This window comes from Octopus sinensis, linkage group LG16 (genome assembly GCF_006345805.1).
Source record: "Octopus sinensis linkage group LG16, ASM634580v1, whole genome shotgun sequence".
Classification (NCBI taxonomy): Eukaryota; Metazoa; Mollusca; class Cephalopoda; order Octopoda; family Octopodidae; genus Octopus; species Octopus sinensis.
Genome location: NC_043012.1, coordinates 36,607,505 through 36,740,004, shown reverse-complemented (window position 1 = coordinate 36,740,004; position 132,500 = coordinate 36,607,505). Strand labels below are relative to the sequence as shown.

The 132,500-nt window shown below is 39.7% G+C and overlaps 2 protein-coding genes and 3 long non-coding RNA genes across 13 annotated transcripts in view; 3 read left to right on the top strand and 2 right to left on the bottom strand.

Moving 5' to 3' along the window:
* Nucleotides 1-16,033: 16,033 nt before the first annotated feature.
* LOC115220336 lies at nucleotides 16,034-88,897 on the bottom strand. Of its 6 annotated transcripts, none has more exons than XM_029790441.2 (6): nucleotides 88,190-88,897; nucleotides 76,118-76,216; nucleotides 75,325-75,441; nucleotides 29,924-30,225; nucleotides 25,294-25,435; nucleotides 16,034-17,141 (listed from the first exon to the last, which is right to left on the bottom strand). In XM_029790441.2, exons 1-6 carry the CDS (start codon nucleotides 88,478-88,480, stop codon nucleotides 16,068-16,070), a joined length of 2,025 nt encoding a protein of 674 aa, XP_029646301.2. In that variant the 5' UTR covers nucleotides 88,481-88,897; the 3' UTR covers nucleotides 16,034-16,067. The 6 variants fall into 6 exon arrangements, with proteins under 6 accessions (XP_029646301.2, XP_029646299.1, XP_029646298.1 ...); XM_029790439.2 differs by lacking the exon at nucleotides 88,190-88,897 and adding an exon at nucleotides 84,611-85,155; XM_029790438.2 differs by lacking the exon at nucleotides 88,190-88,897 and adding an exon at nucleotides 80,276-80,936.
* LOC118766565 lies at nucleotides 42,423-59,702 on the top strand. Its single transcript, XR_005002503.1, has 4 exons — nucleotides 42,423-42,557; nucleotides 48,920-48,924; nucleotides 57,317-57,324; nucleotides 59,677-59,702. It is a non-coding gene; the product is annotated as an uncharacterized LOC118766565 (long non-coding RNA).
* A 20,125-nt stretch (nucleotides 88,898-109,022) lies between the features above and the next one.
* LOC118766562 overlaps nucleotides 109,023-132,500 on the bottom strand; it is a 28,683-nt gene continuing 5,205 nt past the window's right edge. For both annotated transcript variants that reach the window (XR_005002499.1, XR_005002500.1), the window contains one exon: nucleotides 109,023-110,491. This is a non-coding gene — a long non-coding RNA (uncharacterized LOC118766562). The remainder of the gene's footprint in view (nucleotides 110,492-132,500) is intronic.
* The window catches only part of LOC115220302 (putative uncharacterized protein DDB_G0294196), a 69,071-nt gene continuing 46,119 nt past the window's right edge, over nucleotides 109,549-132,500 (top strand). For all 3 annotated transcript variants that reach the window (XM_036510002.1, XM_036510001.1, XM_036510000.1), the window contains exon 1: nucleotides 109,549-110,116. In XM_036510002.1, the coding sequence (XP_036365895.1) occupies nucleotides 109,582-110,116 (535 nt within the window). In that variant the 5' untranslated portion in view covers nucleotides 109,549-109,581. The remainder of the gene's footprint in view (nucleotides 110,117-132,500) is intronic.
* LOC118766563 lies at nucleotides 119,426-121,068 on the top strand. The gene is made up of 3 exons (XR_005002501.1): nucleotides 119,426-120,348; nucleotides 120,458-120,532; nucleotides 121,058-121,068. It is a non-coding gene; the product is annotated as an uncharacterized LOC118766563 (long non-coding RNA).

Below are 132,500 nucleotides of genomic sequence, written 5' to 3'. Positions count from 1 at the left end.
TCAGATTCGAAGAAGGCTTGGCTGCTATATTTAGCAAATCAAGTGTTTAGGCAGAAACTGTCATAGAGGAATCCTTGAACCATCATCGCTGTCATCATCATCATCATCATTTAATGGACATTAGATTATGATGACGTATGTAGGTCCCAACTCTGTCATGTCTGTGAATATGTTCCTTCCTAGCCAGGACTGGGCAGCTAGAGATAATATGATTTATTTTTTCTTGTCCATCTCCACATATTCTGCAGTTACTTGTTATGTTTTTTTTCATTACATGTTTTTGGTAATTTCTGGTGGGGAGGCTTTTGGTCTTGTGCTGCAATTAAAAATCCTTCAATCTCTGCTTTGAGTCCTGAGTTTCTCAACCATTGCTGGGATTTTTCTCTGCTCATTTCTTTTGCGTTTAGTTTAGCCCAGTATTTGCCATGAAGGGGCTTTTCTTGCCATCGTTTTATCATGGTCTGTTCTTGTTTTAGTTTGGATTTCATTTGTTTTATAGCTTTTGTTGTTCCTTCTTCTTCTTCTTCTTCTTCATATTTGTTAGGTGGTATGACTTCTTGTTTGTATTCAAATTCCACCAAGGTTGACTTTACCTTTTATCTTTTCAGGGTCAATGAAATAAGTACCAGTTGAGTACTGGGGTCAATGTAATTGACTATACCCCCTCCCCCAAATCTCAGGCCTTGTGCCTCTAGTAGAAAGGATTATTATTATTATTACTATTATTAATCATCGTTATCGTCATCATTATTGCTTGGACTGACATCTCGCCAAACACTGTGTCTTTGGAGTCGTGTCAATTAGAGTTGGCTTTTTGTTAGTTTCTTTCTTTCTTTCTTTCTTTCTTTCTCTCTTTCTTTCTCTCTTTCCCCCCTCAAGAGCCTTCAGCAACAGCAACTGGGGCTTTGTAAGTTAGAAAAACAGTGTTCTTTGTCCATGTCGGAATGTGAAAGAAAGAGAGAGAGAGAGACAAAGACAGAAAGGGAGAGGGATGGGGAAGAGAGGTGTTAATAACCTTACATCATTTATTTACAACTAATTAATAATAAGCCGTACATTAACTTAGTAAAATAGAATAAAGTGCCTTTGAACAGAGAAATATTTATTTCCAAATTCAAAAGTTCTACTTGGGAACAATCGTTTTATTGTTATTCCTTCCTAATATTAATTTCGGTTTTTTTTTTGGTTTTTTTTTATTAATAATATTTTCGCACTTCAAACAAAATAGAAAGCTTTCTGTTGTAATCAGCCAGCAATTACACACACACACACACACACATCCGTGTGCACGCAAGCACATGCACACACACACGCACACACACACAAGAATATATCATTGCTGCCGTTGTCATCATCATCATCATCACCATCATCATCATCATAATCATCATCACTGTCATCTTCATCCTCGTCACCATCACCATAATCGTCATCGTCATCATCTTTACCATCATCATCATCATCATTATCATCATTGTTCTTGTCATCGTCGTCATCTCATGTCCATTTTTCCAATGCTTGCATGGGATGGATGGAACTTTTCAGCACCTTCTTGGATATATATATATTGGAGCCAGGTGCAGCCCTCAGTCAAACCATCCAACCCCATATGCCAGCATGGAAAGCAGACATTAAACGATGATCATGGTAATGACATATATATATATGTGTATGTGTGGCGGTTTTTTTGACTATTTATTAAAATTTTATGTATTGATTAAGTCTTTCCTTGTTTGTTTTGCAAAATAGTGGTTTTGTCTCTAATAATATTTTATATATATATATATATATATATATACAAACACTCAAACACATACATACATACACACACACACCCACCTACATTGTTGGAGTGTATATACTTATCCGGTATATGGAAGTGAGACAGTATTAAATTAAAGTACCTATCCATGTGTCATACATATTGCTGATGAGTCAGTTGCTGTACTAATTGGCCAAGCAACAGTGTGTATACATTAAGTATGGTGGACAGATGGCTATTAATACTGACTTTGTTACAAATACCATATTTTTAATCAGTCTTTTCCTATATCAAAGACTATGAATTCATTTTGATTTTCAATAGATTTCATGAAGCAAAAAAAAGATGGAAAACAAGCACTTAGATTTATGATTCTATTTTGAGGGGAGGGGCAAGTCAATTACATCGACCCCAGTGCTTAACTGGTATTTATTTTATCAACTCCGAAAGGATGAAAGGCAAAGTTAACCTCAGTGGAACTGAACTCAGAACAAAAAAATGGACGAAATGCGACTGAATATTTTGAGCAGCTGCCTTAAAGAACAAAACTGAAGCTCCAGAGAGGTTTGAACTCTTCACCTCCAGTTTACTAGCTATGGAGCCAACTACCTAAATTTCTAATAATCAGATTTCAAATAACTTGCAGCATATAGGATCTGATAAATAGGGACAGGACTGAGAAGTGACCCTTTATGAATGCCTAACTGCACCCTAAATTCCTCAATGAACTCATCACCAACTCTTTCTTTACAATCTGCATCTCCTTACAATGGCTTGCACCCTGGTCACAAACCGTTCTTCTAAACCCAGTTTTATTAACCCTTTGCCTATTCCATGTTTCACAAATGGTACACAGAATTTATCCCCCTGGGGTCCCTGCATCATACATACGATACACATTCACAATATTTTCCAACCAGGCAGATTAACTTGAAACTTATGAAAGGAAAGTTTTATATTACTCAAGACCAGTGTTTCTCGACCATTTTACCCTTGCGTAACCCTTAAAATAAATTACATGTCTCAAGGAACCCCTGCACAAAAACAAGTATATACCATGTCTTGCCCATATTTTTTTCATTGTAGTTCACATTGGTAAATATCATATAAAAGACATTACTGGCATCATTAAGCAGAGTAACATAAGAATCTTTGCAGATGATTCCAAGATCCAGAAGTCCGTCAATGAAGTGGGTGACCGGGCATGCCTTCAGTCAGACCTACTGGCTGTCATCCAATGGGAAGAAAAGACTAATATGCTGCTGAACAAGGACAAATTTGAGTTAATTCACTTTGGAAAAGATAATACCCTGAAATTCCCATACTCCCTTCCTTCAGGTGAAGCTCTCATGGCATCCAACAACATCAGAGACTTGGGAGTAATTGTGGGCAACAACATAAGCTGGGCCACTCATATAAACAGAAAAGTTGACATGGCCCATAGAATGAGTTCCTGGATTCTCAGAACTTTCCAGTCGAGAGACACCATTGTCCCCCTCTTCTCCACTTTTGCCTGACCCCCACCTTTAATACTATTGTCCACTGTGGTCTCCTCACAGAACCACTCGTTAAGTAACCACAGGCCCTACTGCTCTTGCTTCCATAATACACTGCTGTTCCCATTGTACGTTATTAGACAAGGTTAACATACTAATTAAACAGCTGTAATTAAAATAAAACTAATTAAATGAAAACATCAGTTTTAAAACAGGATCTGAATGTTAAGAAATTCAACAAACGAGAAAAGCAGAATCACTTAGAAGCAGTTCACAAAAAGAGACCAATAGAATAAGTCCCAAACTTTTAAAGAAAAAAAAACCAAGTCCTGTTCGCCCTTCAAGGTTGCACGCCAGAATCGCCATGGTCCAATGACTGAAACAAGAGAAAGATGAAAGATCTCTCTGACTATTCTTTGATGCATCTGCCACTTCCTTGTCTTCATATCCTTAATTGCCACTTCAATGCTATGACTGTTTGCTTCGACAGCCATTCCCTCTGTTGGATATTCTTGAAGGATTTCCTATTCCTCCTAATTCTACACTTAGTAACCTCTCCTAGAATCATTCTTAAGCATCGTCTCATTGACAGTGAGTAAAAGTGACCAACAGCCATTTCAAATACATTTTAACTCCAATGATGTCTTGGTCCACTCTGGACTGGAGCAATGTGAAATGAAGTGTTTTGCTCAAGAACACAAAATGTCACCCGGTCCAGGAATTGAAACCACAATCTTAGGATCACGAGTCCATCACATTAACCACTAAGCCACATTGGCCCTGATACACAACCCTGAACACCTCTGATCCTCTCAGCACAAATCAGGGACTAAATCACCTGGTTTTTCTTTTCCCTCTCTATCACGTCAACTTAATGTCTTGTTTCTTTTCCCCGCACAATTGTCTTTTTAGCTCTTATGACTCTCCATCTACAATACCATTTCATCACCAGGTTATCCTGCTTCAGACAGGAACCCCTTACTCCGGCCACAAATCTCATCTGCAAACACCCTCCAACTGGTTGACTACGGGAAACTTCAAGTTGTCCTCCAATTCAAGGATCAACAGCCACCCAGCCATTCAAGCATTCGGCACCAGACCACACAAAATGAATCGATTTTAAAGATGTTCCTTCTGTTTTATTGACTATCGCAGTCTGCAGAGTGGTTTGGCATTATATATGTATTCCATATATCATACATATGTATTATGTAATATATATGTATCATCATCATCATCATCATCATCATCATTGTCGTTTAACGTTCGTTTTCCATGGCTGGCATGGGTTGGACGGTTTGACTGAGGACTGGCAAGCCAGGAGGCTGCACCAGGTTCCAATCTGTTCTGGCAAGGTTTTTACAGCTGGATGCCCTTCCTAATGCCAACCACTCCGAGAGTGTAGTGGGTGCATTTTAAGTGCCACCAGCATGGGGGCTAGTCAGGTGACATTGGCACTGATCATGCTCAAATGGTGCATTTTAAGTGTCACCAGCATGGGGGCTAGTCAGATGACATTGGCACTGATCATGCTCAAATGGTGCATTTTAAGTGTCACCAGCATGGGGGCTAGTCAGGTGACATTGGCACTGATCATGCTCAAATGATGCATTTTAAGTGTCACCAGCATGGGGGCTAGTCAGATGACATTGGCACTGATCATGCTCAAATGGTGCATTTTAAGTGTCACCAGCATGGGGGCTAGTCAGGTGACATTGGCACTGATCATGCTCAAATGATGCATTTTAAGTGTCACCAGCATGGGGGCTAGTCAGATGACATTGGCACTGATCATGCTCAAATGGTGCATTTTAAGTGTCACCAGCATGGGGGCTAGTCAGGTGACATTGGCACTGATCATGCTCAAATGATGCATTTTAAGTGTCACCAGCATGGGGGCTAGTCAGATGACATTGGCACTGATCATGCTCAAATGGTGCATTTTAAGTGTCACCAGCATGGGGGCTAGTCAGATGGCATTGGCATCAACCACGTTTGAATGGCACTTTTAATGTGCCACCAGCTAAGGAGCCAGTCAGGTGACACTAGCATCAACCAAGCTCAAATGGTGCTTTTTACATGCCACGCATATGATATACATATATATTATGTAATATATATGTACTGTATGTATTATATATGTAATATAAATATAAATGTATTATGTATGTATTATATTATGTAATATATATGTATTATATACATAATAATTAAATTATATAAGGCCAAAAGTTGGCAGAATGGTTAGCATGCCATGCAAAATGCTTAGCAACTTTCATCTGTCTTTATGTTCTGAGTTCAAATTTCACTGAGCTTAACTTTACCCTTTATCTCTCGAGGTCAATAAGATAAGTATCAGTTGAACACTGAAGCTGATGAAATCGACTCCTGAAATTGCTGGCCTTGTGCCCAAATTTGAAACCAACGATTAAATTATATACAGCATTCTTGTCTGTGTGAAACGATACACATTTGGTGCTTCCAGAAACAAAGAAAAAAGTTTGTTACATATGTTGTCGCATTTCAAAAGAAGCTAAGTTTTAAGCATTTAATGTGACAGAAATTGTTGTCAGTGGGTAGTTTAGCTTGATTGGAAGAGTACTCGGTCAGTATCTGCGAGGTGTGGGTTCGAGTCCCATGGCTGTCTGATGACAACTCTTTCCACCTTATAAGGGTAAAGTACCCAATCTTTCTGCTGGTTTCACTGCATTCAAAATATTACTTTCTTGTCTGTAAAATACGAAACACATTCGATGCTTCCAAAAACGAAACAAAAATTTTGTTTACATATATATTTATGCATTTTATTGTGTTTTGGTTATGCATGTGGTCCCCTGATCCGTGGAACAATTGTGTCACATGAAACCAACCCATGGAACAAAATAACCTATGGACTGCTACTTTTTGTTATCAGTCCCTGTCTCCTCCCTCGCGTTACCAAAAAGTTCTCTAAACATATTTCATAGAAGTAAAATTCAGTTCCCACATCGTCCTTCTCCTGTCTATTGTTTTGCATCTCAGTGAGTCAAGTAAATTCTGAAGTGGTAGATTCTTTCCCAGAGAAAGACTTAGTATAAACAACCATTTGTCCATCCGGCTTTCTAGTGACAATAAGATCTGATTGGTGAGAGTGTTTGTCTGATTGGTCCATGTCCAAGTAGCTGTTGGTTGGTTTCCTGAAGGTCATGCTGCAGATGGTCACTTCCCAGATTTCCAGGAATCATTTTCAGAACTATATCTATAGCCGCCATGTATGGCCAAGTAGCCCTCACGGCACTGCCTAGCATATCCATCAGAATTACCAACAAAAACAAGGATGTTGCTGTCACTTGTTGTCAAGGATGTTCAGAAAAAGGCCTCGTAAAACCCAACCTATTTATTGGTTTAGTCTTAATTGCTGTAGATTAACAGAGATAATGATCACCATTGTATAAACAGTTTAAATTTAATTTGTCTTTTTTCTTTTATTCGTTTCAGTCAGTAGACTCTGGCTATGCTGGAGCACTGCTTTGAAGAGTTTTTAATTGAAGGATTCGACTTCAGGACTTCTTTTTTATACCTGAAATTCTATCGATTTATTTTGCCAAGCTGCTAAGTTACAAAGATTTAGACACACCCAGCACTGAATGTCAAGCAGTGGTAGGGGACAAACACAGACATAAACATATATATTATATCTATCTATATATATATATATGTGTATATATATATATGTGTGTGTATATTATATATGTATGTATATTATAACCCATGCTAGCATGGAAAGCGGACGTTAAACGATGAGGATAATTATATATATATATATACAACGGGCTCCTTTCAGTTTCTGTCTACCAAATCCACTCACAAAGCTATGGTCGACCCAAGGCTATAGTAGAAGACACTTGCTTAAAGTGCCACAGTGGGATAGAACCTGGAACCATGTGATTGAAAAAACATCTTACGACACAGCCACACCTATATATATATTGTGGCTGTGTGGTAAGTAGCTTGCTAACCAACCACATGGCTCCGGGTTCAGTCCCACTGCGTGGCATCTTGGGCAAGTGTCTTCTGCTATAGCCCCGGGCCGACCAATGCCTTGTGAGTGGATTTGGTAGACGGAAACTGAAAGAAGCCTGTCGTATATGTATATATATATATATTATATATATATAGATATATATATATATATATATATATATATATATATATATATATATATATGTATGTATGTGTGTGTGTGTGTTTGTTTGTCCCCCTAGCATTGCTTGACAACCGATGCTGGTGTGTTTACGTCCCCGTCACTTAGCGGTTCGGCAAAAGAGACCGATAGAATAAGTACTGGGCTTACAAAGAATAAGTCCTGGGGTCGATTTGCTCGACTAAAGGCGGTGCTCCAGCATGGCCGCAGTCAAATGACTGAAACAAGTAAAAGAGTAAAAAGAGTAAAAGAGAATATATATATATATATATATATTATATATATATATCTCATCATCATCATCATCGTTTAGTGACCGCTTTCCATGCTAGCATGAGTTGGATGGTTCAACTGGGGTCTGGGAAGCCAGGAGGCTGCACCAGGCACCAGTCTGATCTGGCAGTGTTTCTACAGCTGGATGCCCTTCCTAATGCCAACCACTTCGTGAGTGTAGTGGGTGTTTTTTACGTGCCAGGCGAGGCACGATCGGTTGGTGCTTTTTACGTGCCACCGACACGGAGGCTAGTCGGAGCGGCGCTGATATAAATATATATATATTGGTTCGAGTCATAAATAATTTCTGTCTTTTTTGGAAGTAAATTTTAGCAATGCATTTAAAACTGAAATGAAGACGACTGTTCTTAAAAGAGTCTCATCTGTGATTCATCTCAAACAATGAAAGTATGCATGTCATTGTTTGATATGAAAGTGCATATTCGACTTGTGATGTAGGAGTGTAAGAATGGAAAAAATGCCATAGAAAGAGGAAAGGAAATATGCAGTGTTTCTGGGCAAGGTGTCATTACTGACCAGCAAGTGCAAAATTGATTTTCAAAGTTTTGTTCTGAAGATTTTCCATTGAGATATCAACTCAGACCAGGATGCTCATCAGATTTTGGTCAAGAGGCTTTAAGAGAATTACTGTAATTCAATCCTCATAAAAGTGCTTGAGAATTAGCAGTTGTCCTCAACATATCGCAATCCACCATTTGCCACCACATGGAAGAAAATAGGAAAAGTCATCAAGCTGGGTATTCCAGTTCTCCATACTGTTGGTGAGAAGAATGGGGAAAATTGCATGTGCGTAGTGACGAAGTCTTCTTTCAAGGCAGAGAAATTACCTGTTTCTCAATAAAATCATTACAGGTGATGAAAAAGGGGTCTTTTATGACAATGTTCAACACAAAAGGCAGTGGACTGACAAGAATAAATCTCCACAACCTATTTCAAAGGCTGACCTCCACGGAAGGAAGGTTATGTTGCATGTATGGTGCAATCACTGCAGTATTATTCATTCTGAGTTCTTAAACTGCAATCAAACTCTAAACGCCAACTACACTCTCAACAGTTGCAACATGAAAATCTTTTATGGAAACACTCTGCACTCGCCAATAGAAGAAACGTTGCGCTTCTTTATGATAATGCACATTCAGCAAGAATCCCCCAGGGTGGAATATTAGATTTGGCCTGACATGTTCTTCCCCATCCTCTATATTCAGCAGACCTTGCACCAACTGATTTCCATCTTTTTGGCTCTCTCCAAAATGCTCTGATGGGGGAGAGCACAACTGCCCTACACACTTAGCCTCCTGTTACAACATTAACCAACCAACTATAGACACCCAACTTGCCTGAAACCATCCACCATTCTTCTAAGTGATTCTGCTTTTCTCGTTTGTTGAATTTCTTAACATTCAGATCCTGTTTTAAAACTGATGTTTTCATTTAATTAGTTTTATTTTAATTACAGCTGTTTAATTAGTATGTTAACCTTGTCTAATAACATACAATGGGAACAGCAGTGTATTATGGAAGCAAGAGCAGCAGGGCCTGTGGTTACTTAACGAGTGGTTCTGTTGAGCTGAGGCGGTGTGTTAGGATCAGTGTGTTAGGATCAAATGAAATGCTACGCAGCATTTGATCCAGTTCTTTATGTCCTGAGTTCAATTCCTGTCAAGATCAACTTAGCTTTTCATCCTTCTGCAATCAATAAAGGATCAGACAAGGGGATATAGTCTAGCAGAATCATTAGATTATCACACAGGATGCTTCTTTGTGTTGGCTATTCATATTTTGAGTTCAAAATCCATCCATGGCCTTCTTGGTTGATGAACTTCATCCATTGCCTGATTTAACACCTCCACCTGACTTGTTGGGTGTCGTTAGAGGAGGAGTCGACTCTAATGCAAGCATTCAAACCAGACTGCTGATCTGAAGATACCTTCTTCCCACCATCCCAGAATTCTCAGGGGCCCTGCAAAGGTCACAGGCAGTGCCCCTCCTTCCTATCTCTGCCTCAGTTCCTCCTCTGCTCTCAAACACATTGGGTAGCAAGTCGACCCCCACCATCTGCATCCAGCCACATGATGTCGGCCTCTCTTGCATTGGTTATGAATGTCCTACACCTTTGTTTTCAGACCCTCTCTTTCCCACCTAACTCACCATCACCATCATCATCATCATCATTTAACGTCTGTTTTCCATGCTGGCATGGATCGGACGGTTTGACAAAAGCTGGCAAGGCCATGAGCCACACCAAGTCCTATAGTCTGTTTTGGCACAGTTTCTACAGCTGGACGCCCTTCTTGATGCCAACCACTTTACAGAGGGTAGAGAGTGCTTTCCATGTGGCACCATTCCCAGAGCTTTTTACATGGCACCAGCACCAACAGAGGCATCAAGTGACCGGGTAACAAAAATAGAAAGAAACAAAGCTTACTTTGTTTCCCTTTTGCTTCCACTAGAAATTATTTTAGTGGAAACATTGACCTGGAGTAGCAAGACCCTAAGTAGGTGAAGGGGTGGGGGTCATACAATGATGTAATGGGGCTATATTTAATGTCAATGGAGAAGTCAAACATTGAACAACTGAGATCCATTGTAGTTCGCTCACCAAATCCTTTTTCCTCTCTCTCATCAGTGACAGATGACTGATACAAAGTCAGTCCAATTAAGCACATTTATGAGTTCATTTCCAATTTGACACTCAATCATCAGACAAACTTTAATATAGAAACAAAATTGTGTCATATTAACAGGAACTGGAGTTCATTTAGCTTTGATTCAATCCCACAACAAACCTTTAGGTTATGTCACCAGCTAAGAAATCCTTATTGCACTTCTGGCCCCCAGTCTTTTCTTTTCACTTATTCGTGCCACTGACATGTAAAAAGCACCCACTACACTCTCAGAGTGGTTGGCATTTGGAAGAGCATCCAGCTGTAGAAACTTTGCCAAATCTGACTGGAATCTGGTGCAGCTGCCTGGCTTGCCAGCCCTCAGCCAAACCGTCCAACCCCTGCCAGCATGGAAAGCGGATGGTAAACGATGATGATGATGTCCATTTTCCATGCTGGCATGGGTTGGACAGTTTGACAAGAGCCGGCAAGGCTGGAGAGCTGCACTAGGCTTCATTTGTCTGTTTTGGCATAATTTCCAAGAGCTGGATGCCCTTCCTAACCCAGTGGACTGGGTGCGGTGCTCTATGGTCTCCATTAGTTCAAGACTAACAGCCAGCATTAGTACCGAGAGCACACGTCTACATTATATCCATGCCTCAGATACTTATTTTGAATATTCTTTTCCACTCTTGGCACAAGGCCCGAAATTTGGGGAAAGGGAATATGTCGATCAGATCGACCCCAGTACTCAACTGGTACTTAATTTATCAACCCTGAAAGGATGAAAGGCAAAGTCGACGTCGGTGGAATTTGAACTCAGAATGTAAAGACAGACAAAATAACGATTGTCAGCTCCCTTCAATAATAATAATAATAACCCTTTCTACTAAAAGCACAAGGCCTGACATTTTAGGGGAGGGGGATAGTCAATGACCCGTACTTGACGGGTACTTAATTTATCGTCTCTCAAAAGATGAAAGGCAAAGTCAACCTCAGCAGAATTTGAACTCAGAACATAGAAACCAACTGAATACCGCTAAGCATTTCACCCGGCGTGCTAATGTTTCTGCCAGCTCGCCACCTAAACTTAAATTGAATATTAAGCTAAATAAAACAACTTGTTTTAATTCTCAGCTGCCATTCTAAATGTAAGAAGCCATAGAGGTCCTCTTTGACGAAATGCCTGCTCTTCCCTCTTTCCTTATATTTTAACCATTTTCATTACCATATTTATTTTGAGATGCTTTGTGTTTCTTTCAATTACTTTAAATATAACAAAGAATTTAGTAAAATAACTTGGTTATCATTAAGCTAGGGTTAGGAACATAAATTGTGACTAAAGTTTGGTGGAAGATTTTAATTCAAAACTTTTGAAAACAAAACTCAGAGCCAGAGCCGGTTTCAGCCAGGTTGGTAACGAAAGGGTTAAGCCCCTATCTCCAAGCTGGCAACTTCGCTAGAGTTGGTGGCATCAAAAAAGCATCTAGTATAGAGCATGATCCTGTCATACTGTACAATCGCACCATGCCAGCCAGCACAGAACATGGGCATTACACGATGATTGTGTTCATCCCAAAAGTATATTGAGGTCAAACACAAAAATAGTAATTTTCACAAGATCAACCAGGAAATGCTTCATATGGTAAAATATTGTAACAACAACAACATCATCACAGGAAAGATTTCTTCAAGTACATAGCTTTGATGGTACTTCATCGCATACGGTTCTGAGTGGCTGCACTAGAAACTACATTCCAATATTTTCTAGGCTGAATTTCCACACCCATCAACAGACTCACTTTACCAATTTGATCTCATTTTCAATTTTAAGCCATATTGCAAATTGTTGACTGGACTACGTCAATGCCAACCGTCAAACACATCTTCTTTCACCCCTTAGCTTTTAAACAGGCCTTATCTGGCCAAAATATTCAACCTATTTTAAGTTCAAACTGTCCAGATCCAGCCTCTCACACCTACCCTACAATGCCATTCTAAATCGAACCATCACATCATTGAAATCTCTAAACAACGAGATAATGCATGATTAATTCAAAACAATGGGAATTAATAAGTATTACATTTGACGGAGTAATCGGAATGCGAAGGGGTCAACCCTTTAGCATTTAAGCCAGCCATAGCAGGCTGAAATATTCTACCTGATTATATGTTCATAACCAACTAGATCTGACTTCTCAGACCTACCCTGCAATGTCATTGTAAAAATAAACAATCTCATCATTGAAACCTTGAAGCAGTGAAATAATGCAAGATTAATTCAAAGCAATGAATAAATAAACCTTACATTTGGCAGAGCGATCTGGATGCAGAAGGATAAAATAGCAGAAGAGAACATTTATTTGTTTTTTGTTTTTGTTTGTAGCTTCTAATTGCAGTTGTGAAAAGAGGAACTGAAACCTAAGTTATGATATTCAACACAATCTGACCAGAAACTATCAATTTCAGGCTGTAACTGCCGACGTATTCCAAGAAGCACGTTAGTGGTTCCTTTATTTCCAGGATGTCATTTCACCATACACAACACACAGGCTTGGCTCTGTATGTAAGAAACTCACTTTTGCAACCACGTGGTTTCAGGTTCAATCCTACAGCACGGTATCTCAGGCAAGTGTCTTTCACTATAGTCCCAGGCCGGCTGATTTCTTGTTGACTGAATTTGGTAAATGGTAACTGTGTGGAAGTTCATTGTGTGTGTGTGTGGGGGGGGGTCCATGGCCCACCACCACCACTTTGATGATCAGTGCTGGTTTGTAACTTGACAGTTCAGTATAAGAGACTGATAGAATAAGCCTTAGAAAAATGAAAACCCTGGGCTCAATTTGCTTGACTAAACACTTCAAGGCGGTGCCCCAGCATGGCCACAGTCCTGTGACCGAAACGAGATAAAAAATTTAAACGTCACCCTTTAAGAACTCTGCATCAAATTCGGAATCATAGAAACTAACTCTCTTGTTACTGGTCACAGAAATGCAGCCTTGACTTTCCCTCAATACCTTACAACAAACTGTAGCAAAAACAGGGTCCAACCCCCTAAGGGAGCAAATGACTTTACTGTTCCTGTCATAAACAATCATCCCAAACATAAAAATGCTATTTTGGGCCTTGTTCTGACTGTGACCCTTATGCTTGTGCAGCAAAGATATCAATCTAAACAAACAGCATCAAACTCAACCAGCTTTGCTACAACAAATGCACGCCAGGGAACTCATCATCATCGTTTACGGTCCGCTTTCCATGCCGGCATGGGTTGGACGATTTGACTGAGGACTGGCAAACCAAATGGCTGCACCAGGCTCCAATCTGATCTGGCAGAGTTTCTATAGCTGGATGCTCTTCCTAACGCCAACCACTCAGTGTAGTGGGTGCTTTTATGTGCCACTGGCACGAGGGCCAGTCAGGTGGTACTGGCAACAGCCATGCTCAAATGGTGTTGTTTATGTGCCAACTGCACAGGAGCCAGTCCAGCGGCACTGGCAATGACCTCGCTCAAATGTTTTGTCGCGTGCCACCAGCACAAGTGCCAGTAAGGCGACGCTGGTAACGATTGCGCTCAAATGGTGCTTTTTACATGTCACTGGCACAGAAGCCAGTTAGCTGCTCTGGCAACAATTACGCTCGAATGGTGCTCTTAGCGCTCCACTAGCACAGATGCCAGTCACTGAATGTAATTTGGAGATGTGACTTTCTTAACCTTTTACCATTTAAAATGGTCATATCCAGTCCAAATATTCTGTTTTATGTTCAAGCAGACAAAATCCGGCTTCTCAAACCGAGATAAAGCATGATTAAATCTCAAAACGAGATAATGCATAATTAATTACTTTTGAGAGAGTAATGTGAATGTTTAAAGATGAAACATGGTTATGTAATATATCCAGTCAAAGGAGGATTGAATCAAACCCTACTTTTGCTCAACTTACGCTAGTGACCACCCCTGCATACTGACGCAAAATTTGTAACCCAAATGCCACAAAATCTGACCAGTTTTCTCCACCACTTGTAATGTTTATTAAGAAAGAGACTAAACCACTTCTTGACGATGGTGTTATTGGACTGTCACTCCCTCTCTATGGTCAGCAAAAATGGTAATCCTCAACCTCCAAAATATATTCTTCAGGTTTGATGCTTCAATATAGTCAGACTGAGCGCCACAATCTATGTCTCCAGATGTCTGGACAGTAATGAATAATAATAACCCTTTCTACTAGAGACACAAGGCCTGAAATTTTGTGGGGAAGGACAAGTCGATTACATTGACCCCAGTGTTTAACTGGTACTAATTTCATCAATCCCGAAAGGATAAAAGTCAATGTCAAACTCAGCAGAATTTGAACTCAGAACATAAAGACAGACGAAATACCACTTTATCCAGCATGCTAACAATTCTGCCAGATCACTGCCTTCTTTTTACTATAAGCACAAGGCCAGAAATTTACAGTGGAAGGGGCAGGGCTCAGTTGCCTCACCTCTCAAAGGATAAAAGTCTAAGTTAACCTCAGCAGAATTTGCTGAAAGAAATACCACTAAGCATTTGGTCCAACCCCCTAACAATTCTACCAGCTTGCTGCCTTTAATAATAATAATGGTTTCAAATTTTGGCACAAGGCCAGCAGTTTTGGGAGAGGGGGTAAATCAACTACATCAACCCCAGTACATGACTGGTATTTGTTTTATTGACCCCCAAGAGGGGATGAAAGGCAAAGTTGATCTGAGTAGAATTTGAACTCAGGATGTAAAGATGAACAAAATGCTGCTAATAATAATAATGTTCAACCTGAAATAACTCCATACCATCCTAGTGGGACCACTTGAGTACAATCTCAGGAAAGCTGCCAGAAAAACAAAAGACATCTACCCATCCCAGAAGAACTCCCTCACTACAATTAACCTAAAACTTCATTAAAGACTAATTAATTTTCAGCATCACTCATCAACAGTCTTTATCTAGATGGTTCTCTGAACCAGAATATGTTTCTTTACTTTCTGGAGGAGTAACAGCAATCCTTTAAATATAATTATTATTATTGTTATTATTATCATCATCATTATTATTAATATTATCATTGTTATTATTGTTATTATTATTATTATTATTGAGTGAGAGAGCAGTTCATGCCATCAAAGTGACACTGGGGTAAAATATACGAAGCCCAATATACCCATCATGACTACCCGTCTGATAAGGGTACACTAGGCACATGCATCTATTATTACATTGTAATAATTATTACATTGCTTGACAACTGATGTTATCAATATTATTATTATCATCATCATCATTAGTATTATTATAATACAAAGTTGCACAAAAGTCAGTCTCTATTATGAAACTTAAATGAACTGACTTCGTTAAGTTACTTTTTAATTATCTTAGAGAAAGAGTTAGAGTGATTCAAAATTATTTATACACACTTTAGAATGCTTATTTATACAGCATGTATATATAATTTTCAAACAGTTACTGTGTTTGAAATATATTTTCAAACAATCAACCATTTCAATTCGATTTCAGGATAAGAAAGAATCTACAACTGAAAGAAACTGGAAACTTCCTGTCTGTTTGGCTGTCCAAGTACTTCCTTCCTAAGACATCAAACAGATGTGATGTAGTGTCCTTCATCATCTTCACAATTCTTAAATGCTATTTTCATGGTAAACAGGAAAAGAAAAATATTCAACCAACAACTTTATTTACAAATTCATTATCACTGAAGTGCCATTTTAGACTTTTTGCACTCAAAATCTACATCAAAATCTTCAAAAGTGCTTCTTTTTTTCCTATTATTTTCTGTTAATGTGAGATTGTGTGTGTTAGCCATAACTAAGCCGACAGGGTAAGGGTTCAGATGTGTCTTTAGGTTTGGTGTTTCTGAATCTACTTCAAAAGTCTGGACATCAGGAGAAGAATCGACAGAAGTCGGGGAGTGAAGTGGAGAATTTGAAGGGGATATAGTTATGACACTTTGCAAGTCGGGGTCATCATGGCTAGCAGTCTTTTGTGAATGACTTGTGAAAGATTTTAAAGGCGTTACACTCAGATCAACTGTGGTTTGGATGTCAAAATTAACAGAGTCATTCTTTTTACGATGTGATAACGAATCGTCACTCTGAGAATCGATCTGTGACCAAGAACCAAATTGACAATCTTCGCTGTTTTGGTACGTTGCGATTTCCTGCTTCACCTCCGTGCAATCATCAACCGTCAAATCAACTTCTGGTTCTAACTTTATTGAGTTCACATTTAAAACCTCAGAATCTGTAGAATGTTCTGGTAAAATATTAAATCTGTTTTCTGAAGATTTCTGTGAGTAGCTTACTCTCCGATTATCTTGGTAGTGTGGAGAAGAAGATGGCATCTGTATATTGGTCGTGGACATTGCAGACAAAGTCGTTTGTGATGAGAGGCGAATTATAGGTGGCGGTGGTGTGGCTGGGGGATTCGACAAAGAAAGATGGAGCCCTGAAGTATTCTGAGAGTGGCTAACAGTTACAATGGTCTTGTCAGGCACATTATTGGAATCATTAAATAAGTCTAATCGAAATTGATTGCACAGTTGACGAATATCATCCAAACCCAGCATCCCTGAGAGGTACTCCATGCTGTCGAGGATAGATTTACTTAAGTTTAATGACCCGTTATAAAGGTAATCAACAAAGGCTCTGAGAGCGTCAGCAGATACTTTGCGGGGGAAACACACTTGGACGTTGGTGTCTTTCATAATGTAGTCGTACGTGTCTAAGATTTTTGGACAGCACGCAATGAGGAGGATTTTATGCACCTGAAATTATAAAAAGAAACATTTGGCATTAGTTGTTGTTAAATTATTTATTAGTATCAGATGATATTAAGAAGCGGTACATCTCAAATACTGAAACATTATATCAAATATAATGTATTTTCCAATTTTATATCACATTTATAAATACACACACACACACACTGCACCTCGGGAAAATGTCTTCTACTATAGCCTTGTGAGTATCTGTGTTTGTCCCCCTACCATCGCTTGACAACCGATGTTGGTGTGTTTACATCTCCGTAACTTAGCAGTTTGGCAAAAGTAACCAACAAAGTAAGTACTAGGCTTATAGAGAATAAGTCCCAGGGTCGATTTGTTTGACTAAAGGCGGTGCTCCAGCATGGCTACAGTCAAATGACTGAAACAAGTAAAAGAACAAAAGAATATAATCTTTCTCCATTTTTTTCCCTCTCAATCCTTTCTGTTGAAGAGCTGAGACTCGAAACGTCGAAGACTTCTCCATTCTTCCTAAGCATCAAACTAATACACCTGCTTGCTGTTCTCACACCTGCCTTCATCTTTTGTTTTCTGCCAAACCAAACTACAACATTTGTGTGTGTGTGTAAATCTACATGGTAGATATATAAACAGCAAATTTAAATATTTCTCCAGAGACTGAAAAAAGTTATGAACAGCATTGATCGATTTTCGAACTTTATTGGGGTCTCATCAGAGGTTGTACATGCCTCATGAAATATGGTTAAGATAATGAGGGGAACCAGTACACAGATGTAACAGGTTTCTATTCTATTGTTACAGAGACAATACAGGAACAGTCATGACGAAGAATGTTAAATTAGAGAAAGCCAAGGAAAATATACAATGAGAGATAATTACAATGAAGTAAAAATACTTTTTAAACTTTAAAGTGAAGCAAATCTTTGATGTATTTTGCATATTTTCTCACTGATATTTTCATTATTTCTTCTCTTCACACAAGAACGTCCTTTGTCGTAGGCAACAGAGGAAGGGAGATAACTTTGCTGACTTCAGATTTCCTTGCTGAATCCAATTCAGTGTTAAGTGATCTCTCATATTTATATATATTTTTTATTTGTTTCATTTGACTGCAGCCATGCTGGAGCACCACCTTTAGTCGACCCCAGGACTTATTCTTTGTAAGCCTAGTACTTATTCTATCGGTCTCTTTTGCTGAAGCACTAAGTTATGGGGACATAAACACACCAACATCAGTTGTCAAGCAATGGTGGAGGTACAGACACACACACATACGACGGGCTTCTTTCAGTTTCCGTCTACCAAAACTACTCAAGGCTTTGGTCAGCCTGAGGCTATAATAGAAGACACTTGCCCAAGGTTCCACACAGTGGTGCTGAACCCCAATGGAAATCGATCAATGGAAATTGCAGATGTGTTACCAGTGCCGGTGGCATGTAAGAGAACCTTCCGTTTCGCGACCGTTGCCAGCACCGCCCCGACTGGCCTCGTGCCGATGGCACGTAAAAAGCACCATCCGTTCGTGTCCGTTGCCAGCCTCGCCTGGCCCTCGTGCCGGTGGCACATAAAAAGCACCATCCGTTCGTGGCCGTTTGCCAGCTCTGTCTGGCACCTGTGCGGGTGGAACGTAAAAAGCACCCACTACACTCACGGAGTGGTTGGTGTTAGGAAGGGCATCCAGCCGTAGAAACACTGCCAGATTTGACTGGGCCTGATGAAGCCTTTTGGCTTCACAGACCCCAGTAGAACTGTCCAACCCATGCTAGCATGGAAAACGGACGCTAAACGATGATGATATAACATTGAAAATTATGAAGGAAAAACAATCATATTACTAAAAGAATAGGGGAGATAATATGTGTTTAGGTGTATAATATATATATATATATACTAGTGTTACCAAGACTATAGTAGCAGACTGCTAACTTTAGAAGTAAACTTTTGTGAAAATGGCTAAACAGTCGCTATTGTATACATTGTGGCACTCTGTTGGTTATATATAAACATGCAATGGTCTTCCTGCAGTTTCCATCTATTCAGTCCATGCATAAGCCTTGGCTGGCCCAGGACTATAGTAGCACACACTTGCACAAGGATTCATCCCCATTTAATGCCCAGCTCCCATACTGGCATGGGTTGGACAGAATCCGGTGAGTTGCAGGGGGTCGCATGTAAAGTTCAAGGGTCAGCTTTGGCAGGATTTCTACGACTTCCTAGCACCAACTACATTACAGGGTTTACTGGATGCATTTTGTGTGCCACTGGTTATTTTACAATAAACAACAGCTAAAATTGACCAGAATAGAGACAAAGTCATTTTGCAACATTACATCATAGAACTGGTTCTCTTTCCAAAGTGTTCAAAACATTTATACACACACACAATTTTATATATATACTAGCAGTATCGCCTGGCATTGCTCGGGTTTGTAAGGGAAATAACTGTATAAACATTTTTAGAGAGTTATAGCCAAAAATTAGCAAAAAAAATGCATTAAAAATGGAAAAAAAATTATGGTAAATTTTTTTTTAAATCATTGACTCATCGTAGACATTTTTAGAGAGTTACTTCCCTTATATAATAGCGAAAAAATGCATTAAAATGGAAAAAAATGATGGTAATTTTTTTTTAAAATCGTACTCATCGTAGAAGGGCTCGATATGAATCACGACTATAAGATACCCAGTTTTGGTTAAACTGCACTGCAAAATGTGGGAGTAGTTAGGAATCTAAATCGTAGGAGACAGACACACAACTTGACTTTTATATATAAAGATATATATAAAACATGACATTAGAACTTGACACAGCCCTACAGCTAATCAGTCTCCTGTCAAACAACCAACGCATGCGAAGCAGGTGTTAAATGATGACAATAACATAATTATCATCATTTTCTCATCATCATATACATACATACATACATAAGAATGTGTGTGTGAGTGTATATGTACGTAGGCACAGAATTCTGGGTTCAGTCCCACTGCATGACATCTTGGGCAAGTGTCTTCTACTATAGCCTCAGGTCAACCAAAGCCTCGTGAGTGGATTTAGTAGATGGAAACTGAAAGAAGCCTGTCATGTGTGTGTGTGTGGAGGCGCAATGGCCCAGTGGTTAGGGCAACGGACTCACAGTCGTAGGATCATGGTTTCGATTCCCAGACCGGGCGTTGTGAGTGTTTATTGAGTGAAAACACCTAAAAAGGTCCAGTAGGGGGTGGTATCGATCCCTGCTGTACTCTTTCGCCACAGCTGTCTATCACACTTTCTTCTGCTGTTGGCCTGCTCGCTTAGCCAGCAGGATGGCCTCATTTGAAAGCTAAAACAATGCGAAGTGCATTGTGACCAGTGATGTGTAGCAACATCTGATAACCTGGTCGGTCATGTGATATATATATATATATAAAATAGTGTACGTTTAAACACAAAAGAAAACTGCCTTCAACAGGCAGTTTTTACATGCTAGAAGAACCAGTCAAAACGATCAAAACCACATTTAAGTTTTCTCTTGTGTTTATATGTACACTATTTTGTATTGAGAATATGTTGTCTATTGACTTTTTATACACGCTAGGCCACTGGTAGTGAAATTTCTAAAAAAAAAACTCACTACCCTATATATATTTTACGTATATGTTTTTAGCAATTGAAAAATTATCATGTATAACAAAGAGACACGTGTTAATCATCTCTTAATTATGTAAGTGTTATGGCATGGCCACTGATGAAAAATTCGCCAAGCAAATTATTTCATTTGCTAAAAAAATTTTAGAAACCTAGGGTCTGACCGGAATAAAATAAAGTAGAAGTTTTTATTTTTCATTCCTTTTGAAGATTGCTCTTAAATGTGGTTTCGGTCGTTTTGACTGCTTCTTCTAGCATGTAAAGCTGCCTGTTGAAGGCAGTTTCTCTTGTGTTTAAATGTACACTATATTATATTGAGAATATGTATTGAGAAAATAATATATTGAGAAAGGCGGCGAGCTGGCAGAAACGTTAGCACGCCGGGCGAAATGCGTAGCTGTATTTCGTCTGCTGTTACGTTCTGAGTTCAAATTCCGCCGAGTTCAACTTCGCCTTTCTTCCTTTTGGGGTCAATAAATTAAGTACCAGTTACGCACTGGGGTCGATGTAATCGACTTAATCCGTTTGTCTGTCCTTGTTTATCCCCTCTATGTTTAGCCCCTTGTGGGTAGTAAAGAAATATATATTGAGAATATGTTGTCTATTGAATTTTTATACATGCTGGGCCCCTGGTAGTAATAGAATGAGTAGAAAAAAACTGGATGTAAGGGAGACAACTTTTCGTTACCAGCTGACTAAATTGTCGTCAACGATAACCAACTCGGTGCAGGTAGGAATGGATTTTGTCTTTAACCTTCTGGCACTCTTGTTATTCTGTCAGATGTAATACTTACTCAAATTGTTTTCAATTAATCATATTTCTGAGCATAATATCTTCAGAGGGAAAAAATGTATCCGTAGATGTTTTATATGTTTCTTCATGGATTCTTTATAGTAGTCTGCTATAATGAAACCATGAACAAACAAATAAAACATCTAAGGACATATTTTTTCCCTCTGAAGATATTATGCTCAGAAATACGAACTTAATATTTAATTAATTCACTGTGTATAATTGAAACAGCCCTAAGGGATAATGTTCAATTTGTTGCTGATAAAAAACTCTTATTAACTTCATAATCTGCATTTTCTCTCATATATATATATATATATAAATTCAGCAAAATTTAGATTCAGATGAATATGGTACTTAAGTTAAAGGCACCAGAATTTGGTATGGTATTGTCCATATAAATCAAAAATGTACATTGTCCATTTAATTAAAAAATTCTATATGTGGCTGAAGATTGTTCGACATTTTAAAACTGATGTAATACTTACAGTGTTTAATAAAATGAAGTAGCATGAAACGACCGTACTACACTACCTTGGATATCCTTGTTGCTTACTTTGGTTATATCATCATCGTTTAACGTCGGCTTTAAACGATGGTGACATAACCAAAGTAAGCAACAAGGTAGTGTAGTACCTTTATATATATGCATGTATGAGTGTGTGCACATACATATGTAAATGTTTTTTAGTGTAGTGTTGCCTGGACATGACATGTTGGTTGTCAGTGAGCATCATCATCATATGGTGTCATTCATTTCCAATATTGTGCAAAAACATATCTGGTCATAGGAAAAATATGACTTTACTTGGGAACAGGTGAGGGTTGGAGACAGGAACAGCACCCAGATGTAAAAAATCCAAAGTTCTGCCGGACCCATGAAAGCATGGAAAAGTGGACGTTAATCTATGATGATGATGATGATATTTATTAGTGCAGATACTATTCCCTGTCTAATAATAATAGCTGTGGGGTAGGGAGTGGGGATCACTAACCCTTACAAAAATACAATAGCAACTGGTGTTCGAACCCCTACCCACCATTGAAGCACAAGCAGTATTATGAAGATTCCTTTGAGATCTTCAGTCAGAATCTCTTAAAGACGCCTCTGACAGACCAATATTAATTGATTCCCTTTCGTACTTGATTTCATTTTATCACTCTGGAGGGATGGAAAATGAAGTTGACCCCAACATGGTTTGAACTCGGGACATAGAGGGCCAGAACTAAATAACTCAAGGCTTTTATATCTGGTTGATTACCGATTCTGTTAATCCACCGCCTCAAACTGTTACCTAGAGATATTTCCCTGGTCTATAGCAGAACCATTATCACAAAAGACAAAATAAGATATTCAGTGGCATTTCGTCTGTCTTTACATGCCCGGTTCAAATTCCGCCCAGGTCGACGTTAGCTTTCGTATTTTCAGGATCTATAAAATAAGTACGAATTTAATTGAGTGGCCCTTTTCCCCAAATTTCAAACGTTGAGGCCATAGCTGAACGGGTATCTCACTAATCTCATTTCATTTCTTTTCGTGGGTCGTTCCAAAAGAAAAAATTACCTCCCTTGGACTACAAAATTAGTTTTTTTAATTCTTGTGTTTTTTTTTGTTTTGTTTTTTTCAACAATCGAATTAATTTGTCCAAAAAATATGACAACGTTGCTTTCCTTCTCTGAACTTAAATGAATTAATTATTCTCGTCTGAATACTTTGTTTTAGGATTGGATATATTTGTGGTGTAAATAAGTTATTTTGGAACATTTTCCATCGTAATTCTGTTAAAAAATGGCTCACCTTACACTAAACACCAACAAAAACAAAGAATTATGACACGGAGGAAATTGTTTGTGTAAGAGTTTACTTCTCAGCCAGCGTTTTGTAACCTTTGTTTTTTTTGGGGGGGGGGGGGTAGTATTGCACACCACAATTCACCTGCCCCGCAAATGTAAGGTAGAAGTATTTCTTGTATGTAAACAGATCATTACTGAACTAGCATCTAAGTGGCTGAGTATTCCAGACATGTGTATACTAAACACAATTCATGGAAAAAAAAAACCAGCATAACTGTGACAAAGCTGACCTTTTGAATTACAGGGAGAGTCTGTCAGAAGGGCTTCCATACAGTTTCCATCTACAAAGTTTCTCTCACAAAGCTTGAGTCTTGTATCCAACAGGATCTATTTCTAACATTAACAAACTTTATATCAAAATAGTCTTGCATACAACACTGTTGCATAACATTGATGACTTTATATCAAAGTAGTCTTATACAACATTATTGCAAAGCATAAACAAATTTATATTAACACTAGTGTTACCCATCATATGATGGGTAACTTTTGAAGAATACATTTGCCATCAGTAATTGGATAATATCAAGGAATGTGACACACATACAATAATTGTAATTTAACTTTTAGCAAATTTCTGAGTGCTTATAGAAAATGATAATGAATATTAATTTTCAAACGATAATATTCAGTTATTTACTCATCCTCTGTCTCTGATTCTTTGTCTCTCACAGTATGTGTGTCTGTGTGTGTGGGTGTGTGTGTGTGTGTGTGTGTGTGTGTGTGCACATGCATGGAGAGAAGAGAGGAACAGATTTTTATTCATTGCCTGCCACCAAGCCTAGTATGTGCACTCATCCTGCACATCTTATGCTAAGTCTCTCTCCCTAGCTCTTTTACTCTCTCTTTCCCCCTTTATACCAACTATTATTATTTAGAGATTAATCTTGTATACAAGACAATTTATCACATAACATAAAAAATTAATAATCTTGTATATAAATCAATATAAAACAGATTTTATATTAAAGGTTTTATATTAATTTTAAATTATTTAACATCCTTAAATCATTATTAAGGAAACTAAATCTAATAAAAACAGTAAAGAAAAGATTACAAAGAATTTCCTAACCAAAAAAAATTCCCTGCACACACCAGAATTCCTAAATGTCCCCTTGAAATCCTGAAATTTCCCACAGATTAAGAAATGCAGTTCTAAGTGGCCCTGTTAATTATTCTTCACTACAATAGTCAGACAAAATTAAAATACCCAAAGGTAGCCACCAACCCAATCAGAATCCCAACTGGAGCAGCAATCGATTCACCCTCATCATTTACCTGTCCATCTCCCAAACTGACATGAGTTGGACAGTTTGACAGAAGACAGTGAGCTGCAGGGTTGCACCAAGTTCCAGTGTCAGCTTTGGCATGATTTCTATGACTGGATGCCCTTCCTAGTGCCAACTGCATTGCAGTGTGCACAAGGCCCTTTATTTGGGACACTGAGACCTCTGGAGATATGCTGTGACTGAGAAGACCCAGCAAATAAAGTGAGTTCACAGCTGTAACCTACACCAGTGTCGCATAACCAGCCCACTCAAAAGTACCTTGGACTGTAGGGCGACGTGCCATGCTTGAGGAGACCTATTGAGTCAAGTACATCAAAATCAAATCGCAGTGATCCTCATGCTGGTGGCACATAAAAAGCACAATCCGATCATGGTCAATGCTAGCCCTCTCTGGCCCCTGTGCTGGTGGCACCCACTACACACTCGGAGTGGTTGGCATTAGGAAGGGCATCCAACGGTAGAAACACTGCCAGATCAGACTGGTGCCTGGTGCAGCCTCCTGGCTTCCCAGACCCCAGTCGAACCGTCCAACCCATGCCAGTATGGAAAACAGACATTAAACAATGATGATGATGACTGGTTATCTTACAATAAACAATGGCTGAAACTTACTGGAATGGACACGCATTCATTTTGCAACATTGCATCACAGAACTGGTTTCCTTTCCAAAGCGTTCGAAGAGTTTCCAGAATTTTCTTCTCGTGATTCAAAACCATATATTTATATACTTTATTTTCGTTCTGTCTTTGTTGCCTACAAAAAAGAACAAAACACAAACATGTTTACAAAAAGAAAGAAAAAAAAGCAGGCATAAAAGGCCAGATGCAAAATATTTGTATCCTTCAACAACACATTCAAAGGCCTTGGAAGGGAAACTGTGTAGAAAGAGGAATCCAGTGTGGCTGGCGAGAGAGGAGACTGGCGTTGGTATGGACGTGTGGTGCATATGGATGACAACAGTGGCATAAGAAGTGCTGAATGCGTGAAGTAGATGGTGCTTTTGGAAGGGGAGACGCTAGGAGGAGGTGAGGTGAAATGATGAGAACCAATCTCAAGAAGCTGAGCCTCGTAAAAGAGATGACAAGGAACTGAGACAATTGATGACATACAATTGTACGAGAGAAACATCCAGTCTTGGGTAAACATGGAAGAGAGAATGTTAAGACGGGTAATGAGGGTGGCTAAGGACACTCCATCTGTCTCACACTGCATTCATCCACCCCCTTACTCCTCGTTTTCTCTTCTCACACTGCCACCACCTCAATACCCTCTCCTCTCTCTAGACCACCTCTTCTTTTTTTTCATTGAGCCTCTCCCCACAGCTTCTCCATCTCTCATGCAACCCTCCATCTACTCCACCCATCCATATTCATCTACCTATACAATGTGGAATGGCACTGGATGAGTGCCCTCCCTCCTACTCAGCCCACTTCATCACCTTTACTGCTCTGCCCCTGTTTTTCAACCCTTGCTACCCTTTCTCTTTCCTCCTCTCCTTTCCATAACTCCCCCCCTCTCCAGTACTGTCACTTCTTGCTACTCTCTCTCTCCACCACCACCACCACCACCCTCTCACAACAGTAAATCTCTTTCCCCCTGCCCCTTTACTTTATCTTCTCTCAACACCTTACCCACCTCTCCAGTTCTTCCTGTCAATCATAAGGTGACCTCGCTAGTGGTGGTACTACTTAAAAAAATGCACCCAGCACACTCTCAACCATTTTAATATCCAGGCCAGATCAAAAACCTCGATTCTTTTAAGGGGCTGTACCAAAAAGTGTAAAACACAAGTCAATTAAAGAAGACTTTATTATATTATAGAGGGAAGACCGTTGGGGTCCACTGGAAGGATGCTTGAGGGCCACATGTGTTTCTGGGAACCATGGCTGAGAAGCACTGTTCTACAAGGTGGAAAGACGCCAAGATTGTTAACACATCAGACAATATCCTTAATAGCATTCTTCCAACTCTTTACATTCCAAGTTTAAATCCCCTGAAAATTAACTTTCCCTTTCATCCTCACAGGGTCAATAAAATAAAGTACCAATCAAGTACCCGGAAATTGTACTTCATGCACACTGCAAATGTTTAGGGATTGCAAATGTTCCAAGTTGTTAACCCCTTACCCAACAATTATTTTGAAAATAAATGTATTTTTTCAGACATATTTTTTAATTGTTTTATTTTACTATGTTTTGAATGGTGATTTCGAGGTATATTTCAAACCTTATTTATTATGAATTTTAATTCAATAATATTGATTTTAAATTACCGCTTTGGGCAGAAACGAGTTAACCCGTTTTTAGACGAAGGAACTCGTTTGCTGTCGATTTTGGCGAGTCTATCTTTTGACGAGTTAACTCGCCAGAGATAGAAAAAAACGATTTCGGTCAAAACGCATATATTCGTTTCTGCCGGGTAAGGGGTTAAAGTGGAGGAGAAAATTCCTTGTGGTGTTCGTTTTGGCCCTTTTTATGTGCTGAGTTCAACCTTGCATCGTCTCAGCTTCATTCTACAAAGCATATTCCTTTTTTTCTTGAGTCCCCAGACCCATACAGTTACCCAGTTTCCATAGCCTATAAGTAACTGAGATCACACCCTCCCCTCAAAATCTCTGGCTTTGAACCCTGCAATGGTCTGGCATCCGATTTAGGGAGAATGTCATAATCTCACACGAAAAGGGCCAAAACGAACACCACAAGGAATTTTCTTCTCCCCTTTCACAACAACTTGGAACATTCACAATCCATAAACGTTTGCAGTGTGCTTGAAGTAGAATTTCAGGATCCTGTCTTTTAGTCTGGGAACCAAATTATTGCATTACTTCTGTCAAAAAGGAGTTCATTTATATACATTGTCATCTTTAAGCCTTAAACTCTCTCTCTCACTCTTTCTCTCACTCACTCACTCTCTCTCTTACTCTGCTTACACTCACTTTCTGTGCATGTGTTTGTCTCCCACCACTACTTGACAACCTCTGTTGGTTTGCTTACATCCTCGTAATCTACCAGTGTAGCAAAATAGATCATTGGAACAAGTAAAAAGAGTAAAGACTCCCTTTGGTCTTGAATGACCAGGGAATTGCTCCTAGAAAGTTCCCATCCAAAATACAAGTCCAGGCAAGGTTGTTTATGGAAGACCAGCAGTCACCCATGCCTACCAGCACCCCACTCTCCACACCACTGATGTTATCCAAGGGAAAGGCAAAGGGGCCGATGCACCAGTGATGTTGCAAATCATTTCTACAGCTGAGTGAACTGGAGCAACTTGAAATAAAGTGTCTTGCTCAAGAACACAACACACACATCCCAGTCCAGGAATCGAACTCACAACCTCATGATTGTGAGCCCGATGCTCTAACCACCTGCGCCATGTGCTTTCACTTGTCAGTAGAAGCCATGCACCTTCACAAGTAAGTAGAAGACACAGAAATAAGTACTAGAAGTTAATTCGTTTGAATAAACTCTTCAAGGCAGTGCCACAGCATGGCCACAGCCCAACAACTGAAACGAGTAAAAGAATAACAAAAGGACACATTGAATAATGGTCACAGTTGGATCGTGTGTGATGTTTGGTCAGGCTGACCAGAGCTGACAGCCAACACCAGGTTAAAACAAAACAACAGCAAATCCGACGAATAAACTGACACCATATTTCAATTGTTCCATTCTTTTAACTGTCACCAACTGCAGTGTTTTTACATCTATCAATGAACATTCTGTCAGCTGTCAGACAGCGTGTATATTATTAACATATACACATTGTTTCACATTCAAAACATACACACACACAAATATATAAATATATATATATATACACACACACACACAAGTTTACCTCTACGGATTTTCTATAGAGTTCAGAGCCAGCACTGACATTTACTGCATTTCATGCCACAGATATGTCTGTATAAACAATGCAATCAAAGACAGAGAAAATAGGCGATGAGTGTACATGCATATTTCAGGAAGTATTGCTCTCTCATCAGTATCACATCCAACTGATCAACAATTCACAAACACATTGCTTAAATATATCAGTGGTGTAACACTAATATATATCTTGTTGTATTTTGGGATGGTCATTTTTTTTTGGGGGGGGGCCTAATAAACACACGCACTATATATTTTCCCTCCAATAGTTTATTACTGTTCTTATTTTATTATTTTAACTCATATCCATTGTCCGAAAATCTTTCGTCACATATATATAGTGCGTGTGTTTATTAGGCCAAAAAAAAAATGACCATCCCAAAATACAACAAGATATATATTAGTGTTACATCACTGATATATTTACGCAATGTGTTTGTGAATTGTTGATCAGTTGGATGTGATACTGATGAGAGAGCAATACTTCCTGAAATATGCATGTACACTCATCGCCTATTTTCTCTGTGTTTCTCAGCGACACCTTTCGTTTTCATGTGTGATCTTGCTCCACTTAGTCTTATATATATATATATATATATATATATATATATATATATATATATATAATATATATATATATATATATATATATATAGGAGGAATAAGGATAAACTCAAGTTTATAATAAAATTCCTACACATGTTTCACCACTATCATTGTTTGGAACTCAGGTGTAGGTGTTCAGGGAGCATTTAGATGCTCAACCACAAAGGATCATCAAGGAACACATTATTGCAGTCAGAAGTAGACTGGATTATGATAACCTGATAAGCTATGGGGAGCTCTATATATAACAGTAGCAGACATACATCTATTTGTACACACAGTCTTTTCACTGTGTGTTTGTGCATGTGTGTGTTCAGAGTCTATGCAGAGCTACAGCAGCAGTAAACAGTGACGTAACCGTTTTACAGCTCAGCTACAAATGATGCCATCACTATTTACGAGGTGGGCTGCTGATGATGTAAACGTTAGTGGCTGTGGCTGCAACAGGTGACATCTGTTGATATTTTTTGTCAGCAAATCATCTGCTAGCTCTACACATTTCAATTCTTTTTGAATCCAAAATAAAAAAAAAAAAGGAAACCCTTTCTGGACAAAGAGTAAGTTAAGGGTTGGTGACAGGAGAAGTAAATGCAAGAAAATAAATCAAAACTAAACCACTAAAACAATGAACCATATTTGGAAAACTCTGAAAAACCTTTTAAGAGTCTTCCTAAGTCTTAGCATAAAACTGAGAATTCTTCAAAATTTAGATCAAATATTGAACTAACAACAAATCTCACACTTAAATAGCAAGACTACTAACCTTTCCTCGGCTAATTTCTCAGCCTGTTGCTTCTGGGCTTCCATAAACTCAGCCTGTTGCTTTTGAGCTTCCATAAACTCAGCCTGTTGCTTCTGGGCTTCAATAAATTCAGCCTGTTGCTTCTGGGCTTCCATAAATTCCGACTGCCTCAGCTTGAACTCCATAGGGTTCACTGCCGCTGTTTCCACAATGTCTTTCTCTGCTGCTTGTTTCTCTGCCTGGACGTTACCATTGAACGAGTTTAGGGAGTAGGTATTACCTACATTGTTAACACCGGGATACAGTTCACAGTTGTTCTCTTCCTGGAAAATTAAACAAATACCATTAGAGATGTCACCTGTTTGCAGCCACAGCCACTAACGTTTACATCATCAGCAGCCCACCTCGTAAATAGTGATGGCATCATTTGTAGCTGAGCTGTAAAACGGTTACGTCACTGTTTACTGCTGCTGTAGCTCTGCATAGACTCTGAACACACACATGCACAAACACACAGTGAAAAGACTGTGTGTACAAATAGATGTATGTCTGCTACTGTTATATATAGAGCTCCCCATAGCTTATCAGGTTATCATAATCCAGTCTACTTCTGAATGCAATGATGTGTTCCTTGATGATCCTTTGTGGTTGAGCATCTAAATGCTCCCTGAACACCTACACCAGTACGTGCACTGTCCACCATGGACTGTGCTCATAGGGATTCGACAATGAAAACTAGATATCGCCATATAAATCATATCATCATCATTTAACATCCGTTTTCCATGCCAGCATGGGTTGGATGGCTCAACAGGGGTTGGCAATATTTCTACAGCTGGATGCCCTTCCTAATGCCAAATACTTTAGAGTGTAATGGGTGCTTTTTACATGACACCATCATCAGAGCATTTTACATGGTTCAGTGCTTTTTGTGTGGCACCAACACCAGTGCTTTCTACGTGGCATCAGTGCTCTTTATATGGCACCAGTACCAGAGCTCTTTACAAGGTACCAGTACCAGAGCTCTCTTTACAAGGTACCAGTACTAGAATGCTTTACAAGGTACCAGTACCAGAGCTCTTTACAAGGTACCAGTACCAGAGCTCTTTACATGGCACCAATACCAGTGATTATTACATGGAAGCAGCCCCAATGCTTTTTACCCTATAAATTATATTTACAGCAAAATAAGTGAACTGCTTTCTATCACCTCATTAACAATAAACTAAGATAATTACTGCATTTTTCAGCAAACAGATTGACATAATATATAATGTAAACATTCAAACAACACACACAAACATCATCCCTATCTTTCCAAATTCTGCTGCATTTCACATGGAAGTCATGGTCCTACAACATTGTCTTGGTGTAGAAGTCAAAACCTACTGTTTTTAGCTGAAAGTTTTTAGAAAATTACTATTCTTAAATCTCACAACGAGAGATATTCAGCAGCAGTCCTTGTTTAGGATAAAATGTTGCTGTAATTTAGCCCCCGTCTTCAGCTGGCTATACGACATGATCTGTGTCCTTATATTTTCGAACAAGGGAATCTAGCACCCCCACTCAGCTCAAAACAATATCTGGAAATCATGATACACAGATATTGTTTTGAGCTGAGTTGGGGTGCTAGATTCCCTTGTTCGAAAATATAAGGACACAGATCATGTCGTATAGCCAGCTGGAGACAATGTCTCCTGGGGCTAAATTACAGCAACATTCGTCCTAAACCAGGACAATCATGTTATTTTGGCAAACAATCTTTACTGAAAGTTTTTGTCTGAATAATTCAACTTTTATGCCAGAAAATACAATATATTCTATTATGAACCACATTAACAATGAACAATGTTAACTATCCTCTATGGGCCACTAAACCATGTGAACAGTACAGTAAACAGTGAAAAGTGTGCAGTGAACTGTGTAAGCTGTTCATGAATTACACATGTAGGAAATTATGTAAACTAATAAGTGAACCATATGATCTACCTAGTGAACACTATAAACAGTAGGATAAACTTGGGGGGGTAACATACATGTGCAGTTGTTATATATGAGGTAGGGTAGAAGTACAATGTATACAGAATCATAAAACATGTAGAGTAACTTTTAACATGTGGAGTATTTATGAGATGTGGAATAGTTATGCATTTGAGAAGTCAAAACATATGGGGATGGTTATAAAACAAGTGGGACGGTATGACATGTGGCAGATTTTTAAACCAGTTGAGAGCCACATGTTTTGCAATTCTCAACATATGTGGCAGGTTTATAAAACAGTGTGATGTTTACAAAACAATGAAGTATTTTTTTACGGTTGGAATCATTACAACACATGTGGCAGATTTATAAAACATGTGGGGACACTAGGTAGATAATAGCAATTATAAAAACAATCATCCAACAATATCAAAATATTCAATTTTACTCCCAAAATTAAAAAAGCAACTCAGTCACAGCCAAAGCAGAAGAATGAATATTTATTGGAGGTTTTGTAAAGAATTTCCATTTTAACCCTTTTTTTTTTGTTGTTGTTGTTAATGAAGAGAAGAAAATATTTAATGACAGTCCAACCACTTCAAACTACAGAAGTTCTTTTGTTACCACAAAGTAAAAAAAAGAGGCTTTGTATTTCTTTTGAAATACAGAGCTTTGTTTCAATTTATTTTTAAAATAACAGGGAATTTAGTAAAATAAATTCATTATTATTCAGCAGGTGTCTGGAACATAAAGAAACATGAAATTCTGATGGATCACCTTAACCCTTCGGTCCCCATATTTCTGTTGAAATTCATTGCTTTGTTTTGATTTATTTTTAAAACAACAAACAACTCAGTAAAATAACTTTGTCGTTATTAATCTGATGTTTGGAACATAAATTAACATTACATTCTGATGGAAGTTTTTTAAGATAATTTTGAAGAATTTTGTGACACAGAACCATGGGTGGCTTCAGGTAGAATGGTATCAAAAGAACTTTGGGCTTCTTTTGAGATTGTTCTGTAAGGCTTTCCTGAAGCCACATAGCTTATTGGTTAGAGTGCTGTGCTCACAACCAGAAGATACTGGTTTCAATATCCAGACCAGGCAATGCATTGTATCCTTGAGCAAGCCACTTCATTTCATGTTGCTCCAATCCACTCAGCTGGGAAGTTAACCTTGTGAGGAACTGGCATCCCATCCTGTGGAGTGGAGGGGGTGCTGTTGTGTTGTAATCTCTACTGCAATGGAAACAGGGTGAAGCTCTAGTCTTGAGTCCTGGAGCTTGTAACAGACTTAGGTCTAAGCCTCAATCCTTTTCTTGGAATGGTGGAATGATGAAAATGATAAAAGAACTGATAATCAACCTTTGACCCTTCTCTATACTGATCATTCTCTTAACACATAATGCTTCTTTATCCACATTTTCTGCAATTAATCATGTATTATCTTGTAGGTTTAACATTTTGATAATGCGATTGTTTATTTTTACAATGACATTGAAGGGTAGGTCTGAGAGGTCAGATCTAGTCGCTTAATCGGGTAGAATATTTTACCCTGCTGTGGCTGGTTTAAATGCTAAAGGGCTGACCCCTTAGCATTCAAATTATTCTGTCAAATATAATGCTTATCTAATCCCATTGTTTTGAATTAATTGTGCATTATCTCGTTTTGAGATTTCCATGATGTCATTGTTTATTTTGGGGACGACGTTGAAGGGTATGTGTGAAAAGCCAGATCATAAAATACATAGAATAACTGGGCCGGATGTGGCCACTTTAAATGCTGAAGGGTAAATGTTCTTAGTTCAATTCTAGGACAGCTTTGCTTTTCATCCCCTCTTGGGGTCAAGAACATAAGTATCAATTCAAGAAACTCATATGCTTTCTGCAAGGTCTTTGAGAAGAGAGGACTACATAGGACTGAGGGTGGGGCCAGAGACCCAAGAAAAACTTCCTGACAAGGTGGGACCCAATCTTGCAAAATTTCTCTCAAAGACTCTGGGTCATCTCTATAAATTCCTGGCATCGTACCAATATTTGAAATCATTGTTGGTTTAGTTAGTCAATGGCCATGATATATTACTGGTACTTATTCCAACCATAAGGGGGAGTTTGTGTATGGTTGTTCAGTCTGCTAGAAAAAGCAGCCAAAGTCCATCAAATCACACCTTGCCATCTTAGGAAAGAATATACATTGGATAATGTGGTTCTGGCTTCCCTGCACACAGGAAAAGACAGGGATGGTCACGGCTGGCATGTCTTTAATCACAAGTCTGCTCTGGCAGGAATGACCTGGGACTGAACAACAACTAAGTTATGGTATTTTAAGGTTAAATCAACTGAGGCAAATGTAGAAAGCTCAAACAAACCACGTAAAGCATGGAGTGTGGTGCTCTACCACCTCACAGCTCTTTACCTCCAACTACCACCCTCGCAAGTCTTACTTCTTTGCAACCACCCCCTCCACCCCTTTACAAGTCCTTCTAAGCTATCACTGGTGGCTGTTGTTTGCTGAGTTTACTTGACAGAAAACAGACAAGATTGAATGTATGAAAACATATGAAGACCAGTCCACCCTCCTGACAACCAAGTACTATGGTGGTGGTGGTGGTGGTGGTGGTGGTGGTACACGCGAGAACTAACAACAAATATCTCAGTTCATTGACCTATTAATAGCTTCTGGGGTGTGCCGTGACAATTGGAATATGTTGCTCTATTATTATTTATTGTTATCTGATCGAAAACTGGTTCAATATTTTTCACACACAGCAGAGTTCCACCACCACCACCATCACTATACTAACAACAACAACAATAGTAATGGTGTTTTATTGAGACACAATACCACAGCTGAGTTGGATAAAAAAAAAAATCAACAGAGCTGACCCACTCCACTATACCACTGGTTAAATACATCTATCAACTTCCATGAGACAAAAAAAGTAAAGATGGGCTTGAACTTGAAAAGCCACTGCTGCCACCACCACCACCACCATCATCATCAGAGTTGTTTTACCGATTACTGTTCCATGCTTACATGGCTGAATAGAATTGCTTGAGGCAAACTTTCTGTTCCAAGCAAGGTAATATTTCCTCCATGGTCAGACAGGTTTTTTCACTCTGGACTGGAAACAAAGGACACCACTTGCAGAACAGAGAGGCTCGTTTACAACCATCACATGATGTCAAAACAAGGAGACACACACACACACACACACACACACATCATCATCATCATTTAATGTCCGTTTTCCATGCTGCATGGATTGGACAGTTTGACAAAATCTGACATAGCTGGAAGACTGCACAAGGCTCCAACTGTCCGCTTTGGCATGGTTGCTATGGCTGGATGCCCCTCCAACAGCCAACTACTTTACGGAGTGTACTAGGTGCTTTTTACATGACGCCAGCACATATACATACATATAGATAGATATGTGTGTGTGTATATGTGTGTGTGTGTGTGTGTGTGTGTGTGTGTGTATATATATATATATAACTGCTTTGTTGTATACGAGCAAAGCCATTGCTAGAAAGAATCGCTGAAATGAGTCAACGTTGATGCAATGTGAGGCCCTTGTATGACTCTTGAGCCTGGCCAAAGATTTGCACATTCTATTGCATAATGCACAGCTGTGCAGACTAGCAGAAGGACCAGGGGCCACAGTATGAACTCTTCTGACATGCCTTTTCTATCCTCCAACTGAGAGGCACCCCTTTCCACATGTTTTGTTGTGAACAAAAGCCACATCACAATTTACCATGGGGCGATTCCTGTGAGTCCTCTGAAGGCTAACCAGACCCACACGACTCAACCCCTCTTCCAACAAACTACACACACACAAAAAGCAACACTCCCTCATTCTCCACAGGTTCATTCCTTCTAAACCTTCTCCTAATCTTCTCCTGCTTCACCCCCCCCCTCTCAAATCTCGAGCAACCACTGGGCACTCTCTTCCTCCACCCATCTCAGTCTTGTGCCTCCCAATCAACACCTGAAATACCTGTCTGCATCAGAGCAATTCTGAGGCAGTCCTTGAACCCTCATTTTGGGTTCATGTGCTGGTCTCCTATCTTCCAGCTCACCATACAAAAGTTGCTTGAAAAGTCTTTCATCATTCATTCTTACCAGATGGCCACCCCACCTCAAACGACTTCCCAGAATCATTCATTCTACACTTCTACTACCACTTCTCTTCTACAGTTTCCCTCTACCATTCTTTGGTTGGTTTGGGATTAGAAAAGAAGACACTTGCTCAAGCAATGCTGTCTTAAGGCATGCATACACTGAGAATTTGCTCAGGGGCTTCAGAAGCCTGGGTCCCAGTTCTGATCATGTATATGCTGTGGTGTCAATGAATATTTACAATGAGGACCCAATGTATTGAATTTACCTGGGAGCGGGGGCGCCTTCAATGTTGCTAAGATAGGTCTGGGCCCAAGCTGCCACACACAGTGGGTTGAACCCAGAACCATGTGGTTGGGAAATGAACTTCTTAACCAAGGCAGAAAGACAAAAATATATTTTGTAAAACATTTTATCTCAGCCTCCGTACTAATCCAGAGCATTTCATAATAATCCCTTCTATAATAGGCACAAGGCCTGAAATTTGGGGGAGGGCTGCCTAGGCAATTATATCGACCCCAGCGCACAAGTGGTGCTTATTTTATCGACCCTGAAAGGGATGATAGACGAAGTCAACCTCAGTGAAATCTGAACTCAGAATGTAAAACTGGACGCAATGCTTAACGGCATTTTGTATGGCACGCTAACGATGCTGTCAGTACACTGCCCTAATAGTTTCAAGATCATCAGCTTTCAGACAAGAGGTCCACCTTTTAAGGTGTATAAGGAACCCTTTTTTGCCAAAAAGTAGGTTAAAAAAATACGGAGATTTTTTTTACACATGGATAGTATCATAATCCCTTACAAAACCTTTCTACCAAATTTTAAGCCCCAAAAATTAGGGTATTCCTTATACACGTTAAAATATGGTAAGTTAATCACTTTGACCCCAAAAGATCAACCTCAGCAGAATCTGAACTCAGAATGGTTAATGGCATTTTGTGTGGCAGGCTAATGATTCTGCCAGTACACTGCCCTAATGGTTTCAAATTTTGGAACAGAGCCAGCAATTTTCAGAAAAGGGTTAAGTTGATAACGTCAACCCCCAGCTACTTATTTTATCTGAAAGGAAGAAAGCAAAGTTGACCTCAGCAGAATCTGAACTCAGAACATAATCACATGAAATGCCACAAGCATTTTGCCCAGCCTGCTAACAATTCTGCCAGCTTGCCACTTTATTAAATCATAATAATAATTATTTCTACTCTAAGCTCAAGGCCTTGAAAATTTTTAGGGGAAGGGGGCTAGTCGATTACATTGACCCCAGTGTTTAACTGGTACTTAATTTATCAACCCCTGAAAGGATGAAAGGCAAAGTCGACCTTGGCGGAATTTGAACTCAGAACATAGCAACAGGTAAAATACCGCTAAGCATTTCACCTGGCACGCTAACGTTTCTGCCAGCTCGCCGCCAATCATAAAAATAATAATCCTTTCTACTATAAGCACAAGGCCTGGAATTTAGGGGAGGAGGATTGTCGATTATATCAACCCCAGTGCGTAACTGGTACTTATTTCATCAACCCCGACAGCATTTGTACTCAGAATGTGAAGACAGACAAAATACCGCTAAGCATTTCGCCCAGCCTGCTAACAATTCTGCCAGCTCATCACCAATCATCATAATAATTCAACAGCACATACCCTACGCAGTTCCCACCCACCACTCCACTATGACACCAGTCACATAACACATATAATCTACAGAAGTACCACCCAATAATACAACACACAGCACAAAGTCTACCCAATCACCACCAAGCAACACCCAATACTCTAACATGTCTATCACCATCACCACCACCCTCGTCATCTATAACTCGCATAACCCATATTCTACACAAATACCACCCTACAATAAAACACAATCCACAGCATAGACCCTCTCTCTCTCTCTCCTCACAATGACAACTTGACACCCGGCAACAGTGGAGTAGTAGAATCAGTAAAGCATCAGATGAAATGCTTGTTGCAGCTCTACGTTCTGAGTTCAAATACTGTCGAGGTTGACTTTGACATTTTTTTTTTTTCACCCTTCTGGCTTTGGGATGGGGAAGTCACTAAAATAAAGTGCCAAGTACCGGTCAGATGACGCTGACTTACCCCTCCCCTCAAAAATTACTGGCTTTGCACCTAAATTGGAAACATTATTTAGTTACAGCCTTTAATGTTTAGAGTTCAAATCCTACTGATATCAACTTGAATCTTTCACTCTTTCTGGGTTTCAGAGTTGATTACATAAAAAGTACCAGTTAACTATGGAGGTTGCAATGATATTCCCATAAAGCTTCCAAGAAGTGGGTGGAATTACAGCAAATTCTATAACATAACGCTCAATGCCATGGCTCAACACATTTCATACAGCATCAACTCCCTTGATGGAATTGTTGCTAATTTATCAACCTTCAACAAGTAAATTTCTAAAATTAAATTAAAAAAATGTAATTAATGAAAATATTAATAAGTTCCATTGTTGTTTTGAGTCATTAGTGTGGCTCTGTAGTAAGAAGCTTGCTTTCCAACCAAATGGTTCCAGGTTCAGTCCCACTGCATGGCATCTTGAGCAAGTATCTTTCGACTATAGCCTCAGGCCAAACAAAGCCTTATGAGTGGATTTGGTCAACAGAAAGAAACCTATCATATAGATGAGTGTGTGCGTGTATCGTTGCTAAATATGTTAAACTGTCGTATGTCCAAAATTTGGCCAAATGCGTTTTTTTCAATATTTATTTTTGCTGGTTCTTTTGGTCAAACTATCGTATTTCCAGCTGCTTCAGATGCCAAAATATCAAAAAGTGTCAAAGTGTAGTACAACAGTTTTACTATGGAATGGTGAGGCTATTGTTTCGTTACCTGAAAAACCAACATTTTGGACTTACGACACTTTTGCATAATAGCAACAAGATGGATGGATGTAATTGTTTGTATCTTAGTGTCTGTGTTTGCCCCGCATCACTACTTAACAACTGGTGTTGGCATGTTTGCATCCCCATGATTTAGCAGGATGGCAAACGATTAAACAAGTACCAGGCTTTTAAAAAATAAGTGCTGGGGTTAATTCATTCGACTAAAAGTTTTTCAAGGCGGTGCTCCAACATGACCACAGTCTAATGACTGAAATAAGCACGAGATGATAAAAACACATCTTGATTAAAAATTTTAAAAAAAAAAACAATAATTCTTTCATTGTTTTGAATCATTACCACTTTTTAATAAGGTATATCTAAACGAAGTTTAATGAAAATATTGGACAAAATTGATAAAGAACAATGAAAATTCAGTCGTTTTATATTGATGTGATCAGAATAATATTTAATGTGAAACCATGTTTGGCAAATGTTAGTAATTATGTTGCTATTTGATAGGAAATGACTAAGTTTTAGCCACAAATTCTTGTATTCTTGCAGATTCAGTTTGCTAAATGAGTCAGTGCCCTTAATGCTAAAAGTTGTTTCAGGTGTTTATCGAGCCTTTGGATGGCCACAGAGACCTCCCCAGGGGACAATATTCATCATTTTGCTGACCCCCAACCCTGCTCTACCCAATCAACATGAAACCAAATAGCACAACTGACATTGTATATACTCTACGCTCATTATAACACAACACACAGACAACATTCGAACACAACTCAAAAGGCAACAGAATCACCAGAGAACATTCTAACACAACACACATCCTAACCCAGTGCTTCTCAATAGGGGACCCACGTAAGATTTTGCTAAAATTTATCTGTAATAAATTGCTTATATTTCTACAATACATAAAACATTTCAACCCATGACAGCATGGAAAAGAGACGTTAAATGATGATGATGATGATGATATATACATCGAACTGCTATGGAAGCCCAGCAGACTAAAATTGAAATCAAACAGGCATAAAACATCTCACAACACACACACCTGCACAACACATATTCTGCACAAGTAAAACACGAAGCCCTAAAATAACAGCAGAGACAACAAAATAAAACTGACTTAACACACAAACATGGATTCATTTCCTTCCCAAAAGATAATATTTTTTGTCCTACCCCAGGGAGATGGAGTAATTGGTGATGTTGTAGGATCTGCAATAAAGCTATTGCAGAAAAAAAAATGGTTTTAATTTGGGCTCAAGGCCAGTACTTCTGAGGAGAGAAGGGTTAGTCAATACCATCGGCTCCAGTGCTTGATTGATACTTTATTTTATAGAACACCAAGGAATTTGAACTCATAAAAATCTCATCGCATCAAAGCTTTTTATTTTTTCCAACCTTCTAATAAACTCTCTGCCAATAATAATAATCCTTTTCTACTGACTGACACATGGCTTGAAATTTTGAAGGCAGATGGCTAGTCAATTACAGAGCCCCAGTGTTTAACTGGTACTTACTCCAGCAACCCCAAGAGAATGGAAAACCAAAAGTAATAATAATCCTTTCTACTCTAGGCACAAGACCTGAAATTTGGGGGAGGGGATAGTCAATTACATCGACCCCCAATACTCATCTGGTACTTAATTTATCAACCCTGAAAGGACGAAGGACAAAGTCGACAACAATAACAATAATGGTCTCAAATTCTGGCACAAGGCCAGCAATTTCGGTGGAGTGGGTAAATGGGATCTTTTCGGTTTGAACGGCAGTTTTTTCTAGCGATGTCATATAAAATTGTCACCCATAATTATGACCCTAGTATCGATCTATTGCATTTCAATCTATTTTAGGGTTAGGGGTAGGGGGAAGGGTATTTTTTTCTTCACAAATGTAAATAAACTCAATCTGTTTCTTAAACGAGGGACATATTCATATGGCACAGAATGTTTTTTACCTCAATAGATGTCATTGATTGGTTGAAATTGCAGAAATTGAAGAGAAAAAAAACAACAAATATCTTACAAACTATAGAATTTTCTCAATAAAGCCAAGAGAAAAAGACGTTTTATAAACACATTCTACCAATATAGTTTGAAAGTGTTTAGTTACATGGAAATTATTTTTAAAAACTGCCGTTCAAACCGAAAAGATCCGGTAAATGGATTACATCGACCCCAGAGTTCAACTGGTACTTATTTTATCAACCTCAAAAGGATAAAAAGCAAAGTCAACCTCGGCAGAATTTGAACTCAGAATATAAGGATGGATGAAATACCACTAAGCATGTTGCCTAACGTGCTAATGATTCTGCCAGCTCACCAATAATAAGGTTCTTTATTTTGCCACAAGGGTAACTAATGAGCGACATTACTAAGATGGGTTGCAAGGACAGACAAGGCTTTAGATCGAAGTGTGTGTGTGTGTTTTAAAAAAATATATAAATACGTAAAAATAAGTAATAAAAATTACATAGGCACAAAGTCGGAAATTGATGGTGACGGGAGACAGTCAACCATAGCAATCCCCAGTAACTGACTGGGATGTATATTTTTTGACCCTGAAAATATAAAAAACAAAATTGACCTCAGTGGCATTTGAACTCACAATGTACTAAACCAGAACAAACATTGCCAGGCATTTCGTCAGACGCTCTAACGTTTCGCCCAAACCACGAAAATAATAATCCTTTCTATTTTAAGCATATAGCCTAAAATCAGTGGGGAGGGAGCTAGTCAATTACACTGACCCCAGTGTTCAACTGGTACTTATTTGATCAACCCCAAAAGGATGGAAGGCTAAGTCGACCTCGGCAGAATTTGAATTCAGAAAGTAAAAGCTGGAAGAAATGGTGTTAGGCAGATTGTTTGGCACCGTAACCACCAGATCATCGCCTTTTCAAAAAGAACAAAAAAAAACTACTTTTTACTATAGGCCAGGGGTTTCTAAGGTGGTCAATATCGACCCCTGGGGGTTGATGGGTCTACTCAAGGGGTTGATAAATGCCTGAAACTGCATATCTACTTTATTATTTATTTATTTATTTTCTTGTACATACCTAATCAAAGGATTCCATGAAGGAGCTGATGGTCTAAACAGTTTGGGGGCCCCTGCTATAGGCACAAGGCCTGAAATGAGGGGAAGGGGCTGATCGATTACACTGACCCCAGTGTTCAACTGGTACTTTATTTCATCAACCTCAAAGGAACGATAGGCAAAGTTGATCTCCACTAAGTGTTTTGCCAGACACTAACAACACACCCAAATCACAATAATAATAATAATAATTCTTTCTAATTTTGGCACAAGGCCAACAATTCTGAGGGGAGGGGCACATCAATTGCATGGATCACAGTATTAAACTGGTACTTTATTTTATCGACCCTGAATAATAATAATAATAATAAAATAATAATAATCATAATAATAATCATAATAATAATAATAATAATAAGCCAAGATATAGACAAATGGCTGAAGGAGATTGAAATAGAATGCCCAGATTGGAGCTCCTACGGAATGTTTGCCTCTGACGGACAGCAAGGGTTATCAGGAGGGTTCTAAGCACCTGGAAGACTGCCGTAAACGTGTGGATACCTAAGGTTACAGGTAGTAACCCGCTACCCACATGAGTCCTACCAGAAATAAGACCAAATCTGAGTCAAACCAAAATAATAATAATAATAATAGTTTATTTTCAAAAGCTATCAAGAAACCCTGCTTTTATCATAATCCACAAATGCCCTTCAAGGACTTGCTTTCTGCCCCCAAACTTTGATCAGTTACCCCTTTCAATTTCAAACGGCTAAGAAGAAATTAGTAAACGTAGGGTGTGTGTGTGTGTGTAAAGCCTTTGAAAGTACAGGAAAATAAGTACGAGTACTACAAGAGTCACTAAGGAAGGGGTATATTGGTTGGGTGGTTGTGAAGGAGAACTAAAAACCCAGCTGTTCCCTCTCAACTGTGAAGAAGCAAAATGGATCGATTGTGACTGTGTGTGTGTGTGTGATCGACTGACCACAGCACAGCTTCCCTGATAGTATAGCGCTGCAGCTCATATGTATAGTTGAAGACAGCTATAGTTAGTATACGGGTATTATTATGGGGTATGTATAGCTATCACACAACAGACAATAAGCACCAACGGAATACAGAAGTATTACAACAATCTATGAATGTCACAGGCACATAAGGGTGAAAATGGACCTGTGAAAATGCGTTACAATTAGCCAGGTACCCCTATAGCATATGAGGGTATGACAGCTTAGAGGTAGGACTACAAATTGTAGCACAGAAACCACCGTAGAACTTCAGTAAACAGATACGTAAGAGAAAAACTCTAACAGAAAATAGAATATTTAAAAACATCAGAGTATTATAGTAAACAGAAGATCGGGGTACCATTGTTAATACAACCGAGTACCATTAGGGTATCATGATATACAAGCAGAGTACCACAGCGAGTACATCGAGGTGTCACAGTGATGGTATCCCAAGAAATTTTAGGGTACCATAGCAGATGCATCAGGGTAAGACAGGTATTATGGTTCCATAGATACATTTGGTTATCACGGAATAACACATTAGGGTAGAATCAGGCACGTCAGGGTACCATAGCAGCTAGCATACCAAGATAGCCACACTAGACGAGTCGACGGAGGCGCACGACCTGCTAGAAATAGCAGCCAAATTTCCTTCAAATCACATTTACCGTCGCACAAAAATAAGACGAGACGGTTATGGTCGGAATCCCTTTAGGGATAGAGCTAACCTGGAGCCAAGCAACAACTATAATAGACACATCAGGGTACCTCAAGGACCTCGCTAAACAACACAAAGGGTGGAAATAATTTACCAGAATTTGTTCAACTTCTCAGATTAATGTTAGAGTTACCTTCCTTTATTTACAAAATGAGGATATAAATAGGGGTGGATACATTGAGGCTGCTGGGTACAGAGAGAGAGAGAGAGATATGCTCGAGGTGGGTGGTTTAACGAGGACGAAGGTGAATGTGTGTAGAATATAACTTACCTGAGATGATTTTTTATTCCGAGAGTGAAGTGAGGTGCCAGAATGTGAGGAGGGCCACGTGTTTGTAGTGGCGGCGGCGGCGTGTGGTGTTTGTAAGGGACGTTGTGCTGGTGAAGGGACCTCGGGTATGGATACTTCGTGAGATGATTGACTACAAGTTATTCGACTGACATCCTTAGCATCCAACCCACCTTCTTCCATTAGATACAGCAGCGTGGAACGCAAACAATGGTTTGTGTAAACTTTAGACAAACCGGCGTCGTTCGAAATGGATTTCATAAACTCGGCCATTCTCTTCTCGCCCATCGGCTGTTTTGTATACCAAACCGTGTGGTAGAGCGGGTCAACGTTTAGCTTTTGATGACAGAAGAATCGCGGGTAATGAGGGTCTAATTTGGAAACATATTTCAGGAACATCTTTACGGGACAATTAGCAAATCCCACGCGTTCTTTCATCACTAACTGGGTGTTGCTTTTACGGGTTGTGTCGCCGGTTTTGTCGATAAAGTAAACATAACGCTGGTTGTTGGCATCGACGTCCATGCCGAAATTATCTTTGGTCAGGTGTGGTAAATTCTGTCGGCACTGGCGTCCAAAGTAGAGGTAAATATCCATAAAAACTCTCTTTTGGAGTCGATCAGGATCAGAAAGATTTTGATTACACCAGGCATATGCTTTCTTAACTTCTTCCAACGATAGAATATCGTGATGCTGGACATCGGCTTTCCCTTCCAGCTTCAGGCATTCGCCTAACGCTACCCATGCATCATTTAATGGTTTTTTCAAATAAGCATCGTTGAGAAAATCAACTCCAAACTTCAAAGTAAAGCGATTTAAGGCGTAACGAATACTTCTGAGGGCATTGAATTTATATTTGCTGCCATCAGTCCGTCTGAGATCGTTAAAGAAGGTGGTCAGGTAGGTAAGCAGTCGCTCCTTGGCAGGCATGTCACCGCTGGTCACATGGTAGGACAAATTCTCCAAAGACAATGGTTCACCTCGCTTGGTCAGATAGTGACGGAATTTCAACACCGCGTATTTCTCAGCCTGTTGACTGGACTTTGAGTCTTTCGTTAATAAACCTTCAAATTCTTCGTTGTTCAACGCTGTTGTGAGGTACAAACCACCATCTACAGCAGATGTATTGAGGTCTCCAACGAACGGAGGGTCGGCCATTTTGGATGTCACAACAGAGACTCTCTATACAAAGCTTCTTTGCAGTTGTGCGTCAGCCACGTTGCCAACCAGAAAAAAAAACTGTTTAATCCGATTAACACAGTAATAAGCTTAGCTTGTTGTGTCAAGTTGTGAAATAAGATTTACCTGAGAGATTCGACATCAAAAACTTTCGACTGGTTTTAATATATCAAATGAAAATTGTTACACGAGTCTGTGCAGAGAAGTGAGGGAAAAAAACGGCTAAACCACGACTAAACTGTTCAAATAAGAGCAGACATGAGACATTAGACAGAATATCGCTTGGTTTTATATGAGCAGAAGAAGAGAAGCTGGGCGCTGAGATGTTCTAACCAAATCACAACTTGAGTACATGTGTATTAAACTGCGTTCAGCGAATGTTCTCGAGCTTGTGGTGCGTTGTTTACCGTTCTGTGTGATGGTCGATTTAGGTCAGACTGCAGTAAATCGATGTGTACTGAGTGTAGCTAGCCACCAACAACTGACTGCCGCCCCTCTCTGAGTAAGCCTAACAACAGGGTTGTTATATCGACAAGCAGTTTAACTGTAAACAACAACAAACAGCAGGCTGCTGATGGTGGTAGGTTGGTTTTCAAGAGAAAAGTAGAACAAGCAAGCAGACAGCAGCTGCCTAACTACCAACAGCAAACCTACTTCACACACAACTCTTTCTAGCTTCATCGCTTCGCCCTCTCTCTCTCTCTCTTTTATTATTCTTATTCTTTCTACTAAAACCAAAAGCTTTTTTTTTCGCCTCACCCTTCCTCCCCTCCATTCACTCATTCCTGACTTTTTATTTCTTCCAACATCGAAACAACATTTAAATTGAACTTGGGGGGGAAAAAGGGAAGAAAAACCAACAACTGATTCATACACATATTGCGTGCTACCCAGAGATATATTTAACAGAGAGATGCATAATATATATATATATATATATTATATTATACAATATATTATATAATATATTATATAATATATTATATAATATATATGTATATATATATTTACACCATAACATTTGGGTGCAGTTCCACGGAGAGGAGGGGGAATACCAAGTGCTTTGTTAGAGAACAATTAAAAGTTACAATGCTCTGCCACTATTACTACTGCTACCACCACAACTACTATTACTACGTAGTGGTGGTGGTGGTGGTGGCGGTAGTGTTGTTAACAACAGCAACAACAAAATCAAGGCGAAAAAACCTCACATTGTTAGCAAAATAACAATGTTACCAGACTGACTATATAGTCAAATATGATAGCATCAGAATTCCTTTCAGATGAAGGAAAATAAAAGAAAAACACAAACACACAAAACTAAACAAAAGCAAAACAAAACAACAGAACAACAAAAACCTTCAATACCAGCTGCCATATTTGTTGTTATAGACTGTCGACTTGTTGTTAATGGTGATGATGATGATGGTGGTGGCGGTGGCTGTGGTGGTGGTAATAAAAATAATAATGGTGGTGTTGATAATGGTTAGGGTGACGGTGGTGGGGACGGTAATGATAATAATGACGGTGGCGGGTGGTGGTGGTGGTGGTGGTGTTAATACAACAATCGAATAATGCTAACAATTTCTAATATAAATAGAAGCAAGCTGAGGCAGTTGTGACATCAGAGCGTTGGACTATAAAACTCGTTACAATAACTTAGTCTCTCCCAGATCTCGAGTTCGAATCCTGGCAGGACTGAATTCAATTCATCAAACAAACAAAAAATAGAAAAGAAAGAAAAAAAAAACAGAAACCAATTTTGTGTTACTACTATACGAAATGATAAAGAGGATGTTGTGATGTTCATGGCTCTTCCAACGAGATAAGTAAGGGACTAACTGAAGAGAAACTATTCCAGTCGGAGTTCGAAACTGAGTCGCTGGTTCGACTCCCTGACAACTTTATCCCTTTCATATTCTGGTACCAGTAATTACATTGGTTTCTCCCACTGATACAGAACCGAGAATATGATGAGAGGCGGCGTAGAGTCGGTTTAATCAACTCACCCAGACACCGAGAAAAGAGAGGGTTATCGGCGGCCAGGATTTTAACTCGAGATGAACAGGGACAAAATTAAATTCTGTGAACCATTGGGGGTTTTTTTTTCCTACAATAGGAAAAACATTTTTAACAATTTCTTTTATACAATTCGTAATACTATTTAATTCTAAAAATATAATAATTGGGGTTTTTTTTAACATCAAATGGCTATGAGGGTCCATATGTAAAAAGAATTGGTTGAGAAACACGGGCCTACATCATTTGGACTGAACTACGAAGTTTGAAATGATTTTAGTGGGAGTTAGAGGTGTTGATGCCTTTCCTAAAGGAATCTCTGAGGTAAATCATGAAATGCTATAGGTTCACACCAGGAATGGCGGAGGACGGCCGCGCAGACGTTCAAGGACGTTATCTTTTCTCACATTTTCTCCAACGAAATATTGTTTTAATGAAATGACCAACACAAAGATAATACTAAAACTAAAACGAGGGCCATGTTGCCGTTTGGCTCTTGCTCAGATCTGATCAAACAGATCAATGACCAAAGACGTTCTAGTCGCGACTCTCTCGCTTTTTCTGTTCCTTTTCTTTCTGGCAGGCCAAGTGTATCTAGGACTACGTTATATATTTTTAAGATGACGGGGCATGATGAGGGAATTGTGGGTGTTATATCTAGCAAGTCGGGCAACCAGTAGAAGTTCCGTCGTTTGGGGAGCATAAAGGCTTTGTGGACGTCCAAGCCCTTGTAACAGAACCTAATATTGTAAGGTGGGAGCGCCAAGCAGAGAGAAATTTTCTCCATGACAAAACACAGTAAACGGCTTCTTTTCAAATACGCCACTAACACATTCGAACCGGTGATAACATTGCAGAACCTAGGACAGTGGTTCCCCAACCTTTTTCACTACCAAGGACCCCTTTTATTTAAATGAGTTTTCCCACGGACCCCTTTTAATATGCTTATCCTTTTGTGTGTGTGTATGTGTGTGCGCGTGCGTGCGCGCATGTGTGTGTATATATATATATATATATATATATATATATATATACACACACACACACTTTTTTTCTTGTTTCAATTATTTGAACACCGCCTTTAGACGAACAAATCGATCCCGTGACTTAATCGTTATCTATTGCCGAACCCCTAAGTTACAGGGACGAAAACACACTGACATCGGTTGTCAAGCGATGGTGGGGGACAGATACACGCACGCACGCACGCACACACACACACACACACACACACACACACACAACACACACACACACACACACACACACACACAGATACGATCAGCTTCTTTTAGTTTCCGGGTACCAAATCCACCCACAAGGCTTTAATCGGCCCGAGGTTATAGCAGAAAAGACATTAGCCCAAGATGCCACGCAGTGGGATTGAACGTGGAATCAGGTGATTGGAAAGTAAGTTTCTTATCACACAGCCACTCCTGCGCCTATCTCTATCTCTTTCTTTCTCTCTCTCTCATATATATATATATATATATATAATATATATATATATATATATATATATACTCTTTTACTTGTTTCAGTCATTTGACTGCGGCCATGCTGGAGCACCGCCTTAGTCGAGCAAATCGACCCCGGGACTTATTCTTTGTAAGCCCAGTACTTATCCTATCGGTCTCTTTTGCTGAACCGCTAAGTGACGGGGACGTAAACACACCAGCATCGGTTGTCAAGCAATGCTAGGGAGACAAACACAGACACACAAACACATACATATATATATATATATATATATATATATATATATATATATACATATACATATATACGACAGGCTTCTTTCAGTTTCCGTCTACCAAATCCACTCACAAGGCATTGGTCGGCCCGGGGCTATAGCAGAAGACACTTGCCCAAGGTGCCACGCAGTGGGACTGAACCCGGAACCGTGTGGTTGGTTAGCAAGCTACTTACCACAGCCATATATATATGAAATTTTAAATTTAGTTCACAGACCCCCAGTGTTACCCAAGCGGACCACAGGTTGGGAACCACTGATCTCGTATATATCTGATGGTAACCGAGACAAGGTGTTGGGGGAAAGAGGGTCATCGTGATCGGTTTTGCGCTCATTTGTTTCCTATGCTGGTAAGAAAGAGGCTTTTACGGCGGAAAAGTCCTTCCTGATACAAAAACTTGTAGTGGCCTCTAGAAGCAAGAACATAAACAAGTGGTATATAACAAAGCCCTGGTGTTAAATACTGCAATATCTTTTTTTTATCATTTATCCTACTGAGGTCGGTTTAATCGACTTTCCCGCCACCAAAATTACGTAAACTCGCCGTGTAGTGTTAGAAACTGTTATGGTGGTGGTGTATGGATAAAAAATTACGAGAGCGGATGACAAAATAGATAGGTAGTATTTCGTTTTGTCTTTTTATTTCCAGGGTTCAAATCACACAAGGATCGGACCCTAAACAGCTAAGCGCTGAAGACGATTAACTAATATATACAGAGGGGCACACAGACAGATAAAGAGGTTTCACAATGCAAACAGGATAGACAAAACTGTATGTATGTGTTATATATATATATATATATACTCTTTTACTTGTTTCAGTCATTTGACTGCGGCCATGCTGGAGCACCGCCTTAGTCGAGCAAATCGACCCCGGGACTTATTCTTTGTAAGCCCAGTACTTATCCTATCGGTCTCTTTTGCTGAACCGCTAAGTGACGGGGACGTAAACACACCAGCATCGGTTGTCAAGCAATGCTAGGGAGACAAACACAGACACACAAACACATACATATATATATATATATATATATATATATATATATATATATACATATACATATATACGACAGGCTTCTTTCAGTTTCCGTCTACCAAATCCACTCACAAGGCATTGGTCGGCCCGGGGCTATAGCAGAAGACACTTGCCCAAGGTGCCACGCAGTGGGACTGAACCCGGAACCGTGTGGTTGGTTAGCAAGCTACTTACCACAGCCATATATATATGAAATTTTAAATTTAGTTCACAGACCCCCAGTGTTACCCAAGCGGACCACAGGTTGGGAACCACTGATCTCGTATATATCTGATGGTAACCGAGACAAGGTGTTGGGGGAAAGAGGGTCATCGTGATCGGTTTTGCGCTCATTTGTTTCCTATGCTGGTAAGAAAGAGGCTTTTACGGCGGAAAAGTCCTTCCTGATACAAAAACTTGTAGTGGCCTCTAGAAGCAAGAACATAAACAAGTGGTATATAACAAAGCCCTGGTGTTAAATACTGCAATATCTTTTTTTTATCATTTATCCTACTGAGGTCGGTTTAATCGACTTTCCCGCCACCAAAATTACGTAAACTCGCCGTGTAAGTGTTAGAAACTGTTATGGTGGTGGTGTATGGATAAAAAATTACGAGAGCGGATGACAAAATAGATAGGTAGTATTTCGTTTTGTCTTTTTATTTCCAGGGTTCAAATCACACAAGGATCGGACCCTAAACAGCTAAGCGCTGAAGACGATTAACTAATATATACAGAGGGGCACACAGACAGATAAAGAGGTTTCACAATGCAAACAGGATAGACAAAACTGTATGTATGTGTTATATATATATATATATATACATACTGCCTTACTGGCACGTAAAAGGGCACCATTCGAGCGTGATCGTTACCAACGTCGCCTTACTGGCACCTGTGCCGGTGGCATGTGTAAAAGGATTCAAGCGAGGTCGTTGCCAGTACCGCCGGATTGGCCCCTGTGCCGGTGGCACGTAAAAAGCACCCACTACACTCTCGGAGTGGTTGGCGTTAGGAAGGGCATCCAGCTGTAGAAACACTGCCAGATCAAGATTGGAGCCTGGTGCAGCCATCTGGTTCGCCAGTCCTCAGTCAAAATCGTCCAACCCATGCTAGCACGGAAGGCGGACGTTAAACGATGATGATGATACATGTACATGTTTGTGAGTGTGTGTATTTGTTAATATTTAGCAGAAGCAAGAGTGACTCAAGGTCCAAGAGTTTCGTATGTTGGCACTTATACACACACACACACACACACAATGTATCGGGATGAAATGTGAGGGGGGTGCTGAGAGGATGGAGATAAGCATTACCAAAGTGGTTTTAGGTTCTCAATTCTACTGCACTCAAGAAGACCACCTCCGTAATGCTTACCTCCATCCTCTCTGCCCCCACCCCCACATTTCATCCCCTACCACCCATCAATCCTCTATTACCTAAGAACAGACTAAGCACATACTACATCACCTGGATTTCTCAGTTACCTTTCCTCTCCACCCCCCTCACCACACCCACCATTCGCCTCCTTTTTGCACCTTCTCTCCCCCCTCCCTCCCCATCTTATCTGACACTTTACCACTTCTTATTTTTTACTGCCCACAAGGGGCGACACACAGAGGTGACAAACAAGGACAAACGGATTAAGTCGATTATATCGACCCCAATGCGTAACTGGTACTTATTTAATCGACCCCCAAAAGGATGAAAGGCAAAGTTGACCTCTGCAGAATTTGAACTCAGAACGTAACGGCAGACGAAATACCTATTTCTTTACTACCCACAAGGGGCTAAACACAGAAGGGACAAACAAGAACAGACAAACAGATCAAATCAATTAAATCGACCCCAGTGCATAACTGGTACTTAATTTATCAACCTCAAAAGGATGAGAGGCAAAGTCGACCTCAGCGGAATTTGAACTCAGAACGTAACGGCAGAAGAAATACCATTAAGCATTTCGCCCGGCGTGCTAACAATTCTGCCAGCTCACCACCTTACCAATTCTGCCAACCATGGACTTCTAAAAACATTAATTGCTGACTTCCATACACGTGCTACAAATTATCAGAAGAGAGAAGAAACAGTTGGTTTAATTAACCCCAGTATTTGACCAGCATTCAATTCATTGGCCCCAGAACCATGAAAGGCACGACTGACCCTTTGGTGAGATATGAACACTGAATGCAATGAAACACAACTGAATACAACAAGGTAGAATAATCCCTCGCCATATCACAGTTCACCTATTACGGTTTATTAATTAAGCTTACATCGATTCCTCCACAGTGTTTTTTTTGCATTTATAATAAAATAAATCATCATCATCATTGTTTAACGTCCATTTTCTGTGCTAGCACGGGTTGGACAGTTCGACTGGGGTCTGGGAAGCCAGGAGGCTGCACCAGGCTCCAGTCTGATCTGGCAGTGTTTCTATAGCTGAATGCCCTTAATAACACCAATATATACAATTTTAAAAATAATAAAAAAATACACAGTACTGTTTCTACTTCGCAGATTTTCACCTACCACGGGGGGTTCTAGAAGGTAACACCCGCAATAGTCGAAGGGTTACTGTATTTTGCCCAAAGCACAAGTGATTCTGAAAATGTATGCCCCAATGTAGTGGTGGTGGAGGTGGTAATGATAATGGTTGTGGTGGTGATGATAAGATTAATGATAGTGATGGTGGTTGTGGTGGTGGTGGTGGTGGTAGTGATGGTTTCAGATTTTGGCACAAGTTGATAACTTTTTAGCAGGAATGGGCAAGTTGATAACACCAACCTCCAGTACTTGACCGGTACTTTAATTTGTTGAACCTGAAAGGATGAAGAGCAAACCTCGGTGAGGTTTGAACTCGGAATGTGAACAGCCAGAAGAAAAACTGCAAAGCATATCGTCTAACAACTCTGCCAGCTTACTGCCTTAATAATAATAATAATAATAATAATAATGGTTTCAAATTTTGGCACAAGGCCAGCAATTTCTTTGATGGGGTGGGGGCGCAATACCATCAACCCCAGTACTTGACTGGTACTTTATTTGATCAAGCAAAAGATGGAGGCAAAGTTGATTTTGTCAACATTTGAACTCAAAACATAAAGAGCTGGAAAAAAATAGTAAAAGGTGTTTTTGTCTGACGCATTACCGATTCTCAGCAGATAAGGGGCTGAAATTTGGGGGGAGGGGGGGAGAAGTTAGTTGGTAGAGAAAGAAAGGCCAGTCTCCATCACCTTCAAGGACTCCCCAACACTGGAGAGATTGATGCTATTAATGTTTCTCTTGAACTTTTCCACTTGTAGGGGAAGATATGAGCAAGAAGGAGGGGCATGGGGGGGGGAGATCTCAAAGGGATAACATTCTGGGTGAGGAAGGATTGGGAAGAGTGACAAGTGCTGGGGTAGGAGAAGGGTTGGATACAAGAATGTGAAGAAGAGAAGAGATGAGTGGAGAGAGAATGCCTGAGTGGAGATGGCATGAGCCCAGCCAGAGGCCATTATGGTAGTGGTAGCATAAGCAAGAAGAAGAGACAGTGCATCTGCGAGGCTGAAGAGTACTTATGAGTGATTTCATGTCAATCAGTGGTCCTTTTCAGGACATGGACTAGGATGAGAGTGTGTAATCAGAAGGACTGACCAAGGAGCAATTCCGAACCCAGAAGAAAAGCTGATATGCCAGGAAAGGAGCTGAAAGTGCTTTGCCAATGTTCTGCAAGGGGAGAGGATCAAAAGTACGAGGTGTTCCCAATTGCCAAACAGTGTGGCATGGCACCAGTACGAATCAGGAGTTTATTGAGGAAGAAGGGGAATAGAATGATAAAAGCAATCCTGTCCTCATTGAAGAGAGAGAGGCATGGAAATGCTGCTGTGAAACGGTGAAAGAAGGACTACCTCTTATTGACCCAGCAGAGGGATCAGATATTGAGGGTGACAGCAAATAAGGATATGAAGGCAGGAAAAGCAGCCAAGCCCTTGAGAACAGTCAGTGGAATGCTAGAACCATTCTGCAAAGCTGGACACAGTCATCTCTCGTGCAGTGGATCAGTTAGTTCAGGTACAGGTATTGCTGTGTGGTTAAGAAGCTTGCTTCCAAACCATGTGGTCTTGAGTTCAGTCCCACTGCACAGCACCTTGGGCAAATGACTTCTACTACAGCCCCAGGGCTGACCAAGGCCTTGTGAGTGGATCTGGTAGGCAGAAACTGAAAGAAGCTTGCTGTGTATATGTGTGTTTGTGGGTAACTTGACATCATGCAATGATGCTGAATGGGCATCAGGGTCATGCAAGTGATGTGGTTTGTCTTCAGTGTTCCATGGAGAAATATATTACTTTGCTTGGAAACAGGTGAGGAAGAGAATCCATCCGCAAAAAAAAGTGTCTCAACAAATTTCATCTAACCCATGCAATCATGGAAAAGTGGATGTTAAAAGATGATGATGATGGTGATGATGTGGGATATCCACCCAATGAATGGCATAACAGCATTATCATAAACTGTTATAAGGACAAAGGAGATGCTCCAAAGAGAGAGAAGCAAGCAGAGAAACACCAAATTAAAATCGTTAACTAATTGGTGCCATTGTCTGCTTTGGCATGGTTTCTATGGTCGGATGCCCTTCCTAACGCCAGCCACCTTACAGAGCGTACTGGGTACTTTTTATGTGGCACCAGCATAGAAATGGAAATTTGAGGTACACAAGAACTGCAATGGGACCCCATTGAAGCTGACAGGGAAAGACTTGTAAATAACAGATGTCATCATCATCGTTTAACGTCCGCTTTCCATGCTAGCATGGGTTGGACGGTTCAACTGGGGTCCGGGAAGCCAGGGGGCTGCACCAGGCCCAAGGGGATAAACAGATGACAGTCAGGCATGAAATGAACTCCTCCAAATGCCTGGAATGTTCCATCAAAGTAACTGACAGCTTCTGTTTCTTAGCTGACCCACACCATCAGTGGGGGTGGCTGTTCTGCAAACCTCTTAGTTAGAGTAAGAAGAAGGTGGGTGGAGTTTGAGGAGCTTATTACCACGATGGGTAACAAAGGGGTTCTTTGAGTGAAGGGCAGAGATTGTACGATGCATGTGCATCATGTGTGAAATTGCTGTATGGAAGGCAAACATGGACATTGGAAGCTCAGATTGTTAGCAATGGTTGGAAAGGAATGAGGCAAGCATGCTTCTGTTTCGTTTGACATGCATTGGTGGAGTAAAGAGGCAATGGTAAACGAGTAGCGAACGGAGAATAAGACTGGGCGGACAAGGAATTAGGAGTTGTGTGCAAGAGAGGGACTGTGTTGATATGGATATGGAGGACAACTGCTGAGTAAAGGAGCACCAAGTGATTCAAACAAAAGGGAATCTGTGGAAGAAGAAAACCATGAAATATGGTAAAAGCTGGTCTCATCACCATCATCATCATTGTTTAACATCCGTTTTTCATGCTAGCATGGGTTGGATGATTTTGACTGAGGGCTGGTGAACCAGATGGCTGCGCCAGGCTTCAATCTTGATCTAGCAGAGTTTCTACAGTTGGATGCCCTTCCTAATGCCAACCACTCCAATAGTGTAGTGGGTGCTTTTACATGCCAGTGGCATGGGGCTAGTCAGGCAGCACTGGCAACAACCTCGCTCGGATCTTTTACACATGCCACTGGGACAGGTGCCAGTAAGGCGATGCTGGTAACGATCACGCTCGAATGGTGTCTTTTACCATGAAACTGAAATTCACATAGGGAATAATTATTCAGGAGAGTAATTAATTGATGAGAAACTGGACAGGAGAAGATTCAGCCAAATCATGTGTATGGAAAGCCAATATATGAATATTTGCAAGGTGTGTGTGAGTATGTGTGTAATGTATGTATATATATATATTATATATATATATATATTCTTTTATTCTTTTACTTGTTTCAGTCATTTGACTGTCGCCATGCTGGAGCACCGCCTTTAGTCGAACAATTCGACCCCAGGACTTATTCTATTGGTCTCTTTTGCCAAACTGCTAGGTTACGGGGATGTAAACACACCAACATCAGTTGTCAAGCAATAGTGGGAGCAAACACAGACACACAAACATGTGTGTGTGTGTACGATGGGCTTCTTTTCAGTTTCCGTCTACCAAATCCACTCACAGGGCTTTGGTCGGCCCAAGGCTATAGTAGAAGACACTTGCCCAAGGTGCCATGCAGTGGGACTGAACCTGGAACCATGTGGTTGGGAAGCAAGCTTCTTACCATGCAGCCACTCTTGCACCTATATATATGATAACTTATCAATGTTTTGGTTTCCAAATTTGGTACAAGGCTGACATTTTCAAGGAATAGTGTATGTTGATTACATCAACTCCAGTGTTCAACTGGTACTTATTTTCATCAACCCCAAAGGATAGAAGGCAAAGTCGACCTTCAGCAGAATTTGAACTCAAAATGTAAGACAGTTGAAATGCCACCAAGCATTTTGTCCAGCACCTCTAACATTGTCCAACATTTCTGCTAGCTTGCAATATATATTCTTTTCTACTCTAGGACACAAGGCCCGAAATTTCGGGGGAGGGGGCCAGTCAATTAGATTGACCCCAGTACGCAACTGGTACTTAATTTATCAACCCAGAAAGGATGAAAGGAAAAGTCGGCCTCGGCAGAATTTGAACTCTGAATGTAAAGACAGATGACATACCGCTGAGCAATTTCACCCGGCATGCTAATGTTTCTGCCAGCTCACCACCTTATTTTATCAATATACATTAAAATAATATGTATAATGATATTTATTGATAAATAAATATATCGGGTGATATTATTATTGGAATACAGCATCTGGAAAACAAGTGATGAACTGTCTGTTGAGATCTACCAAAGATATATGATACGGGTGTTTGTGTGTCTGCTTGTGCTTATGTGTGTGTGTGGAGGGGGTGCAGAGATACACACACACACACACACATATATATATATATAGTGTTTTCTTTCTTCAAAAGTTATATGATACACATGCTTATTAGTAAAGATGTGTACAATCTCTCTCTCTCTCTCTCTCTCTCTCTCTCTCTCTCACGCACACACACAGTGTGTGTGTGCTTGTGTGTGGTAAGTAGGACATCACATCAAGATCTTAGGTTTCACCTATTGTCAGCTGGTCATGTTGAGTCATGCAGAGTATCAGAGTATACGTTGGAGGGAGGGTGGATCTTAGATACTCACACTAGAGAGTGTAGCTAGAACCAGTAAACACACACACACACACACATACATACATACACACACACAGCAACCACTTCTGTATTCACAGCAGTGCGGTGTGTACCGCCACCCCCACCACCACCACCACACTGCTGTAACACGCAATCTCTAGACATGGTAAGACTATTCTTTTCTTTATAAACAACGAATAAGGCTGAAAGAGGGAGAGAGAAAGGGAGGTGGGGGAGAAGTACTCAGGGTCTCCCTTTTATATGAAAAACAAACAGTAAAGTGGGCATTAACATAGATAATGTAGTGAGCCAAGAATCATTAATATATTCACTTAAAAAATTACATTCGTAATGAGAAAAAAATAATTAGTGTTGTGATTAATTCTGATAAAGTGGAGCAGGGGAGATAACCCTGAAATAAAGTATTGCATATGCCTGTTCCCTTCTGTTTTAAATTATTTAAGGAAAATACATAACTCCATTGTTGGAATATAGATAACAAAAAACAATTCACATTTTAAACTTGAGAAAAGTCTTGCATATTATATATGTATGTATCAAAATGATGTGTTATAACACTATTCCACATATACAAAAACAGCCATACCAACAATCCAACATACCTCCCTCATCAGCTGCCACATGGATATCATGGTGGTTTTGACACCTCGGCAGTACCAGTCAATCCGCCAGTGTCAACAACACTAAAAGAAGTGTTCTTTGGGAACAAACATACCAAAAAAAAACCTTCAAACACATTTACCCTATGTATTTATGCATGTGTGGAGGAGCATGGCTTAGTGGTTAGGGTGTCAGCATCATGATCGTAAGGTTGTTGTTTCGACCAGGCGACGTATTGTGGTCTTGAGCAAAACACTTCATTTCACGTTGCTCCAATCCACTCAGCTGGCAAAAATGAGTAATGCTGCGATGCTACTGGTGTTCCGTCCAGCTGGGGAACACATATGCCATAGAAACTGGGAAACTGGGCCCATGAGCCTGGCTAGGCTTTAAAAGGGCGCATTTATTTTTTATTATGTATGCATGTATGTTCTAGGTATGACATTAAACTGCAACCATTGGCGACACTCAAGTTTGGAAGTTCCAAAGTTGTGGGGAGTATGGAATCACCCTTAATCCCCATTACTTGCAGATCCATTCTGACCTAGAATGGTGGTCCCGCTCAGAGTGCCATCTCTGGATTAAATAGATTTCTTGGGGGTAGAGGAGGTTCTTGTTATTTTTAACAAGGCTATGGAGGAATGCAGCTCTTTTAGAAGGAAGATACTCTGACGTAAAACTTGCAGTCAAAACAGTAGCAGTCATTTTGGCAATGGTTACCACCGGAACCTGCTAAGGTGACCAAGAGAGTGACCAAAAATGCTGTGCAGGCTTTTGTCAATTAAACCCAATGTCATACAGATGTCTCACTACCATTTCTGTGAGATGACTATCATCTGACAAGATGAGGCAGTTGTCATGTATGTATGTACAAGTGACAGGCGGCTAGGTAAATTTTGATCAGAATCAACAGGTCATCATTAACTGGCATTCGGTTGATTACAGTTACGAAAAGGGTTCCACTTGATCCGATCAACAGAACAGCCTTCTCATGAAATTAACATGCAAGTGGCTGAGCACTCCACAGACACACGTAGTTCTCAGGGAGAATCAGTGTGACACAGAGTGTGACAAGGCCGGCATTTTGAAATACAGGTTTCACTCATTTTTGCCAGCTGAGTGGACTGGAGCAATGTGAAATAAAGTGCCTTTCCCAAAGACATGGCACTTCGCCAGGAATCAAACTCCCAACTTTACGATCATCATCATCATCATCATCATCAAAGTTTGACGTTCGCTTTCCATGATAGGAGGGGTTGGACGAATGACTGAGGGCTGGCGAACCAGATGGCTGCACCAGGCTTCAATCTTGATCTGGCAGAGTTTCTACAGCAGGATGCCCTTCATGGACTGAATATCCCTAACCATTAAGCCACAAGCCTTCACTAACAGATCAACTTAGAACCTAGTGGTGTTATGAGCGAGTGAGTAGTTCTGCTCTCTTTCCTTGCTCCTACCATATAATCAACCCACTGCACTGACCCTCTTATTAGAGATCTTCTACCAAACCTCACAACCCACTTGTAACAGTAGTGAATTATTTCAGACCCCTATAACAAATTACATTGTTTAAAAATAAGGCCCACGTCAGCCTTCTAAATAGATAGCCATTATATGCAACTACATAATGGTTATCTATCTAGCAAGTGACTATAGCTGATACATTTCCTTCAACAAAATAAGGACCAGTTTTTTTTTTGTGGGGTGGGGCAGAGTTTAGTACTTACTGTTAGTATGTCCACCCCCTCCCCCACATACATATACACTAAATAAGGGGAGATAATCAAATCAAGTTATTTATATTGGTTTCAAATTTTGGCACAAGGCCTGCAAGTTTGGGAAGGGTATAAGTCAATTACATCAACCCCAATGCTCGACTGGTACTTATTTTATCGACCCCAAATGGATGAAAGACAAAGTTGACCCTGGTAGAATTTGAACTCAGAATGTAAAGATGGACAAAATTCTTTCTCCTGGAGGTACAAGGCCTGAAATTTGGGGGAGGGGGATAGTTGATTACATCAACCCCAGTACTCAACTGGTACTTGATTTATCGACCCCGAAAGGATGAAAGGCAAAGTCAACCTCGGTGGAATCTGAACTCAGAATGTAAAGTCAGACGAAATACCACTAAGCATTTTGCCTGGCGTTCAAACAACTCAGCCAGCTCGCCACCGTTGCAAAGATGGCCAAAATGCCAACTCACTGCCTTAATCAATATTAATTGATATTGATCAAATGAAAGGCAGAAATGTTAGCTCAATGGGCAGTATGCTTCACAGCATTTCACCCATCCTTATGTTCTGAGTTCAAATTCCACTGGAGTTGACTTTGCTCCTTTCATCCTGTCAGGGTCGATAAAATAAGTACAGGTCAAGCATTGGGGGTCAACTAGTCCCCGCCTCTCTCGAAATTGCTGGCCTTGCGCCAAATCTTGAAACTAATGCTGATCAAATCAATATGTCCTAAACTGATCAATCAATACCTTAGACACCTGACTGACACAATTTGTGATTTTGGGGGCCCTTATCATCATCTGACTCGACACACACACACACACATTACTACATCATATACACTCATATACACAACAAACATAGCTATACATACACCTCTAAATACCCAAACACAGACACACCTGTACAAAGACATCACTGAACTCATAGCACTACACACACACACACAGAGCTACACATATATACCAATATACACAACTACATAGAAACACCACTACACAATCACATTATATATATCTATATATATATATATATATATATATATATATATAATATATATATATATATACATACACACACACATATATATATATATATATATATATATATATATACACACACACACATATATATATACACACACACACACACAGCACTCACCTCACTATACACACAACTGTATGTACATACACGCACACACACACCACCAATATGCATACACAGAGACACACACCACGACACTACAAGCCAACAAGGGTGTTTCCACGTGGTAAGCTTGAACTGCAAGAAATAGCAGCCAAATGAAGAGTCGTGAAGAAAAGGGAAGCATATATAGAACAATGTAGTCACTGATATATAAAAAGACAGGATGGTCATGGTTGGAATCTTGCTGTCATAGCTTTACTCGGGACTGAAATAAGAGCAGATAAACAACACGCTAGTCCACAGTTTGATATATACACAAGCCTATATATACACGCTCCTCCGTACATCCAACATCGCTGGACGCTAATTACTAAGTGTGTGTGTGTGTGTGTAAGAAGTGTGGAAAGAGGTTTGCTTCCCAACCACATGGTTCCGGGTTCAGTCCCACTGCGTGGCACCTTGGGCTCGTGTCTTGTACTATAGCCACGAACCGACCAAAGCCTTGTGAGTGGATTTGGTAGACGGAAACTGAAAGAAGCCCGTCGTATTTACGTGTGCGCACGTAAGTTTGTTTACTTTCTCGTAAGTTAGACGGGTGGCAAACGAACCCAAGCTTAAATAATTCGGTACTTGGGATCGATACATCCGACTAAACTCTTCGAGGCAGTGCCCCAACATGGCCATGGTCTAATGACTGAAAGAAGTAAACGATAAAGGATACGGACACACACTGCCTCTCCACCCTGTTACATACGGTAAATCCGAGGGTATTTGTTTTACTTAGTGAACCGCGTGGAGTGGGGTGTACTCGTAAAAATTTGCCCCCTTTACTAAATCGTACGTCTATTACACACATGCCGCGGGAATTTCATGTGGTCACTTGACCCGCTAGAAATAGCAGCCAAGGCACCCCCCCCCCTAACGTTTTAGAAAAAGGATCCATTCGATAGTGTGGCTCCACGTTACCTACACATGAGGAAAAGACGAGATGGTCATCGATGGCATGCCTCTGATCATAGTTCCACTCACTCAGGACTGGCCTGCCTTAACAAAACCATTTTACACACGCATTCCTTTATTCTTTTAATGGTTTCAATCACCAGACTGCGGCCATGCTGAAGCACCGACTTTATTTATTTTTCTTCTACTTTATTATATAGTACACTGTACCAGAGTATTCACCCTCTACCTACCACAATATACATTCGTACCACTTCTTTACATTATGTGTGTGTGTGGCATACCCCAACCATACCCCGATTTTGTTTCCTCAAAACTTCCAGAAAAATGAATATTTTTTTAATGATTTTTTTTAATACGCTTCAGATGATGTAGACACGATTATATCGGAATTGTTGTTTAAAATGTTTACCGAGGTGGATGGGGGGGGGGACAGTTTCTGAAAATTAACACTTGTTAGCTTTGTTTCCTCATAACTTTCAGAAAAATGGTACCTTTTGGCAATCTTTCGTCTCTAGTAGACCTTTCCGTCGATTTACGTAAAAATTTTTTTTTTTTTTTTACATATGGGCTTGCGGGAACTTTTGAAGTAATGAGAGCGAAAGAGACTAAGAGAAAGCTATTGTATGACGAGGGAAGTTCTTTTGAAGTTACCGTGCATGTGAAGCATTGATGTACATGTGTGTGTTTGATGGGGTGTGGGAGACAGACAGTATGTTGTGTAAGTGAAGTGCTTCTGTTAGTGTGTGTGAAGAGACAGAGTAATGTGTGAAAGAAAGAGATAACTGGAATTTTTTACTCGGTGTATGTGTATATATGTATGTATATTACTTCAAAAGTTCCCGCAAGCCCATATGTAAAAAAAAAAAAAAATTTTTTACGGAAATCGACGGAAAGGTCTACGAGAGACGAAAGATCGCCTAACTTTTTTTTCTATGAAATTTCCTACAAGTACCTTCTAGATAATTGTAAATTACGATTAAATCGGAATTTGATATGAAAACAAAACGGTAAACACACACACATACACACACACATACTTGGCACACGTCACAATTTTTACGAAATTTCAAGTTTCATTTCGTGATGTGTCAGTAAGTATATGTGCACACCCACCAGTTTTTGTCTTTTGGGGAGGGGATTAGGATTAGGGTTTAAATTCTGATATAATCGTAATATAGATCTGAAAAGGATTTTATTGAAAATTTCATTAAAAAATATCCATTTTTCGTTAAGTTATGAGAAACCAGAGCCAATTCTTGTGTATATTCCGAAATCCATCTCCCTACCCTCGGAAAAACTTTTTTTAACAACAAATTCCGATGTAATCGAAAACTGTATCGTCTGAAGCATATTTGTAGAAAATTTCATTAAACAATATCCATTTTTCTGGAAGTTATGAGGAAACAAAGTCGGTGGGGAGCACACTTGTATAGGTAATATCTCTTCCCTATACATCCCTGCACTCGGTCCAAAGGACACTTTTTCATTGTAGCTAGATCTGCTAGAAATAGCAACTAAATCTCCCTCAAATCACGCCTTATCATCTTTAAACTGGCTCCGTTAGATGACGTCTTCGGTTGCCTGTATTTAAGAAAGACGGGATGGTCACGTTTGAAATGTCTTTGGTAAAAAAAATCTGCTCAATCAGAGTTGACCTGGGGGAGCTAAACCCCACCACTCATCCCAACAACAATAATAGGGCCCTCGCACACCTATATCGCCCATCCTCCTATCACAATACAACCCACACTTTTTTATACCACTAAACCCCCAATTTCTTGCAGGTCGACCCTCTACGTGGACACTCGGCCTGCTAGAAATAATAGTCAGCTCTTCTTCAGATTATATCCTCACCGTTTTAAAGAAAAGAAACACAGTTCTCTCCCCCCACCCCACCCTTAAGATGGTAGGGTTTACCCTCGATACACAGTGGCTGAATTTCGTTTTAAGTAAAAAAAGACGAAATTGTCACAGTCGGAAAGGCTCTGATTACAGGTTGCCTCAATGAAGTTGACCTTGGGCTAAACAAGAGCAACACACATGGAACCCTTCACCTTACTCAAATGATACACTGGCTGGTATACATCAGAGTGTGGGCATATTACATGTTACAGTTATTGTTTGTAGTAAGGATTACGGAAAGGCATAATAGCCGCAACCTCTTTCACTCTATACATCACTATACCCGATTCAAAGAGTATAGTGGTCGCTCAATCTGCAAGAAATAGTAGCTTAATATCTAGGTCACACCCAGTTATATTTGAGTGTGATTCAGTCTTTGCTTTCGTTATTGGTATATCAATGTCAGTTAAGCAGCCCCCGGACCAAATTTGTGACCTCACTTAATTTACGACGAGCAAGAGTCATAAAAGAGGTGAAATTAGAAGACTGGAGGACCGTGGAAGAGAAACAAGGTACAACAGGTGAAGAAGTGGAGATGGGAGTCTGTTTTATAAAGATGAGTATTAATGAAGAACTCACCACAGGGGCGTGTTTCCTTTCAATTTCTTGTATGTCTAAGTTCGATTTCAAATCGATATCAGTTTCATTTCCTCGAGATGACGATGGCCGTCGCTGCCCTGGCTTCTCCCTTGAAACAGAAGTTGTGTCACTAATATTGCTGATCTCACTAGAGGCAGGTGCTATTGGATTCGCTGAATTCTGCGAGAAGAGCCCGTTCCAGACGAGATCAAAGACCGATTTTGAAGTAGCTCTTATGGAATGATTTGTATATATCTTGGACAGGCAGGCTTCTGAAGAAATTTCTCTCATCATGTTGGCGAGTTTATTGAGGCCGAGAGCTGAACAATGGAACCAAGGATCCTGCTCAGAAAACGGAATTATATCCACGGGACGTTGAAATAACGCCTCACAGCTAGAATGACGTTTCAGCAAAAACTTGCGGAAAGCTTTCACGGGACATATGTCTGTGCCAGTTTCATAAATCCGTTTGATTGGTCCACCACCAAATGATGGATCAAAATCTGTGGTCAAATATTTTTTGCCCTGATCGTCGGTTTCAATTTTAAAGTGACTTCCTTTCAAATCCCTTAGGTTTTCTCTACTTCGTCGACAAAAAAACATTTCAGTTTCAAAGAAAATCTTCCTTAACAACCCTTTCGGCGTGTCGGGTGACAAAATCCCTGAACTATAAATTTTGAACATGTCATCGTGACTAATGGGAGGGTAATGGTTTATATCTCCTTTGCCTTCTCGTTTCAATTTATTGATCTGAGCAGTAAAAACTGAATTAAGGTGAGGGTGCTTAGTAATATCAACTTTACGTAAGTCTAACAAGCGCCTTCTGAGTCCGAAACGAATTGACAGCAAACCATTCTTCGTATAGAGATCACCATCTGGTTTTCTTACCCGCTTAAAAAAAGTTATCAAATGATTGATAAGGATTTCTTCATCAAAATTTTCAAAATCAGTCCTTCCATTATTGGTCTCCTTTAAAAAGGCTCGAAACAATTTAACAGAACTGGCGGTGACCCGTTTAGTGTTCCTCGAACCAGCCAGCTGGTTGCATTCGTCTAGGTTTATGAAGTTTATAGAATTCATTGCAGGAGGGGGATCATCTGCAACTAACAGAACATTTTTATCGCTTTTGGTTCTGCTAACAATATCAGCGTTGAAGTCATTCATAAAGGATTGCGTAAGCGAAGACGGTAATGGCTTTGAGTCAGCTACATCCGACATGATCACCAAAATTCCCGAGAAACTGTCGTATATCTAACTCTTGCATCTGATTGGAGGAACCGAATCACGTGAGAAACAGCTCGCTTAATGACGCACATGTGTCAAATGATTACAAAGTGAATTGGTTGGCAAAAGAAGGGAAAGGAAAGGTTGTTTATTATTGAAAATTTAATCAATGAATGAATGAGATGACAGCAAATCGCGACGGCATATTGTGGCTGTAAAGGAGGAAAGCTGTGAACTTAATTGCGTGTATTTGTGACTGGCTGCTGTGTGACAGGCAAATCGATGAGTCAGTAAAAATGACAGCTACACTCTGTCATTGTAAAGTCACTGTCAAACGATCGTGTTAAGAACCAGCACACCTCCTCCCTTATCTCTGCTGCATTTGTCTCTCTATCCAAGACTATATTCTATTGAGTGTAGTAAGCTTATAAACTACAATACATACCAAAAAAAGCAAGTACTCGACGTGAAGGTTTCGATTCCTACCAGATTTTCACACGTAACCATCTAGTCATATTTTTATTTTATTTTTCCGTATTTTTCAAATGTTTAGGGTTTTGTATTTGGTTTTGCAAGATCCGTGCATTCAAATACATTTTGTTGTATCTCACGAGGATTTCTCAATCACGTCCATATAAGCATAAATATTTATAAACTAGGAGACAGACTTGGAGTAAAGCGAGCATGTCGATGATGGGATCGCGAACGATGACAGTAGGACTTTCACAAACGTAGCTGACCGAACGATTTGGTTAACCAAATGATTAATAAAAAATGAAGTGAAATAGTCAGAGTGAGTGTCTATTATTCAAACATTTCAAAATTCGTTGGATCGTAAGTAATTTTATCAACCCGGACAGAAAATTACTTTTGCTTGGAAGTTACAGCATACCAACACAACTCGCCCTGACTTTTTTTCTTCATAACTTTCAGAAAATTTGATATTTTATAATGAAATTTTGTACAAGCAACTTTCTGGTCGTATAGGTTGCGATTATATTGGAATTTAATCTAAAAATAATAATAATAATAATAATACTGAGCGCGCACACATTGCACACTGAAACAAATCACATAATTTTTTTCAAAATTTCGAGTTTCATTTCAAGGTATGTGGTGTGTGTCAGTGCGCGCCCTTAATTGTTTTTGGCATTAAATTCCGATATAATATTAATCCACCTTATCTAGGAGGAATTTGTAGAAAATTTCATTACAAATATCCATTTTTCTGGAAGCTATGGAGAAATCAAACTCTTTTATGAGGGTATGCCGAAATTACTATAAACTTTCAAATGTTTATATATATTTCGTGAAGTTGCTTCTTGTCCCAATTTGTTCGATATTTCGGCAGAGATATTCATTCACGGAACCCAATGAAGTTTCTTTTCTCTGGGTTAAAATATTTTTTGTTTTTAATTTCAATATTAATCATTTAAAAGATTAATGAAGTTGAGAAACAACATATTTTGAGCGTGCGTGCGTGTTCGTACGCCAGTGCTGTTATGTAATTACGTGTACTTTATAATGTACTAGCAGTAGTGCCCGGCGTTGCTCGGGTTTGTAAGGGAAATAACTATATAAGCATTTTTAGACAGTTATAGCCAAAAAATAGCAGAAAAATGCATTAAAAATGGAAAAAAAATTATGGTAATTTTTTTTTTAAATCGTTGACTCATCGTAGACATTTTTAGAGAGTTACTTCTCTTATATAATAGCGAAAAAATGCATTAAAATGGAAAAAAATCATGGTAAATTTTTTTAAAATCGTAGACTCATCGTAGACGCGCGCTAATACCCAGAAGGGCTCGATATGAATCACGACTATAAGATACCCGGTTTTGGTTACACTGCACCGCAAAATGTGGGAGTAGTTAGGAATCTAAATCGTAGGAGACAGACACACAACCTTACTTTTATATATAAAGATGTGAGTAGCCATGATTAATGCGACTGAATATTGTTAATATTCGCCTAATAGATTTAATCAATGTTTAATAACTTATCTTATGGTTTTTATATTTTTAAATTGCATATACATGGGGCCACCCTTTTAAGTGTTTGGGGCTTTTATGGGTCTTAATCCGACCCTAGAGTGGTAGTAGAATAGGGCACGTGTCCAGTACAATTTTATGCTGCATGGATCGCATGGTGCAGTGAACAAAGGGAGTAGAGCAGTGGTGAGTGTCAGGGAGATGAAAAAGGGAGAGGCTTCGGTGTTGTTTCCTGGTTGCAGTGGCATCAGTGAATGGAGAGAGTTAAGTGATGGGAAGGAACGAGTGTCTGATAGAGAGATTAAAGGGTGTGAAAGGGGTGGTCAAAATAGGTGAAGGAATAACAGGGATGTATTAGATAAGAAACCCAACTCTGGATTCAGACAGACATCACCATTATCGTCATCATTGGCTATCTGTTTTCCATGCTGGAATGGGTTGGACTCTTTGACAGGGCTACATCAAGCCACAGGGCTGCATCAGGCTCAACTGTTAGCTTTGGCATGGCTTCCATACCTCGATACCATTCTTAATGCCAAACACTTTACAGTGTGTACTGGGTGTTTTTCTCATACCACCAGCACAAGTGAGGTTGTCGATTCATTTGCAGAACAGGAAGAGGGAAAAGAAAAAAGAAAAAGCTCTCCCTGACTAAGTGGTGAGGGAGAGTAGTTGACGGGGGGGGGGGGGGGTTACGTTAGATGTTGAGAGGCTGAAGTATGGTAGAGGGACAAACACGGGTGTCTTACTGTAGGGAAGGTACATGGCTATTTCCAATTATCTAATGGTGGGTGGGTGGGAGTAGCTAGGAAGAAAATAAAGATGGTAGTGCTGGGATGCCAGAGAAAACCCTCAAGGTACAAGAAGTATAAGAAGAGGGGACACAGACAGTGGATCATATGGGACGAGGAGTTTCATAAGAGTGTGAGCGGAGAGTGACATATGATTGAAGAAAGGAGTGAATGTAGCAAGTGATGAACAAAGGGGGAGGAGTGGTTGATGGAAAATACCAATGTGGAGGGAAGGGGGGGATGTGAAAGGGATATAAATAACCTAGGAAGGATAGATCACAACATCAATACCATCTGTTCAGTGTTTGTTTCACTGTGCTTTCACCAGTGGACAGGGTTTATCAAACACTGCATATCCCAAATCATTCCATTCCCTTGTCATCTTCAGAAGGTCCAGGTTCCTCAAGCTGGTCATCACCACGTTGTCTCATGTTTTCCTCAATCACCTTCTTATATCCCCTCTGAATGCACCACACTGCTTTCTACAGCTGTTATCCTCAATATGTATCTCATACACCAATGCAGTCATGTCTGATAATAGCAAGTTTTGCTTTCTTTCCTACTGACTAGATTTTAATCTTTGCTAAGTTTACTGTGAGACATCTTTAATTTAGATTTGGTTTCCATATTTGGAATTCTTTCTCCGAATCTTTGACCAATCCATCTATAAGAACTAGTTCTTTAAACATACAGGAGTTCCCATTTACAGTCAGCCTTAAACTTCTCTGTTATGGTAAAGAGAAGTAAAATAAATAGAAGAATGCTGTGAACTGGAAACTGTTTAGAAATTAGGACCCAGACAAATACCCACCATCAGGCATCTACCATGCTCTGAATGTCTTACTTCCCTGGGCACAGACATGTGGTAACTAACATGGTAGACACCCACAAGATTATCCACCATCTTTCTAACAACAACAACCATGGGGGCACCTTTCTGAATTCCATATGTCTAACGCTCATGGACATGCTTACAAAATCAAAAAACAACATAAGAACCATAACTTTCAGAAACATTTTTTCACACTCGGAATTGCTGAAGAATTTAATAAACTCCCTGCATCAGTTGTTAGCTGTCAGGACACTACATCCTTCAAAACTTCCACACTTCCTGAAATTCATCAACAGTACACCTGATGTCTCCTCAACTCCTTTTTTTAACCACTCTTCCTGTGCATTATTCTATGTCCTCTACATACACATTTAGCTACCTTTTCTGATCAGTTGTGGTGCACCTGAGCACAGTATATATATCATCATCATCGTTTAACGTCCGCTTTCCATGCTAGCATGGGTTGAACGGTTCAACCGGGGACCTGGGAAGCCAGAAGGCTGCGTCAGGCCCAGTCTGATCTGGCAGAGTTTCTACAGCTGGATGCCCTTCTTAACGCCAACCACTCCATGAGTGTAGTGGGTGCTTTTTACGTGCCACTGGCACAGGTGCCAGGGAGGCTGGCAGCGGCCACGATCGGTTGGTGCTTTTTACGTGCCATCGGCACGGAAGCCAGTCAAGGTGGCGCTGGTATCGGCCACGTTCAAATGGTGCTTTTTACATGCCACCGGCACAGGTATCGTAACTACAATTTCCATTTGATATTTATTTTGATACAATAAATTCATTATTATTATATCATTATATAAATAACTAAGGTGGCGAGCTGGCAGAGTCATTAGCACATCGGGCGAAATGCTTAGCGGTATTTCGCCTGTCTTTATGTTCTGAGTTCAAATTCCACCAAAGTCGTCTTTGCCTTTCATCCTTTCGGGGTCAATAAATTAAGTACCAGTTGCGTACCAGGGTCAATCTAATCGACTGGCCCCCTCCCCCAAAATTTCAGGCCTTGTTCCTAGAGTAGAAAAGAATCGTTAGGGCGCCAGGTTAAATGCTTGGCAGCATTTTGTCCGTCTTCACATTTTGAGTTCAAATTCTACCGAGGTTGACTTTGCCTTTCATTCTTTTGCGGTTTGATAAAATAAGTACCAGTTGCATATTGGGGTCAATGTAATCGACTTACTCCCTCCCCAAACCTGCTGGCTTTGTGCCAAAATTTGAAGTCATTACATATATAACTAGTGGAGGCACATAGCCTAGTGGTTAGAGCAGTGGACTTGCAGTTGAGGGATCACGGGTTCAAATCTCAGACCAGGCGATGTGTATGTTTATGAGCAAAACACCAAAGCTCCGTGTGTCTCCGGCAGAAGGTAATGGCGAACCTCTGCTGACTCTTTCACCACAACTTTCTTTCACTCTTTCCTCCTGCATCTTGCAGCTCACCTGCAATGGACCAGCGTCCTGTCCAGGTGGGGAACCTATACACCAATGAAACCAGGAAACCAGCCCTTATGAGCCAGGCATGGCTCGAGAAGGAACATTCTGGTAGTCTGTTATCAGCTAACTCATCACTGTACTCACACCACTATGGATGGCTCAGATGACCCTCACAAGCCACTACTTGGGTTTTTTTTTTTGTTTTCTGGCTGTACAATCACTGCCAGATCTGACTGGCCTGGTGCAGCCTTCGGGCTCCCCAGACCCCAGTTGAACCGTCCAACCCATGCTAGCATGGAAAGCGGACGTTAAACGATGATGATGATGATGATGAATGACCACCACTTTACAAAGCATGGAACCCAGTCAAAGGCCTCCACTCGATAATCAAATGCTTGGTACATCAGCTTACTTCTAGTCATGCAAGAGGGGAAACAGTAGTGACCCTTCCTGGCACAAAACTGAACTGCTACACCTGTCATTAGGTATGACAATTTCCTATACTACCTGATTGACTATACATGTGATTAGCACATGATCCAGCTTTCTAGATATTTTCAGCCCCTCAGCTGCCTTCCCTGCTTTCATATCCTTAATTGCCATGTCTTCAATATTGCTACCAACTTGGCTGGAAAGTCCCTTTGTTGGGTCTATTTGACATAAGTCCTCTTTCTTCCATGCATCTTTCTTTTCAGTATTGGTAAGGGCATGCTACAATCATTCTAAATAAAATTCCCCCCACAAACCCTTAATGATGTCTCGATCTTTTCCAAAAAACTGTCTTGCAATCCTCAACACCTCACTTCCTTCATCCTTATGCCATAAAACATGAGCAAACCTCTTACTTTCTGTTTCTTCCCTCGCTAAGTATATCTGACCCCTAGCTTCTCTTGTAACAACTTAGTATTTCTCTCTACTGCCCCCTTTACTGTTCCCTTTTATGGTTCTGTCTACAGCATCATATCCCCTTATACCATCTAGCTAGGATCTTGCTCCAGCCACAATTTTGATCAATAACTCTCAGCAATACATGAGTGTACATTTGCATGTATGTACATACACTTGGTGGATTTTCTTATCATCATCGTTTAACGTCCACCTTCCATGCTAGCATGGGTTGGACGATTTTGACTGAGGGCTGGCGAACCAGATGGCTGCACCAGGCTCCAATCTTGATTTGGCAGAGTTTCTACAGCTGGATGCCCTTCCTAACGCCAACCACTCCGAGAGTGCAGTGGGTGCTTTTTACGTGCCAGTCAGGTGGTACTGGCAACGACCTCGCTCGAATCTTTTTACACGTGCCACCGGCACAGGTGCCAGTAAGGCGGCGTTGGTAACGATCACGCTCGAATGGTGCCCTTTTACGTGCCTCAGGTACGGAAGCCAGTTGGCTGCTCTGGCAACGATCATGCTCGGATGGTGCTCTTGACACCCTACTAGCACAGGCACAAGTGCCAGTAAGGCAACATTGGTAACGATCACACTCGAATGGTGCCCTTTTATGTGCCACGGGCACAGAAGCCGGTTAGCCGCTCTGTCAACGATCACCCTCATGAAATAAGAGAGTCCAACAGCCTAGCTGTCAGACCACACAACAGATGATTTATTTCAAGTGGTGAAGGCTTGTGTAGGACCAACCACACTTTTTGGAAATGCAGATGGCAGGAATTTGGTACAAATTATTGCCACAGACTCAACAAACAACATACCTCAGGCTTTTCGACTTGAGTTCTTCATCTTCTGGGTTATTTGCTTTTGCCATGGATTAGAGTCTAACCCACCCTGGTAGGTTAAATGTGCTCATTGGTACCAAACCGGTCATTTTTAAGTCCCACCCTTTGACAGGGCTTGTTTTTCATCCTACAAGGTGTTCAAAAACCACCTGACTCACCAAGCAGGATTTGTAATATTGCAAGTTTATTTGCCAATGGCCCAACCAGGCAACAGGTTGTACTGAGCTACATGTTACCAGTCGCTCTGACATATATATGTCAGAGTGACCTGACATATATATACATGCACCTATATGCATATATACATACATACGGCTTCAGACTCAACATGGAGGTCTACATCAAGTGCTTGGAGACGGTCATGAAATTTATTTAAATATTTTTTAAAAGCAGTTTAATGTCCCAAAGTGAAAGATCGATGATAAATTGGTTTTTGAAACTGGAAACTGCATCCTCACCCAACGTTTGCATATATGCAAGAATTTCTTCGATCAGATTATGTGCGATTCCATTTATAACATTAATCAGTACTGTAAATTGAAGCTATTCTAGTGCTAAAAGCTAAAGTCAATAAATTATATCCTCAGTATAAGACTGGTATCTCGTATTATTGATTTTTTTTTTTTACTACGAATATCGAAGTTGGCGAGAAAATAAAGGGACATAACTACGGAGAGACACATTCAGCCGGAAGGTGGAAATAATCATTTCTATTTCACGACGACCACCACCACCCAGAGCAGTCTTAACAGGATTATAAGCCCCATACTATTTACTTATTGACAGCATACAATATACGCTGTCCACATGGCCCTTCTTGGGGTTTACATAAGATTTTGCTGTTAAAATTCATGTCCAATAAACTGGTTTTACTTCTACAAAATATTAAAAAAAATTTTTTATATAAGTCCTAATGATATTTAATTATGAAAATGTAATGGGACTGTTTTAAAAAAAACAAATGTTTATTTCGATCTTGCAGAGTAAAATGGGAATCAAAGTGATCTATGGGCAAAAAATGGCTGAGAACCACTCTCGTACGTAGATCAGAACTGGGTGCCTAGAGTGGTGTGGCCCCCGAGCAACCGTTCTAGGTTTCCATGCCTGAAAACGGCACTGCCACCTCCCCTTTGGTTTATTTAATCGGTGGACACAACTGTTCAGTCACTTTACAGACTTCCACCAGTTTTCGAGAAAAGAATCATTTCTATAAGGATATTCGATATCATTTTAAGTCCATCATACTTTCCACGGTGGTTCATCATCATCATCATCATCGTTTAACGTCCGTTCTCCATGCTAGCATGGGTTGGACGGTTCGACTGGGGATCTGGGGAGCCAGGAGGCTGCACCAGGCTCCGGTCTTATCTGGCAATGTTTCTACGGCTGGATGCCCTTCCTAACGCCAACCACTCCGTGAGTGTAGTGGGTGCTTTTTACGTGCCACCTGCACTGGAGCCAGGCGAGGCTGGCATTGGCCACGGTCGGATTGGTGCATTTTACATGCCACCTGCACGGAAGCCAGTTGAGGCGGCACTGGCTTCGGCCACGATTCGGATGGTGCTTTTTACGTGCCACCGACACGGTTCTCTCCTGTATCTCATCACCATCTTTCAACAAATGGCATTCTTCACATGAATATCACCGTAACCTAACAGTTGCTTAATTTTGCACTGAGTGGTTTCGTTAAACCATCAAAGTGAGGACTAATGCAGTGATGTTACACACTTGTCACATCGTCAGTCAAGTTTCTACTCACCGATAACACAATGTCCAACTTACATTCTAATCCTGACAGACTTCTGCTTTATTTTTGTAATATCATCATCATCGTTTAACGTCCGCTTTCCATGCTAGCATGGGTTGGACGGTTCGACCGGGGTCTTGGAAGCCAGGAGGCTGCACCAGGCCCAGTCTGATCTGGCAGTGTTTCTACAGCCGGATGCCCTTCCTAATGCCAACCATTCCGTGAGTGTAGTGGGTGCTTTTTACGTGCCACCAGCACAGGTGCCAGGCAAGGCTGGCAGTGGCCACAATCGGTTGGTACTTTTTACGTGCCACCAGCACGGAGGCAAGTTGAGGTGGCACTGGCAATGGCCATGTTCGGATGGTTCTTTTACGTGCCACCGGCACAGGTATCACAACAACAATTTCTATTTGATATTTATTTTGATGTTGATGTACTTGACTCAATAGGTCTCCTCAAGCACAGCAGGTCATGTGCCACCGGCACAGAAGCCAGTCAAGGTGGCGCTGGCATCGGCCACGTTCGGAAGGTGCTTTTACGTGCCACCAGCACTGGTATCACAGCTACAATTTCCAATGATTTTTTATTGATATTTAAAATAAAAGGATTCCACTGAGTTGAAACATTTTGTTTCTGAGAACATTCACAACTTGCCTAAACATCCAGTTCCCATTAGGCATTTGCTACCATCTTGTGATCCCACAATGCCCACAACTGGACACTACAACCCAGGTTAAGAACCATTCGTTCATATGGACATGTAAGTTTATAACAGAAGCCATTTGTCCAATGTACCATGCAGTGCCAACGTCTTATCATTGAGTGATAATTATAAATTAGTGTTCTCATCATATACACACCGGTTATATTTTACATATATACATACATATGTACGCATGCACACACATACATACATACTATACCATACATACACACACATAGTATACTATACATGATGGCTGCCCCCTCGTTATCGAGTATGGCCATTGCATGAAGCTTAACTGTTACTGGTGCTGTGATCGAATGTGACTTTTTGGCCCAGCCAAAGATCTACGTCTTGTACAAAATTGGCACCTAAAACCTTTACTGGTAATAGCCGGCTGTAGTATATATACACATACATGTATATATACACATACATGTATATATACACATACATACATACATACATACATTATGGCTGCCCCCTCGTTATCGAGTATGGCCATTGCACGAAGCTTAACTGTTACTGGTGCTGTGATCGAATGTGACTTTTTAGCCCAGCTAAAGATCTACAATGTCTTGTACAGAATTGGCAACTAAAACCTTTACCGGTAATAGCCGGCTGTAGTTGTAACTGGGCTTCATGTACCTTTGCATGTCATTTAAGTCCTCCTGCCGAATTACACTCTCTTCCACGTGCCTGAGAGATATGATTAGTATACATACATACATTACGACAAGTGAAGACATGGGGGGGGTCCCTACTGCCTTGGTGGTCACTAAGTAAACTGAGTGAAAAAGAAAAACAGCAACAAAACGAAACCTTATACATTTGTTTGCTTACCTTGAATTCAGTGACTTCATGAATGAAGGGAGCCGTGACAGGGGTGGACAACATTTCTATATTTTCCACTCTTGGACATTTGGTCACTTTCTTTCTTCGGTTGAAATGACTATATTGCTGAAATATATTAGAAATATTTTCAGTTTCCTCACATTTTTTTTATCAATCTCAATCTTCAGTCATCTACAACAATTGTCAGTCACCTACCTCAATTTTCTGCTATCTACCACAATCTTCAGTCATCTACCTCAATCTTCAGTCATCTACTTCAGTCTTCAGTCATCTACCTCAATCTTCAGTCATCTACTTCAGTCTTCAGTCATCTACCTCAATCTTCAGTCATCTACCTCAATCTTATGTCATATAACTCAATCTTCTGTTAACTATCTCATTCTTCTGTCTTCTACCTTAATCTTCAGTCAACTAACAGAATCTTCAGTCATCTATCTCAATCTTCAGTTATTTATCCCAATTCTCTATCATCTACTTCAATCTTCTGTCATCAGCCTCAATCTCCAGGCATCTACCACAATCTGTCATCTACCTCAAACTTTAGTCATCTACTACAGTGTCACCTACCTCAGTCTTCAGTCATCTACCTCAATCTTCTGTCAACTACCCCAACTCGTTATCAACCAGTTGTAACACAAGACAATAGGGAGACCCCTACATAGTTATTCAGTACGCTAAAAAGAGCAGCCAAATTTCTCTCAACTCACTGTGTCAAAACAACAACCCATTGCACCCCTACACACACACACACACCTAACCTATATCGTATATTTTTGCTTACCTTTACTTTACTAACTTCGGAACTGAAAGGATCCAAGTCAGAAATGGGTTTTGCTCTTGAAGATTTGCTTAGTTTCTTTCTGGTGCTGTAGTTAGCATTCTGCAAAAATATGAAAGAAATATTTCCTCACATTCCAGAAACATATAGAGAGAGAGATGAGGGAGGAAAAGAGAAAGAACGTGTATGTAAGAGAAAGAGAGAGAGAGAGACAGAGAGGTGCTGTCATGGCTGTATGGTTAAGTGTTACATTTCACAACCAAGTGATTGCAGGTTCAATCCCATTATACAACAGTATCATTTGTTTGCAATTTTCCATTTACAACCATGTCTGAACTAGAAAATAAAAAAGTATTACCTGCTTTGAATCGGGTGAGAAGTGATAGAAAGAAGAGTATCTGGCCATGAAAAAAAATCTGCTTCTTCAAATTGTGGCTGACCCACACAAATCTACTCACAAATACTTAATTTGCTTAGGATCATAGCAGAAGACACTTGATGAAGGTGCCATGTAGTAGAAATGAACCTGGAACCATGGTTGTGGAAGCTTTTTGGTATTGTAAGTAACCTCAAAATGTTAGTGACATGAAATAAAGCACCTGGTACCCCGTGTAAAATGGCTGGCCAACTGAACAAAGACAAATATAGAGTTGAAAGAAGACAGATCTTATTGAGGGCCAGGTAACATCCTTAGAGTTGCTGTCATGAGGAAATATGTCTAAATACACACTATCAAGCTGTTGGTTTTAGAGAGGGCATCGAACCATAGAAACCAAATCAAAAGTGAGACAACAAAATGAGATGTTGTTCTTCAACCCATCTATGGGGTCAGTATCTCCAAATAAGAACTGACTCAAACCAGAATGAACAGTCCAAGCAATGCCAGAATGGAAAATAAATGCAAAGTGATGATGGTGGTGATCATCTTCTTGATGATGATGATGAGGAGGAGGAGGAGGAAGAGGAGGAATTTACTAAATGGAAAACAATACAAATGCAGACACCAACATTTTTTAATGACTTTACTGACAGTGAATTTAAAATTTTACTCGTTGCATGGCTTATTGAAGTTCATTATTTACAATTGACAGATATTTGTCCTCATCTTGTTTGTTGTTAACACAACGTTTCGGCTGATATACCCTCCAGCCTTTATCAGGTGTCTTGGGGAAATTTCGAACCTGGGTTCTCATTCCTAAGGTATTTTTCGATGTTGTTATTATTATTATTATTATTGTTATTATTATTATCTTTATTCAGGTCACTGCCTGGAATCGAACTCGGAATCTTGGGGTTAGTAGTCCATGCTCTTAACCACTATGCCATATGCCAGGTTCGAAATTTCCCCAAGACACCTGATGAAGGCTGGAGGGTATATCAGCCGAAACGTTGTGTTAACAACAAACAAGATGAGGACAAATATCTGTCAAATGTAAATAATGTACATAATTCCTCGTCTCTTAAATATAGAACTGACTTATTGAAGTTGCTTTAAATAAGCTATACACACACTTATGTGCACATACTCAAGCACACACACACATATATATATGCTTGAGTACATGCGCATCTGTGCGTATATATATATTATATATATATGTGTGTGTGTGTGTGTGTGTACATATATATGCACACATGCATAACACATACACGTAGTCATATAAAAATATACACACACTTGAAAGTGGTATTCGAAGTCACTACAGTCAACTCTCGCTACTATGTCACCCTGCGGGACTGAGCCAAAGTGGCATAGTACCGAGGGTCTGTTATCTAAACACTACATAACCAAAAATTTACTGAACATACGAATAAAAATTCACAGGGTAGGAAGTAAGGCCAATAAGAAGTTCAATGCAATGGTAAAAAGAAGACTTCCAAATTTATTAAGTTCTCCTTCAAAAGATCACCACTGACCGGCAGATTCTGTCCTCTTGCTTGTTTCAGCCACATTAGCCCGCCATCATCGAGCTTCGGGTTGTGAGATTGCGTCAGCTTCGTGCACTTCCATGGAATTCCAACGTTGATGGCTGCCTCGATTGCATCCTTTCTGTTGAGAATGCCCTTCACCGTGGTCCTCTTGACTTCGATGCCCCATTTCTTGCTCATTTCTCTAGCCAGCTTAGACTGGTTCGGCTCGTTTTTCGCAGCATCGATAATCTCCTTCTTTTCCTTCAGCGTAAACTCAGTCCGCTTGCGTTTCTGAGCTGACATTGTGTGCCACTTTCTGAACTTTTCCACAAGATTACAAATATGAAATGTACAAAATTTCGAAAAGTTGCGTACGCTTCAGTTTACAAGTGACATAGTAGCGAGAGTTGAAGGTGGCATAGTAAAAAATCTTTTGTTAATTATTTGAGCGGGACCGCGCAAAACTGGCAAAGTAGCGCGAGAGTTGACTGTATTAATAAAGTTATGAAATATATATATATATATAACTACTGTGGAAAAACGGATGTAAAACGAAACACACACACACACTCATATATACAGAGTAACGTCGATGCAAGCACTCACAAACGAACACATAAAAAGGAACTCGTATACACATACACACTCGCGCGCACACATACATGTATATATACACACAAGCACACACACACACACACATATATATATACACACAAGCACACACACACACATATATATACACACAAGCACACACACACACATATATATACACACAAGCACACACACACATATATATATATATATATATATTAATATTGAAACGATGAACAGAATTTGTTCGTAGAATTTCCAGGTACGTAAATGAAATTATATACGCACACACACACCTTTGCGTGCGCGTGTGTGATCAGTTAGTCTATAAAGTCAGGAAAAACTAGGATACACTCTAAAAGAAAACCAGACCGATTATGCCAAAACCAAGAATCTCTCTCGACAATATAAAATGTTCACACACACACACGTAACACATTTCCCAGCCGCTTTTCCCAGCGATCGATATCCCAGCCAAGAGAGACCACCACAGCCGCACGCACATGTATGTATATATAAACACATCTGCGTACGTGTGTGTCTATATCAGTGGTTTTCAACCAGGGTTTTGCCAGTACAGTCCAGGGGTTCCGCAAGAAGTTACAAAAATGCTAAAATCGACAGTAATTCTTAATTCTCCTGTGCAGATATGTGTGCATAAGACAATTAAATTATTGCACAGGGGTTCCTCGAGCCTGTGAAATGTTTTCTTGGGGTTCCGTTCTACCAAAAAGGTTGAAAAGCACTGGTCTATATCAACAAAACGACATTATATATATATATATATATATATATATATATATTATATATATATATATATATATATATATATATTAATATTGAAACGATGAACAGAATTTGTTCGTAGAATTTCCAGGTACGTAAATGAAATTATATACGCACACACACACCTTTGCGTGCGCGTGTGTGATCAGTTAGTCTATAAAGTCAGGAAAAACTAGGATACACTCTAAAAGAAAACCAGACCGATTATGCCAAAACCAAGAATCTCTCTCGACAATATAAAATGTTCACACACACACACAACGTAACACATTTCCCAGCCGCTTTTCCCAGCGATCGATATCCCAGCCAAGAGAGACCACCACAGCCGCACGCACATGTATGTATATATAAACACATCTACGTGTGTGTCTATATCAGTGGTTTTCAACCAGGGTTTTGCCAGGACAGTCCAGGGGTTCCGCAAGAAGTTACAAAAATGCTAAAATCGACAGTAATTTTTAATTCTCCTGTGCAGATAAGACAATTAAATCATTGCACAGGGGTTCCTCGAGCCTGTGAAATGTTTTCTTGGGGTTCCGTTCCAGCAAAAAGGTTGAAAAGCACTGGTCTATCTCAACAAAAAGACATTATAAATATATATATACTAAGTAATTAAGGGTTTAGCAACGATTTGCCTCACCACACACCGAATAAATCTACTTGGTGAAATTAATGATTACTCCAAATTAATTGATTTCACCCTATATTATTATTGATAACTATATATATATATATATATGTGTGTGTGTGTGGCGTAACTTCGGTATAGGTACCGAAAGTACCGGATACATTTCAAGAAAGTGTTTTTTTCTTATATATATGGGGGGGTTTTCTATATGTAGATGAACAGGCAAAGTAAACGGTTGTACCTACATTTGGTCTCATTGCTGCTGCAAGAGAGGCTGGTGGTATATTGGTTGTCCTGTTTGCCACGATGGCATTCATCATCGGGTCCGCCGCGGCCACGGCCGCATGACTTCTGATCCCAGAAGCTATTTTCAAGGTTTTTTTCCTTGGTCTGTTTGGAACATGGTTGTGTAGATGCATGCGTTTGACCACCGTGTCGTGTTTCACATGGATCCTCGCTGGACATTGCTCGTATCTTTGTCTCTCGCACAAGTAAAAGAACAGCTGGTTGTCCAGCTTGCTTTTCTTGTCAAACCCATAGACATAGCCGTTGTTGCAAGCTTTTTCCTTGCCTCTGATACTCGAGATATATGAAATGCTGTTGTCCATATTCCAGCATAAAATTTGTTAATACTTAATTATAGCAAACGAATATTTCTCGAATATTCCTGGAAGCAATTACTAAAAGAACCAAACTTTGTAACTTGATAGTATTTATCGCTATTATTTCTAAATCTTCTGACGATTTTATAAAGAGAAATTGTGAAGTTAATTGTTTGATAACCTTTTTACAGTGAAAATAATTAATTTACAGCCTTAATTAAACATAACGAAAAAACATTTCCCGTCATGTAATCCATTTCCTTATTGATTACTTGTGTTTAATTATAATTTTCATAGAATTATTGCAAACAAAAACAGAAAATATTGTCTAAAGTAGTTTTGCTGGGAGAAAAACTGCTGTCGAGAAATGTCGGCTACGAAAATGTGACTAGGAAATGTCGGCTGGGAAAATGCGACTGGGAAAAATCAGTGACACCACACGCGCGCACACGCAGCAATGCCTCAATATTCAAGTTAATTTGTTCCTGGAGGTCATTTATAAAGCAAAAAACTCGTAAAACAGAGCAATAATTTCCCATAGTAGCAATGTTATAAATCGTAATTCGTTCCCAGAAAAATATTTTACCTGTAAAATTTATAATACTCATAAATAAATGGCAATAGAATAACAGTAGAATGTAAAGATTATTTTATATAAAGCAAAAAGAATATCAAGACCACTTATAATTAAAAATATTATTATAACCATTTTCTGAACCACTTTCACTCGCACTAGACACATGCACACCATCACTTGGAGATGTGATTGCAGATTCACAAGCACTCATAGACAGACTTGTAGATCTCTTTCTTAAAAATCAAGTGTAGAGTTGTTTGCTTAGAAGAAGCTTTTATTTGCTCTCAATAAATTTCTCAGTAATATGCAGAAGCACTTGTTATGGCAGTAGAAACTTTTGCACTTGGTTCAAAATTTGGATCTTGTCCTAGAAAAATTTATAATAAAATAAAGCTCGTAAACCCAGGGTCTCGTAGAGTGGGTCCCCATAAAGTAAGCTATTACTGTGCTCTGAGCCAAACATTTCACCTACTGTTGCCTCATTAGGAAGATTACATTTGTGGTATTTTTTCTGGATATGAAGCCATACAACATCTCATCTAGCTCAATCTTGTCACAAATCAATTGAGCTCTAACTCTCTCCATGACCTTCATAATCTGATCCAATAGTCTGATTCCTAAATAGTTACTTCTCTCTAAGACATCTCCTTTACATTGATAACTGTTTATGATGATACTGCAATGCCAGTTATTAGGAATGATTCCTTCTTGTATAACTTAATTGGATATCTGGATGAGAATCCCTCTCCCCCAATTATCATCATCATCATCGTTTAAAGTCCGCTTTCCATGCTAGCATGGGTTGGACGATTTGACTGAGGACTGGCGAACCAGATCGCTGCACCAGGCTCCAGTCTGATCTGGCAAAGTTTTTACAGCTGGATACCCTTCCTAATGCTAACCACACTGCAAGTGTAGTGGATGCTTTTACGTGCCACCGGCACGGGGGCCAGTCAGGCGGTACTGGCAACAGCCATGCTATGTGCCACCTGCACAGGAGCCAGATATATATATATAGTTGAAAAGGGGTTAAGAGTTCATACAAATCAAGAATTTTGGTTAAAAAAGTAAATAAAGTTGGAAAAGGCACAAAAATATATTTTAGAGAATGTTTGATATTTTTGTGAGTGATTTAAAATATAACCGGTTTCGATTGTATCCATCTTATCAAATATTAAAAAGAGAAATAAAATTGGGGGTTAACAGGTTGTATCCATGTTCTTTGAACATGGACAAAGCTACATGGGAATAGTTTACCTTGGATGAATACTTACTGCGCCTGAACCAACTAAATGCACCTAAATACTGTGTCAAAGGACATTAAGGCATTTATCCAGCAGAAACACGTATTGGATTGGAAGTAAATTCTTTGAATTCTTTTATACCTTTCAGCCCTTTCAATGGCCAATCATATGTGATTGGCTTTTGCTGAAGGAGGGAGTTCAACACTGCTGCCCTCTTTTGAGGTTCCTGCCTTGATTTAGGTTAATATCCAAAGCTTGGATAGCAGGAGGTCAAGTTGTTTCTTGAAAACATCTCCCCCTACTCAATGAAGATCCATCAGGTGTTAAATAGCTGTGTGCCCTTGAATCTAGACGGGATAGCTGGGACCTTGGGAACAGGGGCTGGTATAGATTTTGATACCAATATGGATTTTACAGCATTATCCCTATTTTGGGAATAATAAATAATTTTTGAAGATGTATAATTATTCATTCTTCTTTATGTTTTGTGTATACTTATATATATATACATATACAAGGTGCGATGAGTAAATTGTTGCCATTTTATATTTTTAATTTTGAGCATGCGCATTGTTTGTTTTTTATTTTGTCGATTACACAGTACAGTAGGGTCAGTTGGGCACCGTCTGTGAGAGAAACAGCACCATGACACAATTCACTCTGCCAGAATTTTGGAAACATGTTGTAGTGCATGGCATTCAAGCCAGAAGCTCCAATATGAACATTTCAGAGTGTCTGGGTGTCAATCTGAGGACATGTACCAAGAGTGATAAAAATCAAACACCCAATCAACATCATGGTGTTTGGAGTGATCACCAGTGATGACACATGCTTCCATTTATCTTCCAACACGGCCTCGCACTCAACACGGAGACCTACCTCAAGTGCCTGAAGGAGGAAGTGCTGCCCTGGGTCAAGATGACTGCTGGAAGACCCTATACCTGACAACAGGACTCTGTACCATGCCACACAAGCAGGAGAACCCATATATATATATATATATATATATAGTTGGGTACAGAAATTCAGGGTGAGTACTTGATAATTATAAGCACCTGTATATACCGTTTGGTGGTGTAGGTGGTGGAGTAAATTAATCAAAATAAAAACATCCTTGGCATCATGTTTTTATTTTGATTAATATATATATATATATATATATATATCGTCTGGCACCTGTGTCGGTGGCACATAAAATCACCCACTACACTCTCGGAGTGGTTGGCGTTAGGAAGGGCATCCAGCTGTAGAAACACTGCCAGATCTGACTGGACTGGTGCAGCTTTCGGGCTCCCCAGACCCCAGTTGAACCGTCCAACCCATGCTAGCATGGAAAGCGGACGTTAAATGATGATGATGATGATGATGTAAAGTTGCTAGCATTAGGAAGGTCATCCCCAAAATTGTTTCTTCTCTCCCCTTCCGAAAACCGTCGCCAGGGGCGGCTCACTCTACCCCAAGCTACGCTACTGATACTCTGGGTGAATTAACTATTAAGAATAAAGAATAAAGAAAGAGAATGAGTTAAGGAGCTATGAAGAACTGTATTTCTTTCAGAAATGACATTCTTGGAGCATTTTGTGTATGAAAACAAGCTGAGACGACTATTCGTGGAAAACTTGTCAGCGCCAAGCAAGTTTTTCACAAACCATTTCATCACTTCACACTTAAATACTGAAATTATTCAAATTATTCCACTGGAAATGAAAACAAATTTATTTAAAATAATAAAATGTTTTGTATCTGGTTTGCAAGATTCCTTGTGTGAATTCGTGTGTTGAAACAAACTTTGTTGTATGTGGAGAGTCACAGTGCCTTAATTTAACATACCGGTTCAATTCCCACTCATTTAATTTATGCTTAATTGCTATTAAAAATATATATATATATTATTAAGACAGTGAGCTGGCAGAATTGTTAGCGCATCTGACATAAGTACTTAGCAGTATTTCTTCTGGCTCTGAGTTCAAATCCTGCCGAAATCAATGTTTACCTTCCATCCCTTTTGGGTCGATAAAATGAAGTACCAGCTTAACGCTGGGATCGATATAACTGACTTTCTCTTCCTCTCAAAATTGCTGGCCTTGAGCCAAAATTAGAAAGAATTATTATGTACATAGAAATATAGAAGGAAAAATGCTTATTTTAAGTGCTTACCGGTCGGAAAACACTGCCCAATATTTCATCAATTACTATATTTGGACTTTCCATTGACTTCCGAGAGCAGCTTTTCGTTTTTCTGGCCATTTGTACTACCTCCTTTATTGGTGAACAATCATGTGTGTGAGTATTCATAAATTTCACAACATCGCCAAATTTTGTGTGAATTCTTGCTTTACATCTGCCGATTAATTCACAACGCCAAAACATTAAGTCAGTGTCGGTCCTACTAAATTTATCAAATATAAACAAATAGCCATCGTGTGAGAACTTCTCTTTGCCTCGCTGACTGAAAACACGTTCCATTGTGAAGGGGCCTCCTTGAGAAATTTAAGCAACCGTAGCTCAAACAGTTCTAAATTAATTGCATGAACCGAAGTTGCCAGCGTCGAACAGTAAATAAGTAAACGCTGTCACATTTAAATTGATAATTAGCTAACTTGTAATTTGTTAATTTAGTCTGATTAGTAATTATTTGGTTTGATAATGAAGTGGTTCGGTGATGAGTTTTGTTAGCGACGACTTGGCTCGCGATGAATTGGCGGCGATGAATTAGTAGCGAACCAGTGATTTAAACATTTATACTTTAGTAAAATAGGATATTTTAATTAACATTCCATTTCTTTAAATAAAGGTATTTTTTTCCATTCCATTTCACCTCTATGAATTTCAATTTTTGAAGTAAATTAATTGAGGCGATGAGTTAGTTTACCGCTAACTTGACTCCGCGCTGAATTGGCGGCGATAAGTTGGCGGATTTCTTGGCAATGTCTGTGAATTTCATAATTAATAAACTCGAGCATCTGGCTTCGTTAAAACTGGGTGTAGACCTACGAAAACACCCCTATATCATCCACAATCAAATGGAAACACTGGCAGAATAATCGCGTACGTCAAAATGGGTTTAAAGAATATTTACCACGTAAATGTTCTCTTATTAATGCATGTAAAAAGGACATTCTTGGTGTTACCAGGCAGTTCCTCATTCAGGAAGCTAAGTCAATCCATCTGTTGTGAATGATATTTAAAACTCTGTTAATAAATAGCTGTTGATTTAATAATAACTGATACAGGAGCAGATATCGCAGACCCTTCAACAACAAAAGCAATTAAAACAATTCGTTTCAGAAAGAAAAGATATTGTTATTACACATGGCATGTTTCCACGAGATTGGAATTATTTAAGGCGGAAACAAATTCGACCATTCTGATGGATATATCTGTCCGAGAAAGGATTACATGCGATAAAATCTGTATTTCTTATAAACACCAGTACGGTGACATTACAGAGAAAGTGAATAACGGGTCAGGGAAAGACTAATTGAATGTTATGGTTTATAGTCCTATGTAAGCCCTGATTGAACAAACCAATGATCACAGACATTCCAACCGTGACCATCCAGTAATTTTCCTATAAGCAAGGAACCCAAGACTCCATTAATCAAGATGTTCGATCTTTTAGGATGCTAACGATGTTAATTTGAGAGAGATTTGGCTGCTGTTTCTAGCGCGTCGAGTGACTATATAGAGGCTACCGCGTTGGTTCATGGAATCAGATGTAACGTGCAAGAGAGAAGCCTGCACTGGTTCTGTGACGTGATGTGTGTGGAACGGGGTGGCGCCTGGTTAGAATATTGGCAAGTGATTCCAATGGAAGGAACCTGCAAATTGGGAAAATATAAGGGGAAAGTGGACGAAGAGAGCTGATTTCAAGAAATTGGGGAAACCTCCTGAAGGAAATAATCGCGACAAGTGACGAGACACGATGGTCAAAAAACAGACTTCATGTGCGTGCGTGTGTATAGATTACGATCATATCAGGATTCAATGTGAAAGAAGGAAAAAAACAGGTTGGTGTGAACACATACATACTAACACACACATTTTATGTGTTCAGAATTTCAAGATTCTGTAATAAATATGACGAATATAACAGTATGTACGTGTGTGCGCCTAACATTTTTTTTTTTCCACATTAAATTCCGATATAATCGTAATTTATGCAGTCTGAATGGTATTTCATTAAAAAATACCAATTTTTGGGATGGATAGACGGACGGACGGACAGAGATGTGGAGAGATAGACAGACAACTTAACGCTTGTGTATCTACGACTGAAATGAATAAGAACTTGTTGGTACCAAGGAGCGGGAAATCCTCCACACCAGAAGATGGGATGAGTAAACACTGGTCAATGAAAAGTCAGTCTTTTGTCTAAGGACAGTTGTTTACAAGAACCAACTGTCCTTAGGGGCCTGGACTTGAATAGAACTTGGTACCAACAATCACTGTCTTGTAAACAACTATATATAGCACTGCTAACACCACAAACAGTAGGATACAGTATTGACTTATAAAAGCCTTTCAGGTTAAACTAAAGCGCTTGACCCGAGCAAAAAAGAACAAAAGAAAAATAGTATACGTGTAAAACAATTTGCTCTAAACGAATATGAAAAAAAATGCGCGCTCGCGAACGGGGGTGGGGACTCGGAAAATTCACATGGTAAGAATTTAGTTTCCCAACCACGTGACTCTGGGGTCAATCCCACTGCGTGACACTCTGGACAAGTGCCTTCTACTATAGCCTTGGGCCGACCAAAGCCTTGTGAGTGGATTTGGTAGATGGAAACTGAAAGAAGCCCATCGTATATAAACAAAAAAAAAAACGTGTGTAAAACAACTTCCTCTAAACGAATAGGAAAAAAAAATGTGCGCACGCGAAAAGGGAATGGGGGAGAGGCCTCGGAAAATTCACATCGGGAATTTCCGAAAGCGTCTGACTCGTTCGACAAGAAATTCTTGGAGGCGGTACTCCAGCATGGCCGCAGTCTAATGACTGAAACAAGTAAAAGATAAATAGTATACACCACCCGTTTTCGGCGGTTTGGGTTACACCGAAAACGGGTGGGGCGCGTATTCTTTACCTCCGCCCATATGCATTTATGGCCGTTTAGTTACAAAGTTCGCTTTGCAACACCGAGATTTGGGGTTCGATCTCACTGCGCGGCACTTTACACGGGGCACTATAATGATGGAATTTAACAGACGGTATATATGAAAAAAAAAAAAAATTGAAAATGTGTGTGTGTGTGCGTGGTTAATGTTTACAAGGGTTTTCAAAACCAAATCGCTGTTGTTAATCTGGTGTCCAACTAACCGGTTCTACAAATACAGATCGATATACTTAGTTCCAAACTATAGAAGAAGTCACTAGGTTTCATAGGAAGGCTGCAGTTCACCAACAGCAAAAGAATATGATTCGATTGACAAAAAAGAAACAAACTCAGATTTAAAGTCGGTTGGAGAATGTGTTTGCACGAAAATGTCGGCCCCAGAGTCACTTTTGTAACTTTCTACCGATTTAACCGGCAGACAGACAGAGAGAGAAACAGTTGAGTGTGTCTATCAGATATACATATTCAGCTATTAAATATATACTTTATAAATAAAAAAATGTTTTGTAAATAAAGACAAAATAAATAAATATCATTTTGAAGCTGAAATATATTTCGAAAGTTTTTTTTTTTTTTTTGCTAAAAAAAAAAAAAAACAATATTTAAGTCGAATGACGGTTACCTTTTCGTTTCTGGGTAGTTCGTGGCAGTTCAAAATTGACTTCGCTTCAATTAATGCTTTCCTTGCTTTCACATCCACAGGATCAGGAGGATGAGAATGCTGACCTCTGACCTTCAGTTGAATTTCTTCCACGTTTTTTTCTTTATAATCCAGAATGCTCACCAATCTCCCTTTACAATTCGTTTTAACACATCGCCAGTACATGGTATTCAACTTGGCTTTATCTTTTCTATAAATATAATCTCTGAAAATGATCATATCTGTTCCAAACGGACTCTTTATTATTTCCATGACTGGCTGGGTACCCAAATGTCTTACAATATTTATTATGTTCAATATTCTGAGGACATGTGATTGTCTTTACAACACGTATAATACACAAACATAATAGACAACCCCCACGATCTTAAGGAAAGTCTATGTTGAGTGGAAGGAAGTAAAAATCTGACTGGGGTGGAGAGAGAGAAATCTCAGTTAAAATAAATAAACTCAGGTTGTTGTGTCGTTGAAAAAGTACGTTAAAGTCTAGGAAAATAACGGTAGATTAATAAACTACAAAGTGTAAAAATTCGATGGAGAACTAACTTCTATGCTAAGTTTAAAATCAAAGTTAAAATATAGTACAACTAGTATGTTTTTTGTTTGTTCTTTTCTCTTCACCTCTTCACTAAACTACTGTGTCACTATTTCACCCTCATGCGTGTTTTCACCTTCCCTGTGGTTGTTAGGCGCCCCCAGTCGTTTTCCGGTCACACAGCTGCTAGGAAGTGAGAAGCAGAATTTAATGATGGCCTGGGTCGGCTAAAATTAAACAAACAAAGCAGATACACTTTTTTCTTTTTATTTTTTTTGTAGACATAAATATTTATTTACGGGTGCGGGGAGGGGGAATCCCGCCGACGATTTTTATTTTTATTCTGGTGTTTTTCGGTTTTTTTTTTTTTTGTTTCTTGAAGCGTTCAACCGTCAACCCTGAAAACTCACTAAAATATTCTTTCGTTACAAGAGTGTGAAAAAGAGAGAAGAGGGGGGTAGAAAGTGTATGAATGAGTGTAGAAGAAACAATGTGTGCGTATGAGACAATATATGAGTGTGTATGTATAAGACACTGGCAGATAATGTGTACGAGTGACAATGTATGTATGAGACCCTATTTGAGTGGACTTGAGAGAATGTATGAATGACAGAGAGTATATGTAAGTACATGGGAAAATATGTGTGTGGAAGATAAAGAGAATATATGAGACGATGTGTGTGTAAAAAGAAACAATGCATGTGTGTGTGAGAGAATGTATGTATGAAGAGTAGAAATAATCCCTTCAAAACAAACAGAAAAAAATGTTTTTCTCTCCGTTTATGAAAGGGAACTTAACCCGGTTATTCGACCTGCTAGAAATAGCAGTATGAGCATGGCTGTGGGAGGTAAGAAGTTCGCTTAGCTACTGTGTGATTCCGGGTTCGGTCCTACAACGTGGCACTTTGGGCAAGTGTCTTTTATCATAGCTTCGGATTAATCAATTCGTTGCAAGTGGAAACAGAAAATTGTTAATTGAAGGAATTGTGTAAACATCGGCGAGAAAACCTAAAACCCGGTGCTTTACAAAAGAAGTCCCTTAAGATATTTGGTCTACATCGATGTTGTCTTACTCTTACCGGCAGAAAAGCAATGAACCAGTTATTGGTTCTGGACAAACGACGTTATTGTTCACTAATCTTTATATATAAAAGTCAAGTTGTGTGTCTGTCTGTCTCCTACGATTTAGATTCCTAACTACTCCCACATTTTGCGGTGCAGTGTAACCAAAACCGGGTATCTTATAGTCGTGATTCATATCGAGCCCTTCTGGGTATTAGCGCGCGTCTACGATGAGTCTACGATTTAAAAAAAAAATTACCATCATTTTTTTCCATTTGAATGCATTTTTTTCGCTATTATATAAAGGAAGTAACTCTCTAAAAATGTCTACGATGAGTCAACGATTTTTAAAAAAATTTACCATCATTTTTTTCCATTTTTAATGCATTTTTTTGCTATTTTTTGGCTATAACTCTCTGAAAATGCTTATATAGTTATTTCCCTTACAAACCCGAGCAACGCCGGGCGATACTGCTGGTAGTGATATAAAGAATAAATAAAATATATCTCCTTTAAATCGAACTCTACCCGCCTTAAGGAAAGAGGGGGTACGTCAATATAGTCTTCGAGGTGATATGGCTTGTATGCCTTTCTATATGGGTCTCACCTTCAGGGTAACAGGTGACTTAATACTAAGTTCAATCAGATTATTTGAGTAACAGTAGAAGTACAGAAGTAGAGAGATCTATAATTTAGCTAGCGTTTGATTGATAAGGTGATAGGTATAGATCGATAGTTCAGTCAGTGTTTGATAGGTAAGTAGATAGATCGATAGTTTAGCTAACATCTGATTGATTGATTGATAGATAGATAGATAGATAGATAGATAGATAGATAGATAGATAGATAGATAGATAGATAGATAGATAGACAGAAAGATAGATAGATAGATAGATAGATAGATAGATAGATAGATAGATAGATAGATAGATAGATAGATAGATAGATAGATAGATAGACAGGTAGACAGACAGACAGATAGATTAGATAGATAGATAGATAGATAGATAGATAGATAGATAGATAGATAGATAGATAGATAGATAGATAGATAGATAGATAGACAGACAGATAGATAGTTAGATAAGATAGTGGCAGTTTAGCCAGTGCCTGGTTGATTGATTGATTGATTGATAAAGATAGACAGGCAGACAGATAAGCTTGTAGTGAGACAACCCATCAGGGCAACGCTGCAAGCATTGAGATCAGCAAGGAAAAGCATGCAGAAGACAGTGAGGCGATGTACAAATGACTTCTGGTTACAACTATACGCAGATATCCAACTGTCGTTTGCTACAGACAACATTCATGGAATGTATGAGGGTATGAAGGAAGCCATCGGCCCAACCCAGAGCAAGGTAGCTCCACTCAAATACAGAACAGGGGAAGTTATCAGGGACAAAAGAGAGCAGCGAGAGAGATGGGTGGAACATTAGTCCGAACACTGCGCCAAAGAAAAGAACATCTCGGACAGTGCGCTAGACATCGTACAGCACCCACCCGTCACGGAGGAGCTGGACGCACTGCCAACTGCTGAAGAACTGAGCAGAGCCATTGATGGTCTGTCCACTGGAACCGGGTCTGAATAGCAACATTGTCACCCTTTTTAAGAACATAGGAGACAAAAGCGACTGCTATAACTACCGAGGCATCTCGCTGTTAAGCATCGTTGGAAAAGTCTTTGCCCGCGTGGTCCTAAATAGGATACAGAAAATCGCTGAGAGGATATACCCCGAATCTCAGCGTGGTTTCAGAGCAACACGCTCCACCATCGATCTCTCTCCGACAGCTACAGGAAAAGTGCCGAGAGTAAAGACAACCACTCTTTATCACCTTCATCGACCTCACAAAGGCTTTTGACCTAATCAGTAGAGACGGCCTGTTGAAAATCCTTGCCAAGATTGGTTGTCCTCCAAGACATCTCAGGATTGTTCAATCATTTCACAGAGGTTGAAAGCAAAATCCAAAGTGTGTCGGAGAAATGCTGTTCGCAGACGATACAGCACTTGACAGCACACTCTGAAGAGCAAATGCAGCACGTCGTGGACAAACTCTCAAAGATCTATCAGGAATTCAGCCTGACTATCAGTCTGAAGAAGACTCCAGTAATGGGTCAAAGTGTAAAGCACGCCCCTGCCATTACCATCAACAACTACAAGCTGGAGGTAGTCCATCAATTCACGTATCTCGGCTCTACCATCGCTGATGACCTCTCCCTTGATCCTAAGATCAACAAGTGAATCGGATAAACACCCCCCACATTTGCCAGGCTCACAAAGAGAGTCTGGGAAAACAAAAGAAACTGGCTGCAAACACCTGACTTGCTGTATATAAGGCGCGCGTCCTTCGTACGCTACTTAATGGCAGTGAGAGGTGGAGCCTCTACTCCAGACAGGAGCGGCGTCTCAACGTCTTTCACTTTCGTAATTTGAGACGAATCTTGGACATCAAGTGGACCGACCACATCACCAACACTGAAGTCCTCAACCGAGCCAAGATTCCCAGCACACACATCTTGCTCCAGCAACGTCGATTGCGCTGGTTCTGTCATGTTCATCGCATGCCAGACGGAAGGATCCAAAAGACCTCCTCTATGGGAAATTGGCGACCGGAACAAGAGCACGAGGACGACCTCATCTTCGTTTCAAAGACGTCTGTAAGAGAGATGTGAAGTCACTTGATCTGGACGTCCTGAGATATGAGGAGATTGCAAATGATTGCCCAGACTGGGAGAAAATGCTGCAAAAGGGAATGAAGAGAGCGGGAGCAAAACACGTCCTCGCTATCAAAGAAAAGCTCACTCGACGGAAGGGGAAAATCAGGGGCACCGACAGAGAACTCCTTCAAATACAGTCGCTGTATACGTGACTTCCACTCCCGTGTGGGCCTGTACAGCCACAACAGACACTGCACCACCAGCCGCACCTGACACGATTGGAAGGAGGGCGCAGGCCCAAAGCCTCTCGAGACCGACGGATGCCTACTTCTAGTGAGACAGGTGGGTGAATGGATTGAAAGGCGGTAAATTCGCGAAGTCGTTAGCGTATTGTATAAAATACATGCAGTGTAGGGTTAGGGTTAGGGTATGCTTTTTACCGCTTTCGAAGACATTGAGGGGATCCCCTACCAGATGGAGATTGCGGAAGGGGGTTCCCTCAGGGTGGTTGTTGGGGGTCGTCGACCCAGTTGTTGCGAGTGTGGGTTAGGAGGCCGTGTGAGGGCGCAAGCCTCCTCAGAGTGGGAAGGCTGTGGGAGAGGACCAAGAAGAAACGGAGGTTGGTGTGCCAGTTGAGACGGAGATGGCGGGAGAGATGACGTGTGCGTCAGAGATGCGGAGGTGAGGACGGGGAGGGGGGGCGATGGGGGAGTGACGGGTTTGTCGGTCGGAGGGAGGGAGGAAGAGCGGTCGCAGGGAATCGGTGGAAGCACAGATATAGAAATAAGGCATTCATAATCTTCTACCAAAAGAGTGTAGATGTGGAGAGAGGAGAATCTCCAAGTGGAAGGGAGTGATGAGGGAGAAACTGCCCAGGGAGAAATTCAAGGAGGTGGAAAGGTCTGTACCATTGGATGACGATCGATACGACGCGTTCATGGAGCTTTTGATTTCAATTGACGGTCTGGTGTGGTTTGATGACCTCCCACTCGTAATTGAACGTAAAGAGTTTTGAAAAATTGATAAGGTATGTAAAATATGATATGAACAATATATAAGAAAATGATGAAGATGTGAACTTCTTGTTTAAAAAAAAAAGGCGGGAGAGGAAAAAAAAACTGTCCGAAGTAATGTCTAAATATAACCACTCCACTTCGGAGGTCGAGTGGGCATTGCTCCTCATTTTTATCATTTTCATAATTTCATTCGTTTCTTTTTATTTTTTCTTCCTTGCTCGATTTCTATTTCCCCGATTATATGTTTTGTATTGTCTTAGTAATGTGCAATCTCTATATTTAGTCCCTTGTGGGCAACAAAAAATCGAGGACGTTGGTGTTGCCATGGTGAGGGTTTGGCGGCGAGTTGGCAGAAACGTTAGCACGCCGGGCGAAATGCGTTGCCGCATTCGTCTACCGTTACGTTCTGAGTTCAAATCCCGCCGAGGTCGACTTTACCTTTCATCCTCTCAGGGTCGATAAATTAAGTACCAGTTACGCACTGGAGTCTATGTAATTGACTTAATCCCTTTGTCTGTCCCCTCTATGTTTAGCCCCTTGTGGGCAATAAAGAAATATATCTTGTTATCTTTGTATTTCCCATTCTATTACTTTTTATTTAAATTTTTGAAAGTCCAGCAGTTTCGTGGGTAGGGTGTAAATCGATTACATCGACCCCAGTACTCAACTAGTATTTATTTTATCGACTCCGAAAGGATGGAAGGCGAAGTCGACCTCAGTGGAATTTTAATTCAGAACCTAAAGACGAACGAAATGCCGCTTAACATTTTGTCCGGCGTGCTGGGGATTCTGCCAGCTTGCCGCCTTAAGCCAATCAAATAATGAAATCGATTTATTCCATAAAAGGTTCCCACCAAACGCGTGGTTTTGTTATCTGATCGAAATAATTGATTTTGTCGACTTCCTTCGGTTCTTATAGTAATTGTAACCACATTGCCCTTGGTTTCCTTTGATAGAGTCCTTTTTATTGCAAGCTTTCAGGTCAGGCCTCTTCTCTGGGGGTTAACTTCGTCCTACGAGTATAGGATGTTCTGAACAGGGTCATGGCCACAACAGTTTCTGCTTTAAGTCATGTTTAAAAAAAAAAACAGCCAAGACACAGCTATTTCTCTCATCCCATGTATTATGGTAGCTTGCTGTTGGAAAATAATCCAGTTTCAAAATACATTTATAGATATCATTGACTGATGGATAAATATAGAACTTTGTTTAAAAAAAAAAACTTTCAAAGAGAAAGAGCAGGGAGAGGGTAAAAATGAAGAGAGAGGGTGAGAGAATCAAAATTGCGTTTGAAAGCAAACTTGCTGAGGCAGGTTTCGCTGGCTAATGGGAGATAACTCCTCGATTACCTTCCTGGAAGCTCATTACGACTTTTATCAACGTAACAATGTTAATTACTGTTGTGATGGTGGTAGCTATGGTGATAGTAGAAGGTGGAGGAGGAAGAGGTTGTAGCTGGGATTTTCCTTTATTTTAAATAACCGTCTTATTGCAACATGTCCTAAATTATTTTAAGTTCTATTTATAATCGTATTTATCTATTCAAATATTCACATTTTCAACTGCACGCTTCGGCTTTCAATCCGGTCATTTGGATCTTTTCGCTTTGCCGGTCAAAGTGAAACGATCCGGTCATTTTTCTGGCCAATCTTCAGCGAAACTGCAAGTGCTACTTCTAGACATCGTGACCTTTTTTTCCCGGTGGTTACTAAAGTTATTGTAATGATGGAACCCCTACCATGTACCTTTAATTAGTTACCTCAAGGGGACAAGAATTTCTATCCTTAACCTGTACGCTTCACCTAAGCCAGGAATTGAGGCCTTCACTTACAGAAGTATATTCTTAAGTGAATGTGGATTTGTCGAAGTTCAGCTGTGTGGTTGAGGAGTTTGCTTCCGATCCACATGGTTTCCGGTTCAGTCCCACTGCATGGCACCATGAGCAAGTGTCAACTACTTTATCCTTAGAACAACCAAAGTCTTGTGAGTGGATTTACTAGAGGGGAAACTGAAAGAAGCCTACCACGTGTGTGCGTGCATATATATCCTTTCTTTTATTTGTTTCAGTCATTTGACTGCAGCACCGCCTTTATTCGAACAAATCGCCCCCAAGATTTATACTTTAGTTAGCTTAATACTCATTCTATCGATTTCTTTTTGCCGAACCGCTACTTTATGGGTACATAAATACACCAACATCAGCTGTCAAGCGGTGGTGGTGGTAGTGGTGGTGCTGGGGGGACAAACACAGACGCACAAACATATACACACACATGTCTTGGCATCACTCACCAAATCCTTTGTGAGCCGCTCTCCGGCTATCTATCTGCGGCTTTATATAGCTATGGTAAGACCTCACCTGGAATTTGCATCACCAGTCTGGAACCCCTATCTTGCCCAGGACATCAATCGTCTGGAAGCTGTTCAGCGACGTGCAACCAAAAGAATACCCTCCATCAGGCATTTGCCATATCCTGAACGCCTTACTTCCCTGGACATGGACACATTGAAACTCCGACGTCTGGCAGCTGACTTGGCAGACACCCATAAAATTATCAACCATCGCACAAACAATAACTCTGAGCACCTCTTCAAACTCCATCCATCTAACACCCATGGACATATTTACAAAGTAAGAAAACAGCACAGCTCCCATGACTTCAGGAAACATTTTTTCACGCTGAGAGTTGCTGAAGCGTGGAACAAACTGCCGGCATCGGTTGTTAGTTGTCGGAGCACTGCATCCTTCAAAACTTCCATGCTTCCTGAGATTCGCCAACACTACACTTGATTTTCTCCCCTCCATACACACACAAGCATGTATCTGACTCATACACTGTTCACTTTCCAGACATTTCTACATTACTGCATGTACTTTATATGCACTTTCTGACAAGTTGTGGTGCACCTGAGCACTGTATACAATAATTTCATTATTACATACATATAATAGAAGACACTTGCCCAAGGTGCCACGTAGTGGGACTGAACCCAGAACCATGTGGTTGGTAAGCAAGCTACACAGCCATATAATAATAATAAATAATTTGGACAAACAAGTACAATTCATTTAGTGTGTTTAAATGTTGAGTAGAGCACCGGCACAGTTTAGGCTACCTGTTGTGATCCATGGTTGAAAGTTTAATCCTTGGATAAACATTGATGATGAGGAAGATTTGCATGGAAGGATGGACAAAACCATCTTTCTCAAAACCAATCTTGTCCAGGCCTGCACAACCCATACACGGGTCAAAGCATGATCAACTTTGACTGATGGGAACCTGACATTTATGTCGCGTTGTGGTGGTGGTGGTGGTGGCGGCAGAAACGTTAGCATGCCGGACGGAATGCTTAGCGGTATTTCATCTGTCTTTACGTTCTGAGTTCAAATTCCACTGAGGTCGACTTTGCCTTTCATCCTTTCGGGGTCGATTAAATAAGTACCAGTTATGCACTGGGGTCGATATAACCGACTTAATCCGTTTGTCTGTCCTTGTTTGTCCTCTCTGTGTTTAGCTCCTTGTGGGTAGTAAAGAAATAGGTGGTGGAGATAGTGGTTTATTTCTATGTCTGTTCTGATCTAGCAGTCCTATAATTGAAGACATTCCAACTGTGACCATCAATATTATCATTTCATTATTGTCAAGAACAACCACCTTCCAGGCAAAAATGAAGATGAATGTTGTGAGCCACATGTGTGATCTGAACACCAACCCAATGATGACAAACAATGATGACAACCGATGCTATTTTACAAAACTCTTTGATATTTCAAAATAAACACATTTCAATGCATGGCTGTGTGGTTAAGGAACTCACTTTGCAACCAAGTGATTTGGGGTTCAGTCCCTCCGAGCACCACCTTAAGCAAATGTCTTCTGCAATAACCTTCGGCCAACCAGTGCTTTGTGAGTGCATTTCATAGGCAGAAACTGTATATTATATATATATATATATATAATTATAGGGAGAGTTTACAAAAGACGAAGACAGGTGGTGTACAAAACAAACAGATGTATTAGTATAACGCTCAGGAATAGAAAAAGTCTTTTACGTTTCGAGCCTACGCTCTTCTATATATATATCGCCATGTTAGATCGTTAGCCACTACACATATATTGTTTTCTCTCCTTTTATTTTCTGTGTTGGCTTTGGCATGGTTTCTATGGCTGGATGCCCTTCTTAATGCCAACCGCTTTACAGGGTATACTGGGTTATTTTTATGTGGCACCAGTCCTAATGATGTTACCTGTGCTTGTGTATATATATATATATATGACCTGAAACAAGTAAAATAATAAAAGAATATATATATATATATATATATATCGGCATCATCATTTAACGTCCGTTGTCCATGCTGTCATGGGTTGGAGGGTTTGACTAGGGCTAGTAAGCTGAGGGTCTGCACCAGACCCCAGTCTAATTTGGTACGGTTTCTACAGGCTGATGCCCTTCCTACCTCCAATCCACACACACACACATATATATGAAGGCACGTAGCCTAGTGGTCAGGGTGTTATGCTCATGGTTTAGCAATCATGGGTTTGATTCCCAGAAAGAGCAACTCGTGTTACTGAACAAAACACTTCATTTCATGTTGCACCAGTCCATTCAACTACAAATGGATCACCTTCGGATGGAAGAGCCTTCTGACCACAGGCAATGATGGCCTGCTTGCCGAGCCAGTAGGGTGGCATCATTTGAAAGCTAAGATGATGATGCAAAGTGCATTGTGACCAGTGATGTATAACAACATCTAATAGTCTAGTCAATACTGTGATACATATACATTCTTTTACTTGTTTCAGTTACTTGACTGTGGCCATGCTGGAGTACTGCCTTTCATTGAACAAATCAACCTCAGGACTTATTCTTTGTAGGCCTAGTACTTATTCTATCCATCTTTTTCTGGTGGGGTTACAAACACAGATACACAAACATACACATATACATATATAAATATATATATATGACAGGGCTTCTTTCAGTTTCCATCTACCAAATCCACTCCCAAGGCTTTGGTCAGCCTGAGACTAAAGTGGAAGATACTTGCCCAAGGTGCCACACAGTGGGACTGAACATGGAACCATGTGATTGGGAAGCGAGCTACTTACCACACAACCATGCCATCATCATCATCACCATCATCACCATTTAATGTCTCTCTTGTTTAGTCTGAATCTCTTTCTCATTCCCTTTCTCTTTCCCTGTATTTCTCTCTCTCTCTTTCTCTCTCTATTAAACTCCACTACCATCACCTCGACTTCATTATATTTCTCAAATCATCCATTTTCAGTGAACAGTCATTCATTATTCAATATTCCATCTCCTTGAGGCCATATTCAACCACTCCTACCCCCCACTCTCCACACTCCTCCTCACTGCCACCACCACAATTCAATCTCTCTCTCTCTCTCTCTCTCTTCCTCTGCCTGGCAACATTACACGCTTTGTGCATACGACATGGTGTCTTCTTTTGTATTAAAAAAAAAGGAACTTTTCATTCTCAATACAAAGAAAAAAGAAAAAACTCCTTAAATATCTGCTTCTCTTTTCTTTCTTTTCTCTCCTCTCTTCTCCCAGAAATCTCCAGCTCTCCTAGGTAACAGAACTTACCAGCCAGCCAACTTCCATTGAACTCTCATAGAGTTCCATATTCTTTAATAATTCTCTGCATGCATTATGATCAGGAGTGCACAGAGTGCAGTGAACAAAATAAGAATCAATTAGTCAATAGCTAATCAATAATGTTACACCTTAAATTGATACAACGATGGAGGAAATGATGCAATCAATACAGGTGAGAAACTTAGTGTTTCACAGGAGGTTTACATCATAAATACAGTGTCTAAATCTGGTTTTATACCATAAACAGTGTTTTAATCTGGTTTTATAACCATAGAGTCTAAATCTGGTTTTGTATTGTAAATATAGGCACAGACGTGGCTGTGTGGTAAGAAGTTTGCATCCCAACCACATGGCTCTGGGTTCAGTCCCACTGCATGGCACCTTCAGCAAATGTCTTCAACAATAGCCCCAGGTCAACCTTGGCTTGTGAATGGATTTGGTGGGTGGAAACTGAAGGAAGCCTGTGTGTAGGTGTGCATATGTATTTACGCTTGACAACCAGTGTTAGATTGTTTCGTCCCTGTAACTTAGTGGTTCAGCAAAAGACGAGGTGTGTATGACTGCAGACAGCAGCACAAAGAAGTGCTGAGCTCTAATTGTGGAGGGTACCTGTGGAAGGGGTAGATCCTGAAGACATGGGATGAAGAAAAGGTCTTTGCATGTTGGGCTTCACTGAGGAAATGACAAGGGACCGAGGGATGTAGCGATTTGTTGTACTTGATAAGAAACGTTAAGCTAAGTAAAATCGCTGTCTTCCCTACATACAGGCTTGTCCTGTCTGGTGCTGGGGTCACTTAAAAGGCACCTGTGCCTGTGGAATATAAAATGCACCCAGCACACACCTGCTAAGTGACTGGCGTTAGGAAGGGCATGGAATCACAGAAGCCATGTCACAACAGACAAATCGAGTCTGGACAGCTTCCTGCTAACCAGCTCCATGTCAAACCGCCCAACCCATGCCAGCATGGAGAACAGATGCTAAACGATGATGATGATGATGATGATGAAGCACTGGCACTGATTAGTTGAGTAAAACCTGTCCAGGCAGTGCTCCAGCGTGGCCACTGTCTAATGACTAAAGCCAGCAAAAGATTAAAGACGGAGATATATTGTATCTTAATCTAGTTTTATATCATAAAAAGAGTCTTAACTTTTTTTGATATTAACTTGAAACCAACTCTGCTCTTATGATACAAACTTTCTGCTTTAAAACTATTTAAATTAAAACCTACCATCAAAATTTCAAGTTAATTTGTTTCAAACCCCAGCTTAATAATACTCTCTTTTACTTGTTTCAGTCATTTGACTGCGGCCATGCTGGAGCACCGCCTTTTAGTCGAGCAAATCGACCCCAGGACTTATTCTTTGTAAGCCTAGTACTTATTCTATTGGTCTCTTTTGCCGAACCGCTAAGTGACGGGGACGTGAACACACCAACGTCGGTTGTCAAGCGATGTTGGGGGGACAAACACAGACATACAAACATATATATATATATATATATATTATATATATATATATATATATACATATATATATACATATATATATACATATACATATATACGACAGGCTTCTTCCAGTTTCCGTCTACCAAATCCACTCACAAGGCTTTGGTCGGCCTGAGGCTATAGCAGAAGACACTTGCCCAAAGTGCCATGCAGTGGGAATGAACCCGGAACCATGTGGTTGATAAGCAAGCTACTTACCACACAGCCACTCCTGTGCCTAATAGCAAAATTATTTCACTGAATTCTTCATTATTTTCAAAATGAATTGAAGTGAAAGCAGTGTATCTCAACAGAGATATGGTAGCAAAGGGTTTAAAGTGATCTAAATTAAAAACTTGCATCAAAATTTCATATTGGTATATGTTCCAAACGTCAGCTTAATAATGATTTCAAATTTTGGCACAGGGCCAGCAATTTCGGGGAAGGGGGGTAAGTTAACCCTTCAACACTCAGCTGGTATTTACTTATTTTATTGACGCCCAAAAGGATGAAAGGCAAAGTCAACCTCAATAGAATTTTAATTCTGATGGTAAAGATGGATGAAACGTAGCTAAGCATTCTGTCCACCCTACTAACCATTCTGCCAGCGAGATACCTTACACCAGATTGATAACGACGAGTTAGTTTACTAAATTATTAATTATTTTGAAGATTAATTGAAACAAAGGTAGTGTACTTTTCAAGGAGTGGCTGTGTGATAAACTGCTTGCTCACCAACCACATAGTCCAGGGTTCGGTCCCACTGTGTGGCACCTTGGGCAAATGTCTTCTGCTATAGCCTCAGGCCGACCAAAGCCTCGTGAATGGATTTGGTAGACGGAAACTGAAAGAAGCACGTCGTACGTGTGTGTCCATCATCGCTTAACAACTGATGTCGGTGTGTTTACGTCCCCGTAACTTAGTGGTTCGGCAAAAGAGACCGATAGAATAACTACTAAGCTTACAAAGGATAAGTCCTGGGGTTGACTTGTTCGCCTAAAAAGGCGGTGGCCGCAGTCAAATGACTGAAACAAATAAAATTTAAAAAGAACACAAGGCCCGAAATTTTGGGGGAAAGGGGCCAGTCGATTAGATCGGCACCAGTACGCAACTGGTACTTAATTTATCGACCCCGAAAGGACGAAAAGCAAGGTCGACCTCGACGGAATTTGAACTCGGAACGTAGACAGACGAAATACCATTAAGCATTTCGCTCGGCGCGGAAAAAGAAATATAGTAACAAAACGGTTAATCTCGTTTTAAAGCATTAATGCATTGTTTCAGTCTAATTTTGTATCGTAAGCACAGTGTTTTAATGTCGTTTGTCCAGCCCGAGGTTTTGTTTCCTCATAACTTTCAGAAAAATGGGGAATTTTTAACGAAATTTCCCACAAATACCTTTCAGAGTGAATAGATTTCGATTACATCGGAATTTGATTTGCAAAAGAATGGTGTACACCCACACATAACAATTTCTTTCAAAATTTCAACTTTCATTTTGTAGATATATGCGACGTAAGTGCAAGAACGAAATTTGTTTAAGGGCCGCAAGCTCAGGCCTAAGGATGTACAAAGCATTTTCACTGACCCCACAAAATTTCCCGATGTGTTACTATGTATGTATACGAGTTCGCAAATTTTGTTTTACACATTAAATTCCGATATAATCGTACTCTGCGCACTCTAAAAGGTATTTGTTGAAAATTTCATTGAAATTTACCCATTTTCCTGAAAATTACGCCGAAACAAAACTGACTCGAATGAATTTTCCGAAACCCCGCTCATGGAAATTTCCTTTTCATACCAAATTCCGATATAATCAGAATCTACACCATCTGTAGCGTAGTTGTTGAGAATTTCATTAAAATATATCCCTTTTTTCTGAAAAGTGGAAACGGAGTCGTGATGAGGGCACATTTGTGTAGGTTTGCCATTTAAATTGGTTTTATATCAATAAATGCAGTGTTTTAATCTAAAATATATTTTAAAATGTCATTTTTATTGTAGTTTTACATCAAAACGCAATATCTCCAAGCAGTTTCATACAGAAAGTGTTTTAACATTGTTTTACAATATAAATGCAGACTTCCAACACAGATTTATACCGCGAACAATCTAAATTGATGTAGTTTTTTCCTCATAAACAGGGTTTCAATATAGTTGTACACAATGCAATTTTAACTACGTATATCTGCAAAATTTTATTAAAAATATGTATTTTTTAAAAGTGTTATGAGGGAACAAAGTCGAGGTAGGCTATCGAACTGTAGGTAAGCCTTTGGAAGATAGTAAGATGTGATTTAGCTGCTATTTCTAGCAGACAACTACGGCAAACCGGTGAAATGCTTGGCGGCATTTCGTCTGTCTTTTACACTCTGAGTTCAAATTCCGTCGAGGTCGACTTTGCCTTTCATCCTTTCGATAAGTCCCAGTTGAGTACAAGGGTCAATGTATTCGACTTGCTCCTTCCCCCGAAATTGCTGGCCCAGTGCTAAAATTTGAAACCAGTATTGTTTAACCCTGGGTCAGTTCTATGATCAGGTGTTACAGGTGTTAACTTTCCTGTTTTTAAAAGTGATTAAGGTGTGATTTAGAAGGGATTTTACTGCTGTTTCTTGTAGGTCAAGGCTACCAACATTTCAAAATATGGTGGAATGAAAGTCTCGGAGAAATGTTGTTCTCTCGTCACATTTCTCTCATCCTAAGTCAACAACATCACAGACAGGTGTTATAATCACACCTGGCTTGTTGAAAATATTTACAACATAAAGAGAGAGGGAGGGAGAGAGAGGGGAGGAGGGGGGAATATGTGAGTGTGAGTGACAGTGAGTACGAATGTGTGTGAGAGAAAGAGAGAGGGGGAGTCTGTGAGTGAGTGGCGGTATGTGAGTGAATGTGGATGAGAGAGAAAGGGGGAGGGGTAATGCGTGTGTCAAGGTATTCATGAATGAATGAGTGATCGAGAATAAGAGAGAGAGAGAGAGAGGGAGAGAAAGAAGAGTGTGTTAATGAGAGATAGTGTGAATGTATGTGAGAGAGAGATAATGAGAGAGGGGGAGATTAAGAATGAGTGTATATGAATGCGTGAGCGAGGAAGACAGAAAGAAGAAGAATAGGTGGTTGCAGGATATCGTGTGTGAATGAGTGCATCTTGGGAGGGAGGGAGAGAGAGAGGGAGAGGGAGGATGAAAAGAAAGAGTGTGAGATAGAAAGATTGCTTGAATGGGTATAATGAGGGTGCACGTGTTTGAATGAGACGTGTGTGTGTGTAGATGTGTGAATGGATGTCTGTGTATAAAGGCGGCGATTTAGACAAAATGTAGCGGTATTTCTTCCGGATTTTCGTTTGGAGTTCATATATTTATTGTGTGTATATGGTCACGAGTGGACAACCATATTATCTATATATATATATAATTAAAATGAGGGAGAAAATTGGATATTAATTTGATAACACCAATTTAACACCATTGGTCTAGCATATAAAAAAAACTGAAGGTTCAGTAAATTGTATTACATACATATGAGAGGGATGACCACTATGTGGACAATCCTAATGCTAGAAGTAGATCCGCTAGTAGCGGATCTACTTCGAGCATTAGGATTGTCCACATAGTGGTCATCCCTCTCATATATATATATATATATATATATATATATATATATAATGGTTGTCCACTCGTGACCATCACTAACCATTAAGAACCTTATGCTCTTAGACAAATTTCTCCTTTACACTCGTGGCTCCGCTGGTGGTTAATAAGCCCAGCTGACATTTTGTGTGTGCATTGCTTACACACACACACTGAGCTTAATACAAGTATATTTTAAAACAATTTTTTCATCCCTCAAAATATTTCGTATCTTCACGAAAATGGTTGTTTTGTAAATATTGCGCAACAATTAATTTGTATCTGGAGGCACGACACGGCCTTGGATTATTAAAAGTGATACGTGACACATTCCTGTCTTTCTTAAAATCCATCCAATATTGGGTTGTCAGGGAACCAGGAGTAAGCTAGGATCCGATATGCTGAGGTTAGAAAAGTGGGTGTATGTCCAATACCGTCTTAAGGCATGGTTACACTGAGGCCTTACGGGTCTAGAGGCCCGATTGTGATCCTATGAATAATGTAACTTGCTGTCAATAAATAAATACTGTGGGGCCTAGTGCATTGATTTGCTCGGGTTCCTATAGGCTCTGATTAAGCTACTCTCTTTAAAAAGTAGAGGGACATTGTACCCCGACATTTCCATCACTAATTCAGGCGGAGGTAACGTATACACACACCACCCGTTTTCGGTGCAACCATAACCCTAACCCCTAACCCTAATCCTGAACACCGGGTGTGCGTATTCTTTACCTTCGCTACTGTAAATTTAGGTGTTTTTTTAATGAAAATTACGGTCCAAAGCAAAGCCGAAAGGTGCTTATCGTACACCAAGCCATTTAAATTATGGAGAGATAGAAAAAAAATTATCCAAAGATCGATAACAAAGTATATGAAGATTGAAGCTTTGAGGATTTTATTGAATAAATAATAAAGAATGTTATTGATCCGATCAATTTCGAATTTTTTTTGTAATATAATTTACCATTAATAAAATATGAAATTCCCAGTTCAATTAAAATCTAATCCTGGTCCTATTATCACCAGCAAGATGGGGATAATAAACCAACTCTACGTGAAATTTGTAAATGATTACACCTTAGAACAAATAATTTAAAATTATGTTCATATATGAAAATATTTAAAGGAAAATTATAATTTGACAATTAGAAAATATTTTATTTAAAAAAATTTTGTTTCATTTTGTACAAATACATTTATGATAATAATGATTTCTTTTCAACCAAAATTACACTATAATTATCTAATTTAGATAATTATAGTGCACTAGACCTTATCGTATTTATTTATTGACAGCAAGTCACATTATTTAGTGTATAAAATGTCATGGTTTAGTCGAAGAACAACAGTTCCGTGTTGTATAATTGGGTAAAATCGAAATTTTTCAATCGATCTTCTTTCAATTAAGACTAATGACGTAATTCCATGGTCTCGATCTGCCGTAAATCACAAGTAAAATATCACAGGACATTTAATTCGTCAACCGAACATAAAATGACAGTAAAAACCGTGAAGACGGAAGCGAAATTCTATCTAAGAATAAGTCCCAGCCAAGGCGGATCTCTCTCACACATACGAGCGTGCGCGCGCAGTGTGGCCAAATGGTTAATTTGGTCGCTTCGCTATCATAAAATTTTGGGTTTCGATTCCGCTGCATGGCATCTTCGGCAAGGGTCTTTTTTTCTTTTTTTTTTTCATATATAGCCTTGGATCGACCCGTGCCATGTGAGTGAAATTAGGTAGAAGTAATCTGTAAAGCGCTCTGAATGGATTGCAGCAGTAAGTCAAAAGATAGTCTTTTTACACACTGTCACGTGAATTCCACCTGAGAATTTAAGTGTACACGTGACTATGGAATATGGAATACTCGGCCACTTAAACAGTGATCCTGGTAATGTTGTTAATCGAACTGGATAATAAAACTGGTGGGCAAAATGCTAAGGACAATACCGGAGCAGCCAACCATTCGAGGATAAACTCAGGGAAAACCAGATACTACTGACTCACTTATATAGAAATTTCTAGCCATTAGGCGACTACAAAACTGAAAGAAAATACATCCAGCATAGCCGCAGTCCTACAACTGAAACCATTAAATAAGTAAACTGTGTATATATATATATATATATATATATGGATGTGTCTTTGTTCTGCAACCACCACCGCTTGATAACCGATGTCGGTCTGGTTGCAGCCTTGTAACTTAGCGGTTCGGCAAAAATGTGCAATAGAATAAGGTCAGCTACAGGTCTTAAAAGAAAATTGAATGTTGGGTTGATTTGTTCGACACGGCACCGTTCAAGGCCGGTGCTCCAGCATGGCAGCTGTCCAATGAGTGAAACAAGTAAAATAAAAAAAACACGCCCACACACATTTGGTATGTGTGTGTATGTATGTGTGTGTGTGTGTATGTTTGTGTCGGTGTTTGTCCCCCCCCCACCATCGCTTGACAACCGATGCTGGTGTGTTTATGTCCCCGTAACGTAGCGGTTCGGCCCAGATATCGATAGAATAAGTACTGGGCTTACAAAGGATAAGTTCTGGGGTCGATTTGTTCGACTAAAGGCAGTGCTCCAGCATGGCCACAGTCAAATGACTGAAACAAATAAAAGAATACATTATATATACGCTATATATATATATACGCTATATATATATATATACACACACGTATGCATTTATATGGTAAGCCATTCCTCCTACGACGAGAGTCATGAGAGAAAACGACCATGTAGTACGCATGCGCACTTGCAACGCGTATCAACTCTCTCTCTCTCTTTTCCTCTCTCTGTTTCACTCTTTTTCTCTCTCTCTCTCTTTCTCTATTCCATGTTGGCTGTTAAAATGTGTGTCTCACCACTTGTTACGGTAGGACTGCCTCATCTTACTGTTATTATAAGAGTTGGTGGTGATAGTCTATGAAATTGTATCGCATACATACTACATACATAACGGTTTTTTATTTCTTATATATATATATACACATTCATTGTCTCTGTATTTCTCACAAGAAATGTTCCCCTTTGATAAATAGATAACTTGCTGTCCCATTTTCCCCCCTCTTTGAAATAGACCCGACGCCATGTTCACAACTGACTCTGACACTTTTAACGATCAAAGCTTTTTTTTTTTAAAAAAATCACTTTGTGTCTTTTTTTGCCCTTCTACTTTACTCATCATTACAAGTATCGTTTTAATTACTAGGTGTAAAGAAAGAAAAGTTTATCTTTTCGTTAAAAAAAAACCAAAAAAACTCAGGACCACCAATTAATATTGGGTCAAAGGTCAAACAAATTTTTTTTTGCCATCGCGATTAAATATTTTTAATTTATCGAATTAATAATTTTTACTATTTTAAAGTAATTTCTTTTGCTTATCTTGATGTTTTATGGGTGAATTTTTGATATTTTATTTTTTTCTAAAATGTTTCATCACTCAATGGAATATATATTGTAGAGTATATATATATATAATATATACATACACATATATATATATATATATATATTATATATATATATATATATATATTTAATAGTGGAAACCGTATTAAAACTAAATTTGCTTCAAATAATTGAGCACGTTTGCAGACAGGTGCATCTTCTCCCCCCCTCCTTTCATGAGTGGTTTGCTGCGAATATATAATTCTAGCTTATTTTGGACTTGTGTATGTAGGGGTGTGTGTGTGTGTTATTCATACAAGACACGTGTATACATTTATAATGTATATAACATATACATGCATACAAATATGAATACGCATATATAAACACATCCTTATAAATATATATATATATATACACCCCCGTGCAACTACATAAGAACATCTACACATATACATACATACATGAATAATGATAAAGTACTGCAGATAGATACAGTGATGTTGAAAGAGATTACATACATTGAAGTGTGCGTATATCGAGTGATTTTAAATTAGATCAAATATATAGAAATCTTTTTATACTAATAAAAAGGGTTCAGCAAAGAATTGCTTCTCCACAGACCGAAGCTCAGAATTAGTAGCTAAAAATCTTAGCTATTTCTTCTACTTTAAAAAGGGTCTTCCAGAGAAACCAAAATACTTGAAGGTTATTCACACAGGAAGACCCTTTTTAAAGTAGAAGAAATAGCTAAGATTTTTGGCTGCTATTTCTAAGTTTACCGTGAAACGGTCCTGTTTTCATACCGAATTCTACTTGGGTGAAATTATTGATTACTTCTTAATTAATTAATTTTACCCTTTGTTATTATTGATAAATCTTTTTGTATATATACGCACACATATATGTGTGCGTGTGTTTATTACGAGGTATTTATTTGGAGCTTGTATAGAATGGTGCTAATGAAAATATGATTTTTTCATGTATATGATACTAGTATTATATATATATCAGACAAGTGTATACATAATGTACCATTATTTATATATATATATAATACCGTAGTGTCAAACTAAATATCCCCAACACCCTAGTATTATATTATGCATAATAAATATATCTATGTATATGCATTTAATATGTGATAGTTACATAAGCAGTTTCGAGTGAAGTTAATTAGATTCTAAAATGATTAATAAAATTTAAGTGACTCAAATATTTTATTAATTCGAAGCCAATAAAAATATAACCTCATTTTTACATTTCTGTCTTATAAAGTGAGAGTTATTATTATACTAATTAATGCTTTTTATTAATAATCATTACTTTTGTTATTTTGGTCGGATGTCTGCAAAGCATCAAAGAAACCCAGGGCCTTCTGGTGGTTCGTCTCTATTTGTGTAATATAATCCTACTGTATATAATTGGTGCTGAGACTAAATAAATCTGGAATATAGTTAACAAATATGGTAAAGAGCTAATATGAAGGCACAGTCAGTCGTGTTTCGCCTGTTTTTATGTAATTCTAAGAAATTTGTGTTTCCTCACGATTCACGCTTTATGTATGTTGGGGGAGGGGTAAATAAATTTTGATATTTTTAACAATTTCTTTTGTTTTCATTAATTTAATTTTGCACAATCCCATGTCAAAAATCAGAAAAATCTGAAAATTACTTTGACAGTTAAAAAGGAATAACAAAAGTTGGAGTGGGAGGTCTACTTTGGTTATTTTAAAGCATTTCATTCTTATTTCTTTTCGTTTCGGCAATTCATGAAATCCATGTCGGATTTTTGACTTTCTCCATTACTGCTGATTCCAATTTTAATTACGCCGTTTTTGCTTTCATTTTACCAAAGTTTAGATGAGATTGGACAACAAATTGTAAACTAGCTGATATACAGTGCATAAGATGAGAAATAAAATAGTTTTATTAGCAAATCATTTAACATGGCTCGTAGAGGTCCAAAGCAGAAACTGAAAATTGTCGACCAAGTTTTGACAGATGCAGAAATCCGAGATGAAAAGTGGACCTTAAATTCTTTGTCTAAGTCAATTGGTGATCCGGGTTCTTTGGATATTTTGGAATGGTTGGCCAAACGTCGGTTGATTAGAAACACATACACATGCACGACATGCAACATTCCATGTGGTGTAAATAAATATACAGGTTGCGAAGACAAATATAGGTGGTACTGCAGCCGTTGTAAAAATAGGAAGTCTATAAGAACTGATTCGGTCTTTGATAAATCTAAGCTGGATCTGTCACAGTTAGTGATTTTCATTTATTCTTGGACTAAAGATATGCTATTGCAAGATACTGCTGCGAAAACTGGCAGCGACTGGGCCCAGTTGTGCAAAGATGAGGGTATTCGTTTTATTGGACAACTTCCTATCCAAAGTGATGACACGGACTTGAAGAATGGAACTTCGGTGGTAGTCAAAATAGACAAGACCCATTTTTCCAGCAGGAAATATAATAGAGGTAGAGTAAACCAATGATATTCGCTGATACTCGTTCAGGTATAATGGGAGAGAAGCGGCGTAATTGAAATTTAACATGTCTTTTTAAGTGTCATTAATTAAAATAATTCTTAAAACTAATTACCGGCTCACTTAATAATCGCAAATTGAATGTATGGAAGTTGTAAAATTATTCTGGTTAATAATGAGCAAAAGTACTGGGTTTCTTCTTCTGTTGCAGAATATCTGACCAAAATAATGAAATTTATTTACATTCAATAACGCAAAATACAATAGTAGAAATAGTCATTCACTTTCTGTAATGAAAGTTGAGTGAAGATTATTTACTCCGCTTTTTCTCTCTTTAACATCATTATTTGTGGATTTTTTTCTTTTCCTGTAAAAAAAAAAAAAATCTGGATTATCCGAAAAAAAAAAAAATTCTGGATTATCCGAAAAAAAAAAAAGATGTAGGATAATATACAGAATTAAGTTTGATTATTTTTTTTTTTTGAGCGAAAAATAAAATAGTTATATTTATGGTTTTATAAACAGCTGAACATGTTTGGTTAGCAGTAGATAAATGCAGACAAGAATCGTGTGTTCTTATTTACAGTTGTCATTATATATATATATATATATATATATATATATATATATATATATATAATCTCGAAATGAAAGTCAATGTAGTAGTAGTAGGAACAAAAAAAAAGTGTGATCTTTATTTTGTAACTAAGAAGAGAAATGTCAAAGAAGGTGGCTTTTGGTTGGGCTTGTCATCGGGGAATAATTATAGAAATATATATTTTCGAGGTATGAATGCATATTTTATATGACAAAACATTGGGATCGGTAACAACGAAATTATTAAAGCTAAATTGTGGGATAACGAATGTGATAAAAGCCGAGTGATTTAATTATTACAGATAATTAGTTCTGTCATTTTCGAAGGCAGTGACAAATTTCATCAATGGATAACATATAGCAGCATCTTGGGGGCGAATTTCGCCGACACTTTCCGCATGCACAAATCCTTCCTTAAATTGGAAATGCACTGATCCTGTGCTTATTTCCACTTCGTGAGGATTTTCCTGGATAGTTACACGACAGTCTTCCATGACTATTCGCCGAACCTTCTCAATCGGATCATCGTTTCGGCTTGTGGACGGCCTATCCGAGCACGTCTTCGCTCGTCACTGAGCTGTGGCCATGTCTGAAGCAGTTGTACAACTCTTTGATCCGAGTTTTCCACATAGCATCGTCGCTAAAGGCCTGATTAATCTTCTGGATGGTTTGAACTTGAGTACCATCAAGTTTCTGGTAAAACTTGGTGCAAAATCTCTGCTCCTCGCGTTCGGTATTTTTGCGTGAAAACGAAAGTTCCGCGAGCGCGCACTACACGTCTGTACTCTAGGCGTAACAGCCGGGTACTGGCGCGGCCTACCGGCGCAAAATTTTTCATGCTTGCGCAGAAAGGGTGGCGTCACCTCCCACCCACAGGATTTCACCCACGCGGGTTTAGTTTTTGCGGGAAAAGATAAAGTCGGATACATTTTGAACGGGCTTTATATGTATGTATACACACACACACACACCATCTGCAGAAAACCAAGTAAAGGCTAATGAATTAATAAATATTAATCTTTTTCGATACAGTGAGGCAAAACTACCTATCGATATGATACTAAATTTAATTTAAAAGGCATGCTGTGTTAATTATTCCTGCCGGAAACATAATAATAATAACAATAATATAAAACATGAGGAATAATTTATAGTTTTGTGCTTAACGTACTTACCTCCCCTTACACACTTCGGCAGATTTTTGTTGTTTTTTTTTTAATAGGCGAGGAAGATTTTGTTGTGTTGCTTTTATATTTCGTATTTGAAATAAATATCTTTAGCTTCTAGATTCCCTAATTTGACATGAATAAACCCCTTTATACAGAGGTAATGTGTATGTGTGTAATGTATTCGTTTGCAAAAGATGGTCAACTTGCAGTGTTTAGAATGTTTCCTTGTCCTAATTTAACTAAAAGTGGGAAATACCATATTTTAATATTTTATGTGACGCTTTCGTGTTGTTTCGATATCTTTTCAATTATTTAAAATACGTTCTGTTGTTTCGTATCGTCGTTGTTTTGACGCCCATTTTTCTATACCTGCAAGAGTCGGACAGCATTTATTGACGTAGATTCCCTGGTCAGGTCCCCTTCCTGTCATCAACCCATACCTGTTTGCAAGCAAGGTAATATTTGCCCATGGCCAGATATGCTCGCACAGAATATTAGAAACGAATAACACTGCTTGTATGACAGTGACGCTCATTTACAACTTTCATGTGATGTCAAGACAAGAAAACAATCATACACACATCATCATCATCATCATTTAATGTCCATTTTCCACGCTGGCATGGGTTGGACGGTTTGACAGGAGCTGGCTTGTTGAACGACTGCACCATGCTCTACTGCCTGCTTTGGTATGATTTTTGTGGCTGTATCTCCTTCCTAGCGCCAACTATTTATATATATATATATAGATAGATTTTGATTGACTCAATACGTCTCCTCAAGTACAGTGTGTTGCCCATCACAATTAGAATCTCAATCAAATCGATATCAAAAAGGGAAATTTTAGTTGTGGCAGATGCCAGGACCACCTCAGTGGCTCCTGTGCTGGTGGCACGAAAAAAGCACCCACTACACTCATGGAGTGGTTGGCGTTAGGAAGGGCATCCAGCCGTAGAAACATTGCCAAATCAGGCTGGAGCCTGGTACAGCCTCCTGGCTTCCCAGACCCCAGTCAAAACATCCAACCCATGCCAGCATGGAAAACAGACGTTAAACGATGATGATATGGATCAAAACAGTTTGATTCAAATTTTTTGGAATTTGAATGACATTGTTTTGATCCATACATGTAACTCCCAATAAATGTGTTAAGTGCCTTTCTTTCATTTGTCCTCTCACTCCTGTATGTATACATATATATATATATATATATATATATATATATATATTACGTTATATAATTAGGGTTCAGTAAAAAAATTTACTTTACCACACACTGAACTTTTAGAAATAGCAGCCAAAAAATTTTAACTATTTCTTCAAGTAGAAGAAATAGCTAAAATTTTTTGGCTGCTATTTCTAAAAGTTCAGTGTGTGGTAAAGTAAATTATTTTACTGAACACTAATTATATAACGTAATGTTTTAAATATACCGTAAATGGTCTTTTTACATACTGAACACTACTTGGTAAAATTATTAATTAATAATTAATTAATATTACCCTTTTATTATTGACAATATATATATATATCATCATCATCATGTAATGTTATGCTGCCACATATGATATGTGGACCATATGACAGGGGGTTGCACCAGGCCCCAATTATCTGTTTTGACATAGTTTCTATGGCTGGATGCCCTTCCTAATGCCAACCACTTTACAAAATGTGGGTGCTTTGTATGTTGCACCAATACCAGTGCTTATATATACACACAGGAAAAGCTTCTTGTGGTTTCCATCTTGGAAATCTATTCAAAAAGCTTTGGTCTGTATGAAGCTACAGTCGAAGACACTTGCCCAAGGTGCTACACAGTGAGACTGAACCTGAGACCGTGTGGTTGGCAAACAAACCTCTTAACCACTCAGCCATAGCTGCCTCTGAAAATATTTAAACTAGTTGACTGGAGGTTTATTTAGTTTTATTTATGGCAAGAATATGCTATCTGGTGTCTTTGGGCTTTTAATTTTCAAAATACTGAAGACTTACTCTTTTACATGTTTCAGTCGGTTGACTGCAGCCATGCTGGAGCACTTCCTTAAAGGGTTTTAGTTGAAGAAATCAACCCCAGGACTTACTTTTTCGTAATCCTAATACTTATTCTATCGGGCACTTTTTGCTGAACCACTAAGTTACGGGGACATAAAGACACCAACATTGGTTGTCAAGCGATGGGAGGGGGACAGACACAAACACACACGCACACACACAAACATATATACAATGAACTTCTTTCAGTTTCTGTCTATCAGATCCTCTCATAAAGGCTTTGGTTGGCCCAAGGTTATAGTAGAAGACATTTGCCCGAGGTGCCATGCTGTGGGACTGAACCTGGAACCATGTGGTTGGAAGCAAGCTTCTTACCACACAGCCATGTCTGCACCTATAATTGTATGGATTAGTGATATAACTAACTTTCAACTTAATTATTTCTAAGGTAGACAGAAGACCTTTAATAGTTTTTATTTTAGGCAGAAGACCCGCAATTTTAATGAGAGTTGGAAGTTGTTACTATGGATCCCTGTACTCAACTGGTACTTTGTTTTATCAATCCCAGTGAGATGGAGAGAACTTTCAACTCAATAATATCAGACTGATGTTTTTCTAATAAAAATCTAATCTCATCCAACATTTGGTCAAATAGAAGGAAAGTGGCATTATTCAGATTGTGACCTCTGAGAGAATGGCTTTCCAAAATGTGTGAAATTAATTAGAGACTTTCAAAATAGGTAAATCATGCAGTCTATTCTCATCATTATCATCATCATTTAACGTCCGTTTTCCATGCTAGCATGGGTTGGACGGTTCGACCGGGGTCTGGGAAGCCAGGAGGCTGCACCAGGCTCCAGTCTGATCTGGTAGTGTTTCTACAGCTGGATGCCCTTCCTAATGCCAACCACTCCGTGAGTGTAGTGGGTGCTTTTTAGGTGCCACCAGCACAGGTGCCAGGGAAGGCTGGCTATGGCCATGATTGGTTGATGCTTTTTACGTGCAACATTTATTTATTATTTTCACAAAGACAGAATCCAAGTCATCGTCATCATCATCATCATTTAACATCTGTGTTCCTTGCTGGAATGGTTTAGATGGTTTGGCAGCATCCATTGAATTCAAGGGACTACATCATTCTCCAATATCTACTTTTGTGTGGTTCTTCTTAATGCCGACCACAATGTGTCCTGGGTGTTTTTTCTTTTTTTCATGGCACCAATACTTATGAGGTCATCATGCAGCCTGCAAGACTTAAGATCCCTTGTGCAAATGAAAAAGAATTCAAAATTTTGTTTTTATCCATTCCAGCAGTTATAAATAATGCTTCGTCATCAACATTGTTTTAATGTCTGCTTTTCCTCGCTTGCATGGGTCAGACACAATTTGTTGATGCAGGTTTCCTATGGCTGGATGCTCTTCCTGCCACCAACCCATACCTGTTTCCAAGCCAGGTGATATTTCCAGAAAGCTGGAAATGAACAACCTCACTAGTATCAAGGTGATGTTAGTTTACAACCATTACATAATGTCAAGACAAAGATACACACATACACATACATGATGGGCTTCTTTCAGTTTCCTTCCACCAAATCCAGTCACAAGGCTTTGATTGAGCTGGTCTCTAGTAGAAAACACTTGCTCCAAGGTGCCACACAGTGGGACTGAACTCAAAGCCTTATGGTTGGAAAGCAAACTTCTCAGCTACATCTGTGCTTAATATTGAGAAAATATAATTTCTCATATTTAACTTCAGGTTTATACAAGCAGAACAAACCCAACTTTGTCACATTTCTGTATCTCTTTACAATATTTATAAAATGTATTTCAAATTTATTTAGTTTCAATCTTCATAACATTTACATATTTGTTTCAGTTATTTAGGAAAGCCAAGCTGGGTTTTTGCATTCCACTTTATCATTGACCTCAGTTTTATTAATGTTGCACGCTTCCTATTTTAGCCAATGTTGCACTCTTCCTATTTTAGCACGGCGCTCTGTGCCGGTGGCACGTAAAAGCACCATCCGTTCGTGTCTGCTGCAAGCCTCGCCTGGCCCCTGTGCCGGTGGCACGTAAAAGCACCATCCGTTTGTGGCCGTTTGCCAGCTCCATCTGGCACCTGTGTGGGTGGCACGTAAAAAGCACCCACTACACTCACAGAGTGGTTGGCGTTAGGAAGGGCATCCAGCCGTAGAAACACTGCCAGATCTGACTGGGCCTGATACAGCCTTCCGGTTTCAAAGACTCCAGTTGAACCGTCCAACCCATGCTAGCATGGAAAACGAACGCTAAATGATGATGATGATGATTTCAACAACTTATTAGAGATTGTTAGCATTGAATATGTAAAAGACGTCTACACATTAGTTATAATTAGCTAGTAATAATAATAATAATTAATTCTATATAGTTGTGAATCATTATTGCATTCGTGGCTGGTGAGGTTTTAAGTTCGACACCAGCCTGTGCCGTGCCCCCTTGGACAAGATAAAAGATAGGCACCATCCTTGGATGTTCTACTTAGCTTATGTCAACTGAGAAGTATTAAAGACCTCTTCAGAATTTAGGAATTCTGATGAAATCAAATAGTTCCAACACTCTTATATTTTCCATCGTCATCATCTCCATCATTTACAGTTCAGTGTTTGACCATTTTCTTTGATTCTTAAGGCTGCATTAATACCAGACCTGAAAGCTATTTCATGTTGTACATAATTCTAAACATTTGAAATGTCTAAATTTTCGAACCCTTCCAACCATAAGCAGTTCTAGTTCAATAGTGGTGGTCATCTCTGCCTGGGTAAACTTCTAACATGGGGATAGTTGATGTCGTAGAAGTTGTCTATTAAAGATTATTTGGTTGATGTCCAGACTGTGGCTATCTTCTCTTTAAATCTAATATTCAATCCTTACTTTGATAGTATGGACCCTTTATATGTGTTGTTTTGATTGGTTATACACATTTGGTTGCTCCATTGAGCAGATCTGGCCAGTAAATATTTCCTTCGTGACTTTATTAACCCTTTTCTTACCATATTTCTGTTGAAATACACTTCCTTCATTTCATGCAGTAAAATAACTTTGTCATTATTAAACTTGTGTTTAGAACATTAATTAACATGAAATCGAAACTGATATCAAATTCGATGACTGGCATCTGTGCTTGTGGAGTGCTAAGAGCACCATCCGAGCGTGATTGTTGCCAGAGCAGCTAACTGGCTTCCGTGCCAGTGGCACGTAAAAAGCACCATTCGAGCGTGATCATTACCTGCGTCGCCTTACTAGCACTTATGATGGTGGCATGTGACAAAAACATTCAAGCGAGGTCGTTGCCAGTGCTGCTGGACTGGCTCCTGTGCAGGTGGCACGTAAAAAACACCATTTGAGCGTGGCCGTTGCCAGTACACCCTGACTGGCCCTCATGCTGGTGGCACGTAAAAGGCACCCACTACACTCTCAGAGTGGTTGGCGTTAGGAAGGGCATCCAGCTGTAGAAACTCTGCCAGATCAGATTGGAGCCTGGTGCAGCCATCTGGTTCGCCAGTCCTCAGTCAAGCCATTCAACCCATGCTAGCATGGAAAGCGGATGTTAAATGATGATGATGATGATGAAATTTCAAGAGATGATTTTAATTTAGATCACTTTCAAACTGGAAGTTGGTATCATACAGCCATGTGCAATATCAGGCAGTTTACTATCAAATTGGCCGCATTCGTACCTGTTTTATGTTCAAAATGGCCAGATCCAGCTTTTCACACCAACCCAACAATGACATTCAAAAGCATAAACAATCACATCATCAAAATCACAAAGCTAAAAGATGATAAATGGTTGGTTGAAAATAAAGTGAATGAATAAACTTTACATTTGTGAAGGCACAGTGGTTAGAGTGTCAGGCTCACAATCATGAGGTAGTGAGTTCGATTCCCCGACTGGGCTGTGTGTTGTGTTCTTGAGCAAGACACTTTATTTCACGTTGCTCCAGTTCACTCAGCTGTAGAAATGAGTTGTGACGTCACTGGTGCCAAGCTGTATCGGCCCCTTTGCCTTTCCCTTGGATAACATCAGTGGCATGAAGAGGGAAACTGGTATGCATGGACGACTGCTGGTCTTCCATAAACAACCTTGCCCGGACTTGTGTCTAGGAGGGGAACTTTCTAGGTGCAATCCCATGGTCATTCATGACCGAAGGTGGTCTTTACCCTTTACCCTATGTACATATAATGGCATGGAGAGGGGAGGTTGGTATGCATGGGTGGCTGCTGGTCTTCCATAAACAACCTTGCCCAGACTTGTGCCTTGGAGAGGAACTTTCTAGGTGCAATCCCATGGTCATTCATGACCGAGGACGGTCTTTACACGTTTTACATTTGACGGCCAGCCTCGTCTGGCCCCCGTGCCGGTGGCACATAAAAAGCACCATCCGATCGTGGCCATTTGCCAGCCTCGTCTGGCCCCCGTGCCGGTGGCACATAAAAAGCACCATCCGATCCTGGCCGTTTGCCAGACTCGTCTGGCACCTGTGTTGGTGGCACATAAAAACCACCCACTACACTCATGAAGTGGTTGGCGTTAGGAAGGGCATCCAGCCGTAGAAACATTGCCAGATCAAACTGGGCCTGGTGCAGCCTTCTGGCTTCCCAGACCCCAGTTGAACCGTCCAACCCATGCTAGCATGGAAAGCGGACGCTAAACGATGATGATGATGATGATGAGCAATCTGAATGTTAAAGGGTTAATGACAAGATTTGAGCAATTTAGTAAATTAGAGGGAAAATAATAAGTTCGATCCAAGTTAAATTCTAGATTTATCTGAATAAAACGGTAAAAAGTTCACAGAGATTGACTCCTTTGATACCAACCTACTTGAGACCAATGCCACCACCACAACCACCCAGCTCAGTGGGTCAAACTTTGTTTTAACCCTTTAGCACTCAGATTATCTGTCAAATGTAATGCTTATTTTATTTACAGTGTTTTTTTTTTAATTAATCATACATTTTCTCATAGGTATGAGATTTTAACGATGATTGTTTATTTTACACTGACATTGTAAGGTAGGTGTGAAAGGCAGGAGCTGACCAGTTTCAACATAAAACGGAAAATATTTTGGCTAGATATGGCTAGTTTAAATGCTAAAGGTGGAGGTGCAATGGCCTAGTGGTTAGGGCAGCAGACTTGCGGTCGCAGGATTGCGGTTTCGATTCCCAGACCGGGCGTTGTGAGTGTTTATTGAGTGAAAACACCTAAAAGCTCCACGAGGCTCCGGCAGGGGGTGGTGATCCCTGCTGTACTCTTTCACCACTCTTTCTTCTGTTGGCCTGCTCGCTTAGCCAGCAGGGTGGCGTCATTCGAAGGCTAAAACAATGCGAACGCATTGTGACCAGCGATGTGTAACAACATCTGATAGTCTGGTCAGTCACGTGATCACATGAAATGCTAAAGGGTTAAAATGGGTTAAATTAAAACTTACCAAATTTCCTGTTAATTTTTCTGCTCTAAACACCAGTTTAATAATGACAAAAGTTATTTTACTAAAGTCTTCATCTCTGAAAATAATCGACACAAATGTGGTGTATTTCAACAGAGATATCATTACAAAAGTATTAAAACTCTGGGGTTTTTTATTCTGACAATGAGGTACGATTATTGGTCTGGTTACATACTGGATTACTGATCATGGGGTTTATGAGTTCAGACTTTATTATAGTCAGATAAACCTTCCGTTTTCAACCTGCTTGATTGACACCAGATTTTTTTCTTTTCTTTTTCCCACTCTTAATTCCCAGTTCAAAGAATAGCAGCTCCAAGGGAAGGGTTTTCACATGTAAAACTATCAATATATAATGCTTTAAAATTTCTCTCCCACCTTCTCACAAACGACACTAAAAACATTGTGTGTGGTTGCCGACAGACATTTCAGTACAACATAACACACTGTACCCAAATATCTTCATACTCATCAGATACACCATCATAATAAGAGGATTAGCCAACAATTTTTTAGGTATTAAAGGATTAAATTATGGACATGTAATATCATTTAGAAAATTACAGTGTGTCAACTGAAGCAATATGGTTTCTATCTGCTGTTGAAGCTATTAATTATGTTACTAAATACCCATGGAGGACACTTAAAACGTCACTATATGCTTGATTACAGGGGTTTCGCATTTGAAGAAAAATAAACTGGTTATGCTTATAACTAACAGTTATACACAGTTTAGGCTATAGAACTAACAACAGTACCCAGCTTATGTCAAATTAGTCATAGTACCCAGCTTTAACAAAACTAGCTGTGGTACCCAACTTGTTTTACAAATTGCTGTAGTACCCAGCTTATTATTTAGCACTAACAACAGTACCTAGTTTACTATATTGAAATAGCAGCAGGACCGAGCTTTATAGAAAATAGCAGCAAAGAATGAACTCAACCCGTAACATTCTTGAAAATATGTCCCACATGTCAGACTGGGCCTGGTGCAGCCTCCTGGCTTCCCAGACCCCAGTTGAACCGTCTAACCCATGCTAGCATGGAAAGCGGACGTTAAACGATGATGATGATGTCCCACAGGCAAAATTTTAACTTGCTTGGTGCATAACTGTAGCCAACAACTTAGAACAAACACACACGTATTTATGCATGCACGTATGTATGACTGTGCAACCAGAAGGACTCAGGTTCAACCCCACTGTGTGGCATGTTAGGCGAGCTGGCAGAAACGTTAGGACGCTGGGTGAAATGTATAGCCATATTTCGTCTGCTGTTACGTTGTGAGTTCAAATTCCGCCGAGGTCGACTTTGCCTTTCATCCTTTCGGGGTCGATAAATTAAGTACCAGTTACACACTGGGGTCGATGTAATCGACTTAATCCATTTGTCCCCTCTGTATTTAGCCCCTTGTGGGTAGTAAAGGAATAGGTGTGTGGCATTGTCTATAGCCTCTGGTCGGTCCATACCTTGTGACTGAAATTGCATAGATGGAAACTATGGAAGCCCAGTGGCTGGCTTTTGCCTGTAATTCAGAAAGTATGGACTTGCCACAACACACACACACGCTGTGTTATGCTGATCCTCTCTGAGAATTATGTTAAGGTTATACACATCTGTGGAATACTCAGCCACTTATATGCTAATTCAATCAGCTGAACCCTCATTTAACATATGATGGAGATCAACCATGTGTATGTATGTTTGTGTCTGTCTATATATATATATATATATATATATATATATACACATACACACACACACATTCATATATATATATATGTATGTGTGTGTATACATACATATATGTTTATTTATTTATATATATGTGTGTGTATATATATATATATATCATCATCATCATCATCATCGTTTAGCGTCCGTTTTCCATGCTAGCATGGGTTGGACGGTTCTACTGGGGTCTGTGAAGCCAGAAGGCTTCATCAGGCCCAGTCAAATCTGGCAGTGTTTCTACGGCTGGATGCCCTTCCTAACGCCAACCACTCCGTGAGTGTAGTGGGTGCTTTTTACGTGCCACCCGCACTGGTGCCAGACAGAGCTGGCAAACGGCCACGAACGGATGGTGCTTTTTATGTGCCACCGGCACGAGGGCCAGGCGAGGCTGGCAACGGACACGAAACGGGGCGGTGCTGGCAACGGTCGCGAAACGGAAAGTTCTCTTACATGCCACCGGCACTGGTAACACATCTGCAATTTCCATTGATCGATTTCCATTGATCGATTTCGATTCTGATCCTCACTTGCCTCAACGGGTCTTCACAAGCAGAGTTTCGACATGCCACCGGCACTGGTAGCACATCCGCAATTTCCATTGATCGATTTCGATTCTGATCCTCACTTGCCTCAACACGTCTTCACAAGTAGAGTTTTGTGTCCCAAGAAGGGAAGGTATGCATACGTAGGCTGGCTCCATCCCATGTAGAAGGCCACGGGTTATGGACTCACTTGTCCTGCCGGGTCTTCTCGCGCACAGCACACTTCCAGAGGTCTCGGTCTCTAGTCATTTCCTCAGTGAGACCTAAAGTTCGAAGGTCTTATTATCCTTATTATTGTACATCAAGCAAATCAGATAAAACTATATATATATATATATATCAAACTTTATTGTTGAGTTAGAAAACAGAGAGATCTAATGGATACAACAAATTAATAAATAAATTTTTATCCCTTAGATCTCCGTTTTCTATCTCGATAAAAATGTTTGATGTTTTATGATATTTTATATAAAAGAAATATCTTTCCAAAATATATATAAACAAGGCGTAGGCGTGGCTGTGTGGTAAGTAGCTTGCTTACTTACTTTTACTTGTGGCGACATTCACCCTGGGCAGGTTGAGTCGGCTTCATCTACCACCCTCGAGGCATCTCGAAGAAGTTGGAAGACATTTCGTGAGAATATGTGGATTTCACAAGTGGTCCCCAACAATCCCACATGTGGAGACATCCCGTTTGCCGCAGATTGTCCGCAGACGCAGGGACAGAACAACCGAGGAGCCGCTGGTTGCCGAAGCAGACACTCCGAGGCTTTTCACCAGAGCCCCGTCTGCCGGGTTGTGGGCCTAATACCACTCGGTGTCAGACCAATCCGCCTTGGGTGGCCCTACCAGGAACCGAAGTTCCCGACAGCATAGCTCTGACACTACCCGTTGCAAGCGTCCCCACCATGGTGAGGAGGGGATGGACTTTGGGGACTTTAGCTTGCTTACCAACCACATGGTTCCAGGTTCAGTCCCACTGCATGGCACCTTGTGCGAGTGTCTTCTACTGTAGCCTCGAGCCGACCAAAGCCTTGTGAGTGGATTTGGTTGGCGGAAATTGAAAGAAGCCCATCGTATATATGTATATATATATATATATGTATGTGTGTGTGTGTGTATGTTTGTGTGTCTGTGTTTATCCCCCCAACATCGCTTGACAACTGATGCTGGTGTGTTTACGTCCCCGTAACTTAGCAGTTCAGCAAAAGAGACCGATAGAATAAGTACTAGGCTTACAAAGAATAAGTCCTGGGGGTCGATTTGCTCGACTAAAGGCGGTGCTCCAGCATGGCCACAGTCAAATGACTGAAACGAGTAAAAGATGTAATTCAGTCTGTTGATCATCTTTATGATGTATTAAGTATAGATATGTGGAGATGGTACCACATAAAAAGCATCCAGTCCACTCTGCAAAATGGTTGGCATTAGGAAGGGCATCCACCTGTGGAAACCAAGCCAGAACAATCTATGGAATCTGGTGTAGAGACCCTGTCAGCATAGAAAACACAAGTTCAGTGATGATGATGATGATGGTGTGTGTGTGTTAGTGTCTCCTTGTCTTGATATTGTGTGAAAGTTGTAAGCGGGTGTCACCTTCATGCAAGTAGCATGCTTGTTTCGGGTCTTCTGTGCAAAACATGTTTGGTGATGGGGAAGGTCTGTGTTGCTTAGAAACAGGTGAGGGTTAAACAAGGGCACATGTACTCGTGTCGATGGGATCAACTTACCTGCTCTCCCACCTCAAAAATTATTGTCCTGTGCCTAAATCAAAAACCATTATAAAGAGGCTGGAGACTGGCAGAATTATTTGAGAATTGGATAAAATGCTTAGTTGTATTTTGTCTTTGCATTCTGAGTTCAAATTCCACTGAAGCTAGCTTTGCCTTTCATTCTTTCAGGGTTGATAAAATAAGTACCAGTTGTGAACTGGGGATATCAATGTAATCAACCGCACCCCCTCCTCCGAAATTGCTGGCCTTGCACCAAAATTTGAAACTTGTTATTATTTTAGTAGTATTTCTTCCAACTCTTTATGTTCTGAGTTCAAATCCTGCCATGGTTGTCTTTGCCTCTCATCCTTTCTGGGTCAATAAAATAAAGTACCATTCAGGTAATGAGATCAATTGCATCGACTAACTGCTTCCCCACAAAATATTTGACCTTGTGCCAAAATTTGAAACCATTATTATGGGGGTCGAATACAGATGTCAATGATTACTTACTTTAAATTTTGAGCTCAAATCCTGGCAAATCAATAAAATATATTCTGATCATGTGACCACCCCCACTCAAGTCCAATCTGTCTGCTGGATCCCCATCTCATCTTTATCCCCATAGACATCATCTCAGGTTTGCACTAACCACTATTACAGTCTTTCTTTCTCTAAACATCATCTCTTTGAAATTTCTTCCCTGCAGCCATCAACATGTAGTTAGCTGTTGAAGGACATCAATGATGCCAATCTCAGTGGTCTTGGAGAGTCTTTGAAGGCCATGAACCTGGTACCTTCTCCACACCAAATCATTAAGAAGAAGAAAATAAAAATAAAATCAGCTCCAGCCTTCTCAGTGTTGCCATTAATCCTTTCAGGAGTCAATAAATAAAAGTACCCACCCAGGATGATGGACGAATAGAATAGTTAGAGGGGCGGACAGGATGCCTAGAGCAGTGCTTTTCAAACTTTTTGCTGGAGCGGAACCCCAAGGAAACATTCCACTGGCTCGAGGAACCCCTGTGCAATAATTTAATAGTCTTATGCACACATATCTGCACAGGAGAATTAAAAATTACTGCCGATTTTAGCAATTTCGTAACTTCTTGCGGAACCCCTGCACTGTACTGGCGGAACCCTGGTTGAAAACCACTAGCCTAGAGGGACCTATATGCTCTTAATTCAAATATTGCATGGCTGTGATAAGATGTTCACTTCATAACCACATACAGATGTGTGTGTGTGTATAACCAAAAAACCATATGTGGCGACAAAAGAGGTAGACCTCAGTGTCAATGAATGATGTAGTTATGGAGACTCACATACAGGACTTTAAGTTTCTGTGTCAAAAATACGATAATTGTCACACTTCTTCAGCTGTCATAAGCCCACAGCACTATCAATTACAAATGCCTGTATTGTATGAATAGTGCTAAGAACACCAGGTTTACAACAGCTGAAGAAGTATGAGGATCATCTCATCATTCACATAGAAACTTACAGTATTGTACATGAGTCTCCATAACTACATTGTCCATTAAGAATACGTACATATTTATGTTTCCCTGTTTTGACATTGAACACTGATCGTAAAGTAGTGTTTCTGTCGTACAAATGATGGTGTTCACTTGCTATCTTCTGTAAGATCACGGCCAGCCTTTATGCTAATTGTATTTGAAGGGTGTTGGGGAAATATTACCTTTCTTAGAAACAGGTGAGGATCAGCAACAAGAAAGGTATTCAGTCATAGAACATCTGCCTCAATGAATTCCATCCGATCCATGCAAGCATGGAAAAGTGGATGTTAACCTTTTAGTATTCAAATTCACTTTGCCAAATGCAATGCTTATTTATTTGCATCATTTCGAATTAACTGAACATTATCTTGTAGCTTTGAGATTTCAATGGTATGACTGTTTATGTTTAGAATGACATTGTAGGGTAAGTGTGAGAGGCTGGATCTCAGCAGTTTCAATATAAAACAAGTAGAATATTTGAGCTTGATATGGCTGGTTTAAATGCTAAAGGGTTTCAGTGGTTCTCAACCAGGGTCCACATAAGATTTCTGAGGGTCCACGCAAGCAGAATAGTAAATTGGAGACTTACAGTTGTAAGTTAGGGGTCATGAGAAAAGATACTGGATACATATTATCTAGGAACATGCTGTCATGGTAGGCAGTTGGTGACCTTTATGTAGTAAAAAACCAAGAATAAGCGAAGCACAGACGAATGACTGAGTTGAAGGCAGATCTATTTCTGCCTTTATAGCATATAAAGAAGACGTTGTTGTAGGAGTGTACGCAGCACATGTACTACAACAGTATTTATGCGTAGCTTAAATACTGAAATTGAAAGGCAGGTGTGAATTATACTTACCTAATCTACAAAAAAAAAAAACATTTTGCACAGTAATCAGAGTAACCTTCATAATTTTATTGAATTAGGTCCACATTTTGCCATGAGAGGAAAACGTTACTATCGATCTATTTTATTCAAGGTAGGCTCTGTCTACCTTGCCTACCCAGGTGGCACGTCCCTGATATTATCCTTATTAGTCTGTGTGGAGGTTGCTGGGCATACAACCGGCATAGTAAAGTCGGTGTGAGCATGCTGTGGTTTTGATCCACTGGTTGGCCAACACATGCTGGGTTTTATACATTTTTGGAATGACCGAGAGAATATAAATAGAACTTGGTTCAAATCAAACTAGAATTCATTCACCATTCTGCTCTTTTTCTGCTCTTCACAGAATTAATATGTAATATATTATATTTCTTTATCAGGTGTGGCAGTGTGACAAGAAGTTTGCTTCCCATCCACATGGTTCCAGGTTCAGTCCCACTGTCTGGCACCTTGGGCAACTTGTCTTCTATAGCCTCAGGTCAACCATAGTAGACAGAAACTGAAAGAAGCACTTCATATGTGTGTGTGTATCTTTGTGTCTGTGTTTGTCCCCCACCACTACTTGATAACTGTTGTTGATGTGTTTACATCCTCAAAACTTAGCAAAACACTCCAACAGAACAAGGACCAGATTTAAAAAATAAGTCCTGGGGTCAATTCATTCAACTAAAATTTTTCAAGGTGGTGCCCCAGCATGGCCGCAGCCTAATGGCTGAGACAAGTAAAAGATCAAAGATCATAGAGAAACCACCTCACCCCCACCCAATTCTCTCCCTCGTTTCTTTGAGATCATTTCATCTTTCACGTTTCTATTTCTCTGTACTCCATTTTTACTGGATTTTCACCACCAAGTGTCAGTGACTTGGTAGCGTAAGAAGTTTGCTTCTTAATAACATGGTTTGGGGTTTCAATCCCACTGTGTGACACCTTGGGCAAGTGACTTCTACTCTAGCCTTACAACCTACACAACAGCATGTCATCTTTCATTCGTCCTGTTTACTGTAACATCAATATTATTCTGCAGCTCCAAACTGCCAGACATCCCCTACTCTCCCACTCATTCCTGCTTGCCTTGTGCCTTGAAGGTCCTCCCTGAGATCGCATCAACTCCAGCCAATCACTTCCGTACTCTCTTCTGAAATATAAGTAATCATTTGGTCCCCCTGCAGTACAAAGACTGTTTTGCTCTGGCCCTTTTCTCATAATCCTCAATCCGTAAACCCAAAGTTCTCTCTGTCTCTCCTCCAATCCTGAGGAGTGGTCATAGTCTTGCAAGCTGCATAGCATCTTCACTAGTGCTAGCAGCATGAAAATAAAAGCACCCACAACAATCTGTAACGTGACTGGCTTTTCATAAGAAGGGCATAAAGTCATAGGAGCCATGCCAAAGTGCATGCGAGCAGAATGCAGTTTTGGGACCCATCAGATTCTCTCAAACCATCCATGGAACATGGATTACATTAAATGATGATTATGATGATATTAAAGAGAAAGAACATTGTCACAACTGTACTGACTCACCACCTTGTGTGTGTGAGTATGCTCACATTTTATATATATATTTATATATAGAGATAAAATTGCACAGTCTCACTCAATATATGATAAGTGTATGTATGTATATACATAGATACATACACACTTGCGTGCTCACTTATGCATATTTTTATATGAATAATACCCATATTTTTATCTGCAACTAAAGGAGGCAATGACCTTTAACTTTGCAAGCCATCCCTCCCCTCTACAGGTACTCTTGCTGGTGGGTTATCTGTAGAGAAAACATAGATAAGAAAGGAGTTTCAGAGATGAGAGGAGAAAAGGTGAATGTATAAGGTAGGCTTGGATAGACACAATGTGACAATTAGAAGGGCTGGAAACATTTTGGTGACAACAGGAGACTGAGAAAAGAAAGATTGATGTGTTTACAAATATTGTGGAACAAACTGATGTAACACATGGAAGTATAGACTTATATAAAAGTGTAATGGTTCTCTTACTCTCAGCTTGTGTGTGTGTGCACATGCACATTAATGCAGGAATGAAATTTGTTTATGTGCTATCTGAGGTCAAAAATCTTTTTGAAGCAAGGTTGATTTTTTTCCAATCTTATTATTGCCCGGCTTCCGCGCCAGTGGGACTTAAAGGGCACCATTCAAGCATGATCATTACCAGCGTTGCCTTACTGGCACTTGTGCCCGTGCTAGTAGGGTGCCAAAAGCACCATCTGAGCATGATTGTTGCCAGAGCAGCCAACTGACTTCCGTGCCAGTGGCACGTAAAATGACACCATTTGAGCGTGATCGTTACCAACATCACCTTACTGGCACCTGTGCCGGTGGCATGTGTAAAAAGATTCAAGCGAGGTCATTGCCAGTACCGCCTGACTGGCCCCCATGTTGGTGGCTCGTAAAAAGCACCCACTACACTCTCGGAGTGGTTGGTGTTAGGAAGGGCATCCAGCTGTAGAAACTCTGCCAGATCAAGATTGGAGCCTGGTGCAGCCATCTGATTTGCCCGCCCTCAGTCAAAATCGTCCAACCCATGCTAAGCATGGAAAGCAGACGTTAAACGATGATGATGATTATCAAAACAAACAGATATAAATATTACTATTATCCTTATTATTGTACATCAAGCAAATCAGATAAAACTATGTGTGTGAATCCTCATTTTACTGTTCACTTTTCCCTGCTTGCATGGGTTGGATATGGTTTATTGAGGCATATTTTCTATGGCTTGTTGCCCCACCCGTCACCAACCCTCACCTATTTTTAAGCAAGGTAACATTTCTCTGTAGCCAGACATGTCTGCACAAAATATTGTAAATGAAAGATCCTGTTTGTACAACAGCTACACTCACAACTATCGTGTCAAGGAGACAAACACACACACATCGTCATCATCATCTTTTAATGTCCATTTTCCATGCTGGCATGGGTTGGACGTGTCAACTGGGGTCTGGGAAGCCAGGAGGCTGCACTAGGCTCCAGTATATATATATATATGACGGGATTCTTCATGTTTCCATCTACCATATCCACTCACAAGATTTTTAGTTGGCTTGGGGCTATTGTAGAAGACACTTGCTCTTGCTGAAGGTGTGATTGAACCAAGAACTATGTGGTTGTGAGAATCAAACCTCTTATCACCGTGAGACTGAGCAATTTTATATATATATATATATACGTGCAGGTGGCACGTAAAAAGCACCCACTACACTCACAGAGTGGTTGGCGTTAGGAAGGGCATCCAGCTGTAGAAACTCTGCCAGATCAGCCTGGTGCAGCCCCTGGCTTCCCAGACCCCGGTTGAACCGTCCAACCCGTGCTAGCGAGGAAAATGGACATTAAACGATGATGATGATGATATATATATATATATATACACACACACACACATACATAAAGGCACTCAAACAGAGATATTGATTTGCCTTTACATTTGTTTTTTATGCTAGCATGGGTTAGACAAATGTAATATTAGTTCCATATTTTAGCACAAGGCCAGCAAATATGGGGGAAGGGATAAGCCGATTACATCAACCCCAATGCTTAACTGGTTCTTATCTTATTGACCTCAGATGGATGAAAGGTAAAGTTGACCTCGGCGGAATTTGAACTCAGAATATGAGGACAGATGAAATGTTGCTAAGTTTTTATCCTAATGTGCTAATGATTCTGCCATCTCATTGCCTTAAACATATGTAATATCAAGACATTATTTCAGTCAGATACACTTCCTCTTGGTAAACTGTTATGGGGATAATAATAACAATGGGACGCCCCTCCCATGCGACGAGTGGTATGTGCTAGTCATTACAAATACTGTAATGTAGGAAGTCAAGTTGTCGAGAAGTCGGTCATAGTTTTGTCTTTACTTGTCTAACTATACTGCTATACTGGAGTGGACGTTACAACAGTCTGGCGTTGGATTACAACATAAACCCTATCAACTTTTCAAGTACCGGATCATAGAGAGAGGCAGATTGATAAATATAGGCTTGTATATATGTTAGCACACAAATTTAGTTCTGTTAATTTAGAAACATACCTATTTATTACAAAATAATGTAATGTTTTCTTTGCTTCTTCATTGTGCTGCAATTACATAAACTCGTTTACATTAAGATGTCATAAATGTTTACTATTTTGTGTCTATTTTACCAAATTTTTCTGGTATTTCTCATATCCTCCAAACAGCAAAAAGGATTTTTGGGAAATCTGTGATGGTTGTTTGTGAGGCTAGAAAATATAAGATACTGGAAAATAATTTTAGCACAATTTACAGACAATTTCTGACCGGTATCACAAGTAGAACTTTTATACAGTGGCAGCCAAGACTGTTTATATTGGTCTCGAATTTTGGCCCAAGGTCAATAATTTCAGAGGAGGGGCTAAGTCGATTACATTGACCCCAGTGCTCAACTGGTCCTGATGTTATCAACCCCAAAAGGTAAATTTGAAGTTGGTGGAATTTGAACTCAGAATGTAAAGACCGATAAAATGCAGCCAAGCTTTTCCCCCCAATGTGCTGCTAATGCTTCTGCCCAGCTTGCTGCCTGGACTGTTTATGTTAAGATTTCATAACTGTTCGTTTACACTGAAGTATATGATAGAATTTGATGAAAATTTTGTCAGCTCATTAGTAACAGCTGTATGATTAACGGAATAATTAGAACAAACCCATAACTTCTGTTATGGAATATGTTGGGTTTCAGTTTGGTCTAAAAGTGTACAGTATGTGATGTGGTGGTGGTGGTGGTGAATACATTTCGTGGTGTGTTATGGTAGTAAGGACATGTCTGATGGTGTGGTGTGGGTGTGAGAGCAGGTGTGGTGATGTACACGTAGTATTGAGTACATGTTGTGGGGTGGTGTTGGATGGTCGGGAAGACATGGTCTATATTAGGAAATCAGAAGTGTGTGGGTGGAGAGTAATTGTGAAAAACCTGCAGTGATAGATTTAGTCGTGAAGCCAGGTTGTGTATTGGGGTGGTGAGGACTTGCAGTGTGATGTAATAGGGTTGATTAGTAAAAGAAGACGGTCAGCGTGGCAGATGTGGTCAGTGTATATTTTTGGTCTGCCAGAAAAACGTATTATTGATTATCCTGGTTTTGGGACAAATCATCATAATTGTTTTACGTCCGTTTTCCATGTTTGTAGAGACTGGATGAGTCAGTTTTAACTCAGCATCTCTCTGCATGTTGCTGTCCTTCAGTAACACATACGTAACAACAGAGGAAATCCATCAATCTTTGCTATTATGTGTGCCATATTTTATGGTAGGGTTTTTCATGGCTGGGCACCATCTTCTTATCATCAACCAATTTAGAGCTGGGTGCATTTTATCATACCACCTTCATCAGAGATTTTTTGGGCCACCACAATTAACAAGTTCCTTCTACCTTGCATCACACTTTGTAAAGAGATATTTCTCACCTGCATAGATTGTAGGATCCAAATCACCTCTTGTTCTGCTTCCTTTTCCTTTCCGGAACAGTTTTTGTGTCTGGTTGACTTCCCTATCACTAACTGATAAAATTTATTAAGATGGATATATTGTATCATTTCACTGGGACGAGAGATTATCTGGCAGGACTAAAGAATCCCTGCTAACCCTTTAATTCTTTGAAATGCTTCCTCTGTAACAATAGGGTTATTAGTATTAGAGTAAATATCATTTTGTTGGTAACACCATGGGCCATTGATATTGAATAAAGTGTTAAATACTTAATGATATGCAAATTAGAAGCCCCATTTCTCTTAAGCAACTGGACTTGATGAGTATATAAACAGATTTGGCTGCTTGTTTCTCTGGAATTGGTCAAATGATGTGGAGATCTCTGATGAGAATACAACAAGGTTCAAAACCACGTTTGTAAGTCTGCTACACAAGTTTATATATATTCTTTTCTACTCTGGACACAAGGCCCAGAATTTTTGGGAAGGGGGCCAGTCGATTAGATTGACCCCAGTATACAACTGGTATTTAATTTATTGACCCCGAAAGGATGAAAGGCAAAGTTGAACTCAGAACGTAAAGACAGATGAAATACTGCAAAGTATTTTGCCTGGTGTGCTAACGTTTCTGCCAGCTCGCCACCTCATGTGACCAATATACTATATCATCCCTTGATACTGTGTGGACTGAGATCCCGGTTGACCGTCTGCTGATAATAAATAAAGAGTTAAATGTTAGCAGATCCAGTTCTGTGTAACTCCTGTATACAAGCAGACTGGCAGCTTGTTTCTCTGGGACTTGACAAATGATGTGGACACCTCATAAGGTCGTTCATCACGTTTCTCATTCTCCGGAGAAATAGTTTGATTTGCTATGTTTGTATTTCCACTCAGTGGTTCTTACATATATGTAAATGTGAGACACTTGGCTTCTTCAGTTCAGCTCTACCTTAAAGTTACATTAGATGTGGTATACAGATTAAAGATGTCATCAGCATCACCATTATGGTCTTATGGACTACTTTTAAATATTTGCATGGGTTAAACAAATTTCATCAACACAGATCTTTTCTAGGGCCCAAAGATTTTCTTGTCACCACCTTTCACCTGTTTCCAAATAAGGAAATAATTCCGTTCCTGATCTTTGAATACAAACAGCCACAATGGCCACACATGTTTCCATGCCACATTCAAAGCACCCAGGACACCTCTGCAAAGTGGTGGACATCTGGCCATAGAAGCTAAATCAGACTAGAACCTGGTGTAGCT

Coding starts and splice junctions, on each gene's coding strand:
- LOC115220336 (XM_029790436.2), bottom strand. CDS start 65,241: ATGTCGGATGTAGCTGACTCAAAGCCATTACCGTCTTCGCTTACGCAA. Junction 25,436..29,923: donor GAGAAATTAGCCGAGGAAAG/GTTAGTAGTCTT, acceptor TCTTTTTTGTAG/GCAACAAAGACAGAACGAAA. Junction 17,142..25,293: donor ATGAATGCGTGTCCATTCCA/GTAAGTTTCAGC, acceptor TTATAATTTCAG/GTGCATAAAATCCTCCTCAT.